Genomic DNA, 144,179 nt, shown 5'->3' with positions numbered 1-144,179 from the left:
CCAAAGCCTGGACTGAAATTGCTATTTCTCGAAGACAAATGTATATAATGTACCATCCCATCCGTTACCTTATTATCTTGTCTGTAGACTGACTTGGTCATAATGCTAATTAATTGAGAATTCAAAATGACAATGATATGTATGCATACAATAGTAATATTATTTGAGTTGCCTCTCTGTAGATAAAAACATTATACATTTTTAATAAAATTAGTTCTAGAGCCTATATTATACAACCCATTTTCCAAAAATGTTGGGACGCTGTGTAAGATGTAACGAAAACCAGAATGCAATGATGCGCAAATTGTTCAAACCTTATATTCAACAGGAAAATAGTATAAAGACAACATATCAAATGTTGAAATTGAGAAATGTAATTGTTTCTTGAAAAATATATATGCCCACTTTAAATTTGATGGCTGCAACAACAAGCTGGGACTGGGGAAACAAAAGACTGGAAAACCTGTGTACTGCAAAAACAAATACCTGGTGAAACATCTCACGACTAATGTGGTGAGTAACATGATTGGGTATAAATATTATCCTAGAGTGGATGAGTCTTTGAGAAGTAAAGATGGGACAGGTTTCACTACTCTGTGAAAGACTACACAGGCAAATACAGTAGTGCAACAATTTAAGATCAACAATTCTCAATGTAAAATTGCAAAGGGTTTGGGGATCTCATAATCTTGGTACATAATATCTTTACAAAATCTCTGTACGCAAGGGACAAGGTCAAAAACCAGTATTGGGTGGCCGTGATCTTCGGGCCTTCAGGCGGCAATGCATTAAATACAGACATGATTCTGTAGTGGCCATCACTGCATAGGCTTAGGAACACATTCGAAAACCATTGTCTGTAAACACACTATGTCACTGCATCCACAAATGCAAGTTAAAACTACCATGCAAAGAAGAAACGTTGACGCTTTCTCTGGGCCCGAGCTCATTTAAGATGGACTGAATTAAAATGGAAAACTGTCCTGTGGTCTGAAGTTTTGGGAATCATGGACGCTGCCTCCTCCGGGCTTCTTATCAGCCCATAGTTCAAAAGCCAGCATCCCTGATGGTATTGGGTTGCATAAGTGCACATGACATGGGTGTCTTGCACATCTGTGAAGGCACTATTAATGCTGAACAATATATACAGGTTTTGGAGCAACGTATGTTGCCATCCAGATGACATCTTTTTCAGAGAAGGATTTGCTTATTTCAGCAAGACAATGCCAAACCACATTCTGCACATATTACAACTGCAAGGCTCTGTAGTAAAAGAGTCCGGGTTCTAAACTTGCCTTCTAGTAGTCCAGACCTATCACTCATTGAAAACATTTGGTGCATTATGAAATTAAAAATACAACAAAGGAGACCCTGAAACTACAGCAATTGTCTCAGTTCCCAAACACTTACAATACAGAGTATTGGTAAAAGAAGGGGTGATGCAACACAGTGGTAAACAAGCCCGTGTCCCAATTATTTTGAATGGTGTTGCTGGCATCAAATTCAAAATGGGCATGTATTTTTCCAAAAATAGTTTCTCAGTTTAAACATTGTCGTTGTGGTTTTTTTTTTTTTTTGTCTACTATTTTCAAATAAATATAGGGATAAACTATTTGCATATTATTGCATTCTGTTTTTATTGGCATTTTACACAGCATCCCAAATTTTTTGGAAATGGTTGTATATTCAAAGGGTAATAACTTGAAAAAAGATCTGTTATTTCTAAAATTGTTGGCAATGCATTGCCATCTGAATTTACAGAGTAATAACTGGGTGACAGCATTCCACATTCAATACATGTTTTCGAAAATGATTGGAACTAGAATAAATGGACTCATGAACAAAATTAAGGCAAAGAAATCTACTACCCTCAAACAGAGAACACTGTATTTTTAGACCCTGTTTCTACATGGAAACGGTTGAATCACATCACATCCCATCCTTCCTGTTTTTCTGTAACCACAGGCTGTTCTAAATATATTTACCTTGGTATCTTGGAAAAAGACTGATATATTTTCAAAAAAGATAATCACAAGATACTCCAAATATATCATTTAGTTCTAGTACAGTCAAATCGTATTTCCACAAAATAAGTTTGGAATAATACTGTGAGACTGTAAAAATAAAGATACGGCTTAATATTTCTGCTGGTTTTACTGGAATGGAGTTTTGCTCTGTCAAGTGACATCACCAAGCGGTAAAGTAGTGAATAGGGCAGAACAAAATAGAGTTCTGAGCCTTTCAACTAATAACATCATGCTCTTTCCACTCCCACAACTCCTAGAAAGTCCTTGCAAAATTTGTGATTAAGAAATTGCTTTGAAATTGATGTTGTCTTTGTTATTTTTGACTATTTCAGTTGTCATGGTTTTTAATCACAGTACGGTGCTAGAAATGAGTTGATATTGCGTTGGACATTTTAGGATTTACATTTGTAGTAAGTATTTAGAAATATGACTTAAGGTGTTGTAATGATGTTTTGTGAACGGTGGTGTGCATTGGAGAACAACTGATCATTGACTAGTTCAGAATGCTCATTAGTCACATTTCGAAATCAGTTCAACCTGTGCGCTTCAGGATACAGGCAGTTAGAATTTTTATGCACATATCTTTCCTGATGTGAAATATGGTTTGAGATTGTATACTGTATGTGAATTTCTTCATCATGTTTAGTATAATCCAGTAAACAATCCAATATTATCAATTAAATATCAAAGCTGTTTGCATATAAGGCATCCAATCTCCAGACTTGTAATAATACCTCACAAAGCAAATTGGGGATCGGAAAGTGAGGCATTATTGTGTCATTACCGGAAACATTGCCTCCCTCTTGTGCTTTAAAAAGACCCTGGGTTTTAAACCACACATTGGTGCTAGTCTCAAAAGTATCACGGCCAGTCATGAAAATAAAAAGGTAGGACATTATCAACTGTCTTTCATAAAATCTCATGCTAAACACTATTTCGGCAATCAGAATGATAGTATTTTAAAACTCATTGAGAGTTGACTTCATTTTCAATTCGGTACGCCTTCCAGGTTTTTCTAGCTTTATTGAATGGTTGTAACAACACCGTGATACATGCTCTGTACTAAAGCTTTCAAAATTGCCGTATAGACAATTGGCAACACTTTAGATGTGTGTCAAAGCACCAAGCCACACTAAGCACAGGGTAATAGTTCACAATGACTTTGGTGAGGAAATGTAATGCCTGGAGGGCATGCTTTATCTAGTGGCATGTGGAACGTTGGGGTCAGTCCTCCTCTGGTTGTCATGCTTCTGTACTGTGTCATTGATTTTGTGTGTGCGTGTGTGTTCTTTTTATTTTAGTTTAAATGGGAAGATCTGCATGTTCAATCACTGAACTGGTATCCTCAGTGAGTTGGATGTACAACCATGTTTTTGTTGTTGTATATCTACGTTGTTTTTAACATGGTTATGAGACCTCACAAAGCAAATTTAACATTCCTTAATGGAAGATGGGGAAAATGCTCTGTTATTGCTATTGAAATGTATGATAACTGGGAGTAGACAAAATATTAAAACAGGTTTATGTTACCTAATTGATCATTGGTCTTGAAAATGTTTGTCACCCATGTTTATATTAACCTAGTATGAATTTGCATTTATTAAAATGTATTTGTATTGCCCAAACGATGTTACTGAAATGAAATCCTTAAATAAATGACATTTTGGTCAAGAATTCTTGATAATGGGTGGTTAAAAATATAAATGTAAATATATCAAAATTACTTGTATTTAGTTTTCATTTAGTTCATTTATTTGACATTTTGTGAAAAATCCAAAAACCTATTTGGTACATTTGTCTTTACTGTTCTTTGTGGCAAAGATCAACAGAGGTCAGTCTGACACAGCCTGAAAATGTGCCAATGCAAATGTTCCTGTTTTGTTTTAGAAAGGATGGTACAGTCTTGTTATATATTTTCTGTATTGCACAATGAGGATTTTATATTTGCTCTTGTCAATTTTGGTATGGCTCCCAACACCATGGACACCAAAATGGTGTTGTCGATGGTGTTGGGAGCCATACCTAAATCAACAAGAGCAAATATAAAATCCTCATTGTGCAATACCAGAACTGTCTTTACTGCATCTGTGTTGTTACTTTAATAGTATGTCTAAGGGCACTAACATCATATCTTTTATAGATCTTTGTATTTTCTGTAGCAATATGTATGTGGAAAAAAAACATCACATCTTTATTACACTGAACAAAATTGTAAACGCAACACTTTTTTTTTTGCCATCATTTATCCTTAGTTGAACTCAAAGATCTAAGACTTTCTCCACGTACACAAGTTGCAGCATCTGTCCGGGTGGCTGGTCTCAGATGATCTTGGAGGTGAAGATGCTGAATGTGGAGGTCCTGGGCTGGTGTGGTTACATGTGGTCTGAGGTTGTGAGGCCGGTTGGATGTACCGCCAAATTCTCTGAAACACCTTTGGAGACAGCTTATGGTTGAGAAATTAACATTAAATTCACGGCCAACAGCTCTGGTGAACATTCCTGCAGTCAGAATGCCAGTTGCATGCTCCCTCAAAACTTCTATGGCATTGTACTGTGTGATGGAACTGCACATTTTAGAGTGCCCTTTTATTGTGGCCAGGGTAAGGCACATCTGTGCAATAATCATGCTGTCTAATCAGGATCTTGAAATGCCACACCTGTGAGATGGATGGATTATCTCAGTAAAGGAGAAGTGCTCACTAAAACAGATTTAGACAGATTTGTGAACAATATTTGAGAGAAATAGGTATTTTGTGTACATAGAGAAAGCCTTAGATCTTTGAGTTCAGCTCATGATAAATAGGGGCAAAAACAAAAGTGTTGCGTTTATAATTTTGTTCAGTGTACATCTGTGTTTTTACTGTAACAGTATGTCTGTGGACACCAACACCATGTTTTTACTACATCTGTGTAGTTACTGTAACAGTATGTCAATGGTCACCAGCACCATGTCATTACTACATCTGTGTAGTTACTGTAACAGTATGTCTATGGTCACCAACACCATGTCATTACTACATCTGTGTAGTTACTGTAACAGTATGTCTATGGTCACCAACACCATGTCATTACTACATCTGTGTAGTTACTGTAACAGTATGTCTATGGTCACCAACACCATGTCATCATTACATCTGTGTAGTTACTGTAACAGTATGTCTATGGACACCAACACCATGTCTTTACTAGGTGTGTATTTACTGTAACAGTATGTCTCTCGACCAGAGGCCCAGTAGCCAACCCATTCTATTGACATGGATTCTTTCCCTCTTATCACTGGGGTTATCTAGACATTTTAGGGTGTTGTTGTAGGACCATAAACTCTCCACTGTGCTGTGGTATGGGCCCGGTGATGCTAAGTGATAGCTGCAGACCGTGGCTGGATTTGACATGACTGGCTAATTAGCGCGATTATCACACAGCTGCGCAGGCTGAGAGGCTTTGCTGAGGTTTTATCAAAAGGATCACTTACCCAGGGAATGCCTCATCCTGACAGCACATGCACTGGCACATCCATTTAAGTTCTGGATCATCAAGGTCCCTCTTGAGAAACACATTGTACATTACAGAGGAGAGTGGATGGGAATAACAGTGATGGAAAATAGTGACTTATTGCTCATTTGTATTATTGCACATGAGTAAGAGTGCAAAGCTTGATTAGACTAGATGTGAAGTTTAGTTTCACCAAGGCAGGTCATTGTTGTGGCCAGTTTGCTTCTGCCAGGTCTCTGAGGTTTTATGTCTCCTAGAGCCCCATTTATACTGGTCTTGAGCATGCGTCCTTCATCCAGATTTTGACTTCACCGTGTCTGTCTCCACTTATAAGTTTGGATCCCAATATGAACACAATGCATCGTGTAATTGTCTGAACCTGTATACAAAAGTAGACACAATCTGAATTAAGGTCAGGAAAAAGAATGCTTGAAAAAACCAGGTATGAACAGGTCTTAGGAGCTGGATTTTTAAGCCTCAGCCTCTTACTGTGTGTGTGTGTCCTGACCAGCAGTGTCTCTCTTCTGTGTCTGTCCCCAATTTCCTTCCTGCTCTGGGTGGGCCATTGCCTCCAGAGATCCCCTGGACCTGCATGGGTCCCCCAAGCCCCCCCGGAGCTCCACCTCGTCCCCGGAGGTGACGTCACGCATCCTGCTCCGCCAGCAGCTGATGCGGGACCAGCTCGAGCAGCAGGAACAGAGAGACAGGAGAGACAGGAGCACCAGGCACCCCTCGCGCCCTGTCCTGCACCCTAGCCACCCCCAGACGCCCGGCTTCAATGTCACATCGCCGCCTGACTTGCCCGCGGTGACCCCTGTGCCTATGGAAGTCCTTAAGGTAAGACAACTACGGTGCCAGGCAAGCTTCGCCACTCACTTGTTACCAAGTGGGTGCCACAAGAGATGCCTGAAAGCAGGGGCATCGATTCTCTGACTTGTATTTGTCTTTCATTGATTACTGGGGACACGTTCCCATTCTGTTGTTGTTGCTGAATTTGGAAATTAATTCAAATATTTTATTTAATGTGATTATGAACAGATTACAATTGATAGCAGTTTGTTTAGATTGTTAATTCAACACCATTGTGGAGCTTTGCTACAGAAATTGCAGTGACTGTATCACCTAAAAACTGCAGTTCTTTAGGACTAAACTGTATTAAATCTATAGGGGGGATTATCTCCTCACAGAATTCCTGTTTCCAGACATTTGGCATTCAGCATGTTTAATCCTATTTGCTCCACTACATTGACATATTTTCATTGCTTTGATTTTTGGTACGTCCAAGTGGACCCTAAAACGGATGGTTGTAGTAAGAGTTTCAGAATGAGATTACAGAAGTCAGAATACATGTTTTCCCAAGCCAAAAGTTAGGAATCAATAACGGGTAAGAAATGATCATGTTTAAATTGCATGTGTTCATTGCTTTCTTTCACTGTAACTAAATGTGGTGATAATTGGTTTTGCATAGATAATCTGTCCAGACTTACAGACCATTTTTATTGGATGCCAAGTAATCAAATTAGTATTTTCCATGGAAGAAGTGATTGTTAGAAACAGGACGGGGTCAAGAAGCAACTCTCTTCGCTTTAAATGTGTCCAATCCTTACACATTGGGTGATTTGGATTGATGTAATATTGGAGACTAAAACCATTCATGTGTCTGCTATCAGCCTCAGCTGTTATATGGTGTATTGATACTTACTCTGAATATTAGTTTGGCAGGTTTTTCTCTTAAAGTAAATGGTTAGTCAGAGACACATAATCCGAGATATTTTGTGTATGGAAAGATCTTTAAGTAAATTATCTAGTAATATGTCACTTGTAGAGACAGTATTGGTGAACAATGAAGGATTTATGTGAGCAAAATGTTCAGTCCTAACTGTGATTGGCTTTTGGAGCTGCAAGATTTTCATCGTTATTGAGGTCAACTTCCTGTACATTGTGATGGCCAGAGTAGTCTGTAGTGAGAACATTTCCCTAGAGTTTGTCCAGAACTGCGCATACAGAAATAATCCATTATGCAGTCATATCGATTTAGTTTTTCCATTTGAGACATATGATGGTTCTGGCGCCACCCAATCTTAAACATGTTATTTTAAATTATCAGATTGTTTAATTATTTTTTAATTGGCCTATATTTTAAATTCAGTATTTTTTCAACTGAGCTCTAATAGCCCTGCTCTTTCCAGGAAGGATGTATATTTATTTAATTGGGGAAATGCTTAACATTAAAGAAGTTCTTGGATGTGTAGACTGTTATTAAATTGTGTAAAATATCCACCAGTATGTTCCTGGTAAATGCATTCTTGCAGTTTGAATTTGACCTGTCTGTGCCTAGATTAACAGGGTCCCTCCAAAACTATGCAGGCAGGCAAAATTAGCTTAGAGGTACCAGGCAGAGCCACTGGTCCATGAAAGTGAAAACATTAAGCTCAGATGAGTTTGTCTAAAGACTGAGGGGACCCTTAATTAGCCAGGTTACCTCTGACCCTGCGAGAAACTAGTAAGGAACCAGTTCAAGGATGAAGAAAATGGCAGGCAGGGAGTTTTACCACACACAGAACACTAAGTCAGCAAAGAATGCCTGTAATTAGGCCCAATGCTTTCATTCATGTTTAAGCTTGTTTAAGAAGAAAAAAAACTGTGTTGACATCACAGGACGATATCAAACAAGTGCAAAAGATTCATTTTATACAGTTGAAGAGCATACAATAACTCATTAGGCCATTATGATCTTAGTTTAACTTTCATCAGATCCCCCACAGTAATATTGTTTTTACCCATTCTATCTAAACACTGTAATTTCAAACATATACTATATAGATTCAAAACAGGACTATACATACTACACATTTAATCTCAGGTTTGGTCAATTAGTATCCATAGCTTTATTATGAACTCTGGAGTGGTCACATTTATCCAGTCCCATCCCTTAGCTCTTTTCTTCAGATGAAGTCTCAGTTTCTGCTTTGTTGATGTCAATTGCCTCTAAATTCACAGCCACTCCTATCAGAACTATAAACACATCCTTTCTAAAAACATTGTAGAGACCAAGGGACTATTAACACTGCAAAATGTTCAATTAGATGGACAACACTAAGCCAAGATTTGCATTGGCAATACAATTTTTAAAGAATATTTAAATTATCAGAAAATCAGAAAATAATTGCATGTTACATTAATGTTTGACACTTTCTGCGAGAGGCCTTCCACCTATCACTAGTGTGAATAAAATAAGTCCCCCAGTGTGGTTTTTAGTCATGTGAGCTATGAGGGTTACATTTGGAATTCATAGGCCGCTCCTACCCCCATCTACAGTATGAACAGACACTGATAGACATTCACCAGAGAAGCTAACATAAGTTTAATAGCTGGACAGCTATTACACAAATGGCTTGCTTAGGTTGATTAATAAAGTTGTAAGCATACTGCCTCTGGTTACCAGCATCTCTGTTTGCTTTTGTTTTAAATTAGGTTTGACTGGCTGGCTCACCTGTTACCTAGGTTAGCTGGTATTAGCTAGTTTAGCTGAATTTGCTAGCAAGATAATGTTCGACAAATCCTGCACATTTTTAGGACTGTCAGTCTCAAATGTATGTGCTACACTGGTTAGCAGTATCCCTATTATCTTTAGCTTCATTTGTTTGACTGGTTGGCTCAGCTAGCTTTGCTAGCTCAGGCTTGCTTAGCTGACAATAGCATACAGAGAAATCATGCTTGTTTTCTTTTCTGCATTTCTGTCATATTTCAGAAATACTCCCTATTGGTGCACAAATCTCCTTAAGTAGAAAATTATACAATATAACTTCCTAATTTTAGCAAGTTTAGAGAACGTTTGCACCTATTGCCAAGCAATGTTAGCTCACTGCATTCCCATCACAAATATGAATAGAAAGTGTATAGTATCTAGATGCTATTGAAACTTTTTTAAATTGAAAACTCTTGTTATTTTGAATTGACCCTTGCTTAAAAGTCTTGCTTAACTTCAGTACTGTATGCAATACATCTTGTTGAGTGTTAATGGACTTATGACTTGAGTCATATTTCCTGTCTGTTTGTGACCTGTAAAAGCTATGGTAGTGATGCATTGGTTAGTGCTCAGTAGAGCCAAATTTCAATAAAGGGTTATTGTATGATTATCACAATCTGACATCAATAAGGTCTTTTAAGGCTAAACAAAGCTTAATCTGGGTAAGTAGGGATAACCGTCTTGCTCGGGGACAGAACAATAGATATTTCACTTACCAGTCAGGTCCTTTATCAGTTAGGTTACCTGCATTGTTATCCATAACCCCAAAATAAATAAGCAAAATTCATAAACTTTGATATGAAATGGAGTTGGCCATACTGCAATAAGCTGAGAAGGTTTCCCAACAGTTGACTTTTAAATACCATGAGATTTTGCTCCACGTGCAGAGTAGACTTGCTGTCTTTTCCATATCTCTGATAGTTGGTAGTTGGGTTGACCTTTGGAAACGCTCTGCTTGAGGCTTAGTGCGGGGCTGCACAATACTCCATCTTGTGCTCCTCATTCTGGAAGAGCCCTGCACTGAGGTTTAATGCTTTGTCAAAACCCAGCAATGTGAAAAAGGTCTTTGTTTCAACACAATTCTGTAAGTAGACCCGCATCACTCTGTATTCCTGAGGACTTTCTACTTGCATCTCTACCAAGGTGCATGGCTACTTATGCAGTGTGAATTGATATACAAGAGCAAGAATGATATAACTTCCATGACGGGGGTATATTTTCAGATAAATGCATTGCAGTTGCAGCCTCAATGTCACGTTAGAATCACTATTATTAACAAAAGAAATAAACAACTTTTTACATGTTGAACCAGTGTTCTGTCTACTGCATTTATTGCTATTTTTTAGTGCTGTTTTTGCAATTGTTTGCAAGATTTGCCACATTTGTGCATTGATGGATTCTTTTTTAACACTGCAGTGTGTTTAGTACCAGACCTTCCTTGATTAACGGACTTCTACTGTCATGCCACGTTTAGCCAATTCCAGGCTAAACCAGCTCTGTGGGTTATGCAGCTGCACACATAAGCTCTATTGTTTGTATATTTAGGCAAGTGCATTTTCTTAATCTCTCATAAATTGGATAATGTTTCCCTTTCTGAGTAAAGAAGGGTACCATTCTTGTTAAGATCTTTTGCCAAAGGCCCATCAGCGGACACCCAACTCCTGGTCTAAGTAGAAGATGCCTCTTTGTGGCCCGTCCTCATAGCTGAGCAACCTATGTCATTGGAGCAACTCCTACGCCTGCATTAACAGAAGCTTGTAACTATGGGCTTGTAGGCTAGAAACTAGACCCAATACCTTGAGGCTACGATGAAACCCAAAGCACACGGTCACTTAAACACTCACAATGTCTCTCTTATTTCCAGTGAAGAGCTGTGTTTCACTAATATGTAGTTATTGTTTTGTTTGGTCTAAACCCAGCTAACAACCAACTTTTCCCAAACTGTTCATTTAAGAGTTAATAGGCAATGCCAACCACTTTAATAAAAGGGCACATTTCAGCTTGAATAAAAAATGCAAAAGTAATTATTTTCCGCAAGATGGCAATTAAGTGTGAGGTGCGAGGGTAGCGTGTGCGTAAAATGAGAGGCAAAAAGGAAAACGACAACAACACAAGAATGACGTTTCTATACTTTATCTTAATATGGCAAAAGACAGGACCTAACGGTCACAACACTGACAGGAACAAATTACCTGTGAGGTGCGCGTGATAAACAGGGAACGTAAATAGCCATATAATAACAAATGATGTGCAGGTGTTAGAAAATGCTGTAGGGTACATATGTTTGACCACAATACCTCAAGTAATGTATATGATTTTAATATTATGAAAATACTGAAAACATGCATTTAACAATGTAACTATATGTTTTCTATTCAAGAAGTGGGGAATGGGCTTGACATTATTTCAGTGCTTCGTTTTCAAATAGTAGCAAACAAAATATAACAGGCTGTCATATTCAACCTTTATTATAACAAAAATATTTGATCATACTAAGTTGGTACATATGACAAATGACAAAGATTGCTAGAGGTCATGTACTTTGAACATCTCTTTTAGCAAGACTTGGATAAAATTTCACAACCTGACAATTAGTCTAATGTGAGCAGAATGGTATCAGAATAAAGAACCTGTTTAATTTGTAGTTATTAGTGCAGTGTGATGATGATTGCGTACTCAACAAGCCTTGTAAAGTTAATCCATTCTTTACCAAAAACCTTCTAACCTTCTGAATCAAATCGGGCTGCTGTACTACAATGCTTGGTAAGCAGAGGGGCAGGTAGGATACTGGCAGTGGTTTTCAGCTGCAGATTTAACATTGGAAAGAGAAGTCTCTGAGTAAGGAGTTCTTTGAAAATGCACTTTGTTTAGCTGTTTTTTACCTTTTCTCTTTTTTACATTTTAGGGCAAAACATCACAGGGCATTTAATGACATTATTAATTATTATTATTATTAATCACAGTTTTTTGCAGAACACCAGAGAAATCACTTTAAATCATTGTTTTGTTTCTTGAAATATAGCTGTTCCCTGGTTTTGGTTCCATTCCCTGAACCAGGTTCCAACACCTGGCACAACTGGCTTTCAAACTAGTGCAACCTTGTTACAAACTCAGTTTTAACATACTTATTCACATCCCTCTCTGACCAAACGTTCTTGCTAATATTGTTATAAATGAATCTATATAGCTATTAGTCCATCTAGGAACATCACAAGATTTGCTTGGAGTAAAAGTGTGCCATGGTTACGCTCTTTACAAGGCATAATGCTGAATTAATTCAGATTTGAATGTACTTTACCAGTTGTTCATCCTGTTGGTCTTTTACCGGTAGGAATAACAATATGATATGATGTGAGATAGTAGTAACCAGACTTTTAGAGGGGGGTTTCTTTCTGCTTGTATTTCAGTTTTTTTAACACCTAATGTGACAATGTGATGCACTATAACTGATAATTAGCAACAAAGTTTGTTCCATGCCAAACTGTGAAAAGAATGACATTTGTGTATTAGACCATTGGTTTAAAAAATACAAATTGTAAATACAGCCATAGCCAAAGTGATGTGGCTTTAAAACAAAAAGGTATTTGAATGGCCCAGTAAAAGCTCAGACCTCAATCCATTTGAAAATATGTGGAAAGAACTGAAACTTTCTGTGGACCAAAGGTCCACATCCAAGTTGATAGAGCTTCAGGAATTTTAGAAAGAAGGATGGGCAGAAATTTGTGCATTTAGATGCATGAAGCTGCTAGACGTATCCAAAGATACGTATGGCTGTAATTGCTGCCAATGATGCCTCTACAACATTCATTCATTCATCTTCTTCCGCTTCATCCGGGGCCGGGTCGCCTCTACAACAGAAAAACACAAACAGTATATACAGTGCATTACTTTACATATAAAACCCTGTTTACAAAAATTTTGGGATGTGACTTAGAATGCAAATAAAACATAATGCAATAATACGCAAATGATTTATCCATATATTTTATTGGAAAAAGTACAAAGACAACATATAAAATGTTGCAAGTGAGAAATGTTATTGTTTTTGGAAACATACATGCCCATTTTGAATTTGATGACAGTAACACATTTCCAAAAGTTGGGACAGGGGCATGTTTACCAGTGTGTTGCATCACTTCTCTTCATGTTCACTAATGCACCCCCATACCATCATAAAGGCTGGCTTTAAACTGTGCACTGATAACAGGCTGGATGGTCTCTCTCCTCTTTAGTCCGGAGGACGCGGCATCCATGATTCCCAAATAGAATCAGACAACAGGACAGTTGGGCCCAGACAAGGCAGCAGCGTTTCTGGATCTAGTTTATATACAGTTTCTTGTTATATACCGTTTTCTAAAGTGTTTCTGATCCTATGCAGGGATTTCCACTGCAGAATCGTGTCTTTTTATAATGCAGTAAGGGCCTGAAGTTCACGACCATCCAATATTGGTTTTCAGCCTTATCCCCTTGCATGCAGAGATTTCTCTGGATTCTCTGAATCTTTTAGAAGATCATTCCAGAGAGGATGGGTTTCTCAGAAGTGAGGATGGGAAGGAGTTCATCACTATGTGAAAGACTGTGCAGGCAAATAGAGCAACAATTTAAGAATAATGTTTCTCAATGCAAGAATTGCAAAGAGTTTGGGGATCTCATCATCTATGGTACATAATACCCATTCAGGCTACTGACCTGTTGCCAATTGACCTAATACGTTTTTATTTATTTATTTTTAGCATTATATTTTTAGCATTATACAACTTTGACTTTTGTTGCCTCTGTCCCAACTTTTTTGAAACATGTTGCTGGTATCAAATTCAAAGTGGGCATATATTTTTAAAGAAACAATAACATTTCATCAATAATGTTTCATTTGATATGTTGTCTTTGTTCTCTTTTATACTGAATTTAGGGTTTAAATGATGTGAATATCATTGCATTCTGTTTTTATTTACGTTTTATGCAGCATCCCAACTTTTTTGGAAACAGGGTTGTACATTATATACAAATACACTCACCTAAAGGATTATTAGGAACACCATACTAATACAGTGTTTGACCCAATCGAGACTCATCAGACCAGGCAACATTCTTCCAGTCTTCAACTGTCCAATTTTGGTGAGCTCGTGCAAATTGTAGGCTCTTTTTCCTATTTGTAGTGGAGATGAGTGGTACCCGGTGGGGTCTTCTGCTGTTGTAGCCCATCCGCCTCAAGGTTGTGCGTGTTGTGGCTTCACAAATACTTTGCTGCATACCTCAGTTATTTCAGGCAAAGTTGCTCTTCTATCAGCATTAATCAGTCGGCCCATTCTCCTCTGACCTCTAGCATCAACAAGGCATTTTCGCCCAGAGGACTGCTGCATACTGGATGTTTTTCCCTTTTCACACCATTCTTTGTAAACCCTAGAAATGGTTGTGCGTGAAAATCCCAGTAACTGAGCAGATTGTGAAATACAACCATGCCATGCCCAAAATTGCTTAAATCACCTTTCTTTCCCATTCTGACATTCAGTTTGGAGTTCAGGAGATTGTCTTGACCAGGACCACACCCCTAAATGCATTGAAGCAACTGCCATGTGATTGGTTGATTAGATAAATGCATTAATGAGAAATTTAACAGGTGTTCCTAATAATCCTTTAGGTGAGTGTATATATATACACCGTATCTCACAGAAGTGAGTATACCCCTCACACTTTTGTATATATTAGATTATATCTTTTCATGTGACAAAACTGAAGAAATGACACTTTGCAACAATGTTAAGTAGCGAGTGTACAGCTTGTGTAACAGTGTAGATTTGCTGTACCCTCAAAATAACACAACACACAGCCATTAATGTCTTAACCGCTGACTACACACCTAAGTGAAAATGTTCAAATTGGGCCCAAGGTGTCAATATTTTGTGTGGCCTCCATTATTTTCCAGCACTGCCTTAAACCTCTTGGGCATGGAGTTCACCAGAGCTTCACAGGTTGCCACTGGAGTCCTCTTCCACTCATCCATGACGACATCACAGAGCTGGTGGATGTTAGAGACCTTGTACTCCTCCACCATCCATTTGAGGATGCCCCACAGATGCTTAATAGGGTTTAGGTCTGGAGACATGCTTGTCCAGTCCATCACCTTTACCCTCAGCTTCTTTAGCAAGGCAGTGGTTGTCTTGGAGGTGTGTTTGGGGTCGGCCCAGTCTCCGAAGGGAGGGGATCATGCTCTGCTTCAGTAGGTCACAGTACATGTTGGCATTCGTGGTTCCCTCAATGAACTGTAGCTCCCCAGTGCCGGCAAGCACTCATGCAGCCCCAGACCATGACACTCGAACCACCATACTTGACTGTAAGCAAGACACACGTTGTACTCCTCACCTGGTTGCCGCCACATACGCTTGACACCATCTGAACCAAATACATTTATCTTGGTCTTATCAGACCACAGGACAAGGTTCCAGTAATCCATGTCCAATTTGATGCAGTGTGTGGCGTATGGTCTGAGCACTGACAGGCTGACCCCTTCAACCACTGCAGCAATGCTGGCAGCACTCATACGTCTATTTCCCAAAGACAACCTCTGGATTTGACGCTCAGCATGTGCACTCAACTTCTTTGGTCGACCATGGCGAGGCCTGTTCTGAGTGGAACCTGTCCTGTTAAACCGCTGTATGGTCTTGGCCACCATGCTGGAGCTCAGTTTCAGGGTCTTGGAAATCTTTTTATAGCCTAGGCCATCTTTATGTAGAGCAACAATTCTGTAGAGCAACAGTTCTCTTTGCCATGAGGTGCCATGTTGAACTTCCAGTGACCAGTATGAGGGAGTGTGAGAGCGATAACACCAAATTTAATACACCTGCTCCCCATTCACACCTGAGACCTTGTAACAATAACGAGTCACATGACACTGGACAGAGAAAATTGCTAATTGGGCCCAATTTGGACATTTTCACTTAGGGGTGTACTCACTTTTGTTGCCAGCGGTTTAGACATTAATGGCTGTGTGTTGAGTTATTTTGAGGGGAATGCAAATGTACACTGTTATACAAGCTGTTCACTCACTACTTTACATTGTAGCAAAGTATAATTTCTTCAGTGTTGTCACATGATATTATATAATCAAATATTTACAAAAATGTGAGGGGTGTACTCACTTTTGTGAGATACTGTATTAAAAATGCTTAATAATGACTTAACTGCTTCATATGCACTACATACAGTTGTGCTCATAACTTTGCATACCCTGGCAGAAACTAAAATGTTGGCATACATTTTTGGCATTGATTATCCTTTTATTTAAGGATAGTGATCCATATGAAGCCATTTATTATCACATAGTTGTTTGGCTCCTTTTTAAATCCTAATGATAACAGAAATAACCCAAATGGCCCTGATCAAAAGTTTACATACCCTTGAATGTTTGGCCTTGTTACAGACACACAAGGTGACACACACAGGTGAAAATGGCAATTAAAGGTGAATTTCCCACACCTGTGGCTTTTAAAATTGCAATTAGTGTCTGTGTATAAATAGTAAATTGATTTGTTATCTCTCATGTGGATGCACTGAGCAGGCTAGATACTGAGCCATGGGGAGCAGAAAATAACAGTCAAAAGACCTGCGTAACAAGGTAATGGAAGTTTATAAAGATGTAAAAGGATATAAAAATATATCCAAAGCCTTGCAAACGCCAGTCATTACTGTTCAATTTACTGGAAAATTCAGGGATCTCTTGATACCAAGCCAAAGTGAGGTAGACCAAGAAAGATTTCAGGCAAACTGCCAAAAGATTTGTTTGAGATACAAAGAAATACACACAGGTAACCTCAGGCTAAATACAGGCTGCTCTGGAAAAAGACGGTGTGGTTGTTTCAAGAAGCACAATATGACGATACTTGAGCAAAAATGAGCTGCATGGTCGAGTTGCCAGAAAGAAGCCTTTACTGCGCCAATGCCACAAAAAAGCCTGGTTACAACATGTCCAACAACACCTTGACACGCCTCACCACTTCTGAGTGATGTGTCACAAGTGTATGTGGTGAAGAGGAAGGAACCAAGCGCAGGCAAAATGGCAGTCGATCTTTACTTAAAAGAAACACTGAGCACTTAACACAAGAAAACAAACAAAAGGGCTGGCTATGCAGCAAACCGTAACTCACCACGGGCAGAACACAAGGAGACATGAACAACAATGATCAACGAATGTGGGGAGCAGAGGGGAAACATTTAAACACATACAAATGACATGATAAGGACCTGGTGTGCATGATTAAAGACGTGACACAAACAAGTCCGGGATGCGTTCGTGTGTGATGGGAACTGAAGGTGCACAGAAAGGTGGCGCTGCTACTCACCTTACCGTGACATGATGACACCAAAATAGAGCTTCATGGTCACAGCCATAGGTGCTAAGTTTTGAGAGGGGTCAACAAAATTCTGGCAGACATTTTGTATTCTTCTGCAGGAAAGTTGTACATGGGACGCTCTTGGACTTTCCAGCACAACAATGATCCTAAGCACAAGGCCAAGTTCACCCTCCAGTCGTTACAGCAGAATAAGGTGAAGGTTCTCGAGTGGCCATCACAGTCTCCTGACCTTCATATCATCGAGCCACTCTGGGGAGCCACTCTGTGTTCCAACTATAGGGGGATCACACTTCTCAGCCTCCCCGGGAAAGTCTATGCCAGGGTTCTGGAGAGGAGAATACGGCCGATAGTAGAACCTCGGATTCAGGAGGAACAGTGTGGTTTTCGTCCAGGCCGTGGAACACTGGACCAGCTCTATACCCTCTACAGGGTGATGGAGGGTTCATGGGAGTTTGCCCAACCAGTCCACATGTGTTTTGTGGATTTGGAGAAGGCATTCGACTGTGTCCCTCGCGGCATCCTGTGGAGAGTGCTTCGGGAATATGGGGTCCTGGGTCCTTTGCTAAGGGCTGTCAGGTCCCTGTACGACCGAAGCAGGAGCTTGGTCCGCATTGCCGGCAGTAAGTCAGACTTGTTCCCTGTGCATGTTGGACTCCGGCAGGGCTGCCCTTTGTCACCGGTTCTGTTCGTAATTTTTATGGACAGAATTTCTAGGCGCAGCCAGGGGCCGGAGGGTGTCAGGATTTCGTCTCTGCTCTTTGCGGATGATGTTGTCGTGTTGGCCCCTTCAAGCCAGGACCTTCAGCATGCACTTGGACGGTTTGCAGCCGAGTGTGAAGCGGTGGGGATGAAAATCAGTACCACCAAATCCGAGGCCATGGTCCTCAGTCGGAAAAGGGTGGCTTGCCCACTTCAGGTTGGTGGAGAGTGCCTGCCTCAAGTGGAGGAGTTTAAGTATCTAGGGGTCCTGTTCACGAGTGAGGGAAGGATGGAACGGGAGATTGACAGACGGATCGGTGCAGCTTCTGCAGTAATGCTGTCGATGTATCGGTCTGTCGTGGTGAAGAAAGAGCTGAGCCGCAAGGCGAAGCTCTCGATTTACCGGTCAATCTACGTTCCTACTCTCACCTATGGTCATGAGCTTTGGGTCATGACCGAAAGGACAAGATCCCGGATACAGGCGGCCGAAATGAGCTTTCTCCGCAGGGTGGCTGGGCGATCCCTTAGAGATAGGGTGAGAAGCTGAGCCGCTGCTCCTCCACATCGAGGGGGGTCAGCTGAGGTGGCTTGGGCATCTGTTTCGGATGCCTCCGGAACACCTTCCTGGGAAGGTGTTCCGGTCCCGTCCCACCGGGAAGAGACCCCGGGGAAGACCTAGGACATGCTGGAGGGACTATGTCTCCCGGCTGGCCTGGGAACGCCTCGGTGTCCCCCCGGAAGAGCTGGAGGAAGTGTCTGGGGAGAGGGAAGTCTGGGCATCCCTGCTTAGACTGCTGCCCCCGCGACCCGGCCCCGGATAAGCGGAAGATGATGCTATGCTATGCACTCTGGGGAGATCTCAAATGTGCGGTTCATGCAAGACAACCAAAGACTTTGCATGACCTGGAGGCATTTTGCCAAGACAAATGGGCAGCTCTACCACCTACAAGAATTTGTGGGCTTCATAGACAAATATTACAAAAGACTGCATGCTGTCATTGATGCTGAAGGGGGCAATACACAGTATTAAGAACTAAGGGTACGCAGACTTTTTAACACGGGTCAGTTAATTTCTTTCTTTGTTGCAATGTTTTGTTTTATGATTGTGCCATTCTGTTATGACCTACAGTTGAATGTGAATCCCATAAGAAATAAAATACACATGTTTTGCCTGCTCACTCATGTACTCTCTACAAATGGCACATATGCAAACTTTTGAGCACAACTGTACCTGTGCTACAAATCAATAGTAGTCATATTTTATGTTTAGGTTTCATCAGCATTCATCAGTGCCGCATTAGTTTCCTATGTCAATTGTGGCATACCCCACTATGTTGAAGAAAACATCAACCTATGTAAAGGGTCATATTACCACAGTGTAAAAAAGTATAATATATAATATTACATAAAAGCTTGGTAGAAGAATGCCACAGTTGTCTGTTGAATTCCCAGCTTGCATGTTCAGTGAGTATGACTGTATATTGCTTTGTATGAAGGTGAGGGCTAACTAGCATGTATTATATAGTATCATAACATGCTAAAACATTTATTGGATGGCCTAGCCACTTTCCCTCTTGAGTGAATAGCATATATAACCAATGGGATAATTCATGGAGAATTGAGCAACAATAACCTTGGTTCCAAAATGAAATAGTGTAACCAAGCCATCATAAAACTGGACAGTGGAAATAACACAGGAAATGGACCTCTCTCAATGCAATAATATTCTAGAAACAATGAGAGCTAAATCTGATACTATAAATTAAGAAATATAACTTTGTTGCAACTGAAAATTTGTGATTTGATATGAAATTTACAGTAGTCATATATTTATATTACTTTTTTTGCAGACATACAAATCCATTATGTCTATATCAACTTTATCTTTTGTGTGAATGAAGTCATTGAAGACAACTTTAAATGAGTTAGTTTACCCCATTGTTCATAAAAGTTATTTGAATTGCAGCAACATGTGAAATAGACAATTTCAAAATGATTACAAAACCTAGAACTTTGTTGTTATAAAAGGAAAATCTGTTTTGTTTTATAACTACTTCCACTAACAACATGCTTTTCATCTGATATAAATATAAAATGCATTATCCAAATATGATGACTTCCTAAGATAGTGCTCTATTTTTAAAATTACAAAGCTCCGTTAAAAATTAGGTTGTTATCATAAACAGTCAGGAATAATACCTCATTGTTAACATGTTAAGGAGGAAATGTCCATGTTATATCTGCATCATGCCATCCATTTCATGGATGAGTCCCGATTACATTTCCCAGGAATATGTACTTATGTCATTACCTTCTTGAAGGCCTACCCCTTCAATTGAACAGCAGAAAGGGTTAAAGGGAGACATAGCAAAATGACAAGTAAACAGCAAGGCAGGTCAGTAACCTGAACAGTTATTCCCTGGTCTAAGACAGTCTTTTGCAGTGCCATGTGGTCTACCAGGTTTGCGGGCTTGACTGCGCCGCTGGCTGAATCGTCACAGGCAGGTCCGTGGATGATACATATTGGACAAGCGTCACCCATTTCAACAGGGATTTCCTTGACTCGTCACGCTCAGATTACTACGTCAGGCGGTTGAGTGAACATTATATCACACGTGCTGACCTGACCAACATCCTGGTTGGACGTGCGTTGTGGAAAAAAGGAGAAAGATTTGTCATAGTTGCTTTTGAGGAAGATGATGGTAAACTCTCTAAGTCTGTTGGGATTTGCAATGAGACCGTGTCGTAGGTGCAAGCACATGTCATGAAATTGGGCTGGATGGAAAATAACTTCCTCTGTCAGCTGTACTTCTATGTGCGAGTTTCCACAACAGCAGAATTTTTTTCTTGTTTTAACTCATGCATTCATCTAAAATGGAAACATTTTGTTTGCATAGCTATAAAGTTAGAAGTACTTAAATGTGCTTTCATCCACATATTTCTGTCAGCCATCTTGAAAGATATAATTCTCTACAGCTTTTGAGTTGATATTTGTCATTGCCCAGTTTGCTGAAGTTGCAAGAAGTTGAGCAGGGCTTTTTATGCCACTCTGCTAGCAGAGTTCTTGCCACTTACCTTCCTACGATTGCCTGCACATTTCTTTACTTGCCCTCATTAACAATTAATAGAGGCAAACTTCTGAAGAAATGCCTTTAAGTAGAAATGCACAGTGTGAAGCGAACCCAAAGATATGAATGTTTGACAGTATGAGCCTGAAGTGTGAAAACATGAAACAGTCCAAACTCTTTGGTCTTTTAAAACCATGTTTTATGTAGATATGGTGTTCTTAGATAGAAAATCAATACATGTAAGGTCTGTTGCCAACATTAGTACTAGTGAATATTCTGAGACTGGTATTGTTCCAGCTCTAACTGATTCAACTTCAATTGAAACTGAAATAAACAAGCAACATTCTGAGAAGTGAGGATCAGCTGCACTACATCTCTGCCTGGTTTCTGCTTTTTAGGAGCAATACAACTAATAGAGCATCACAGAGGTTGTTAATAATACACAAAACTAATACAGGATCACAGAGGTTGTCATAATACACATACAACTAATACAGGATCACAGAGGTTGTAATAATACACATACAACTAATACAGGATCACAGAGGTTGTAATAATACACATAAAACTAATACAGGATCACAGAGGTTGTCATAATACACATACAACTAATACAGGATCACATAGGTTTTAATAATACACATACAACTTATACAGGATCACAGAGGTTGTCATAATACACGTACAACTAATACAGGATCACAGAGGTTGTAATAATACACATAAAACTAATGCAGGATCACAGAGGTTGTAATAATACACATAAAACTAATGCAGGATCTCAGAGGTTGTAATAATACACATACAACTAATACAGGATCACAGAGGTTGTAATAATACACATACAACTAATACAGGATCACAGAGGTTGTCATAATACACATACAACTAATACAGGATCACAGAGGTTGTAATAATACACATACAACTAATACAGGATCACAGAGGTTGTAATAATACACATGCAACTAATACAGGATCACAGAGGTTGTCATAATACACATACAACTAATACAGGATCACAGAGGTTGTCATAATACACATACAACTAATACAGCATCGATGTCTGCTAGAATTGAATGGTGCGACCTGCGCATATAGCCAACAAGAGCGCCATATGAAGTGATTGGCAATCAGATGCCATGCCAGCGGTGTAGTGGTGCTGGAGAAGTGGCTATAATCAAATTTTGCTGAATAACTTTGTCAAGCAGTTAAAGGCATTATCCTAGTCATGGTTGTTGCATTGTCAGTTCACTCTTTGTGACAGACATTTCCATCTCTTTCCATGAAACCGCTCGCATGAAACCACTCTTTGCAGTGTGCATTTCCAGCTAATTATGTTTTGAAAGGTTTGCGTTTAGGCTATCCCTACCACAATGCCCACAGCTTCCCTTACAATGTGAATACAAGTTGAATCATCTAAAGCTAAACCTTTGGGTATGTTCTATGAACCCAAATGACTTATCAGTGGGGAATAAATGCTAAGCCTACTAAAAGAAGTTGGTATATACGGCTTATACCTGTGTATCCCTCAATTCACCCCCGGGCTAGGCTTCTTAATCAATAAGGATTGTATAGATATGGATGTTTCATGTTGCTCAAGAACTATATCAACATTGATTTCATGTTATAACAATAAAATGTAGAAATGTCTAATGGGGTGAATACTTTTGAAAGCCACATTATTTATTTTTCAGGACTAATAAGGCTGTACTAAATATCATTTCTTACTAAACATTGCTAGTGTAAAGCCATTTTAATTTAAGACTGGTCCACACAATTTGATTCCTTGTTGTTTTCCACAACAGTATAACATAATTGTTCTTCTGACACTGGTTTTGTGGCTTTATTAATTAACTTTTGAATGAATGTGAAGTTGGAATGAGAGGCTAGTGGAACATGTTTGCAGAGGGAGACAGAGAGGAAGCGGCCTGGACCCCCATCACCAGTATCATGTGATCCCGAGTTGAGTTTACTAGTATCCGGCACTTTCTGACACCCCTTTAACAAATACTAAGTAATGATTTGAATTATGTCTTCAGAGTTTTTTTTTTCAGTGGTTTGTTGGTCTAGTTTTATTGACAGCAATGCCATAAAAGCAACAACCTGACTGATCTAAATATGTCTTAAGATCTTAGCTGAAGCAACGTATTTTAGGCCTTACTAGTCACATGGGAGACCATCAAGTTAAATTAATGTGCGGTCATAAAGTATAGTAAGATATATGTAAATGACAACATTGGTCAATAAATAACGTGGAGTTTACCGAGCAGTGTGTGAATGACTGCTAACGCTGAGGCCAAGGGATCAAGGCAGTTAGTGGATCCTCCAGGCAACAGCCTGCCACGCAAGGCCATGTGCTCTCTGTGGGTAGGTGATAAACCTCCCTCTCACAAAGGGTCTATGAAAAATAGAGGGCTCTAGTCGCTGTGGGGAAAGGAGGAATACTGCTTTTTTTTACGTCGGTCTCTTTACCTAAAGGTTTGGCTGAAGGAAAAGGACACAAAATGTGGGGGGAAACAAAGACGTTCTCTTCTGTGTGAGCACAAAGAGACCTTTCTGCGGATTATCAGTGAAGGTTCTGCCCGGCCCCAGGCCACTTTCCTGGTGCGCTTCACCTCTCTGTCTCTGTCTTCACACCAGGCAGGGTTTCCAGTAATCTCAACAGATATCTTACTGTCCTCACTGAGTTGATGAGGGGATGTTGAAGCTTTACATTATTTAGAAGATCCATTGATATCAATTAATCTCCTCTTTTGATCCTCAGAAATTTCAACTCAATGTAAGCACGGTTTGTCCCTCTCGGCATGGTCATTTTAGATGCTTCTCTTGTCAATTACATGAGAATGTAGTGGGTAGTATGAGGAATTATGAATGTTATGACAACAGTTGAGTTGATTGTGCTTGTACTTTATCTTCATCTCTTTGGATTCTTGCCGTCAAAGAGATATGGTGAAAGGTGATTATAATAACAGTGTGATAGTGTGTATCTCTTTGACCTAATGCTATAAACCACTCAACTGCTTGCTTAACAAAATGTATTTAGAGATTTAAAAGGACATCCAATGTAAAATCCCCATGCAATTTTCTTAACATTTAAAAATCATTGCTTACTGTATATATGTGTAACAAATCACGGTCCTTCAGCTTTCTTTGGTCCTCAAAATTGGTCTAGAGCCCACCCAAGCTGTTATTGGTCTACTTTAATCAAATCAGCATTGTAGCATCACACAGTTTGCCCAAAGTAACATCCCATCAAACTGGGTATGATTGCAAGTGTTTATTCCAAAGTACTTTTATTTATTTCAGTGTTTTGACCATACCCAATATCATCCGCAAAATGAGAATATCAAGTCATTGCTCTAGGCCATCAAAGTTACTGATCTCCATTTCTAGTTCCCAGGTTAACTCACAGTTTTCACTTTCAAAGAATTACATCTCAACTAGTGTATCTACTGGCATGAATGGTGCAAAAGGCGTGTGTATATTTTAATGTGTAGAATCTTTAAAGAAATTAGAAACAAACATGTTATTGTGGTTAGGCATATACCCAAAGGCTAGCACGGGTAAAATAAAAAGTCTAACAGATGTATGTGTGGTGTCTTTGTGTGTTGTATGTGTTGTGTGGTGTCTTTGTGTGTTGTCTGGTGTCTTTGTGAGTTGTGTGTGTGTTCTAAGAGCGCCTACTACATTCTGGCTACACTTTTCCAGGTAGTCCTGACGGGTCATCTTTGGGGTTGTGGTGTCATTCCTTATTTATCTGTTTTTATGTGTATCTGCATTCTGTGGAATGATTTACAGAAATACTTTAAGATGAGCTTTAACGCCAACTGTGACAGGAAAAGAAAATCCACATGCATCCGACATCAATTAATCAAATAATACCATACAGTTTGTAAGCAGTGTGCTGAAACATCAACTGTATGTGCTTAAGGGTGCCAGGCCGTGGTAATCTAATGTATTTTCACAGATAGATAGAATGGCGATAAGTGGAGTAACAAATACGTTGGTGGGGATAGGAGAAAGGTGAAAGGGGAGCTTAAACAAATACTTATGTGAGAGCGAGAGAGAATGAGAGAGAGAGAAGAGGGTTGTCTGCATCCTAGGATTGGGACTGGCCTGGTTACAGCTCTCCACGTCACACATGTTGGCTCCAGGCGTGACGGCTCCTGCTGTAGCTCTAACTGACTGGCCCTGAATAATGGACCAGCTTTGTTGGAACAGAACGGTCATTTGTGAGCTTAACATTTCTGATTCTGGATTTTGGTGGAAAGGGTAGCTGGTGTTCCTAATGTGGATTTTTGGTACGATTTGTGGATGTAATTTTCCTCCGGATTTTAGTAGCACACGTTTCTGAACCAAAAATAAGTCAGTGATCCCAGTTGGCTTAGGTAGACTGTTTATAGCCAGACCCAACCAAAACAGATTTCTAGTGATTTATATGGTGGCTTTTGAAAGTATTCAGACCTCTTCATTTTATTCACATTTTGTTGTGTTATAGACTGAATTAATAATTGATTATATATACCAGTGTACATAACAAAACAAAAACACATTGTTTGGAATTCATGCCCATTCATTGAAAAAATAATATCTCATGAACATCATTATCTAGACTCTCTATTCTGTAGAAGTTCCTTTGGCTGCGATTGTAGCTTTGAGTCTTCTTAGGTAGGCCTCTAACAGCTTTACACACCTGGATTTGGGCAGTTTCTCCAATTCTTCCTTATATTCTCTCAAGCTCTATGAGATTGAATGGGAATTGCAGGTGAACTGCAATCGTCAGGTCTCCCCACAGATGAATGAAGTTAAAGACTTGGCTATGGCTGGGCCACTCAAGGATTTGCACAGAATGGCCCCAAAGCCATTCCAGCATTATCTTGACTGCGTGGTTCAGATAATTTTCAAGCTGAAACAGGAATATTCACTCCGTGTGCTCTGGATGAGATCTTCTTCAAGGACATTTCTGTATTTTCCTCTGTTCATCCTTCCCTAAATCTTGTCTGGTTTCCCAGTCACTACCTGGGAAGCATCCCCATAGCAAGATGCTTCCACCACCATGCTTACTATGCACCGTTGCAATGGTATTAGCCAGCTGATGAACAATAGCTTGTTTTCGCAAGATGTAGGGGTTGGGATTCAGGTATGAGAATATTTTTCTTCATGGTCTCACAATCCTTTTAGGCGGCATGTCATATGCTTTTTATTCAGGACTGGCTTCTGTCTAGCCACTCTACCATGAAGGCCAGATTGATGGAGTGTGGCAGAGATGGTTGTTTTCCTGTTTTCTCCTCTTTCTTTATAACCTTCAATAGATCTATACCTCAGCACAATTATATTTCCAAAGTCTACAGAGAGTTCCTTGGACATCATAGTTTGGCTTTTCCTTTGACATCCTCTATAGCGTGGGACATTATATAGAAAGGTGTGTGCCTTTTTTAAATAATGTCCAATCAATTGAATTTGCCATAGGTGGACTAAAATAATATTTTTGAGAAATCTAAATGATAATCAGAAGACACATGATGCATCAGAGCTCACTTTGAAGTGTCAGGTCAAAGGGTCTAAATATGGGTATTTGAGATATTCTGTTTTATATTCAATAAATTAAATTTACAAAAACCTTTCAGTATGTCATTATGGGGCATTATGTGTAGATTGAAATGGAATAGATACATACATTTTATCAATTAGAAATAAATGTGGCATGAGTGAAGGGGTGTACATACTTAATAAAGCAATTGTATATACGGTACATTTGTCCCTTATACTGGATCCAGCTGCTTTCAGTTTACTACTTGTTCATATTTGCATGGTTTTGGAACCATGAATGGCCTCTGATAGCCAGATATAACAAACTTAGTTAAGCAGTGTTACATTTGATTAGCCTAGTGATCTGGATCAACTACTGAACTCTATTGGCATAGATGAATTGATAAAATAAATTACTAATTTCATGTTTCATATTGCAGTGGTGTTTAACTAGCAGTGATTGCACTTTGTGCCAAGGCTGTGATGTGTCTTTAGACAGAATAAGTGATTCACTAGCCTGTTCAACCCTAGCGGCCTCTTAAGTAGCAGACTAATTAGGAACTGGCAATGATTTAGTAGACTAAGGGATCCTGGCACACCATTTGGTGAGCATTGAGACTAAACCACTAAAACTTATTAAACTGAGGGGTTTTATACGTAACACCAAAAGTTGGTAGGGGGATGGGCGGTGTGTTCAATAATCCAGCAACATTTTTGGATTTATCTTTCATACGCACTGTTTGTAATGGAACAGTGGCGTCAATTGTATTCATGATTCTCAGAACAAATAATGTTTTATACTACATGAGCGGAACTAAAGATGAAACATTAGTTAGCCGTGAGCAAGTTTCAGTTTGGAGACTAGTAACCCACCAGCAGAAAGGCTCCATTGTGAGATTGCGATGTTGACGTCAAATGAACCCTGTAAAGACATAAACTCATAGTTTAGCAAGAACAACACAACATAGGGAGGACGGACGCTGGTATCCTCCCCCAGTTTCTTTTATAACTCATGAGGGGTTTGCCTTTAATAATTTCAACTGACCAAGCCTGTCCTTTGGTTTGCACTAAGCCTTCTGTTCACACAGTTGACTGACCAGACAAAGGGAATATCTGCTTCACTGATGATCTGAAATATACTATCGTAGAAATTACAATATGTTGGAGATGCTTGAATACAGTCATTACCAGGTGAGATGTCTTACTGAAGTGTCTTTTTTTTATTTGTGTTTTGTTTTATGTCAGGATCAGTGTTAGTGTCACTCTCATTGGTGTCTTGTCTTTTTAGTTTATATTTCTTTATATACTTTACATCAACTATACTTTGGCGTAAATGTATGACTTTGTCCTCAGTTCATTGAATCATTTTACGAAGAACAAAACCCTGTCTTAACTATAAAGCATAACTATTGGTTTCTGGAGTTTGAGATGGTGTGCTCTGAGAAATTACCGACTGAATACAATAGAAACGTGAGGTTTTGTTTTCTCTCTGCTTTTACCCTACTGACCCAAGGTGCAGACCCACCTGGAAAACCCAACCAAGTACCACATCCAGCAGGCCCAGAGGCAGCAGGTGAGGCAGTACCTATCTACCACACTCGGGGGAAAGCCTGGGAGTCAGGCAGGCAGCTTGCAGTGCCCCAGCCAACCCCCGGAGCACGGTATGCCCCCCGGCCCAGGTAGCAGTGCCCCCAACAGCCCCATGGCCCTACTGACCTTGAGCTCCAACTGTGAGAAGGAGGTAGGTCGACTAAGTGGACAGAGAGATAAAATGCATGTACCATTCAGAGAGAACTACCTCAGTAATGTGATGAACCTCAGTTCAAACTATAGGCTGTTGCTAGCTCTTTTATTGTTGTAATTTTAATACAAATCTTCACTAGGGGTTCATCTGTAATGTATGTTTCATTTTTATTACAGATGGATGATGTCATTGATGACATTATTAGCTTGGAAACAAGTTATAATGATGATATTCTTGGACTTATGGATCCTGGACTTCAAATTACTAATACGGTAAATTGTCAACCTTGCTAATGTAAATACATGTTTAAAATGTTCAAAGTGAAAAGTATGAATATTTGGTACTTTCCCTCAGCTTCCTGTATCTGGTAACCTTCTGGACATGTATGGAAACCAAGGACTTCCCCCACCTGGACTTGCCATCAGTAACTCTTGCCCTGGTAACTTGTCTAACATCAAAAGGGAATTCTCAGGTAAAGATTTTAGTTTGACAGATATAACCCATTATTTACCTGACATCTTCAGCAATGCAGCTCATCATTAATAATCTTGACACTGCCAAATAAAGAAAAATAAGTGTTTTGCAGTAATATACTAAATCATTTAAAGTATCAACAATGCGTCTATATTGTGTGCAATTTCTAAAATGCATAACTTTTAGATAGAAATGACACTGAATACATAATTCACTAATACTCCAGCTCCTGGCATGATACACCTACTGGACAAGACTGGATCCTGTGGCCAGTTTGACAACTACCAAAGGCCTGAGGGCTTTCCAGTAGGTACGTTGTCACTAGATTTTCTCTTTTTCAAATCGTTGGTTATTTGCATTTCTGAAATACTAATTGAAACAATTTTCATTGCGGCTCATTAAGGATCTATACCAAAAATTCAGTAGGGATTCATAATAATATAGTAGGCCTAAATCTCAAACTGGATTTTATTTGCATACGTGTAGGATTTAGTAACCAGTTATGTAGAAATGTCTCTGGAAATTATTTTGTGTATATTGAAAAATTGCACACAATACGGATCCATGTATCAATAAAATGTTAGCTTAGATACCCAATGAGTTACATGAATGTTATTAATGTGGGATTTTAATCACACTTGCAAGGAGTAGGACACCCTCACATGTCACTCAAAAGGTTTTCCGTTCCGTCTAGAAGCTGAGGTCCGAGCAATGGCCAAGGAAAGACAGAAAAAGGACAACCACAACTTAAGTGAGTTTCTATGGTAAAGAGGAGCGGCCGTTTATTTGGGATACATTAGTATTTTATTAGTATTGTTGTAGTTTTGATTCGCTGTTGTCCTAACATAATTTTCCCTGACTGGTTCTTTCTGTTGCTTTCCTTCCCCGTACTAGTTGAACGGAGAAGGAGGTTCAACATCAATGACAGAATCAAAGAGCTTGGAACTTTGATTCCCAAGTCAAATGATCCGTAAGTTGCCCAGTTTAACTTGCCCCAAAATGTCTGGCTGCTAAATGGAGAGCATAAAGGTTTACGCTGTTTAACGGTCAGCTGTTTAGTTGCTACATACTGACTGTAGACCGTTGTCCCAATGCGGTCCCTAGGGACATGCGCTGGAATAAGGGCACCATTCTGAAGGCCTCAGTTGACTACATCAGGAAACTACAGAGGGAGCAGCAGAGAGCCAAGGAGCTGGAGCTTAGACAGAGGAGGCTGGAGAACGCAAACCGCCATCTGATGCTGCGCATACAGGTATACCCCACCAGCGCACCCTGAGGAAAAACCTTTGCCCTTTGATACCACTTTGATAATGTATATCCAGCTCACAATATTTGTTCTCACCCATGCTTTCTTTGTGGGCTAATGCGTTTTCTGTGTGTGTGGTAGGAGTTGGAGATGCAAGCTCGGGCTCACGGTCTTGCGGTTTTGCCCTCGTCTTCCCTCTGCTCCTCTGAGCTGATGGCCCGAGCTATCAAGCAGGAGCCCGTCCTAGGGGACTGTCCATCAGACCTGTACCAGCAGTCGGGTCCCAACATGTCCCCTCCCACCACACTGGACCTGAACAACGGCACCATCCACTTCAACAACAGCCCGTTGGGTGCCGGGGACCCAGGGGCCTACAGCTCCAGCAAGGCCTCCGGTAAACTCAAGGACATTCTAATGGACAACACCCTGTCACCCATATCCTCCAACGACCCCCTTCTGTCCTCAGTGTCCCCAGACACTTCCAACAGCAGCAGCAGGCGTAGCAGCAGCTCTGGCATGGAGGAGAATGATCGTGGTTGTTAGCTGCAGCGCCCACTAGCTCAAATCACACTGACATTTGATACTGTGTCCGGTTGCCTGTGAAATTCTAAACATCCACTGCACAGCCTTTACATTTTCCTTTCTGTACATTGAATCTAAAAGGAATACAATTGGATTTTTATGTACGTTCTAAAGATGCACACTACTCACTCCATATTTTCAAAGTGAAAGAAAAATAATCGAACATTTTCTAAATTACAACAAAATGCTATTTGAGGTGTTGATTGTGTCTTCACACAACGTGATGTCCTCAAACCCAAGAGTTATATTGCGGTCAAAGCACCTTTTACAGCCATACATTACATATTTCACTTACTTTTGGATTGGAAATAATTTGTGACTGTAATGTTCAAACATTTTCTCAAGTTTCTTACAGCAAATTGAAGTCAGGATGGGGCCTAGACCATTAAAGGAAGCATCTCTTGGAAACCCATCGGTTAAGATCTGGCAAGAAACTTGGCATAATTGTACTTAATTGTATCCTAGGGTAAGCTTTATATAAGACTGATACAGGTTTTTATTCATCTTTTTATATGGGTTTCTTCTTCAACCTCTTAAGCTTCAGGTTTTGCTTAAATTCATTACAACACAACACTGTTTCATTTTTAAGTATGCATCATGCATCATGCATCATTTGGGTATGTGTGACTTCAACACAGATTTTCTTCTTGTGTAAAAGGGGGAAAGAGGTAAAGTCCATGTAAATGTTAAACGAAATCCTACCTATTTTTTTGGTTTTACTTTTCAGCAACAATAACACAAATGTTCATGCCAAAGACACCATCATTGCTTTCTAAAGAGGTATTTATAAAAACAACACCACCAACTCAGCATTGTGGTCAAGGTATTTAGGAGTAGCATTCCAATCATCCCATCTTGTCCTCTGAGTGACATTTATGTTGTGCAATGTGGAAGTAGTTCTGTTTTTGGCACTGGTTTCAACTTTTAGCCTGGGCCACTTCTTGGTATCACCTTGTCAGATGTAAGTTGACACCCAGCAGCTTTTTGGAGATCTGAAGTGCAGAGTCCATCTTGCAAAGATCATTTGCATTCTGGAAGATTTTTAAGAAATGTTCAGTGACTCAAGGGAAAGTAAACAAAGTATCTTCCTTACAGTAAAATGTTCTGTTGGAATGTTCCTAGGAGTACAACATCAGGGAGACTTTAACCATTTTATGTTCTGCATGGCAGATCTGTGGTGTTTTTATATTAAAGAAATTAAAAATTTGATCAAATTCTACAGCATTCAAATTTCATACAGCAACGTTTTGAACGTTCTCTTGAAGATGCCTAACTCAAAATAAGGCAAAATAAGCATTGTCATGATTGTGATATTGCATGGAAGACTTTAAATGGAGTATAAATGTAGCTAGCTAGTGAGGATTAAGTGTATAGCAATGGATTTTACCTAGCAAACATCTGCATTGATTGTTATTCTTGACACACTTTGCCATGTGTCTAAATAAGTACACTTTCCAATTTCATAATGACTGCGAAGTTGCTAATGTAACTCCCGTAAATAAGATAAAGCAGTAGTAACTGGTACAAGTAAAAATGAGTAGTAATAGTAGCAATTAGAGTAGTGGGTATTAGTACTAGTAAGGGTAGAAGGAATAGTACACTAACTGTAATGAATAGTTGCAGAAATAGTAGTAGCAGTAATTGTTGCAGTGGTAGTAGGAGTAGTAGTAGGCGCAATAGTAGTGATACTAGTAGCAATAGCATCAGTTGTGGTTGTAGTAGTAGTATTAGTAAGGGCAGAAGGAGTAATACATTGACTGTAATGAATAGCCATGGAAATAATAGTCGAAATAGCCTTTAAGGGAAATTGATATAGATGTAGGGCATGGGTTCACTGTTGTTTGTACTAAGAGTTTATATAGCAATGTACTTAAAAAGCAATGCATCTTGATCCAAACTACTTTTGATCATCCCTGAACTCAAACAAACAGCTTTAATGTTTGATGGATTTTATAATGAAAACAGTACTAATTAACTTTTTGCCAAAGTGGTTGGAATATGGGGCAAAACAGCAGTTGTTACTAAAAAGTTTAAAATCAATGTTGCAGATTATGATTAATAAAACAGGTGTTGGTTTTCAATAGTAATAGCCATTTATGTTCAGATTTCATTTTTGGTTGTACATCATTGTAAAGAATTCTAATGGCTGTCAAAGGTGCCTTTAGCAAATAATACATCTGGGAGGTTAAAAAACTGCAGTCAAGAAATCTGTTTTATTGTTTAAAACACATGGAGTAGGATGTGTGGTTCTTTAGTGTGAAAAAAGTCAGTGTAATCACTTTAAAGTGATTTAAGGCAGCAAAAGAGGTATGTGAATGTTATCCACAGTAGAAGCATTTTTTACACTGGGAACTACATTAGGTGCTGCTATGGCCTATTTCATGAGATCATTCCCTTTTAGCATCTGATGCTTTACTCTGTATGCAGAGGATAAAGACATTGGGAATGTTTTGTCTTTTGTTTATGTCTGTTTTACATAATCATTGTTGCTTTCTGGATCCAAATCTGATTGTTCAGATTAGGCAACTTAATATGACTGAGGACATACTGTAAGATTCAATTTTTATGAGTGAGTTCTTTGATAGGAAGTGCAAAATAACATGAGATTTTATTATATGTAATATTTGATATTTTTTCATATAATATTTGTTAAATACAGTTTAAACCGTCCATGTATTAGAATAGATTAATACTGTATATAGCTGAATAGTTTATACATTGTAGAATTATCTGATAATAATAATATTCTATCAAGACGTTCAGAAGAAATATCACTTTATTGTACCCATCAATTGAATTTGGAAACTGTGTTTTGATAGCTAAAATGTTATTTGCAAAAGAAAAACTTGCTGTAACAATTCATGTAATTTTACTTAGTTCATTTTTATTATGTAGTTTTTCCAGTGAAGGTATTTCTACACAAAAATACAAATTTTAAATATTGTTCTATGAAGTCAACCTTTAAGTACGTATTAAGTATTAAATGTATCCTTTTATGTGAACCGTATAATTTAAAATTTTTGCTATTACACCATACAAATTTGCATTGTACGTGAAACATGGGTGTAGTCTGGTTTTTGAAGAATGTGTTCATCTCCATGAAAATGGGAAGTGGTGGATTACCCACAGTTTGGATCAGTCCACCATAACAGAGAGGCTTATATTAGGAGGGAAATGTATTCTAACCTAAAACAATTTTGTATTGGCACAAGGCTTTGGAACTGGTCTAGTTAACCAATACTGCAATTTCACCGTTGCCAAACATACAGATTAAAATGTCCAATGTTGATTGTATTTTCAACCATCAACTAACAGGAAATGCTTTTTTTTTTATTCACACTGAGTCAGATGTCTTATTTCATTTGGCAGCATTGGGCAAACAGTTTGTCATTAGTCAAGGTTTGATCTAGGTTTGAAGAAAAGCATAAAAGGAGGATAGGAAAAAAATTCTGGTGTTCTAAGGTCAGTATAGGAATGCTTTTCTTCACAAATAAAACTTTATTGGTTTGGTTATGGTGGTGGTTCCTGATTGTCTGAGTAATGGGGTGGGTGCCAAGTTGTGGCAGAATGTTTGTGAATAATTTAAACAGACATGCAATAAATAGACCACTAGTAGCTGGTCTTCCAAACATTCGATTATTCCTTGTTATCTGCAATGTCTGAAATTGCCTAAATCACTAACTGAATTTGTAAATTGAAGGGGAATTTCACCATGGCTTATCTACTTAACGTACAAATTACTGATGTTAGCAACATCAGTTATAAAAATACATTACCTCCTCAACATATACTAGAAGGATCAAATCTGAAATTTGCAGTAGAACCGGGATGTGTCGACTTCCTCAGCCTGTTCATAAAAAAAAATACACAAGGTTGAGCATTCATACCGAATGTAGATCACCTCGGTAATAAAATGGTGATTGGAAAATTCTCCAGACATTATATTTAGAAGTCAAAATATACTTTTGAAATTATAGATTTTTTTGAAAAACCCAGCTTGATCGTGTTCTTTGCTGTACTAATTCCAAGCAAGTGTAAATGGTTTCACCAATAAAAACAAGGCTGATGTATAATATCCAATAGGTAGACAGATCCCTATTTATCAAGCTTGATTTGCAAGCAAGCAGTACTTCCTGCCATAAATCAATGCAATTAATTTATTTATTTGCTGTCTTGGTCCTGATGAAAAAGTTGAGATCCAAGAGCAATTTGTAAATACATTTTTCAATCTGTAATTGAAACATTATTACGAGAGAGAAGTGGATGCAGAGTTCGAATATTCCAATATCCAGCAACCACTGATTCAGTTCAAACCACTATGGTTGAACATATGGAGTAAGATGTGTCTCAATATTCATCACAGTTGGATGTGTGATGAAAGGTTGACTCTGATTGGATGTGTGATGAAATGTTGACAAGTGGCGACCAATACTTGCCAAATAAAAAGTACATACACATCTAACAAACTAAAGATGTAGGTGGACCATGATGTTGGTGTGCTATCACTCTGTACTTACATACATTCTAAGGACAAAGACATGCATACAGCTTTCCTTTTATAACCACTAATGTTAGCACAATGTGCAAGACTCATACTGAATGAACCGAATATAGCTGTGCAAGTCAACAGAACAAAAGCCATGGTCCGCAGAGAGCTTCCAAAGCATCAGAGGAATCTTATTGTTGAAAGATATCAGTCAGCAGAAGGGTACAAAATAATTTCCAAAGCATTAGATAAACCATGAAACACAGTGAAGACAGTCATCATCAAGTGCAGAAAATATGGCACAACAGAGACATTACCAAGAACTGGACGTCCCTCCAAAATTGATGAAAAGACTTGAAGAAAACTGGTCAGGGAGGCTTCCAAGAGGCCTAGAGCAACATTAAAGGAACTGTAGGAATTTTTGGCAAGTATTGGCCTGCACGTGACAACAATCTCCTGTATTCTTCATATGAATGAGCTATGGGGTAGGGTGGCAAAACGGAAGCCTTTTCTTACAGAGAAAGCTAGTGAGGTCTCCCAATTCTCCCAAAGTCTCCCAAAAGCATTTCAGTTTGGTTTTCAATTGAAGTGTTCACGTTATAGGTCACATTAAAGGTGGAAAAAGTTCGGACATGATTTATCTTTGTCTCATTCTTTTACATCACAAGATCCTGGCATTTTAACAGGGGTTGCAACTCCCCATGATGTTTAGAAAACTGAACAGATATAAATGTAGTATGTTAAAAAGATCTGTCTGTACAGGCTGCTTGAAGAAACAAAACTGTATATCCCTTGACAGGATGCCAGTCACTCCTTTTTTCCGGAAAAAAGGCTATTATTTCAAAATATACAGCTCTGGAAAAAATTACGAGCCCAGTGCACCTGGTTCAGTGGTCTCTTAATGATTTCCGGATCTGTATTTCACTGAAAAACAAAAGTTACATTTAATTTTTAATGTAAAATATTTAATGTAATGTATTTACTGTAGGTAATGTAACCCAATTTCATGTCCACTGAGTCCCTGTCCCTGAATTCACCCAAGGATGGTAATGACAAGTAATTGTGTTCTGAAAAGCAATTATCCATCTCGACTTTATCATGTGTCTGCTGGAGTTTTTTTTGTACTGTCAGTAATTATGTTATTGTAGGTGGCTGGTACATGAATACCTGAATGGTCTGTCAACAAGTGCCTTTCATTTCAGAAAAACTGACATCCAATTAATAATTTCATAGAAATCTTTAATTACAAAATAAATGAATACATCAGAAACATTACAAGCAATCCAAAGTTATGATAAAATGTCATTTAGGTAAGGGAATAAAACTGTGAGTAGGTCATGCTGTTCAACAGGAAATACAATCAAGTCAACCTGAACAATCAACAGCATCTAAAATATATAATCTACAACAATTGTACATTTTTTAGCATTCCAGATATCTGTGTTAATGTGTCACACAGAAACGACACATGCTCGTTTCAATGATAATCAATCAAAGTACAACCCTGTTTCCAAAAAGGTTGGGATGCTGTGTAATATGTTAGGAATAACAGAATGCAAATCATTTAAACCGTATATTAAATTGAAAATAGTACAAAGACAACAAATTTGATGCCTGCAACACATTTCAAAAAAGCTGGGACAGGGGCAACAAAAGACTGGACAATTTATGTAATGCTGAAAAACTAAACCTGGTTGAATATCACACAACTAATTAGGTAAATTGGTAACAGGTCAGTAACATGATTGGATATTAAAAGATCATTCCAGAGAGTATGGGTCTGTCAGAAGTGAGAATGGGGAAGGGTTCACAGTCTGTGAAAGACTGCACCGGCAAACAGAGCAACAATTTAAGAATAACATTTCTCAACGTAAAATTAATAAGAGTTTGAGGATCTCTTAATCTACGGTACATAATATTATTAAAAGATTCAAAGAATCCAGAGAAATCTCTGTAAGCAAGGAACAAGGCCAAAAACCAATATTACCTTTCTTATTCCAGCAACAACAATGCAAAACCACATTCTGCACATATCACAAAAGCATGGCTCCATAGTAAAATGGTGCTAAACTGGCCTGCCTGCAGTCCAGACCTGTCACCCACTGAAAAATAAATCTGCAATATGAAATAGAAAATATGACAAAGGAGACCCAAACTGTTGTGCAGCTGAAATCCTATAACAAGCAAGAATGGGAAATATTTCACTTTCAAAACTACAGCAATTTGTCTCCTCAGTTTCCAAACGCTTACAGAGTATTGGTAAAAGAAGAGGAGATGCAACACAGTGGTAAACATGCCCCTGTCCCAACTTCTTCAAAACATATTGCTGGCATTAAATTAAAAATGGAATTGAATGTATTTTTCAAAAAACAATAACAATAACTCAGTTTCAACATTTTATATGTTGTCTTGTCTTTGTACTATTTTCAATGAAATATAGGGATAATATTGGATAATTCTGTTTTTATTTGCACTTTACATGGTGACAACTTTTTTGGAAACAGTGTTGTGAGTCATCAACATCAATTCAAACTCTTTGGACTAGCTCAGGTCCCTGTGGTTGTAGTTCATCACACCACCTTTCAAACGCTCTGAATAGAGTGTCATCCTCTGTGTCATTGAATATCTCTGCAAATAGAGGGAGATTGCATTACAAAAAAGTCTGCATTTCAGCCAAACGGTTGACAAATACATTTCTGTCTCCTTACCTGCGTGCCCTAGGCCAATGGGTAACGGCATTCGGACAAATCCACCCGAGTGCTTTAGCCTCTCGGAAAGTGAGTGCTGCACTAGTGCCATAGTGACGTCCTTGTGCCACAATGGCAACTCCAGCCCCGCCATGCAACTTAGAATCCGCAACTTGTCCTCGTCCGTCATTAGACCTCTCTCACAGGCCACGTACACCATGTAGCACATATCGATGTTCACCGCCTCTCCGTGCAGCAAGGACGGGAGCACCTTCTGTAATTAGAGCAGCACTGTAACCACATGCAACCCTCTACAGCAGTGGAGTACTGGCCCTCTGCGTTCTGTTTTTAGGCACTTACTAATGTGAACAGGTGGCAGTAAACCTTACAACCCGCTCACCGGGCACATACAGCAGTTACAGTCGAAATACACTCACCTAAAGGATTATTAGGAACACCATCCTAATACTGTGTTTGACCCCCTTTCGCCTTCAGAACTGCCTTAATTCTACGTGGCATTGATTCAACAAGGTGCTGAAAGCGTTCTTTAGAAATGTTGGCCCATATTGATAGGATAGCATCTTGCGGTTGATGGAGATTTGTGGGATGCACATCCAGGGCACGAAGCTCCCGTTCCACCACATCCCAAAGATGCTCTATTGGGTTGAGATCTGGTGACTGTGGGGGCCATTTCAGTACAGTGAACTCATTGTCATGTTCAAGAAACCAATTTGAAATGATTCGAGCTTTGTGACATGGTGCATTATCCTGCTGGAAGTAGCCATCAGAGGATGGGTACATGGTGGTCATAAAGAGATGGACATGGTCAGAAACAATGCTTAGGTAGGCCGTGGCATTTAAACGATGCCCAATTGGCACTAAGGGGCCCAAAGTGTGCCAAGAAAACATCCCCCACACCATTACACCACCACCACCAGCCTGCACAGTGGTAACAAGGCATGATGGATCCATGTTCTCATTCTGTTTACGCCAAATTCTGACTCTACCATCTGAATGTCTCAACAGAAATCGAGACTCGTCAGACCAGGCAACATTCTTCCAGTCTTCAACTGTCCAATTTTGGTGTGCTTGTGCAAATTGTAGCCTCTTTTTCCTATTTGTATGGTACCCGGTGGGGTCTTCTGCTGTTGTAGCCCATCCTCCTCGAGGTTGTGCGTGTTGTGGCTTCACAAATGCTTTGCTGCATACCTCGGTTATTTCAGTCAAAGTTGCTCTTCTATCAGCATGAATCAGTCGGCCCATTCTCCTCTGACCTCTAGCATCAACAAGGCATTTTCTTTCCCATTTTGACATTCAGTTTGTAGTTCAGGGGATTTTCTTGACCAGGACCACACCCCTAAATGCATTGAAGCAACTGCCATGTGATTGGTTGATTAGATAATTGCATTAATGAGAAATTGAACAAGTGTTCCTAATAATCCTTTAGGTGAGTGTAGATAATGTGTGATGATTTGACAGACATAGCTATGTGGCTTTGTGGTCGTTTAAGGTGCGCAAGAACGTATATGTTTGTACAATACCATTTCCAGCTCTGGGCTGATAAGGTGACCAAAGTCTACCAGTCTGTCCAAATCGTCCTCCCATAGATTTGGCGCCAGCTCCTCTAACATGGCTTCTATGGCCATGCGTGTGGTCATGGAGGCAGCGTTTTGGTTGTCCTCCATTCCGAGGTTACACTGGAACTTGGAGTCCAACAGAAATCTTCCGTGAGCTTCCAGAAGCTCAAAGAGAGCCCTGTGTTTCATCAAAGCCATCTGTAAAGCAGAAACATCAACAATATATACCAGTTCATAAAACAGAATCTAAAGACCTACAGCACCAGTCAAAGGTTTGGACACACTTACCCATTCACGTGAATGGGTAAACAAGCAGCAAAATATTCTCTAAAGATATAATTATTTTGCTCTATACAGTACACTGTGCTAAGTTAATATCTTCACAGTCATAACTTCATATCTGTAGCTGTCAGGCATTGCTACTGTACCTTTAACATTTCGGCCAGCCCATTGGATATGTGCCTTCGAGAAACAGTTTGAATGAAAGAGCGATCCAGGAAAGCGGCCACTGGGGGGACGTAGCCACCCAGCTTATTTTTGCAGTTGGCAAAGTTCACCCCTGTTTTTGCCCCTACGCTGGCATCGACATATGACAGCAGGGTGGTAGGGACACGGATATAGGGGGTGCGCCTCCTGTAGAGGGAAGCCGCCAGGCCCACGATGTCCAAGCAAACCCCTCCTCCTATGGCGATGATGGGTTCAGTGCGTCTGTCCAGGGAAAACGTGTGGACCTCATCCAGGATCTTCATCACCAACTCCATGGACTTGTTCTCCTCTGTGGTGGGCAGGGGAAGGATCCTGTAGAGAACGTTACGGGCCTCAAAGTAGTCGGTGAGCTGGCAGCCGTAGAGTTTGTAGACAGTTTGGTCCATAACCACGAAACGTCTAAGGGGCTTTGTGCTGGTGCCGTTCCTCAGGGCCTCCAGCTGCTGGGGGTCCCTGATGTGGCCTAGAAGCAGGGTGTCGTTCCGAGGGTCAAGCAGGCCCAAGGACTCAGTCACCTTGTAGGTGAATACAACTGGGCTGACAACTGTCCAGGAGGTCCCTTGTCCTGTGGCGCTCTCATAACTGAAATTAGATGTACTAGTCAGTGTTATTTATACAGCAAATTAGATGTACTAGTCAGAGTTAAATACACAGAGTCTCCAGAGAACAAAGCCTGGGGGTCAGTGACACTTTCTACTAGATCGGTTTCTTTGGTGGTAATCAAACAATGTGGTAGAACAAGTTTTCAACTGTAATAATAATCAAGGTTTGTGGAAAAGCTCCAAATTAGCTATTTTGGGGTAATGTGAATGGTGTAGCATGAAAATCACTGACTTGCAGTTAGCTGGATCATTGCATGGATTAGCCCAGGGGTCCCAGAGAGGGCTGTGCAATTGGCCAGCATCGTCTGGGTTTGGAGGGTTAGTTAATTTAAAGAAGAATCAATAAAGAATGTTTTGTGTTGTACAAAAACCAATTGATATCTTGTGAGATACCTAGATGTCATAAAGAAATTGGAAGAAACTGTCCAGATGACTGCAAAATGTAAGTAAATGTAAGTGACCTTTTAAGGATCGCTCATCAGATGCAGACAGATTTCTGCTGCTTCTACTGCATGTTCACAGCAAATAATCACTTCCCAGATGAATATCTTTAAACATTTTCTCAGGTGTATTCAAACTTATGTTACTTCATGATTTTCAAAATGAATGGGTAAATATCATGAATGTATCCAAAAATGTATTTAGGTATTTCAGAGCCCTTAGCTTTTTTGTTGAGAAAGTGAGTATGCATTGTTAGACTCAGCACTGAATGCTTGTTAAAAGATAGTCATAGATATTAAAAGTAAAATTAGGTCTTGCCACTGTTCTTGACCTGTTTCAGCAACAAACAACACCAAAAGAAAACTTGCATTTTGATATGTTTTTTATTGCTGAAATAACATTGGTGTTGAAACATTGGAAATATATATATTGGCTAGTTTTATGTATTCATTTTTATGGTCACTGTGGCCCACAATACACACCATGTTCAACACCTTCAAACGACCCTAAAATAGGTCACCAACCACATAGCTTATGAAACCCCACACATTTCTATTAGCATAGCCTAGTTCTACTGCCACAAATTCCAATAAGCCTATACTGCATAGCAAATAATTCACAACCATAAATATTGAAGGAAATTTAATTTTCTAATTACACTTTTACTTTACTCACATTTTGGCAGTTGATACTCGACTCTTTAAGTTTTTATTCAAATTGTTTCCAGTTTTACGTTTCCATGTGCCTTTAACTTGAACTAAGTGAAACTCGTTCATCTTTACAACTGCAGTTTTATTGCATTGCAGTGGCTCTTCCACGTGTGTCTTCCCAGTGTTTGCAACAAACGACATCTTGATGTACAGTAGCATGGAAGTCAATGGTTGACATTTACTGTCTATTTATAGTCCACACTCGAATACAGTGTTATAACCAAGGGAGGAGCGATTCCTTTTGGTGTGCTTATGAAAGTGACTGCGGTCCCTTTAAAGAGTTAAATTTTAGGCTACACATGCCCTCACGTGTAACCTACCTTATACAATTCGTGAGTGACGTAATGAAGGTACATTTTTCTGTAATGAGGCATCCATCACCCCACCTCAAAAGAGACAAGATAATGTACACATGCATACATACACACACATATACCTATATATTAAGATTATATATATATATATATATATATATATATATAAGATTTATATATAAGATTTAGATTAGATTCAACTTTATAGTCATTGAGTACAAGTACACTACAACGAAATTCTAAACATGCAATGAAGGCAAATTGAAAATGCAATGTAGCATGCGCAGTTGAAATGCAGGGATAGCAGCAAATGAGATTCCCGAGGTAGACGTACATAACAGCTGCAAAGTAATGACAACGTCCATTAGTAACAGTAGTCATGTTTATATATATATATATATATATATATACACATTTTCTTTACAGGACTGTGAGTAGTCATATAGGTTGTATATATAAGGTGTATTTATATAGTGTATTATGGCTCATACTCATTACATTTAAGTGACTGCCTACATAAGAATAACGGTGTTATACGCGGTATGCCCACTTGATGTCAGTAAAAAGCCCCTCAGGTTGGATACGCCTCGTTGCAGAAGAGGTTACAAAAAAGTTTTGACGGCGATAGACAGATCTCACAAAATTGGCAGGTGCAAGTAACGCTTTCCCATGAGAAGTTTTTCCTGTGTGTTTTGTAAACCATCCATCAAGGCATGTTATGCAACTGAGAGATATTCTTTTAGGTATAGTTACGTAAATAGGTATTCCGCTCGCGAGCCGCTCTCGTGGGACCATAGTTAAGAACTTGCTGTGCATTTTGGCTTTGATACGAACGCCGTGAACATTCAACATGCAGGCTACCAAAGGTATGTTCGAGATTATGTTGACGTTTTAATCGATCCCGTTTAGTAGGTTTTTATCCCAGCGTGTCGTAACCGTGCAAAACCTTGAAATGCCGGTTTGTTGGTTTCCCATAGCAGAGAAGATCCGATTTGTGGGCTGTTGTTGAGGTTAGGTACCTCCCCGTGCTGTACAACTGGAAATCTTTAAGAATCACTGAACACAATCCATTATATTCGTTTTATAAAATGAAACAAAATGCATTCATAAATAATATGCACTTTAATTCAATGAAATATGCTACAGATTCAGATCATAGAATGTTCCTCTAATGCTAAAAGTTTTTATTGTTAATATTACATGTGTATGTCATAGGTCCTCCAACAGGTCTTATTGGTCTGTGACAAATCCCATGTCCATCTAGTGGTGTCATTCTATCATGACAGTATAGACCAGTCTACAAATAATTATTATCCTAACACAGTTTTATCATTACAGTTACACTTTCATAGTAACGACTTCACCTTAAACATATGTTTCTGCCTTGTTGTTAATCTTTTTGTTAATATCCCCATAAATAGCCGACAGTGACCCACATACCATATAGACAGGTGTCGGTCTACAGTTTGTCTTGTGTTCTCTGCAGTCGCTGACACCCCAATAGAAGTCATATGTGATTTATTAACCAAAGCCAAGGAGCTAGCAGATGGCAATGCCAACATTCCAGAGGACCTGAGGGTCAATCTACAGAAGGCCCTGGACATCGCTTGTGGACTAGACAGCTACCTGGAGAAAATGAGTAGCCAGGAAAGTGCCCCTCTTGCTGAGCTGTACAAGTGAGCATTAACTTTCTCTCCCACAAACACAGTACACATGCATGGTTTATCCTGAACATGTCTCACTCTCATACTGATCTGTAGGAAAACCATGGAACACGACTGGGATGAAGTGTTTAAAGAGAACAAGACACAGTTCCGTCTGCCAAAAGAGTGCATCACTGGGCTTGTGGAAGGTGAGATTTTTATTTCTTCCAAATGGATTGATTTGGGTGGATGCCTGGTTAGTGTTAAGTCACTGACTTTCATGATGTGTCATTTACAGGCCAGACTCTGAAAATGCTGGTCCACATGAGCAAAGCCAAGAAGATCCTTGAGATAGGCATGTTCACTGGGTATGGGGCGCTGTCAATGGCTGAAGGACTGCCCAAGGATGGTTCACTGGTAGCCTGTGAGCTTGAGCCATATCTTAAAGAATTTGCCCAGCCCATATTTGACAAGTCTCCACATGGCCAGAAGATACAAGTAAAGACAGGCTCTGCCATGGATTCCTTGAAGGTGGCTAATTAAAGCATATTGTATTAGTGCATTTAAGATTTAAGATGTATATCTACTTCACTGTAAAAAGTAACTCCCTGACTCAATTAATTGAGTAGTTGCTACTCAGATGTCTAGAAAGGTCAGTACTTGAAGCATAAAAGTGGTAGTAATTAATATCTCAACAATATTTCGTATTGACAGATTGTCAAATGAAACAACAATTGAACAAAGACTGTGAATTACTTACACAAAACATACACTGTTCAGCCATAACATTATGACCACTTACAGGTGAAGTGAATAACACTGATAATCTTGTTATCATGGCACCTGTCAGTGGGTGGGAGATATTAGGCAGGAAGTGAACATTCTGTTCTCAAAGTTGATTTGTTAGAAGCAGGAAAAATGGGCAAACGTAAGGATCTGAGTAACTTTTGACAAGGGCCAAATTGTGATGGCTAGAAGACTGGGTCAGAGCATTTCCAAAACTGCAGCCCTTGTGGAGTGTTCCCGGTCTGCAGTGGTCAGTACCTATCAAAAGTGGTCCAAGGAAACAAAAGCGGTGAACCGGCAACATGGTCTTGGGAGGCCAAGACTCATTGATGCACATGGGGAGTGAAGGCTGGCCTGTGTGGTCCAATCAAACAGATGAGCTACTGTAGCTCAAATTGCTGAAAATGCTGGTACTGATAGGAATGTGTCAGAACACACAGTGCATCGCAGTTTGTTGCGTATGGGGCTGTGTAGCCGCAGACCAGTCAGGGTGCCCATGCTGACCCCTGTCCACTGCCGAAAGCTCCTACCATGTGAGCATCAGAACTGAACCACGGAGCAATGAAAGAAGGTGGCCTGGTCTGATGAATCACGTTTCCTTATACATCACGTGGATGGCCGGGTGCGTGTGCGTCACTTACCTGGAGAACACGTGGCACCAAGATGCACTATGGGAAGGAGGCAAGCCGGCGGAGGCAGTGTGTTCCTTTGGGCAATGTTCTGCTGGGAAACCTTGGGTCCTGCTGTTCATGTGGATGTTACTTTGACATGTACCACCTACCTAAGCATTGTTGCAGACTATGTGCAACCTTTCATGGCAACGGTATTCCCTGATGGCATTGGCCTCTTTGGGGAGGACAATGCATCCTGCAACAAAGCAAAAATGGTTCAGGAATGGTTTGTTGAACACAACAAGTTCAAGGTTTTGACTTGGCCTCCAAATTCTCCAGATCTCAATCCAGTCGAGCGTCTGTGGGATGTGCTGGACAAACAGGTCCGATCCATGCAGGCCCTACCTCTTAATTTACAGGAGTTAAAGCATCTGCTGCTAATGTCTTGGTGCCAGATACCACAGCACACCTTCAGAGGTCTAGTGGAGTCCATGCCTCAATGGGTCAGGGCTTGTTTTGGCGTCAAAAGGGGGACCCACACAATATTAGGCAGGTGGTCATAATGTTACAGTGTATGACTAATGAGGGCTAATCAATAAAGTATAATGACCCTGTATACCTATGTTGCCAACAACAATAAGTATAGTTCATAACACACAAGTGTTATAGCTTAGAAAGGATACGTTACAAGGATTGTGATATCACTCTTACTATGTAACTACCAAACAAGGTCAATTTTAATTGTTAAACCTTTGGAATCAATGAGCAGCAGATAATTTAGCAGTTAGAGTATCTGACCAGTAACTGAAAGGTTATTAATCAAATCAATCAATCCAATGTATTTTATAAAGCCCTTTTTTACATGAAAACACTTTTACAGATACCCAGCCTTATCAAAGTAAACAGTCTGAAAGGCTGTCAAGGGAAACAAAAACTTCTTATAAAGTGTTACAATTATGTAGTTGGAATATAGTGGACTGCACTTTGAATACATTGTTTGACATGACAACCAATAAATAAGCCAGAGAGGAAATATTGGGAAAGGGTACTGTAGGAACCAACATATTGGTCAGTCTTTCCCATGTGACTGTAATTGAATGTATCTAGCTTGATACTAATGATGTTGAAATACATTCTGTTGTTCCAGTATGACATTCATGTTTTGTAATTGCATGTTTGAAAGTCTTTGAATTACCATTTTAATAACTCTTACCATGTGCTTACATGTGACTTATATTTAACTACATAGAACGACCATAGAAAGTTACTAAAAACAATGCCAGATTTTGGTATTCTTTATTAAAATGGTGATTGACAGGGAACTTTCAAATGTTATTCGAAATCATTAGTTACATAGCGGAACAAGAGATTGTATAAATATATTGACAGTAAATAGTTTTCAGTAAGTGAATCCTATTTCCAGTTAGATCCAGAATTTCAGCACTCTGTTAATGTTTTCACTTTCAAAGGAATTGGCTGCAGCAGGTGAACAGTTTGATATGGTCTTCATCGATGCCGACAAGAACAACTACATCAACTACTACAAGTTCATCCTGGACCACAACCTCTTAAGGCTGAGCGGTGTTCTCTGTGTTGATAACTCGCTGTTCAAGGCTAAGGTCTACCTAAAAGACACCACTGATAAAAACGGGCTGGCGCTTCAAGCTTTTAATGAGTTTGTCTCTAATGATCCTCGTGTGGAACAGGTCAGTAAAGAGCAATGGCTTGGGATGTGTCAGACTATCGCTGTGCACTCAGTTATTTTAAGCATTTACTTTTCAAGGTCATTGTTCCTCTCAGAGACGGGATCAGCATCATCCGTAGAGTACCCATGTCACCAGGATCGGCTGGTGCACAGGTAACGTAAGACTGACCATCAGACAGACATCCTCAGTACTACATTTCACTTTTTTCAGGTTACATTTAAGTTTAGCACAGGCACTACTAATGTTCACCAACATGGACAACATTAGTGCCTACTGTAAGTGAAACGGTGACCGAACAGTACTGAAACGCTCACAGAGACTATTCTCCTGATCAAGTATGGCCGACGACTTGTGTTCATCGTGTTTCTCAGAGCAAGGCGATTGACGACGAGGTATTTCGCGGTGTTAACGGGAGGTCGATCCTGGATCGGATGCGTCTGGACGGCCGGGTGGCCTATGTGACGGGGGGAGGCCAGGGAATCGGCAGGGCGTTTGCACATGCCCTGGGAGAAGCTGGGGCCAAAGTGGCTGTTGTGGACCTGGACCAGGGGAAGGCTGAGGCCGTGGCAGAGGAGCTGAAGCTTAAAGGTACACTTCCATGTAAATGCCAGCAGATGGTGCTCTAATGTTAGGAAAAACTAGAGGACATTGTGTTGTTTAACTCGAGGGCCAACTAACTATACTGTGGACCAGACAAAACTGTAAGCTGCACCATCTTGCAGCCAATTCTGCCCACGACCCAACGTATTATCAGAGATTCCAAACATATACGTCTAGACAGGTTGACTATTGCCTCATTTTAAACAACCGCTAACCTTGTTATACAGGAATAAATAGCATCGCGATTACCGCTGACATCAGCAAATCGGCGCATGTCGAGAGGATGTTGGACAGCATTGTGTCCAAATGGGGAGAGATCCACATAGCGTGCAACAACGCAGGGATCAACATGAACTCAGCCAGTGAGGACACCAGTCTGGAAGAGTGGGACCAAACATTTGATGTCAACTTAAGGGGGATGTTCCTCTGTTGTCAGGTGTGTAACTCCTCTACAAAAGGCTACAGCAGGCCTCTGTCATCCATTTCATCTCGCGTGGGAAAACACCCACTTGTGCATTTCGATTAGTTTTTATGGGTGTTTTCTCTTAATTGCAAGTGGAATAAATAAAAATAGTTTGAGTTTGTCGATGCTAAAAGTGAAGAATGTCCCTGGTTTGTTTCCATTCCCCCTCGGTTCCCTCCTCAGGCCGCAGGTCGTGTGATGCTGAAACACGGATACGGGAAGATTATCAACACAGCATCCATGGCCAGCCTAATCGGTGAGTGATGATACTATCGCTCCTTAAAAGGGTTCATGTCTCCCATTACTGTATATCTCCATGTACTGTCAAGGTAAGTCGAGTATACAATACGGAGATTATCTTTGTTGCTGACTTGATATGTCTCCTACACTGAGAAATACAGCCATGTACACATCACAGTGCAGTTTTGCACTGGAGCACCATTGTGTATATACAATTTGTTTCTGTAATGGTATTAAGGCCTGACAAGACTTGACATTGTATTCTATTGCCATGTCAGTTTCTTTTAGTGAACTTCGAGTGACCTTTAGGAATGAAACATTTAAACCCATTTCTCAAAAGCAATCTATTTCGTTGAACTGTAGAAATAACCACTACCGCTAATCCGCTAAATGACTGTTTATTTAGGACATTCCTATAGTGATTTATCGACGTGCGTTATTCTCCCGCCGCCAACGCGGTTAGTTGTGATTGCTGCTCATAAAGGCAGTTTTGCATCATAATAAACATCCATCTCTCCTGAGCTGTGGGGAGGATGTGGAAGGAAAGCAACCTGAGGTCCGACATGTAAAGGAGGTTCCTGTGCAACAACCCTGTCTGCCTGTCGGTGCCGAGGGCCGTGTTTAAGCAGCTGAAGCTGCTTTTGCATTTTACAGAGTGCGTTGTAAACTCCAGAGTTATTCACAGCCCAGTGTAAATCCTCCTACAGGTTCCTCCAGAGGAACAGCAGCGGTTCATCGGCGGTATAGTCAAATCGCCAATAAACTGCAGTGCCATATGGGGCTGAGTCCCAACTGCAGGGGCAATCTGTAAAACAGGACCAAGCTGGTAAATAGAGGCCGGCATAAAACAGTGATCAATTGCTCACATTACATGCGGTCCTGCGAGAATATACTTTATTGGTCTGGACATCTGTTATAATGTTGTCATAATGCATAATCAGATGGGACCTGTTCTAGCCAAGTGGCAAACCAAAAAGCAGCGGTGAATGTCCAATTAAAATGCACAATGACAGCTTTTTGTCCATCTGCTGAATAAAATGGGTTTTTCCCCTTCTCCCCTGTAAACTGTACCTTAAGAGAATGATGGTAAGCCACACAGACGAAGAAGCATTATATATTTAAAACAATCTTATTTTTAAATGTTGACAATTTATACACTACTGTGCAAATGTGTGGGGTAATTTAGAAATGTCTTTGTTTTCCATGAAAACATTCAGGAAATTAGTTTGCATAGGAAATATGTATAGGAAATATAGTTATTGACAAGGTTAGAAATAATAATTTTTTATTGAATTAGTAATTGTCCTTAAAACTTTGCTTTCGTCAAAGAATCCTCCATTTGCAGCAATTACAACCTTGCATTCTAGTTGTCAATTTGTTGAGGTAATCTGAAGAGATTTCGCCACATGCATCCTGTGGTGAAATCTACCTCCCACAAGTTGGATTGGTTTGATGGGCGCTTCTTAAATACCATACAGTCAAGCTGCTCCCACAAGAGCTCAATAGGGTTGAGATCCGGTGACTGTGATGGCCACTTCATTATAGACAGAATACCAGCTGACTGCTTCTTCCCTAAATATGTTTTGCATAGTTTGGAACTGTGCCTTGGGTAATTGTCCTGTTGTAGGAGGAAATTGACTCCAAACAAGCGCCATCCACAGGGTATGGCATGGCATTGCAAAATGGAGTGATAGCCTTCCTTCTACAAGATCCCTTTAACCCTGTACAAATCACTTTACCACCAGCAAAGCACCCCCAGACCATCACATTGCCTCCACCATGTTAGACAAATGGCGTCAAGCCCTCCTCCAGCATCTTTTCAATTGGTCTGCATCCAACAAATGTTCTTTGTGATCTCAACACCTCAAACTTAGATTTGTCTGTCCATAACACTTTTTTCCAGTCTTCCTCTGTCCAGTGTCTGTGTTCTTTTGCCCCTCTTAATCTTTTCTTTTTATTAACCAGTCTGAGAAATCAAACTAGACACTAATGTATTTGTTCTCTTGCTCAGGTGTGCACCGAGGCCTTCTAGTCATATGCTTCACTAGACTTTCTGGAATATAGTCATATTTTTCAGTATTTTTACAAATATTTTACAAAGAATTAAGCTATTGAATTTCTAAAAACTGTGGACAGTAACCTTTGCTATTGCACTTTGTACACATACTTTCATAGTCTTGCTCAACAAGGATTTGGGGTATTAGAGCCCAACAGCCAGCAGACAAATTGAATGTCATTAATACCGTTTGGCAGGTAGTTTGGGTTGCAAAAGTAATCTGGCTTTGCATTCTGGAAATGTTGTGTAACGCACCCTTCACAGGAAATCCCCTTCTCACTGTAAAAAAGCATTAAAAACCAATATAAAAAGGAATTGTAAATGACCATTGTAATGCCTAATTTATCCATACTCTACCAAGGTTTGGCATCACACCTTGTCTATACATTGTTCTTAGGATTCAAACCTTCTCCAACAGGCTAACACATACCCTTAGAGGAAAGGCTCACTAAATGATGTGATTTACATTGCATACAATTAATATGTTTGATTATTCACACACTATTTTAAGACATTGTCCCATACCGTGAACTTTTTAAGCTTTTTAAATTGCATTAATATGAGCTGTATTGTCGTACAGCAATTTGATGTCTGCCTTTCCTTAAACCATGCTTTAACGATACATATCATTGGTGAGATTTCTAATTTCCTGTTATTTCATAGGCAGTAAGAGCTCCACATAATAGGTAATAAAGTGTTAGACAGTCACTATAAAAAAATATAGGTCTATGAATGTATTTATTTTTTACATAAAGATGATGACGCTACAATAAACACATGTGCCTAGCTTATGTCTGATGATCCTTATGATATAATAACATTTTGTACACAAGAGGGCGTAGTAAATATTTTTAACCACGGCTGTGCTAGTTTTTAACAACCTGCTCTAGAAACATTAATTATGATAACAAGACATGGTAAAACTTTCCTTTGAGGAGTAAAAATGTGTCAGTTTGTAAAGGCTTGAATCCAAGGTAACCTGCATACACATTGTACAATAGATTAACATAGCTAAGATAAGTTCAGAGATGTGTGCTGAACTACCTAGGTACAGGTTGTTGGAAAAGGCATTGTGTTTCTACAACCCCATTTCCAAACACGTTGGGTCGTTGTGTAAAATGTAAAGAAAACCAGAATGCAATGATGTACAAATCATTTAAACCTAATATTCAATGGAAAATATTACACAGACAACATCTCAAATATTGAAACTGAGAAATGTTTCTTTCTCAGTTTCAACATTTGAGATGTATGCCCACTTGAATTGGATGCCATCAACATGGGACAAGGGCAATAAAAGACTAGAAAAGTTGTGTAATGCTAAAAACAAACCTGGTGGAACATCTCACAACTAATAAAGTTAATTGGAAAAAGGCCAGTAACATGATTAGGTATAAAAAGATTATCCCAGAGATATTGAATCTTTCCGAAATAAAGATGGGGAAGGGTTCGCCACTGTGTGAAAGACTGCGTGGCCAAATAGTGCAACAATTCAAGAATAATGTTTCTCAATGTAAAAAAGCAGAGTTTGGGTACATTATATCATTCAGGGAATCCGGAGGAGTCCTTGTAAACAAGGGACAAGGCCAAAAACATATTGGTTAGCTGTGAACTTCAGGCCCTCAGGCGGCACTGCATTAAAAACAGACACGATTCTGTAGTGGACATCATTACATGGACTCAGGAACACTTCCGAAAACCATTGTCTGTGAACACTGTTTGTCGCTGCATCCACAAATGTAAGTTAAAACTCTACCATGCAAAGAATAAACCATGAGATCCAGAACCGCCGCCGCCTTCTCTGGGCCCAAGCTCTTTTAAGATGGACTAAAGCAAACTGTAACTGTCCTGTGGTCTGACAAATCAAAATTCAGAAATTATTTTTGGGAATCATGGACGCTGTGTCCTCCGGACTAAAGAGGAGAGGGTCCATCCAGCTTGTTATAGACGCAGAGTTTAAAAGCCAGCATCCGTGATGGTATGGGGGTGCATTAGTGAATATGGCATGGGTGACTTGCACATCTGTGAAGGCACCATTTATGTTTAACAATATATACAGGTTTTGGAGCAACATATGCTGCCATCCAGACAGCGTCTTTTTCAGGGAATGCCTTGCTTATTCCAGCAACACAATGGCAAACCACATTCTGCACATATCACAACAGCATGGCTCCATAGTAAAATAATCTGGGTGCTAAACTGGCCTGCCTGCAGTCCAGACCTGTCACCCACTGAAAACATGTGGCGCATTATGAAACGAAAAATAAGACAAAGGAGACCCCGAACTGTTGAGCCGCTGAAATCCTATATCAAGCAAGAATGGGAAACATTTCACTTTAAAAACTACCGCAATTGAGTATTGATAAAAGAAGTGGGGATTCAACACAGTGGTAAATATGCCCCTGTCCCAACTTATTTGAAACATGTTGCTGACATCAATTGAAATGGGCATGTTTTTTTCCAAAAACTGGGATATTTCTCAGTTTCAACATTTGATATGTCGTCTTGAATGATTTTGGATATCATTGCTTTCTGTATTAATTTGCATTTTGCACAGCTCCCAAATTGTTTGGAAACAGGGTTGTAATATCCTTTCCATTTTGGCTTCAGAAGAGTCTAGATTTCCCACCTGTAATGTAGGTTTTTCTTTTTAATACAGTATTTGACCAGACTGAGCAGCGTAGTGAGACTCATGGCAAAAGCAAGCGGATATACAGTACCATGCAGTTCCCACCTGTATGTTAATGCACATAAGCTATCCACTCTTTAATAAGAGCCAATGTACTGTCTTTATTTTTTATGTGTCCTCAGGACTTGACTATGTGTAGGCCGGCCTGATAAAAGGGCTTGTTTTCTCCCACTTAGAATGGGCAATAAGTAACAGGATGAATTTTAAAGAGGGTTTTAGAGAGTGCTCTCCTTCTGCCTCTCTTTCTCCCTCTCTAAGGATTACAGCTCTTAAAGACGGAAAACATCAATGCAGGTTTATTTGAAGGATAAAGGCCTGTTTTGAACGGTATTTTGGGGCCATATCATCAGGTCTTCAGTGAGGATTAGCCCTGTTAGGCTTTTTTTTAGCTGTGTTTTCTGTCCCGATAAGTCGGCTTTCACCTTCAATCTGGGTGTAAGCCCTGGGCTCCGCTCCTCCTCACATGCTCCTCGTCTCGTACCCGGTTTGGGCCCTACCCAGAGGCCTGCGCCTCCTCCACAACCTCCTCCTCAGCCTGCTCCCTCCATCCTGGAAGCCTCCTCCGTTCTCTCATCAGCTCTTTTACTCCTAAACAAACGAGGGACGACCAAGCTCCAGTCTTCCTCCCTAGGTCCGGCCCCTGCCTCTCCACAGCTGGGTCATATCCATCATCTCAGTTCCGACCGAAGCCATTTGGCAGTGAGATCACGGGGCGACGAGGTTAACTACTAAAGTTGTATGTAACTTGGAGGCTTCCTTGTGATGATTAATCAACCGGAGGAAAATGAGCTGCTGTCCCAAAATCCCATGCAGAGTGCAACATCTGTGATGGTCAAGGCAAACAAATGGCGCATTGCCTTTTGTTATGGAACACGGTGCAGAACCGGACATTGAGAGCAATTAATTTGACGAGGCTTCACCCACGGGGTCCCCTGGCAGCTAATGGATGTGTTCCTATGTAGGATCCGGAATGAAATCGGGGAGTGGAGTTATTATTCAAATGAAATCCACGCTGAGCTACTTTCATGTGATGTCGGTCTGAATGCGTTTCATGGTTTACCAGAGGGATGAACTTAGTCTTTTAGACACGGAGCGTAGTTCATGTGATCAGAGGGAGAACGGTCATACCAGTTGGTTGACACTGATATCACGTCGTTTTGTCCCCTTTGCAGTACCACATCCACAGAAGCAGCTGGCCTACAACGTATCGAAGGCAGGTGTGGTCAAGCTGACCCAGACACTTGGCACCGAGTGGATCGACAGAGGGGTCAGAGTCAACTGCATCTCACCGTGAGTTTGTGTCTCTCTTTGTGTCTCTGAGTTTGGTTCTTCAGGAGTTGGGACATCATGAATATCCACAGATAAAAAGCTGACAAATCCAAGCCTAACTTGGATTTAGAACATATACATACAAAAGGTCTACAGACTTAAGTTCATCTGTATTGTTACTCAGTAATGAGGAGGACTGATTGAGTGTTTCCCCTCCTTTGGAAAAGGCTCCATTTGAGAATGAGGCACCAATTGAAGTCCTCAAACAATGTGCTCGGGCTTAATTTGATGGTGTCTTGAGGGATGAATCAGCCAAACACTTGCTCTAATTGTCATATTCAATTAGGGAATCAAATTTGCATCCCCCCTTCCAAATGTCTCCACAACAATAGGACGTTGTTTGTATCTATTTGTCTGTGAAGCTGTGCGAGGGAAGAAAAGCCAAGAACAGAGGAAGAGCTTTGCGCTCTGCGCGTGTGTTAAGTGGAGCATCCCTTAGCCCCAGCCGTCCCCGAGCAAATCCGTCCGGTGCCTCGTCGCCGAGGCCCTGTCACAGCCCCAGAACAAAGCGTCTGCTCACGCGCCATTCGCCGTGCTCCGCTTTATTTATCGCCGGCTTGTTTGCTAATTTTAATTTGGAAAGAAGCAATTCTTTCCCCCCCGCTAACTGGCTGTCTCAATGGGCCACTGATTTCTTTGAAGTGACAGTCAGTAAATATGCATAAAAAAGGGACACAATTAACGAGTGCGAGGTTGACTGCCGCCTGATTTCATTGGCAACTTTAGCCGCGTCGGTGATAAGCTGCATTATCTAGAAAATTGGATGTGGGAAAACAGTCTCTGATTGCCAGGAAAGGTTCCAGATAACAGGACGCCGAAGAGAAATATAATTGAGGTGGAATATATTAACCAAGGTGTCACATGCTCCTTGGAGCCACTAATTTATCCAAACGTTGGAATTTGTATCAAGTTACAGGCAGAATACTATAGGCCCAACATGTTGTGTCCGGGCTAAAGATGAGTAGACCGTGAAGCTCTGAGTTACTGATTGTGTGAAAAGCCTGAAGTCGTATCACATTAGACACAGCTGTTATGACATGTTTATCCAAATGATGTGTTTCATTAAGCAGAGTGAACACAATTGGTCACGAGAGACTAATGCTGACATTAGACTGGAAGTAGCGTAGTCTACTTGATAGTAGCTATGCCTCGGAGGACGAGGTTAGAGGAGGAACTGCAGACGGTACTGTACCAAAACACCTGTTTCCTTTAAATGCCACTCAAGCACCCTGCCTGAGAATCAAACCAGCTCAAGCACATATTAGGCTGGAATCAAAGTGAGTGTGAGCGGAACGCGCAGGAAGTGCTTATCTACAGGGTCCTGAAGGCAAATTACACCCGGGGTCCTGTCATACCCGGCGGTGCTTCCTTCGACATGCCACTCATCAGTCGCCACGAGTCCCACTGTAAATATCATCAAGAGATGCTGCGCCGTGCCCTTTCTCTGAAGGATAATTAGGTTTATTTTTGTCACCAAAGTGGTGGCTCTGAAACGCTGCGCCGCTGTCACTTCTGGCTCTGAAGCCTGATGTGTCTGATTTCTTTTGGTTTTTTTTTCCCAGTCTCCCTCACTTTCTACCTCTCCCTCTCTTCTTTTTTTCAGGGGGATTGTTGACACCCCTCTCATCCACTCAGAAAGTCTGAGGCCTCTGGTGCAGTGCTGGCTGTCAGATATCCCTGCTGGACGACTGGCTCTAGTGACAGACCTGCAAGCTGCAGTGGTCTACTTGGCATCTGATGCCTCCGACTACATGACAGGGCATAACTTAGTCATAGAGGGTGGGCAAAGTCTGTGGTAGAGACGGGGGGGGGGGGACTTTCTCTGTTCCACTCTTGGGAATAGTCACCTGCTGTGAATGAATGAGTTCCTCACAGGGAGGGAATAATAGTATAGAGAGATTAAGTTGGGCTGATTTACCTCACTGTTTGACTGTTATCTTTGTCAGATTGGAGATTATTAGGTTTCGTACTGTACTCCTCAGCTACACTGGCCATACTTATTTCGACACAGCTGTGTTTTATGTTGCTGTTCATTTCTTGTCAACAATGCAAAGTGTTACACATATTTTAATGCTGATTTTACATTACGCCGTCTACCTGATGCAATCCTTTGGGCATTTAAAAACTCGCTTCCATCTTAAATCACTCACTCTGTGAGTGACAGGTATAAAAAAAAAGTGTGTAAACTAGAATTTGTTTCTTAAGTGCAAAGTACTTGAAAAGGGTTTATAGTTCAGGTTTTTAATACACTGAAGTTGTGTTATTTTCTACCGTGCTAGTGCATACTGGTTGATAGATTACAAAAGCTGAATTGGGAATAGAAGTTTAAGAAAAGGAATCTGAAGTTGAAGTTGTTGAAGTTGTTCAACAGTTGAAGTGCAAGTTGTTCAACAGCACAGAAATGTGTATGGCAAGATACTGTGCATATGACTGTCTCGAATAAATAACTACAAAACCTGTGAAGGAAAACTTTTATTCCAACAAAAGAAGCGTGTTACTAACTACTGTAACAGAAGAATTTAAATATTTTCATTGGACACACAAGCAAAAGAACAATACTGGAAATCTGACAAAATACACTTCATTTTTCCCTGCAAGCATAAATCTAAAACACAAACAAAGGAGAAAGGAAGAGACATTTTGTGAACATGAAAAAAATTATAAAAATAACTCCAACTCCATCTCAACAATTGAGTGAAAGGACCAAATGCTCGGTAGCAGACAAGCGCATCGATGTACGCTTCAGAGTGTGCCCTAATTCAGTTCCAAATGGTCCAAAGCATTCTGTCCACCAACGTAAGGTTCGTCTAGTAGCTGGACGTTGTTGTTCAGAAAAGTGTAAGATCGAGTTTCCTGGTCGCCTGGGTCTGAGGCCGTTTCCCAGGGTACCGTAGCGTACCTCTGTCTCCTCTCTTGCTCATCTCTCTCATGGCTTCACTGATTGGTCCCCCAAGTGGTGCTTAGGAACCGCGTCTTAATTGCTCCCTGTACTTTTTATGTGCTGCAAAACAATACTTAAAGGAGAGGTTAGCGAAGGGCATGGCCCCAGCCACTGCAATTATACAAAAGGAGTGTCCAATTAGAGCCGTCTATGCAGTGAGACAGTGCTGGTGTTTGTGCGAGCATCTTCTCACTATTAGAGGCCATACTCAGATTTACATAATGGGGATTGGTCATTAACTGGGCTGACGAGTCAGAGGATCCCATTTAGATATGGAAAGATCTGATGATCTCTGCGTTTCTGTTGGATTTGATGTAGAAGACATCCCAAACCTGCCTGGTAGATAGACACAACTCTGACCCTCAAAAACGGTTATTTTCCTCACAGGACAATATCAGAAATTAGATTTCTGTAATCAGTGAATGTTCAAGTTTATCCAGAATGAGCCAATAAACATGTAAATGTGCTAATAGCGTGTTCTTTGTTAGGCATTTCAACAGATGGCCACAAAGTGGCAGTCTAGAGACAGGGAGCTATTTGCCATTCTCCCTCTGCGAGGACACAGGCTGTTTGAATGTGGGATTATCAAGCACATTATTTCACCATTATATCAGAGCAATAACAACGGGTCTGCGATACGTATTTATTAGAAAATTATGATAAAAAGGACATCTCTGCAATTCTGGTGTACAAGCAGCTGGACATAGGGATGAATCAGTGATGAAATGATGAATAAATGCAATGTGTTTTCAATTAAAATGCTGTTTAACAGAAATGGTTACATTTACAATGTATGAAACGTATTACTGTATATTCATCTGTTGCTACGGCTTGCCAAGAGATTACTTTAGTAATTGTCAAATTTCACAGTAATTGTAATACAAATATCTTCCCAGTTTATGATGGGAATTGTAATAACTGGTTAGCATCTGTTGTCAGAATCTAAACTAAATAAAAACATGAACTTCACAGTTAAAACCCTGCAGGTATTTAAAAGTGTGTTAATTAAACCTACCGTAAACTCAGATTGACTAGGAACACAACAATAAAACTCAGGCGTGTATTTTATGTATATAAATGTATGTCGTTTTAAATACATAACTATTGTAGCATCCAAAACATTATGGTACAATCTCTGTCTTCTGTGCTGCCCTCTGTCCTGCTACATTCAATATTTCACTTTTGATTTCACGTTTATTCACAGAAGAATTCTGTGGCGCTGTCTGAACTGTTTGGATGTTATTATGTTTTGTATTGCTCTAAGCGGTTTCAAAACTCTTTTTGAAGGTCTTGTTTTCCCTGGAAAGTGCAGCCACAAGAGCAATATCCAGTATTTTGAGCCGAATATGTGATCTTTCTCTAAACCTATGGCTTGCTTCATGAGGTGTAAGTGATCTTGAATACATTATTTATGACCTCCTTGTGCTGCAATTATGCTCAGGAGCTGGGCCAGCGAACATGCCGGTGTTGTGCTAAACAGTTCTTCAGCACAAAAGCACTTGTGCCCTCACACTTCAAATCAACTTTGATTAATGCTTGTCCTGGCATGCAACGTTTTACAGCAGAAGCGATTCATGAGTCGCCCTGGGTCGATGCGACACAACAGGAGGACACGACGCCGAACCGAGCCAAGCCTGCCTGTGGGTGACAGAGTCTGTCAAGGTTTATAGATGACATATTAACATTTGACAACATCAATACCTTTTTATTGATGTATTTTATCATTCCTTAGGCCTAGTGTAGTGAGAGAGTTGTTTGAAATGCCTTGTAAAGGCGTCCTGTGCAAGTAGGCCCTGTCGATAAAGATGTTATCAGTTGCAACACCCAAAATATGTTGGGATCATGTCACTATGAACGAAAGCAGTCTTTTAATGTCTGAACGATTTTGATTTGAAAGGGTCAGTCAATTATTTGGTTTTATAAGCCCTCGTCTTATTTTATCCAAGGTCAGATTTGTAGTGAGGGGGTTGGTATCAGGTAATAGGAGAATGATCTACTGATGACAGACAACTGACATGACACAACTCTCCTCTGTGACACTGTTGACTAGCATGAGTTTAGTCCTTCAAAGTTCAAGTCTACCAAAGCCAAAACAACAGGAGAAAACATGCACCAAAGTAACCATAACAAAATGTGGAGTGGTTGACATTTTAGGGACGTTAATTCAAACTTGAGGATAAAAGTAATTTAAATAATATGCTTAAATTGCCAACTATTGATAAACCCTAGTTGCTCTAGCCCATGGGATAGAAATGGCCATCCAGGTAGTTGAATTCATTTTTATTGCAGAGCTCCTAGTACATTTCTTTCATTTTCCATTGAGAAATGCTGCTCATATACCACCACAGAGGTGCGTTGTGTCTGATGGTGATGATTGCATCAGGTTTTTAACTGTAGGGAGTAGGTGTGGGTTTGAGAGGGAGTTGGTTTTACTGTACTACACTATACAAGAATAGTAAACCAAGGACAATTCGGAAAGGTGACAATATTTTGAAGGTCCTCACTTAAAGTTAAAAAGGCTATTTTAGGGTTTAGGAAAAATGTGGGTTAGGCTAGGTCTTTTGACAGTGGGGTCAGTAGACATTTTTGAAAATGTGCACTTGGTTTATAGAACCAGGGTTACGTGAGTAACCTTGGGTAGCCACTTAATGTGGTTGTAATAAAAAGAGACGTTTCTGTTTTCTTCCACCAAATGTGGCTCTATCTTTTTAATGGTGTAAGCTACAAAATATTATGACCCCATTCCTGAAAGATAAGACTCAGCCAGGAACACGTCCATGTCTTCTGTTCCCCTCAGAACTCCTTAGAATAGAGTGCTCCAGAACCGGCTGTAAATCAGACCGGGAGAGAATGAACGTCCTCAATGATAGTAATATTCTACACAGAAGATCCTACCCAATTATTGCCTGAAGATCTTCCTTGATGTTTTTCTGAACTTCACATTACCTTCCTGATGCAATTCAACCCAATCTACCTTCAGATTGAAACATTATTGCAAATCAGACAATAATTATTATGACAGACCAAAAAATAAAAGCATATTAACATGAATTAAAAAAATATACATCTTTATCGAAATGGGGGCAATGGCCCAAAAAGGCTTGAATCCCTTTGTTATGTGTTAGGGTTAGAGGACAAGGTTAGGCTTCTGTGTTAGGGTTAGAGTTGGGGTTAGGGGTCAACAACAGGGTTATAGCTAGGTAGTAGTTGTGTAGACATCTGTGATGCCTTGTTTGTCATCTCATGTGTTATTCATTGGGATCTACTTGTGTTTTTGGCTGGTATCATGTTCACCTGCTGACTTACACAATTACAGTTTTGGTGGTTGCTGTGTGTAGAGATGGATTTCCAATAAATAATAAAAAGGTGAAAATTTTGTCAACGTGTGTTATGATATTGTATTATATTTGAACGGAGGCAGCAAAATAGATACACACACATGCATTATTAAAATACTTTTTTCTGGAGAGGCACCTTTCTGCTCGTTTCACTTTTGAATTGCTTCTTTGTGTTTTTTTTTTAATCTACAGTAAAACTCATGAATTCATGATTTTCATTACCAATGGTGCATCAACTGAACCAATGCCTTGCTGACCCAGCAAATTGCTGTCATGTCCGTTAGAAATGTACTCTATAAAATTATTCAAACTCTTTAATAATTCAAGTACTTTGCCTTTATTGTTTTCGATCGTTATTGTACTGACTGTAGCTAAGGTGGTTACAGCATATTTGTCTCTACCGATGCCTCTTGTCCCATCAACATAAGAGTGAAAATGAGTGATTCCGTTGCCAAAGTTGTTCCGTTTTGATTCACAAATGATTTGGGCAGACTACGTTATGCATCTAATACAATACCATATTGACACATTTGCTTTGGACACCTCATATGACATCTTAAAAGGTGACAAAAAAAACCAATTCCAATACCCATCTCCTATATCTGCATTACAGATGTATGCTGCTTTTATTGAACAGTAACACTGTGTAAGGGGACCGTATGGCCGGTCCTCTAATTACACTCCTGCTAATGCACACTCTCCTCCCCATGTGGGATTACTTTCATCTCCCCCATTAAGATGCACATTTTGTTGGGATACTCAAATTACAAAGCCCGTATTGAATCTGACTGTGCAAAAGACATTGATCATAACCGCGATATCGCCACTCCGACTTTGATTTAATTTGCACTTCCATTAATATCTATGAAACGTCCGATTTGTCGTCCAAGGCATATTGATGGTATTGTAAGCCTTGCCTTCATATAATGTTCCCCAGCGGCAATGAGGAAATGTTACATAGAATTAGGCCGGGGAGCTGGCTCAGTAGAACTGGCACAGCACTCAGAAATTCATTTTCCTAATAAATAGAGGGAAATGAGCGAGAATCTTAGGAGAAATGTATCTTCCTCGCAAAAAAAGGCCAGCATTTGGCTTGAGTGGAGAGGAGAATTCAAACTTATTCACTTCTCATTATTGCTGGCCGTGCACCCAAGGGTGTTCTCGAGACCCTGAGATGTCTTTAAAAAAAGGCCTGATGATTCAATAGAAAAGCAATCACTTAGCGCCTCTCCTTCGTAAGTTGTTGAGTATTCGTTTTGCTGGGGTGATGTGGATACACGTGGGTTCATCTCTTAAGCACCCCGCTTGATTATTACATTAATGAACAATACTTCCTGCAAATGCTTTATTGGAATGTACTTTTCTTTAGCTGCACTTCCGTGACTTCCTTTGCTTACACCACTGTATGAAACTGTAACCTTTATGCAAGATATGTTATTTTGATTAATGAGTTCCCGTCTCGGTCTTTTATACCTCGTGTTCATGTGTTGAGATTTTGACATGTTGTTTCCTTCAGGGACCACACCACTAGAGGCTGGTGACAAGAAGGTATGCTATAATTATGAAATAATCAAGTTACAACAACTTGAGCTAGCTGTTGTGCTGTTGGTAAAACCAGAGTATTTTCAGTTGATGTGGTTTCTCTGGCATCAGAGAAACATTTGGATGAATGGATTGATTCTGTAGTAGTCGCACTGAATCTTGATTATAATTATAAACGTCTTAATTGCATTTGTATATGTGTCTCTGATTTCCTATAGCTCTGCTCTGGCCCTGCTGTGGCTAGTTTCTATGATCCATTCACAGAATCTTTAGGCCTATCTTTTGTTTTGTTAGTTTTTAAATGGGATTCCACTTCTTTATGATTCTGCCAGAGTGATTCATTTGCAGGTCATTAAAAGGCACTGTGTCTTTTGAAAGTGTTGGGCTGCCCAGGTGGCAGGGGAGATGCGTCGTAAATAAAGCCAGCTACATTTGAAATGCCATAAACAGGGGACACCTTAGGTCCTCGCATGATTGCGGACGTCTGATAATTAAATTTATGCATGTCTAAAGTAGACCTCATTAACATTAGAGTAGCACTCATCTGTCTGACGGGATCGTTCCGGAACATGTTTATTTGGGCTTCACAGGAGGGTTACACCCCATTCTGCAACCTCTCTTTCAATGTCATTTGAGGCATTGAGTGTAACTCACGGAATGACGTGTATGATGCAGCGATTGGGTGCTGCATTAGAAAACATTTGACTAAACGAGTGGTTATACCCGGGTGTACACTGGGACTCTGGCAAATATCTGATGTTTAAATGAATCATTTTATTTGACAGTAGGTGAATATTACATGCTAAGGCTACATAATATCTTCACAGACGATCACACGACACAATGGCCTTCGTTCCAATTGGATAAAGATACCTGGCCGCTGTGATGCTTATTCGTATAGAGTTTATGAAGGTTATGTTAGTACCATCATTTCCTTAGGCATACCTCAGTAGCTTTGGAGCCTCTGAATCATGCATGACAGATACTCAATAATAATTGGTGTGGATTGCCTCTGACATATGTCTGTAGCTGACAGCTGCTTTGTTCTGTGGTCAGATCTCATATTTAACATATCAAAGAGTGTGGCTGCTTCACAAGGCTCGGAGAGGAAGTGTTGGCCTCCCCACTCGCTGATACTGTACATCACGTAGGTGCGTGTGTTAGGCTTCCAATAAACTCTAACAGCTAGCTTGTCTTCTGTGTATGATGCTGGACCAGCAGTTGATATGGTGGGTAGACAGGCTTTCTGTGTACAGTAGCTAATACTTAAATGGTTTTATGAAAGATTTTTTACTTAAGAACTGGTTGACAGGATTTCTTAAACTGCACCCTGACATGTTTCAACTCAAACCCAAAAGCATCTGGATTCCGTAACCAACAGGAACAGGACAAGAGGCGTATTCCCCGAGGGTTGTGACACGCCTGTGTAGATTTACAGGGGTGGAAAGGTGAATAGCAGTTATGCTATGCTCATCACCCAGAAGCCTGGAAGATACACGAGAGATCGATCTGCAGCTAATGCAGTTCTCATTATTTTGAATAAATTCTACAAACAGAGGACAGGCACTTAGGAGGTACCTGGTGTCAGGACAATGTTCATCAGCCTCGATAAGCTGTTCTCCCCTGCTGACTAGAACAAGGCAAGGTGGTACCTTTTAATGACTCCTAGTTAAACACTGTATTTAGATAGAGACGTGCAAAGACAGAGGCATGCTCTTTTTCTGTGGGAAGCATCCAGCATTTTGATGTCTCTAACAAGAACACAATAAATTGTTCCTCATTATTCAGTAATTAACTCCAATGTGCTGGGTCCCCATCCCCCTGCGACGTGCTTTAAATCACCTCCTCCCTCTTCTCCCGCTGCACGGCTCTTTAATTTCCTTTACGCTGTGGGGGGTGGGGAGCGTGGAGTCCTTGATGCACTCCATCATCCCTTGCCATGTTTGCTAACCCCCCCACCCTCTAGACTCAACCTCCCCTCCCTCCTTCGCACCTCCTCCAGTCCCCCTTATCCGCACCTCATGGAGGTACGGGACCTGTCATAGAACACCTGGCGGAGTTGTAGGACACCGCGGCCATCGGCTACGTCCGGCGCCAGGCCGGCCCAGGAATCCTGGACTCGTCGCCACACCTCTGGGCTTCATTTGGGAGTCGTGCGGATTTTCCCTCCTCCTCCTCCTGCGGTTAATTGTTAAATGAGGTTATTAATTGGAGGCTGAGTCAAATCACCTGTCATTTCAGAGGGGAATCAGGCGCAGATTGAAAGGTATCATAGAAACCTGCCCAGGGCCTGTTTGAGACATGCTGGCCCGCTGGGACAGAGCTCCCTTGGAGCACCGGCACTCACAGCCCCTCCGCTCACTCCGCTTCCTGTACCGTAGATTAGGCCTGTGCTCTTGAGTGACACACATCCACGCGCGTGGCCCAAATAAAGATCCAACCGAGCTGGTAGTGTCAGGCTCAATTCCTGGAGGATGCCTTCGGAGTGTTAGTTTCCACTACTCCAATGCCCCTGGCCTAATTGGATATAGGATGCACACAGCACACGCTTGCCATCTCTAAAAGAGTGAGGTCAAGTTCATTTAAAGGGGTAATTGTTGAAACCCAAGTGTTTCATATGTTTAGGGAAGCTTCGTCGAAATGGTCTGCGTTGGTGTGCCTGTTGTGAATCACACAGCGTCTTACGGCCGGGTAAGGATTTTAACTTTCGGGATGTTTTGACACATTCATATGTACAATGCCTTTGCTGTTAAGAACATTTTCAGAAATTGTGCAGTTAGGGAAAATAAGCAATGTTCATACTTCAATATGAGTGTAATTTGAATGGGAAAAAAGGGTCTTATGAGAAACACGTGCATCAACATTTGTGTCAGCGATGACGTAACCCCACCTAACAGACCAAAACGATCTTCACTTGTCTGACGGCTACATTATGCACTTCAAGGTACAGTAAGCATTACCTAAATTCACTTTCAATGCTCCATAATTTTTTTTTACAATCACAGAGAAAAATGTTGGCAATATTAACACAGAAAGGCCATTTGAAAAACACGTCTAAATAATTCCAAAGGCTGTTCGCTACACAAAGCCCTCGGAGGGACCGCGTCTCTACACGGACAGAGTCTTGAGGAACAGTACATAAGATGCTATTTGAAATAAAAAAACCTAAACACATGATGTTAATATTTAATGTTGCTGATCCTCAGGAGGCCACTCTGGCCTGTGTGAGAGGGTCTGAGGGGAAATGGTATTAGTACTGTGTGCTCTGCAGCACGCTAATGAAGCGATTGGGGCCTCAAACTCCAAAGAAAAACTCATAGCCTATTAGGGAGCAGGGATGCATGTCAACATGCCAGCTAGCGCAGCACATAATATGATAACTTTAGTTAATGCAAGTCTAGCATCACTTAACTTTATCCCAGCACATTATTACACAACCGCAATAACAAAACAGATGTTAAAAGATCTGCCCTCGTGTTTTCATTTCAACTGTGAATGGGACCACACTACTTTCTAAGCAGACACTTGAAAATATACATGTGGTACATAGCACAGTAACGACAGCCACCTCAAAAATACATGTGGTACATAGCACAGTAACGACAGCCACCTCAAAATATACATGTGGTACATAGGACAGTAACGACAGCCACCTCAAAATATACATGTGGTACATAGCACAGTAACGACATCCACCTCAAAATATGCATGTGTAGTACATAACACAGTAACGACAGCCACCTCAAAATATGCATGTAGTACATAGCACAGTAACGACAGCCACCTCAAAATATGCATGTGTGGTACATACAGTATCTCACAAAAGTGAGTACACCCCTCAAATTTGATTAAATATTCAATATTCGATTGTCTTTTCATGTGACAAAACTGAAGAAATGACACTTTGCTACAATGTAAAGTACTGAGTGTACAGCTTGTATAACAGTCTACATTTTCTGTCCCCTCAAAATAACTCAACACACAGCCATTCATGTCTAAACCACTGGCAACAAAAGGGAGTAAACCGCTAAGTGAAAATGTCCAAATTGGGACCAATTAGCCATTTTCGCTCCCCAGTGTCATGTAACTCGTTAGTGTTACAAGGTCTCAGGTGTGAATGGGGACCAGGTGTGTTAAATTTGGTGTCACCGCTCTCATACTGGAAGTTCAACATGGCACCTCATGGCAAAGAATTATTGTTGCTCTACATAAAGATGGCCTAGGCTATAAGAAGATTGCCAAGACCCTGAAACTGAGCTGCAGCATGGTGGCCAAGACCATACAGCGGTTTAACAGGACAGGTTCCACTCAGAACAGGCCTCGCCATGGACGTCCAAATAAGTTGAGTGCACATGCTCAGCGTCATATCCAGAGGTTGTCTTTGGGAAATAGACATATGAGTGCTGCCAGCATTGCTGCAGAGGTTGAAGGGGTCAGCCTGTCAGTGCTCAGATCATACGCCGCACACTGCATCAAATCGGTCTGCCTGGCTGTCGTCCCAGAAGGATGCCTCTTCTAAAGATGATCCACAAGAAAGCCCGCAAAAAGTTTGCTGGAGACAAGCAGACTAAGGACATGGATTACTGGAACCATGTCTGATGAGACCAAGATAAACGTATTTGGTTCAGATGGTGTCAAGCGTGTGTGGCGGCAACCAGGTGAGGAGTACAAATACAAGTGTGTCTTGCCTACAGTCAAGCATGGTGGTGGGAGTGTCATGGTCTGGGGCTGCATGAGTGCTGCCGGCACTGAGGAGCTTCAGTTCATTGAGGGAACCATGAATGCCAACATGTACTGTGACATACTGAAGCAGAGCATGATCCCCTCCCTTTGGAGACTGGGCAGCAGGGCAGTATTCCAACATGATAACGGAAGGTGGAGGAGCGCAAGGTCTCTAACATCCACCAGCTCCGTGATGTCATCATGGAGGAGTGGAAGAGGACTCCAGTGGCAACCAGGGAAGCTCTGGTGAACTCCATGCCCAAGAGGGTTAAGGCAGTGCTGAAAAATAATGGTGGCCACACAAAATTATGACACTTGGGGCCCAATTTGGACATTTTCACTTAGGGGTGTACTCACTTTTGTTGCCAGCGGTTTAGACATTAATGGCTGTGTGTTGTGTTATTTTGAGGGGACAGCAAATGTACACTGTTATACAAGCTGTACACTCACTACTTTACATTGTAGCAAAGTGTCATTTCTTCAGTGTTGTCACATGAAAATAATAAAATATTTATAAAACTGTGAGGGGTGTACTCAGTTTTGTGAGATACTGTAGCACAGTAACAACAGCCACTTGAAAATATGCATGTGCGGTACATAGCACAGTAACGACAGCCCCTTGAAAATATGCATGTGTGGTACATAGCACAGTAACGACAGCCACTTGACCTTCTCCTCTCCTGCAGGACTACGCTGGGACATTTGTCTGGGACACTCAGTGAACCGGCCCTCCGAAGGACAGGCCATTTGGATGTGATTAAAAAGCATTACAGATCCTGAAGCCTGCGCTGCTCCCCAAGCTATCAGGTAATTTGACAGAGTTCCAACCAGTTTAAGACTTGCAGATGTTTTTAGTTTGAGCCGGGCATCTGTTTATGCAGACACACTTTATGTTCTAAAAACCACAAAGGACCTCCGATAGGCTTTATGGGGCCGTATTAGTTAGAGCAGTCAGCTTTGTAATTGTGCCGCTGTAGGTAATAAGCAAATTGGTCACAAGCAGCGTTCCCTGTAGATTTGACCAGCAACATACCATTTTACACAGCATGCTCACTATCTACCGTTCATTAGGTATCTGCATGCAGTGTTTCTGTCTGTAATACTGTACTGCTGTCTTAGTGTTTTTGTCTGTAATACTGTACTGCTGTCATACAGTGTTTCTGTCTGTGATACTGTACTGCTGTTATACAGTGTTTTTGTCTGTGATACTGTACTGCTCTCATAGTGTTTCAGTCTGTGGTACTGTACTGCTGTCATACAGTTTTTCTGTCTGTGATACTGTACTGCTGTCATACAGTGTTTCTGTCTATGATACTGTACTGATGTCATACAGTGTTTCTGTCTGTGATACTGTACTGCTGTCATACAGTGTTTCTGTCTGTGATACTGTACTGATGTCATACAGTGTTTCTGTCTGTGATACTGTACTGATGTCATACAGTGATTTGTGTCTATGCTAATGTACTGCGGAGCAGGAGCATTCCACATCTTATCTAAATACGCCAAGGTCTTGATTTCATACAGTATTTTATCCTAAATGTAACAATGGAAAGCACATGTGTTTTCACAATCCATAAGCATTTTCATAACCTAGTATCCTATGGCTTCCTCATTGTAAACTAATCAACAGCAGTACATGAGTATTCAGTGACTTAGCCAACTGTGTTATAATTATCTTCCTGCTTGTACAGCAGGATTAATCCATTAGATCTCACATCTGATAAAAGAAATGTCCAGAATGTGGACATATTGTAATGGCAGTGTGTGCATGCTGTAGACTCTGCAAAGTACCCTAACCATGGGCCCTCTTTGCCTGACCTCGCGGTGAAACAGATGACACATTACAACATGCTGCTCTCGCTGTGTACTCTACCCAGAGAGAGGGACATACCCACCAATACTCCGGTGTCCATTTCCTATTATGTGACAAGGACCCATTTCGGGTTGAAGTGATCCAAACAGTCAGCCGTCACTTGAGAGAACCGTCTTCGCGAGCGGCGGACAGAGGTCGATGGGATCTACAAGGACGAGTGTCCTAGACATGCCAGCTTCTGTGGTAACAATGACACTCCATCTGAAACAGGCCTGCAGAACATGGAATGGTTTGTATTTCAGAAAAAGAAATGTTGGTGCACAACACTTCAGTGATGAAATTCACAACCCTCACAGCCGCTACTGTGTAGCTCAGTATTCTCCATAGTTTACAGCTCATCTCAGAGGCCTGGCTTTACTAACAACACAATAATACACGCACAACAAGCTAGATCAGTAACTGGGCCATGTACATTACATGACATTACGCTTGCAGACTTAAGGTGGGATTGAGTTGGGTAATTTGATCAAAGTGGTTAGTTGATAGGAAACTATACACTAAATAAATGTATGAGTCAACATTTCATAGACTCCGTTAAAGAAGAAACCATATGGAACAGTGGTTAGCATGTTCAAAAATACCCTAATATTGTTATAGTATTGTGTTAAAGGTTTTGTGATGCTTGTATCTTAACTAAAACGTAGTTTTAAGATTGTATTAGATGTTTTGTGGTGCTTTTATCTAAACTGAAGAGGATAATTATTGTAATATTGTGTTTGGGGTTTTATGATGCTTGCTTTTAAACTGAAGAAGATAATTGTAAGATTGGGTTAGGGGTTTTATTAGGCTTGTTTTTAAACTGAAGATCATTGTAAGATTGGGTTAGGGGTTTTATGAGGCTTGTTTCTAAACTGAAGATCATTGTACAATTGATCTAAGACTGGCCTGTATAAGCTTTATTATGAGGTCCTAAATCTAGCATGAATGTGCATGCTTGTAGCTGTGTTGGCAAATTATCATCAACATGTTTGTCTTTGGGTAAGTTGAGCCAATTGCAATGAGGTATGTTGAGCCAATGGTTGGACCGGTGACAAGGCAAGTTAATTGAAGTGTTTTTCTCCCCCCCAGGCTTGATACAAGGCACTTTTGCTGGGCTATGACTCAACAACAGGGCCTGGTCTGTGTTAAAGAAGTACAGGGTTTGTTAGGTGTTAAAGTTGCGTTAAAGGATGCCTACCATTTGTATTAGAATTACTTTTGCGATGGCGGATTGTCTTTAGAAAACATATCCTGTCCATACACTTAATATACTCCATACTTGAGTAAGATACCTTTTTAACCTCAGTTTACCTCAGTCTTTCTGGTTTACCTCAGTTCAGATTATTTCCAGGGGCACACAACATGCTGAAAGGTATTGTAGATATCGTAAGAGTACTATACTGTCTAAACCATAAGAGTAATGCTTAATGTAAAGAGTGACTCAATCTCAGAAACACAAAGGTATTTAGCCACACACACAAAAAGAAACCCCGTCCCCTCTACACACACATCCTTCAGTAAATGCGATTTCAAGTGTCCATGATGAAAAGGATTCTTTCTTTTGTGCATATCTTAGGAGTTGAAGAGCAGCCATCTGGACTCAACTACAAACTGTGAGTGACTGTTCAAGCCTCGTAAATCTCCCTGTTACATCAGTCCAGTTCTCCACGTTAGCAGTAAATTCCTAGCTCAGTATTTTTAATGTGGTTCCGTGCCATACTAGCAGCTTAGCCTTAGCTTAGCCTCCTTTCTTCAGCCCGTGGAGCTAGTGGTAACATATCTCAGAGATCTCCATTGCAAGCTCGAGAAATTCGCCCGTCTCTTGACAGGAGTCAAACAGGCCGCAGTCAAAGTTACAGTTACAGTTGCAGTCATTGCTAGGTATGGCCTCCACCGATGATGAGAACTGTCTGTAGGATGGGCAGCATCGATACGTGGCTTCATCACAGGTGTCTGGCAACATGTGGAACAGGTCATAGAATCTACAGAAGAGACAGTACAGGATAATGCCCGCACAGTCAGCTGAGAGGGGAGAACAAGGAAGAAGATTAGAGGTCAAATATGCATTATTATAAGTATAGAAAAAGGGAAAAGGTCAGATGTCAAGTGCATATACTGTAAGCTGTTATTTTTTCATCAATTAATGAGAGAAATGAGGACTCAATATAAGCTATTTCCCAATCCTGTTTAAAGCAGGTGAAAAGCAGTTGAAAATATAACAAAGGATTGTTGCTGTCCCTGTTTCTATTAAAAACTGATGGATGGGGCTATGTACTACACATGCATATTTTCAAGTGGCTGCGTAGAAAGTAGTGGGGAGTGTAACCACTCTGAAATTCACAGGCAGAGCTATGGACCACCTATGATTTAAAAGTAATAGTCTGAACCATGTGCGGAGGGTTTGTTCATATTTACTTTACCAATGTTTCTGAACACTAGAATGTAAATCAAGCTGATATTTGATATTCTGATTGGGTACAACTAAACTCTTATATGCATATAAATATATATATATATATATGTGTTTCCGTGGTCCAGTTCTGATGCTCACATGCCCGTTGTAGACGCTTTCGGCAGTGGACAGGGGTCAACACGGGCACCCTGACTGCTCTGCGGCTACGCCACCCCATACGTAACAAACTGCCATGCACTGTGATTTCTGACACATTCCTATCGGTACCAGCATGAACTTTCTCAGCAATTTGAGCTACAGTAGCTTGCATGTTGGATCGGACCACATGGGCCAGCCTCCGCTCACCACGTGCATCACGGATCCTTGGCCGCCCATGACCCTGTCCATGACCCTGTCCATGACCCTGTCCATGACCCTGTCCATGACCCTGTCCTGTTGCTGGTTTACTGCTTTTCCTTCCTTGGACCACTTTTGATAGGTACTGACCACTGCAGACCAGGAACACCCCACAAGGGCTGTAGTTTTGGAGATGCTCTGAACCATGACAATTTGGCCCTAGTCAAAGTCGTTCAGATCCTTACGCTTGCCCATTTTTCCTGCTTCTAACACATCTGTTTTGAGGACAAAATGTTCACTGCTGCCTAATATATCCCACCCCCTGACAGGTGCCATGATAACGAGATTATCAGTGTTATTCACTTCACTTGTCAGTGGTCATAATGTTATGGCTGATCGGTGTGTATGTATATATATTTATATATACATGTATATATATTATATTCTTCAATAAACAATGGGTTCATTTTATTAATTAATCGGTCCAAACATGTATTTAGCCTAGACAATATGACAGTAAATGCTTCAAATGTCTAGCATTTAACCATGGGATATGTCTGTTTAGGACATATAGACCTTGGGTGCTCCTGAAAGACCCGCACGGTGTCTGCACCTCCTCACTTATTGTTTAGAACATCTTAAAAGCCTCCAGTCTCACTCAGGGCATTTCCTTACGCATGCATAATTTAGGAAATCACCTTTCACTGCCATACAGAGAGAGAACTGAGGAAGCTGTTTGGAGACATAATCAATTACCATCAGCCTCTATGTGTCTCCCACTAGAACATTCTAAAGTTGAACCATGGCTGCTCTGTAACAACATGCTGTGGGCCTTCCCAGCGTCCTTTGCTAAATGCTGCTCCCCTGGGTGTCATCGAATATGAGGTCACTGGGCTAAGAATGATAATCATAGCAAGAAGTTAGGATCAGTTGTAAAGAAAGGCATTGGGATTTAGTATGTCTGCTAATCCGGTAGATATTAGAGATAATGCATCAATATACAGCCTTGATAAACCTAATGAAATGCTTGCATTTTCAAAAAAGGACAATAACCAGAACAAGGCTAGGTTTCATCATCAGCTCCATACACTGACATCTACACAACTATCAAGTGAAACATACATCAGAATCAATTGCGTAATAAATTAATATACTGTATATACACATAATCAGTGCATAGCCATGCTGGTCTATGTTTTTAATAATTCAGATACAAAGGCCAATGCAATCAACTATAATGCTTCATTAGGTAAGATATTTTCAATGTTGTGACTAGCTTTTACATTATAGGACTGTCTTCTACTATCATTTCTGGAGCTGAATTATTTAGCAATTTTAATATTTGATTAGAAAAAATGCATTTAAACATGCTTAAAGCAAAGTTAAAGATGAAGCTGGTAATTTGTCACATTTTAAATTCTTGCTTACAGTAGAGCAATGTTTCCAAATCCCGGTCCTCAGGATTCAAAGGGGTGCATGTTTTTGTTTTTGCCCAAACACTCACACACCTGATTCAAATTAAAGGTGTGATGATAGGTTGATTACATTAATCAGGTGTGTGAGTGGCAGGCCAACATTTAAATCAGGTGTGTGAGTGGCAGGGCAACATTTAAATCAGGTGTGTGAGTGGCAGGGCAACATTTAAATCAGGTGTGTGAGTGGCAGGGCAACATTTAAATCAGGTGTGTGAGTGGCAGGGCAACATTTAAATCAGGTGTGTGAGTGGTAGGGCAACATTTAAATCAGGTGTGTGAGTGGCAGGGCAACATTTAAATCAGGTGTGTGAGTGGCAGGGCAACATTTAAATCAGGTGTGTGAGTGGCAGGGCAACATTTAAATCAGGTGTGTGAGTGGCAGGGCAACATTTAAATCAGGTGTGTGAGTGGCAGGGCAACATTTAAATCAGGTGTGTGAGTGGCAGGGCAACATTTAAATCAGGTGTGTGAGTGGTAGGGCAACATTTAAATCAGGTGTGTGAGTGGTAGGGCAACATTTAAATCAGGTGTGTGAGTGGCAGGGCAACATTTAAATCAGGTGTGTGAGTGGTAGGGCAACATTTAAATCAGGTGTGTGAGTGGTAGGGCAACATTTAAATCAGGTGTGTGAGTGACAGGGCAACATTTTAAATCAGGTGTGTGAGTGACAGGGCAACATTTAAATCAGGTGTGTGAGTGGCAGGGCAACATTTAAATCAGGTGTGTGAGTGGTAGGGCAACATTTAAATCAGGTGTGTGAGTGGCAGGGCAACATTTAAATCAGGTGTGTGAGTGGCAGGGCAACATTTAAATCAGGTGTGTGAGTGGCAGGGCAACATTTAAATCAGGTGTGTGAGTGGTAGGGCAAAAACAAACACAATCTTTAGGTCCCAAGGACCAAGATTGGGAAACACAGTAGATGATTCCAAACATCAACCATTAAAACTATTGCTTGACAATAGAGGATGTGAATCTATAACTTTTTGTCTTGAGCTAAAGAGCATTCTACTGCTGAAGTCCTGCCTACATGAAACAGAGACAGTGTAATGGAGAACACAGTCAAACAGAGAACATTGTAATAGAGAACACTCTCAAACAGAGAACATTGTATTAGAGAATATTGTCAAACAGAGAACAGTGTAATAGAGAACACTGTCAAACAGAACAGTGTAATAGAGAACACTGTCAAACAGAGAACAATGAAAATAGAGAACACTGTCAAACAGAACAGTGTAATAGAGAACACTGTCAAACAGAGAACAGTGTAATAGAGAACACTGTCAAACAGAACAGTGTAATAGAACACTGTCAAGCAGAGAACAGTGTAATAGAGAACACTGTCAAACAGAACAGTGTAATAGAGAACACTGTCAAACAGAACAGTGTAATAGAGAACACTGTCAAACAGAGAACAGTGTAATAGAGAACATTGTCAAACAGAGAACAGTGTAATAGAGAACACTGTCAAACAGAACAGTGTAATAGAGAACACTGTCAAACAGAACAGTGTAATAGAGAACACTGTCAATGGACTGTGGGGGGTATTAAAACATGAGGCTGGTGTAAATGAAGCTAGCCATGCTAACCTGTGTCAGTCTGATGAGATGAGGAGGAGGAGGAGGAGAGAGAGACTGAGGAGTTTCTGGTGCACTTGTTGGTGGTGAACAGCGGGTTACTGGAGCTGGCCTTCTCTGTGGGCTGCTGAGGATCATGGGAGCTCTGGCTTGTGTCAGCATTCCCTGGACCAGGCTCATACTCTGGAATGACGCTCAGCTTCCGGACACTGACTGGGGGCTCGCTCAAAACCCCCGCTGTCAAACAAGAAGGAGCTTATGATCCACACAAATTAGTATTTTCTCTCACTCTCTTGTGCACATGCACACACAAACACACGCACGTGCCTCCTATAGAAGTAAACAGGCTTTTTTATTTTTTTAACAGGGGGCAAAAGATATGCTGAAATGTGATGTAGCTATTAAGTGGGGGGAACATATTGATTGAAAACTCCCGTAATGACTTTAGATTGACTAACCTCCCTTGAACCTGACAACTGTCTATCCTACAGCAGAATGACAGCTGGACTTTGATTTAAATTCTGCTCAATAGCGGCCTGTTTCCTATATTTGTTAGGATACCAGGTGCCACTCCACAGATTGGCAAGCAAAAACATCATCTGCCCATAGTTATGTTCTTCATAGTTATGATCTTGGACTATGTTATTCAGTAAAAACAATACCTTTCCTGGACATATTTAAAACTTTATTTATGAATTTTTGCTATAACCGCTAGACTTTGCAAATTTTTCTGCCACCTATTGTAAATGAATATTTTACCAGAATTGTCTCCCTTTTATTTCACATTAAAGCTGGAATTTATTCAAACCATCTGTAGCAATGGCTAAACAGTGTTTCCATTTACAGTTTCCATCCAGTTTGAACACAACATCAAATATTCACAATATTCACAAAAATCAAACCTTCAATTGAATGTAAATGTATGTGATTGTATGTGATTGAAAATAAGTAATGTGAAATAAATCTCCAAAATATGAGCAACAATTATGGCACCCTTAGAAATTCTTATGACTAAAATCCAACTGAAGTATATTCCCATTAATATTTCACTTTTTTAAGTTCACCTGAGGGATTAGGAACACTTGTGGTAAGCCATGACTTCCTGTGGCACTTGGGTATAAATAAGTGGTGACACACTGGCCACAATCTCATAGTTATTCATCACTATGGGAAAGACCAGAGAAAACAGTAATGTGCGACAAGAGATTTTTGAGCTGCACAAACCAGGAAATGGCTATGATAAAATAGCTAGAGAGTTAAAAATCTCAATTTCCACTATCAGGGCAATAATTAAGAAGTTTAAAGCAACTGGAGTTGTTAACAATCGGCCTGGAAGATAATGTGTCTATATTGACCCCACACAGAATGAGGAAGATGTTTCAACTGGCAAAATAATCTCCAACTATAACAGCTGGGGTATTGTTGATGTTAGTTGGGTCTAGGGGTCAGAGAGTCTACGAACATATGATCAGACACCACCTACATAACCACAAGTTGTTTAGGAGGGTTGCCATAAAAAAGCCTTTTCTGTCATCAAACAACAAACTAAAGCACCTACTGTTTGCTAAACGCTACTGGACCTTTCAATGAATCTGGGTTATATGGTCAGATGAGACCAAAATAGAGCATTTTGGATATAAACACTACAGGTGGGTTTGGCGTAGACAGAAAAATCCCATGCAGAAAAGTAGTATGGTGGTGGATCTTTGATGTTTTAGGCCAGTTTTTCTTCCAAGGACTCTGTACAACTTAAGATACATGGTACCAGCAGATATTACATCAACATCTGACTGCTTCTGCCAGGAAGCTTAAACTGGGTCGTTGATGGATCTTCCAGCAGAACAATGATCCAAAGCACACCTCAAAATCAACACAAAAATTGTTTAGTGACCACAGGATCAAGGTTTTGTCTTGATCTTCCCAGTCCACTGATCTAACCCCCACTGAAAAACCTGGATGAGCTAAAGAGGAGTCTGAAGCTGTTGGATGAGCTAAAGAGGAGTCTGGATCTGAAAAGTTTCTTAATGGAGGAATGATCTCAGACCCTTTGCCATGTGTTCTCCAACCTCATTACGCTTTACAGGAGAAGACTCAGAGCTGTTATCTTGACAAAGGGAGGTTGTACCAAGCATAAAATAAAGGGATGCCAATAATTGTGGCACACATATATTTAAGACAAGTTCTTCTTTTATGATCATAATTTACTGTTTTACTTCAATTAAAGGTTGGATTTTGGTTAATATTTTAAATAAAAGATCAAGAGGTTAAACAAAAACAAAAAAAATGTACAGCTAATTTTGCTAATATTTACCAAGGGTGCCAATATTAGTGGTTTTGTGCTTGGTCTTAAGATCTGATTAATTTTCCTGATGGAAACATTGCTCAAATATCATATAGGGGTTATACTGGAGAAGCTGTTCAGCAATTCAGCAAGTTGGTAAGCGTTCCGGCATCAGTGTTTTCAGTAATCAACATACCAGTGCTTAAAATAATTTACATGTTACTTATTTACTTCACACACCTACTTTATGACCATTAACTAATAGATAAGTAAGGCCTAGACAATTGTCATAATGTACATATTTCTGTTGTGCATCCATGGCACCCTTTCTAGATTTTTTTTTTAACTCACTTAGAATCACAAAGCCTTTCTTATGAAAAAGATTGGAGGGAACTATGTAAGTAATTGTGTTCACTTGGATGTATCAGTCCTGTCATAACAAATAATCTAAACGATCAAAATTGCTAAGAAAGTGACATGAATAACATTGCTCTTAAAAAACATTTTCAATAAGGTAAAGTTAATTAATTTGAGAAAACTTACCATCTCTTACCAAAGACAATTTCTTATCACCTTTACTTTCAATTTTTTTCCCCTTTTCTTCATCTGTTCTGTTTTCCTCTTCTGTCTTTTTATCCATTGCTGTGTGAAACAGTTCTAGGATGTGTTTGTCTTAATGACACAGCATTGATTGATCATATTTCAAAAAGTCAATTTACAGTTTTGGATGCACATTTGTTCAAATGCACTAAGTTCAAACACACAATCCAAAAACGTATATCAGTTAATTAGGCTGTTGCATTTTCTGAGTCTAAAATCACAGCAGTCTGCTTATCCTCCAGAAAAGAGGTAGAATATGAAGGCAAGCAGGCAGAAAATGTCAAGCCTTCGTTTTCTGCATCAAATCAATTTGTTGTGTGAATGGAGAAAAATGCAGTTTACTGTACCTGTGGAAACTGTCAGCACATGGCTACGCTCATTGGGGACAGACTTTTCCGGGATCATCATCCGCCCATAATGCACTTGTGGCCAGAACATCCCTTGCGCATATTCCATTTGGCATGACCCAGACCCACCCTATCATGCTGATGACGTCTGCAAAAGACTCATAGCAACCTATCTGCTTTTTTTGTGAATGTGGTTTGGCAGTTTTCTTATTGCACTAATGGTAGAGCTGATTGAAAAAATACTCTCTGAAACCTGACTTATTGGCAAAAATGGGCTGGGATTTGATGATTAAGTACATTGTGTCAGAACGGGCCATGACTAAATAACCTTTGTTGCTTCTTATTGTATATTTACAGTCTTTTGTGTATGCTGTTACCTTGGAACCAGTCAGTGCTAATGTTAGTCGATTGTTGTTTGTTATATAGCCTACAGAAACAAAATAACTGTGTAGACCTATTCAATCTTTGCTAAATACTTAAGCGAGTACCTGTTTCACAGTCTACATTGTTCTAAATTTAATAGCTTAATAATAAACACAATTTGCACTGACACAAGCGCTATGCCTACAGTAAATTGAAATAAGGGTTAGACTAACTGTAAATTGTATTATTGTTAAGCAAGGGGAAGCCCAATGTTGTTGGTAAGCTAGAATAAAGTAAGTATTGAAAAAGCCTAACAATGAAATATTGCTAACAAGATTTAAACATAACAACAAATGGTTTTAATTATGCTAAATCTACATATACTTACAGACACCATTTTCCCCTAGGACATTATATTAAAACAATACAGATATTGGGGATTTAATCACACACAAACAAAAGAAAACAGGAGATGTCCTCTCAAGTTATACTGCTCCTATATATAAGCTAATGTTTTAGAACATTTTGGAAGAATATAGATCACATCCACATGGAAGAAGTAGCATTGCATGCACATTTACATAAACAAGTACATTAATGGCTTAAACCTACTCTTAGTGTAGGTCAATATATTGGGCTGGAGGAGAAATGGTTTGAATCCTAATCAACTCATCCAATGGAAGTGCATGTATTGTTGAAGTACAGTAGATAGTAGTAGCAGTTCAAGCTGTTTATGTTGAAAAGCTTTGTTAATACATAGATCCAATAATGTTTTGTGTGAAGAGTTGGACTTATGTACCTATTTTGAAGGAATTAAGTCAAATGGAATTAAGCTCAACATTGCTATTGCGTGGTTGTTCGTAAATTGCTTGTTTTGTGTTTTCGTGGCTGTGAACAGTTTTGCTAAGTTTTATTATAACATACATGTTAGAGTGCATATTCAGTATGTTCAAAACCACCCCCCGCAGATGTTAATTCGTCTATAGCAGCCATGTTTTATTTTTACAATTACAGTGGGGAGAACAAGTATTTGATACACTGCCAATTTAGCAGGTTTTCCTACTTACAAAGCATGTAGAGGTCTGTAATTTTTATAATAGGTACACTTCAACTGTGAGAGATGGAATCTAAAACAAAAATCCAGAAAATGACATTGTATGATTTTTAAATAGTTAATATGCATTTTATTGCATGACATAAGTATTTGATCCCCTACCAACCAGTAAGAATTTCAGCTCTCACAGACCTGTTAGTTTTTCTTTAAGAAGCCCTCCTGTTCTCAACTCATTACCTGTATTAACTGCACCTGTTTTAACTTGTTACCTGTATAAAAGACACCTGTCCACACACTCAATCAAACAGACTCCAACCTCTCCACAATGGCCAAGACCAGAGAGCTGTGTAAGGACATCAGGGATAAATTGATAGACCTGCACAAGGCTGGGATGGGCTACAGGACAATAGGCAAGCAGCTTGGTGAGAATGCAACAACTTTTGGCGCAATTATTAAAAAATGAAAGAGGTTCAAGATGACGGTCAATCTCCCTCGGTCTGGGGCACCATGCAAGATCTCAACTCGTGGGGCATCAATGATCATGAGGAAGGTGAGAGATCAGCCCAGAACTACACGGCAGGACCTGGTCAATGACCTGAAGAGAGTTGGGACCACAGTCTAAAAGAAAACCATTAATAACACACATCCGCTGTCATGGATTAAAATCCTGCAGCGCACGCAAGCTCCCCCTGCTCAAGCCAGCACATGTCCAGGCCCATCTGAAGTTTGCCAATGACCATCTGGATGATCCAGAGGAGGAATGGGAAAAGGTAATGTGGTCTGATGAGAAAAAAATATAGCTTTTTGGTCTAAACTCCACTCGCCATGTTTGGAGGAAGAAGAGGGATGAGTATAACCCCAAGAACACCATCCCAACCGTGAAGCATGGAGGTGAAAACATCATTCTTTGGGGATGCTTTTCTGCAAAGGGGACAGGATGACTGCACCGTATTGAGGCGAGGATGGATGGGGCCATGTATCGCGAGATCTTGGCCAACTTCCCTCAGTAAGAGCATTGAAGATGGGTCGTGGCTGGGTCTTCCAGCATGACAACGACCCGAAACACACAGCCAGGGCAACTAAGGAGTGGCTCCATAAGAAGCATCTCAATGTCCTGGAGTGGCCTAACCAGTCTCCAGACCTGAACCCAATAGAAAATCTTTGGAGGGAGCTGAAAGTCCATATTGCCCAGCGACAGCCCCGAAACATGAAGGATCTGGAGAAGGTGTGTATGGAGGAGTGTGCAAACCTGTTCAAGAACTACAGGAAATGTATGATCTCTATAATTGCAAACAAAGGTTTCTGTATCAAATATTAAGTTCTGCTTTTCTGATTTATCAAATACGTATGTCATGCAATAAAATGCTAATTAATTACTTAAAAATCATACAATGTGATTTTCTGGTTTTTGTTTTAGATTCCGTCTCTCACAGTTGAAGTGTACCTATGATAACAATTACAGACCTCTACATGCTTTGTAAGTAGGAGAACCTGCAAAATCGGCAGTGTATCAAATACTCCCCACTGTACATTTTGGTGAACATAGTCGAATGTGCGATTTGTCAGTACCTGCACTTATTTTTCCCTATGTCAAGAGCTCGATATTATGTTAAGGTTAACAAGTTACCTAGATTAGCTGGTTTAGAATATTTTTATATCTGATTTACCCAACTTCTTGAGGAGATGTGAAACTTCAAGGGATTACTACTCTTGAAAAGTCAGGTTTCCATATGAAACCTGACTGATCAATGTGCTTTTGCTAATAGTTCAGCTGACAGTGGGTCTACTGACAGTGGGTCTGGCCACACACTGGGTGCAAAATCGTGATCTGCAACACACATGCAACACACTGTTTGAAAAACTGTTTGCAAAAGGTGCACATTCTATAGTCCCATCAACGACATGAGTGAGGTTACGGTACCTTCTTAACTCTGTTACACTTAAACACGCAATACAGCAGGTTATTGAGCTGAAATCAATTTCCAATCTGTTTCACTGCACTAGTGAAACCATCGTTAGCGTGCTGTTGCTAACAGTTTAGCTTCCTATACTGACAGATCGACTTTGGTGATGGGCATTCCATCTTTAAAGAGTCTTGGTGAACTGCTCTTCTGGCTCAGTCGAATTTCATGTTCAGACATGTTACATATTACCTGTCCTATTCATTAGATTGCATGCTTTTTTCTAACCGCTTATGCTACTGGAAAAATGCACATGGAACAAAAAGACTTGGTCCAGTGCGGTTATAAAATCTGTAGTGAATATATTGACACTTATCTGCAAATAATTGTAGTTTGAGCTTAAAGGAAAGGAGGTTAAGGAGCCAGGTATAAAGCTCCAAACAGAACGAGTTGCCGTCACTATTCGACTTGTCCCTTCGTTAACTCGAACTCGCGGTCCACCATGTTGCAATGCAAGACCACCTTTTGACAATTTTGTAACCATTTGAGATATGCAAAAATCAGGTACAGCTCCATCAGTGACATGTAAAGCTAGCTGTGAAGCGAGTTGTGTTACTTGTTAAGGGATCTATTTGATTACAAAGCATTTTGATTCTAATGCGCATGCTCTGACTACTTTATATACTTAATATGCATGTCTGTACTGTTTTTATAAGTGTTTGAATAAAATAAAAAAATTGGATTAGAATTTTGGTGGTAAGATTTCTTCGCATAAACTATGTTGAAATTAACATGAATGTATAAATATATATAGGCCTACGTAATGAAATGCAGGCTGCAGCAGGGGAAAAGGCGTATTGCCTCCGTCGTGCTGCTGATTGGCTGGCTAACGGGGTAAGAGCGTGCTGCGCCAGGATAGCTTGAAGAAAGCCGCATGTAAACATCAGGATCGGCTTCCGATTTTCAAAGTTGGTGCCCCGCCAGACCGCCCAAAAAAACTATCCTGCGTCTCTCGACGTAAGTGGAGGCCCGCCAGTCTCCCTCTGACTCATTGCTATCTTGGTACGTAGATATTTTGGAAGGTATGTAGGGTTTTGTGAACAAAAGCGGAAAAGGTATCAAATCTACAGGTGTTTAATGAAGTCAAGGCACATTTTTGTTATAGGGTACCGTGATGTGTATTACTGTTGCATGTAACCAAACACTGCATACAAAACATTAAATACAAAACACTGTCGTGAACAGCATCCAAGGGTTTAGAATAGAGGCAATCTGCATTTAATAGCGTAACATGAATACAATCGATACCGCCGACAAAGGCTTTTTGTGCGGAGTTCTCATTCCCGGCTGCTCCACTGGCAATATACATCTTCTTATGTTATGTCGATATGGTCTTAATGCCTATGTTTTTGTCCATCTGTTAGGTTGAGTTCTTAAGCCAATTGCGCCTGCGCTCAGGCAATAGTTATGTGCCAGCCATGTTGCCAGATATTGGGTTTCCTGTACAATTGGGCTATTTTTAACAACAGTGTGTGGGCAAAAAATGGGCTTGAGTGGGTCGATTTACAGATTGGCAAGGCAAGGACGAATTATCACCAGGCAAGCATGTTTGAGGTGAAAGATAGCAAGACTTTTGGCTAGCCTACCTCCAGGCCCCCAAACGTTCACAGTGGATAAAAGGGGTTTCCCTACAATGACTTTAGTTCTCCTTTTCTTCCCAACCTGTTGTGTTGTGCAGGTGTGCGACTGCCCTTGTCTGCCAAGTGGGGTCAAGGAAAACAATACACCTGACTTAGCCTAGCTTGAGACTAGGTCCCTATATTGTTGAAATTGAATTTCATTAAGATGTGCCAACTGAGGAAAATGTGCCAATGGTGTGGCAGTTGTAGTACATTTGAAATATATGTGCTTCAATTACTTATTTTCTTTTCAAGGTAATCACAAATGTGGGCCTTCAAGGCAACAAAGCGTACTGGGGTTTTGCAGTGAAACATGCAGAGATAGATTGGTATCGAGCTGCATTCAAATTTCTCAGCGTTTACAAGCCTAGCGATTTACCCTAATTAGACTCAACATTAAAGTTGCATTGAAAATGATGCCCTGCTGTGTTTACATATGTTTAGAGTGCGAGTGGCATGCTAATTGAAAAGTAAAGACATGAGCGTTTTTGACTTCATCGTTCCCGCTATGTTGTTCAAATGATGAATATGTCTCCTGATGAGATCTTGAGCAAATGTTGTTATTTAAATGTTGTTATGGTATGCTAGTGAACAAAATTACTGTAAATATATGTGATTGACAAGCAAAAAAGGAATTTACAATACCAGTCAAAAGTTTGGACACTTACCCATTTAAGTGAACCAGTCAAAAGTTTGGACACTTACCCATTCACGTCTAATTACTGTCATGCTCAGCATCAGTTGTTATCTGTCTGAAAGGCTTTAATCTATTATGTGTCTGACAGGTCAGTGTTGAGGTGGGGAAATGATAGCTGGGTAAACTCAAATAATTTCTCACTGGAAAGAAATAAGAAGCAAAGCACTTAATACTTTTAACGAGGATTTCCAGAAAAGGTTAGTAAACTGTCACACAACATTAAAAAAGGTACCCTGTTTACTTACGTCTACACCGCTGAACTACGTCAGCCGTGCATCATCTGGGTGACATGAACGCTCACAATTCAGCTTTTATGGAAATGTACTCAATGTGAAATGTGTTTGGATCTGACACTGCAGAAAAATCCCAGTGGCTGACACGGCACCATTAGCGCTATCCCTAATTATGGCCTGAGTCTGAGATCAAGTTGAGGTACAAATTACAGAACATCTAAGTGACAGTCTACCCACTGATTCACAGCCCTTGTAATGCACTCCATTATTTACAACAGTAAACATGTCTTTTTCTCCTTCTCTTTCTCCCTCTAACTCTGTCTCCCCCTCTCCTTGTCGGTGCGTGCCCGCGGCCATGATGACAGGTGTTTTGTGGAAATACTTGAATGAACGGGGTTGCAGGAGATTTCGTCTGTCTGCGTCATAGTTAGCGGAACATGGGGTCAGAGGTGCATCTTGTCCAATGAGGTCTGTGGAGGAAAAAAAAAAACGGCCTCTCGTCACCTTGAAACGAAGACAACCCTGGTGAAAATAAAAACGGCCTTCCGTCACCTGGAAACGAAGACAAAGGGAGAACTGATGTCATATTCAACTCTAAATCAGTATTTCGTTTCAAATGGGTCTACATTGGGTTGAACTGTTTTATTATATTAAACATTAACATGTACACGTTGTAGAGCAAACACATGGACATGCCGAGCAGTAGCGTTTGTTTGAATTATTGTGGAATATTATATTGAGTCTTAACTTTCTATAAACCTTTCAGCGGGATTTACATTACCTTCATATTACCTATCCCAAGATACTGACAAAGAGACATATTATTTTAAGCTGCTAGCTTGACATTTGGTTATGGACATCAATGAATCAGTAAACTAGCAGAGAGAAATGCTACTTAGTGCAAAAAGCGGGTAGCAAATTCTGCCTTCAATACTAACATTAAAGTGTTTCCATACAGGATTAGGGGCTAATCCCTCACGGATCACCATGGAGAATTGGCCCTTGCTTGAGAGGGAATGAAGCATGAAATCAAAGAAGTCTTTCCTGACCGACTTTAAATGATCTAGGTAAGTCGCATTGGAAAAGTATACTTAAATGTGTAGTTTTCCTAAGAGTTATGCACAGAGTAATTTTCCATTACCACAGAGATTACCATAGTACACTATCTGTGCCCTGGGCATCTTTTCTTCCATTCTTTACTGATCCACTTACAGTATGCCTGCTTTCCTGTACACATACATCACCTCGTGATACCTTTAGGGAGGGATCCAGCCAAACTCATTAAGTCCTCAATAATGCCATCTTTCTAATTGAACCAGTCTCAATTTACTTCAACACCTTGAACATGTCTAAGGACACCGGCCTACAATAACTCCCTGACAGTCAAATGACACTGTAAGGAAAAAATCTTTCCTCGTTGACATTGAGAAGAGAAATGAGTGTTACCAAATTAAGACTGCAGATAAATGACCTTACAGAAGAAAAATCTAAGAAATATGGAGTGTGGATGAAAATGTGATTCTTTGGAGTCTAACAGCATATGACTGGAACCAACTGGGGATTGTCTGCCTTCAGAGGAAGATGTGGGGGTTTCCTTAGGCGATCATCCCACCTGGGACTCTGGGAGGATCCGTGGGGTCCTTGCAAAACCCTTGAAGTTATTCAACCCAGTAAATGGCTAAATAGATTTTTTCTATTAAGGCTTATGCGCTATTGTTCCGATTTCAGAAGTTCCATAATGGTTTCGGGCGGTTTATTTCACTGTACTGTACTCAACCAGTAGTCTTTATTTAATTTATTATCAAGGCCAAAATGATTCTCCTTAATAAACATCCTGCTATTTTTGGGGCAGCTGTTTGGCGATGAATGAGATATGGAATAGGTTTAGAAAAAAGATTATATGCATTGGAAGATGAAAGACTTGTTAATTCCTGTTCTGTTTGATTACTTTTTATCACTGACTTTAAATTTTTTTTTCTATTTCGTCCACTTAAGCTCAGGTTTTGTCATCGCTGTAGTAATGATGGATATGCTCTTTTGTATTTCTCTTTTAAACCTTATCTAAAATATAGTAGGAATAATATCTCTTAAACATGGCAAAACCTACGGTTGCCCTATCCTATTGTACTTATGCAAATCTACTGTCCCTATTTTTTAACATCAACTTATACAGAAAGCCTAGGCTGCTTAGTTGTCACATTTTGATAATTCAATATCCCTGTGGATGTTCTGTGAAAATACTATATTGTTAGACCAATTTGAGCCTCAGACATAATCAATGACTTAGAGTAGCCACCTGCTAAATCTTCCAATTGATCTTTTATGCCTTTTCACCAATAAGCAGTTTAAAATGACTAATTGTTTGAGGCTAAGGGTAGCCAAGGCTTTTACTATTAGTGTATAATGATGATATGACATCAGACATTTTCAGTAAAGTATTGTCTTGTTGTTACTGCACGAGACAGATTATGATTGGGTTTACGCCAGTTCACGGTGTATGAGGTCCTCTCTAAGTAGTGTTCATAAAGAAGCCCTAGTGGTTGTGTCAAAGCCATAATACGGTCTGTGATTCATATATACCTTAAAAGTCAAGGGTAGCAGAGGGTGAGATCTGTGTTTTGTTTTATTTGTCCTTGCTATTAAAGGTGTCCTGCTTGCTCAGGTCTGCGCATCTATTGTCTCTTCATATGAATGTGTTCTCTGCACTGATGCTGGCATTTCATTTACCTCGTCAGTGTGTCTCTCTCATTAACCTCATCGATAAACACTCAGGTACATCTCATGACAAGGTTAATTGGGACTAAAATACAACTAAATTACATTCCACCTCCCTTTTCAAATGTTTACTCAAGGTAGTTTGTCTACTGTGTTAAGTGTTCTGACATTGGCTAATATTTCATGATGGTAAGGTTCATTTACAATTTTTAGGTACTTTACAGTGGTATTATATTGAAATAAGGCATCAATACAGCCTTATATCAAATCAGCAACATTAATCCTTTGAAGTATCAGACTGGCCTTTGGATGACTTTGGGGATTTCCGTTTTGCTCCTTTTAGCAGATGCTCCTGTCCACACTGGCTCACTCAGTACATTTACAGTGGGGCAAAAAAGTACTTAGTCAGCCACCAATTGTGCAAGTTCTCCCACTTAAAAAGATGAGAGAGGCCTGTAATTCTCATCATAGGTACACTTCAACTATGAAAGACAAAATGAGGAATAAAAATCCAGAAAATCACATTGTAGGATTTTTTATGAATGTATTGGTAAATTATGGTGGAAAATAGGTATTTGGTCAATAACAAAAGTTAATCTCAATACTTTGTTATATACCCTTTGTTGGCAATGTCAGAGGTCAAATGTTTTCTGTAAGTCTTCACAAGGATTTCACACACTGTTGCTGGTATTTTGGCCCATTCCTCCATGCAGATCTTGTTTTGGGGCTGTCGTTGTTTTGGGGCTGTCACTGGGCAACACAGACTTTCAACTCCCTCCAAAGATTTTCTATGGGGTTGAGATCTGGTGACTGGCTAAGCCACTCCAGGACCTTGAAATGCTTCTTATTAAGCCACCCCTTCGTTGCCTGGGCGGTGTGTTTGGGATCATTGTCATGCTGAAAGACCCAGCCACGTTTCATCTTCAATGCCCTTGCTGATCGAAGGAGGTTTTCACTCAATCTCACAATACATGGCCCCATTCATTCTTTCCTTTACACGGATCAGTTGTCCTGGTCCATTTGCAGAAAAACAGCCCCAAAGCATGATGTTTCCACCCCCATGTTTCACAGTAGGTATGGTGTTCTTTGGATGCAACTCAGCATTCTTTCTCCTCCAAACACGACGAGTTGAGTTTTTACGAAAAAGTTCCATTTTGGTTTCATCTGACCATATGACATTCTCCCAATCCTATTCTGGACCATCCAAATGCTCTCTACCAAACCTCAAACGGGCCTGGACATGTACTGGCTTAAACAGGGGGACACGTCTGGCACTGCAGGATTTGAGTCCCTGGCGATGTAGTGTTACTGATGGTAGCCTTTGTTACTTAGCTCTCTGCAGGTCATTCACTAGGTCCCCTAATGCAGATTCAGTCTTCCCAGCCTGGTGCAGGTCTACAATTTTGTTTCTGGGAGATTGACAGTTCTTTTGTGTTTCTTCCATTTGCGAATAATCACACAAACTGTTGTCACCTTCTTACCAAGCTGCTTGGCGATGGTCTTGTAGCCCATTCCAGCCTTGTGTAGGTCTACAATCTTGTCCCTGACATCCTTGGACAACTATTTGGTCTTGGCCATAGTGGAGTTTGGAGTGGGACTGTTTGAGGTTGTGGACAGGTGTCTTTTATACTGATAACAAGTTCAAACAGGTGCCATTAATACAGGTAACGAGTGGAGGACAGAGGAGCCTCTTAAAGAAGTTGTTACAGGTCTGTGAGAGACAGAAATCTTGCTTGTTTGTAGGTGACTTATTTTCCACCATAATTTACCAATAAATTCATAAAAAATCCTACAATGTGATTTTCTGGATTTTCTTTTCTCATTTTGTCTCTCATAGTTGAAGTGTACCTATTATGCAAGTTACAGGCCTCTCTCATCTTTTTAAGTGGGAGAACTTGCACAATTGGTGGCTGACTAAATACTTTTTTGCCCCACTGTATCTTAAAATAGCTAGGTGGAACAACCATGTAATCCATTAATAGAAATAAGAGCCTAATGAAGTCGCTATCAACAAAGTCCATGCAAAAAGGAATAGAAAAATAAATAGTAGAAATTGCAAGGATCATTTAACGATGGTGACGATGGGTTGAAGGATTGGCGTCTGGGGTATTTTAGATGCTGTTTGTAGATGTTTTTTGAAAATATGCAGGGATCAAAGTTGGTTGGAATTCCCCATCAGCATCAAACAACTGGAAGGTGCACTGGAAGGCCAGCTATGACCTACGTAAAGCTATCAAAGTCGCGCCTCACCCCGAAAAAACAAATCACCTTCGTCACACTCTTTATGGAAAACAACCCTGAGCGTTTGCCAAGAGTTTGTGGACGGTAGACTCACATTGTCTGTGGATAACAAGAGTAGAACTTCTCAGCGGGCTAATCCTTGTAAGGATGTGGGCCCGGACGGATTCCGTAGTGAAGTCCTTTGAGCATGCACAGATAAGCTAGCAGGAGTGTTTACAGTCACATTCAACCTCTCCCTGTCGGTTGTCCCTACCTGCTAAATGACTTCTGCCCCATAACACTCACTTCAGTTATCATAAGTGGTTTGAGAGGCTGCTCATGGACCAAATCGCTTCCATCAGACCCGCCACCCTGGAACCACAGCAATTTACCTACCAACCCAACAGAACTGTGGAGAACTCCCTGCTCCCAGGACCACATCCTATCCTACCTGGACCAGAGGAACACTTTTATGTGGGAATGCTGTTAACTGACTTCAGCTTGGCTTTCAGCACTGTAGTACCATGGGTCTTCTACCCGCTTACCCTTAAAACAGGGGCCCTCTTAAACTCCCTCTTTACAACTACCTAAACATAATCTTTTTTGGAGGAGATGACCCCCCCCCCCCGCTGCTAATCAACAGGGTCATTGTTGACGAGGTCAAACGCTTTTAAGGGCCTGAAATTCTCCAACCACACGTCGCCATGACAATAGCGCCTTTTCCCAGAGGACCCCGATGGACTAGAGACGCACCATCGAGGGCGTTGTGTCAAGGTGAATCATCGCCTGGTATAGCAAATGCATTCCCGCGATTGAATGGGCCTTTGAAGGGTGGTCAGCCCAATGAGGCTGCCTGCCCTCCAGGACATTAGTCCACATAGTGCCGCTGAAAGGGCCACAGGGATCGGTAGGGACCTCCGCCGTGCGTCCGAGCTGCTAACATCAAGCGGATCATAACCACTATCATAACCCCTGGAAAAAGCTTCCACCATCAGACTGTTAAACAAACTGACCTTAGAGCCCGTTTACAAACTCGCACAATCACTCACAAATTCACACCACTGCTCATTTGAGCACACTAATCCACACACTGATTAGCACACGCTCTCTGTGGACTCCCAGTCATATTCACACACGCGCACATTTCACGTACACGCACATTCACATGCTCTCATTCGGTCCACAACCTTGGTCACTTTCCATTTATTGACAGGCTGTCCTGTTGAATCCATTTGTCGATGTGTAATTGTTACTTGTTGGCTTTCTTGTTATATTAGAGCCTCTTTTTTTACCCAGCAATCCTGTAGCAACATATATGTGAAGTGCTACGTGGCTTATAATTCAATGACAGTTTTGTAGGTGTTGATACTTTTTTTGTCAGGGCAAATCAAGTATGACAAAGTGGAAGTTACTAACTTCAGAAACCATTTTAAACCTTGAATAGGCTGGATAAATGCTGATTTCAAGCTGTGCAGGAATATGGCATCTGTAGACTGCACAGCTGAGTGTAGGATTGGCACATATTTTCACATTTCTTTTACGATTCCTTTTCTTAGTTATACAAAGTCCTACATCTACAACTTAGTTTCCCAGCCAAATATTGACTTTGGGATCTGATTATTAAGCAATTTCCACAAAACTTCAAATTACTCACTGAACAATTATTTTAAAGACGTTATAAGACCCAGTAGACCCCCAAGGTCCTGGAACTGATTATGCAAAAAGATAATTGCTATGAAGATTTAAAAAGAATTAAATTGGTTTGACAAACCTATAAGTTGTTAACTACTGCTCAGTGCAAAAGAATACATTTGCTGACGAGGCCACAAAGAACCAGAGCAGAAAGCTTTCCCCGTGTGCTCAGGTGGGCGGGAGACATCGCTCTCTTTATTATCAGAGCTAATGGTGTTCCAGATCTGTCCTCAATTATAGAGGATGAGATGAACAATTAATTAATAATTATTGTGATAGATAAATTGTGCCACGTTCAGCAGATGTGCAGTTCTGGAGATGGAATGAAAGGAAACACAGATACAGGGTATTGACCAACAGGGGCCCCTCGTTTCAGAGGTCTCTTGTATAGGGACACCCATAGGGACTGTAATGTCAGCTGGACACCCAGATATGTCCCGTGGCCCCAGTAACCGCCCGTGTGTCATATGGCATCTGAATGTTCTGTTGATTTAATGTGGGGAAAGCCAATGTTGCTGATACCACGTGTAGAACAGGATATTAATTGTTGGTTTTTTCCCCATTGAGAATTATGTTTTTCTTTCAGGTTAAATGTGCATTGCCTGAAAAATGATACATGAACAAAGTACTTTTGAGCAGAGGCAGAACTGTATAATTTTCCCATACACTTGGAGTGTTTAAGTGTAGAAAGGGGGAATTATATGGCCATGAATGGCTTCCTTAATAGTGATATCACTTCTGCGAACAAAAGAGCAAGGCTCTGCAATGAGCCGGGAGTGCGGACGTAGCTCAATTGGCCATTTCCGCCGCGTCCATTAAGGTCAGCGCGCTGCGCCACCGTGAGTGCCTGAGTGACAACACGGGGGCTCGAGACGAATGGAGCGCCCCTCCACAAACCTCGTTAGCACTGAAATCGCGGGGAAAAAATGTTATTAAATTAATTGCAGTCATAATCTCATAAAATATGTGGCGAAAAATGATACGCGGTTCGATTAACACATAACACGGGTGTCAAATCTGTAATAAACCCTGATCAATAAAACAATAACTGTGTTGTTAAAAGCAGTCATTGAAAGGTGTTGCTGGCAGTGTGTTCCTGGAGGTGAGCAACCCTTTTAATAAACGGATTTCATCTTTCCACTATGTCACTTAAATCATCTCAATGTTTGTGTATACAATTATAATAAGATAATAAATTGCCGCAATGGATGGATTACGAACGCTCTCTTTGACCCCATATATCATGCTTTGTCACTGGCCCAGAAAATGCATGTCTAACAATCTGTTGATTACAATGTTGTGTGAGGAAAGCTCAAGAAGACCGTGGCGGTTCCAGGATCCATTATTTTAACATATTGTTATGTTTAAATCAATACGTTTTAAACTAGCACCAAGGACTGTCATTTGTTAGACTTTTAGAATCTTTATTAAAAAAACTTAACAGATATATTCAGATTTAATGAATGGTTCATTATTTAATAATGTTGGCACTAACTATTATGCTTAATTGACTGGGCTTTTATCTTGAAAAGTGGTATGAGAGGACAGGGTTTATGTGGTGTTGAAAGTATGATATCACGGAAGTCAAAAGTCATATTTATATTGAAAACAGAGGGGGGAAACAGAATAAAGGCATGACTGTTGATACAGTTCAGCCTGCTTCCTAACCATGTTAAAAATAATTTCCATGCCCAAACAATTTGCCCCTTGAGATACAGTTTTTTGTTTTTTTTATCAATGTGTTTAGTGAGGGTGTCAATTTAAAAATGAGGTTGTCTCCGCCAGCGACTCATTGAAATTGTAAATTAATAGTATGGCAATTAAAAGTCGGCCACAGTGTTTGGTAACAATTATGGTAATGGTTCTAGCTAGAGGTGTGACCGTTGTAGGAAACAGTTCTTAACACAAACATACCCATTGTAAAACAAGCAGTATCTGCATCAGTGTCCTACTTACTACAGTACTCCGATTATTTCCATGTGATCAATTCTCTAAAGAACCTGTCCTCGCAACAAAAAATGGGTGAAGAAACCCTTCCACTATTTGCCCTGCTTTAAACCCTGTGAGTCAGATGACACTGTGTCGTGTGAGCCTTTACTCCACAGCAAAGCTATCAGCGACGTAATAGAGCAATGTCAACTGAACACGATAGCTAACGTGATAGAATTGGAGTCATTCCATTACCAACGCCAAACAAACAGCCTTTTGTAATTCCGCCGCGCGAATGTGTTTGCTCTCGTGGTGGATGTAATGTAAGGGATGTGTCCCACATACCCAACTGGTAATTGAGTGGTTTATCAGCTCATGTTGCGAGTAGCTATAGTCTAAGTGTGGTTGAGATTCACAATTACCAACAGGCACAACATGCTGTTTGTCTGCTCATGATTAATGCACTGCATCAGCAGCTGCTAGGGCTGCTGTTTCTACACTGACGCTACTGGGTGATTGAGGATTCCTATGAGATTCTCCCCCTCTGCCTTTTTCACGCACTGCTATCAGCCAAATTGGATGATCAGTGAGGGAATTCTCCCACTCTCTAGAGCTTTCACTGTGGTTTGTAGATTTTGCCTTTAGGTTGGAAATTCACTCAGACTGAAGAAGTCTTCCATCCAGGGAGCTACTTTTTCAATTGAGCATTAAGTGGGGTTCCATACGGGGAAATAAATACTTTTTTCTTTTTACACCCCCCCCCCCCCCTTCCTGACAATGGAATGTTGATTCTGTTACCAACAGTCTTTAATCCACAATGGTTAACCATGTCCACGTTAAAGATGTCACGCTGCTTGCTTAACCCCCCCCCCCCCCCCATTGAGATCTTGTGACCTCTGCTTCGCAAACGCACCGCAACACGTCCAACGGCCGTGCCACCTGAAAAGACTGCTATTTGGCGACACAAGCACTGGCCCTTCGGGGTGAAGAGCACATTTCATCTCTAAGGGCTCCGGCCATATCAGTCTGCAACCCCCCACGAACAGGGGTTACAGATGAACAAAAGGACCGCGTGTTCTGAATGAAGTGTAAAGGACCTTCTTTTCAAGAGGCCTCTGAGTGGAAGCAGTTATTTGTTTTATTTAATAAACATTTTGAAATGTTTTCCTGTAAATGACAATCAGGCCTCATTGTGATCCTACATGAAAGTCACACCTGTGAAGGAATTAGTCACTAGACTTTTTGAAAATGGTATGTTTACTTTATATGATGAGGTTAAAGTGCAAAAAAATTGCATCGTCGACACAGCACTGTCATGATGTATGTTGACTCACTGACGTATATTCTGGATGCAGTATAACTACTTGGTCAGTTCTATTGGAAGGTAATCCAATCAATTCCCCTTTTTAATGCTTATAAAGAAATTCTTAACCATATGGGTTTATCAAGATGGAAGCCTTTGTGGACCTCTGTCTCATGATTTACCTGAAGTAGATTAAACCCCAGAGCTTGAGCCTGAGAGAGAGAATTGCATATCCATTCTCTAACAGACTCACTGGTCAATAATTGAATGAGTGAAGCCCATTGTCCAATTACCCGCATTATCTGTGGATAGTCTTCTCATTAAAAGGCTAGAGAGGAAGGAGAATAATTAAAAAGATTTGCGGCATGGCCATTTTATGATCGCGCTGCTATTGCCTGATATACTCCCCCAGGAGCAGTGATATCATACTGTAGAGACCCAGTTAGCCCTACAGCAGTAGAACTGTCCCTGTCCTCATATGCTGGGATGCACATTGCAGTACACAGACAGGCCTGCATGGGCCTCCTCCTTTGGCTGGGACCACAGGGCTGTGTAATAGAGGTTTTCGCTGCCGCATACTGAGGCGGTTACATGTTAACAGTCGGCCACGTGGCCTTGGCGGGTTTAGCGGTCTAAGCTGCCGCATACTGAGGCGGTTACATGTTAACAGTCGGCCACGTGGCCTTGGTTTAGCGGTCTAAGCTGCCGCATACTGAGGCGGTTACATGTTAACAGTAGGCCACGTGGCCTTGGTTTAGCGGTCTAAGCTGCCGCATACTGAGGCGGTTACATGTTAACAGTAGGCCACGTGGCCTTGGTTTAGCGGTCTAAGCTGCCGCATACTGAGGCGGTTACATGTTAACAGTAGGCCACGTGGCCTTGGTTTAGCGGTCTAAGCTGCCGCATCCGGTGCACATGTGGCTTCAGCGTGGGTTTGGTTCCGGTGCGGCCCTTCGTCAATAATGCGTTAAAAAAGAGCAACGCATGAAAAAAGTCTGGGCGCATGCCTGCGGTGGGAATGGTCGGGTCGAAGTGATTTTGCGCCATTAAGCACGCGGGACGTACTCGCTCCATCGTCACGCGCTTTCATCAGTGAGGTCTGAATTAATAACGGCGGTGCAAGTTTGGTGAAGATCTTTCACCGGGCGGACGGCTTTAAGGTTTCGGCTTTTCTTCTTTCCCCGGTGTGAATCGCATCACACGGTCAAGTGCCCTCTTGCGTATTGTGTCTGGGAAGGCAGTTTTACTGTAAACAGGCTTAAGTGTTGCCCCGGAAACCTCAGACGAGGAGGCTTTCATATTAATGGACGCGGTCCAACGATCAGTGAGTTGTTGGAGCCGGTGATGCAACAGCGGACCACGTTTGGACTTATCCCCTCATTAAGGGCTCCAGTGTAGCTTTTTAACAGTGTGCTTAAGTATCGCTGGACTCCATTTTTTGCTGTTTATAAAACTCTGTAATTGGTGTAAATATTAGTTCAAATGTTTCCAGCTGGCTGGCCTGGCTCCAGAGACAGTGCTGCTTATGCAAGGGGGAGGGAGTAATGTTTGATCGTGAGCCTATATGAGGCGATCCAGTCGGTGCCAGGGATACAGCCAGGCCAGGGTGGGCACTGGCTGAACAAACCGGGTCAGAGAACCCGACCGGACCGGGTCAGAGCACGCGTTGGGCTTCACCAGGCCCACTTTCTGGCGGCTTCCTCCGGACAGCACCACCATGTGTTTCTGACACTCCAAAAACAGTGTCTTACCTCTGTGAACTCTGTGCGATTGACAAGGTGGTAGTTGTTTCTATTTGTACTGTAGCAGTAGCATGTGCTTGACATTCCTGGGCTGTCTGTCCACCGGCGGTGGCGGTGTGGGTTGGTACGGTGTGTATGTGCAGTAAGTTTAATGCGTGTTGTCACACAGTAGACAGAATAGGGAACATGTCAGAGTAGAGGTTAACCTTGTCATCTGTGTTCATTCAAATATTAGGTTAAATTCACCCAGACGGACACAAAATAAATATTTGTCCGGAGAGGGAATTATTCTGTATTTGACTTTCCAGCAATTAGGACCGCTGCTGTAAATTGTCCGGTAATTTGTTAAAAATTGTTAGCCGATGTGAAGTATTTACATCTCATTGCTCTCCCTCATACACCTCCTCCCAATTCGTGGCCATGTATCGCACACCCAGAGGCGCTTCGAGTCATTCACGCGAGGCCGCACGGAGGTGTCTCCGCCAGTTGAGGCCATTTGATTAACAACCGCTCATTGTGGTGGGAATTAAAATGGATGCCCATTTTTAGACCTTGTGACTCTCTAGTTTGGCTCCAAGTTTACGACTTCCAACTTTTCAGAGCGCCGAGTTCTGTCTCAAAGTTGAACGGCTCAGGCCAAGGATTTTCTTTAACCTCTTTTGAGGAATGGACCGCGGGGTGAATTCATAAAAGAGCAGGCTGTTGGACAATTTGTCTTTTGACAGAAGGGAACATTGGAAGCCACCAGAGGGTGGGGGGCACAGGCCTGCCCGGGGCGGTACCTGCGGGCTACGTTGCTTCTTGATTCGCTCAGGCGGAGGACGTGGAGAGCTGTAGGTAACGGCAGCGCGGGCCGCCATCTGGCCCCGGCTGGGGAATAGGGCGGCGTGGACGGCAGGCAGGCTGGTGTCAGGACGGCTCCATCAGGACTGTTTGTGAACAGATGTTCTGTGGTGGGCCAAGGCAGAGGCGAGCTCTCAATGGGCTCTGCAGGGACGACATGTCTATCAGTGGCTGGAGACTTCCAGGGGAGCCAAATACTTTAACCTTGAGGCTGGGGCATGTCAGTGCCTGTCTCGCTGCAAAATACAGAAAAAGCCCTGCGGAGTGTTGGAAACACTTCTGTATTTGTGTTTCAAACCGAGTCTGTGTTCTGTTAATGTTTTTTTCTGAATTCTGAATAGGCGTGCGGTTTAGGCAGTTATCTCAGTTGTGGATGTGCTTCCTGAAGTTGACGTTAGAAATATGATTAATTCTCAGTAAATCGGAGGACTTAAAATAGAACTCAAAATTGCACTATTTCAGGATGTACCATGAAGGATGCAGTGAAATGCTCTTTCCGTGTTATTGGTGCATTTTGCTGCCTCACAGACAGAGCAGAGGACAGACACAAAATGCAAGGGTAAGAGTATCCATGTCCTGTGTCTCCATCAACCGGATCGCAGCGATCAATAAGCATTTAATCAGTCAATGATATGCTATTAATCTAACGCCCTGCAGGTAGACCCCTCTCCAAGCGCTTCCCTTGAAAACACCATGCAAAAGGAAATGTTTCTATTGAAAAATGTCTGAGCAGACATTGACGCTTTCACGCAGGGCTGTAAAAATCTAAATAAGTCTATATAAAATGTGAGATACACGCCGAATGTGTAGACCCAATTTTCTCCTCGTCTGGTTCCCATCGTCAGGTGACTGGTTTTGCGGATGGTTTGGACAGTAAGGAAGGAAGGAGGAGACATGGTGGAGGACTTATCAGGGCCTCTTACTGTGCTGTGCCTTCTGGACCTGGTAAACTGTTCAAGCCCTTGACTGAATGAATCACTCTGCTACCAGCAGACACACCAACCTGTACAAGATTAGAACAATCTAATAAAAAATTATTTAAAACATGGGTCCGTAAACGACAAAAATCCCAAATGAAACTCATTTTTGGTAATCCCATATTAGGGTGTTATGGATGCCGGCTCAGCTGGTGGGGGTACAGTGTACCTTTCTCACTGTTTATACTGTACCAATTAGAATAGCTGTCTGAATGTCTGTTTGACTTTAGATGACGATTAATTCAACCATTGCAGTTTCAGTAGAGCTGCTAGTGTGTTTCAGTAGAGCTGCTAGTGTGTTTCAGTAGAGCTGCTAGTGGGTTTCAGTAGAGCTGCTAGTGTCTTTCAGTAGAGCTGCTAGTGTGTTTCAGTAGAGATGCTAGTGTGTTTCAGTAGAGCTGCTAGTGTCTTTCAGTAGAGCTGCTAGTGTCTTTCAGTAGAGATGCTAGTGTCTTTCAGTAGAGATGCTAGTGTCTTTCAGTAGAGATGCTAGTGTCTTTCAGTAGAGATGCTAGTGTTTCACCTGAGGAGGGGATCATTCGGAGCAGCGTCAGAGCGTCTGCCTGTACAGTCTGACCTGTTGACTGACATCACACTTTCATCTCTCTGCGTCCGCCCGGCTTATTATTAATTCAACAAATGTGCCTGCCCTTCTTGCTGACAACAGTCATATTTGTAAAACTGAGCCCTGCACTGTGAAAATGTTTATGACTTGATAAACTAAAGGCCAATGTTTTATTTATGTGCAATGATGAGAGCGAACCGAGCTGAATTGATGTTTACCTAATAGGAGGCAAAATAAGAAGCCCGGAATAATAGTAGGTTTTGCTGTTGGCCAAGCTTGTAATTCCTGGTGTCAATATTTGAATTGCTGAGGGAAGCCAACACGGCCGGTATCAGAGTGCAGTTTAGCCCCTCGTCTGCACTAACATCTGTTGAAGCATACATTACGTTTAAAAATAACTGTACAGAGATCACCGGGTAAAGTACAGTTAACCAGATGTCGTTTTAAAGTGCCAGATGGAACAATGAAAGCGGGATTGAAAATTATAAAACGCTGTGAAAGGTCAGATCAATTAAGAAACCTGCGTTGGCTGCCATGTGACAATTAAGGGAAGTTTAAAGCACTTGAGCGATGGGGCAGTGGAGTGGCTGTCACGGGGAGAACTTCTTGGGGGTATGAAATGTGCGTGCGTGTGTGTGTGTGTGTGTGTGTGTGTGTGTGCGTGCAATGGGAAGCTTCTGGGCTGAAGTGCATTTACACCAGGTCAAGGTTAATGACCCATAGAGATAAACCTGATAGAACGCCTCACAGCGTTGCTGACGACCTTTGTCCGTCAGTATTAAGGAGCCAATAAATTACAGTGGTGACTTTAAGTGACATTGAGATTTACTCTAACAAGAGAGGGAGATGGAGAAAGAGAGATGTAGAAAGAGGGGGCCGAGGGTCAGGGTTGTTGGATGATAAAACACTTATTGCACTATAAAATGTTCAGTTTGTATATTTGACAACAATGTACAAAACATCATGTTCATGATCTTCTCATTGGCCTTTTCAAGAAACCAAAATCCCTTTTTTTTGTTGCATTTTTTCAATTTTGGCACATTATTTTGTTATTACTTCAATAGCAATACTTATTAATACTACTTATTAATATTGTTTAACACTACATTTTATAATATTGAATATGATTCACTCATTCAATAAACAACTGTTCTAAATGTTTTTTTTTATTCTGAAAATGTTGTAGGAAGTATCCTGTTCTAGATTAATACTGGATCTCCTGTTGGTTTCAAAACAGCAGAAGTGATTCCTCATCCACCACAAGGGGGCAGTATTTGCATTGTTTGTCTGCATTTTCCCGAGCCACACTGATTTACATTGTTTTGCATTTGCACATGTTGGTCGAAAACAGTTTGTTCATTGTAACATGCAAAGAAGTGTTAACAGAAACCTTGATAGGGTGTTTTCTTTTCTGATAACCCGCCACACAGTTTGCCTGTTTCCCAATGTGAAGTTATGGGACTATGTTCCATTCACCAGCAATTATCTCATTAATCGGTGAACACCACAAACGAACAGTGACCTCCCTTTTTCCTCCGAAGTGTTTTAAATGCTTATCTATATTCTAGCAAATTTGATAAAACAACATCTGTTTTCCTGTCACAATCTTTAGAAAAAATATATTTGTTAATGAGGGTTATCTAGCCATTGTTCTGAGTGGTCAAGCATGTGTTCGTGCTGCTTGGCACACAGACTTATACAGTATGACAAAATAGAGATTTTCCTCTCCCTAAACACACTCTAGAAGTCCATTTTACAGTTTCAAAGACAATTTGTTCAGCTGATTCCTAAAAGTTCTGCTGTAAGCACTTTTTCACTGTGCAAACGGAATTATTCATTAAATGGTGATAACATAAATGCAGTGGTGACAGAATTCAACGTACTCCTGTAGTTTTAACTTTATTTACTCATAAGAATAATTAATTGACTAATTTAAAATAAAATCTCAAGGCACCATAAAAAGATTAATTTGAACTCTGCTATTATATTGAGAGCGATATGTGTTGGGACTGCTAATGTTTCCGTGTGCATGTTCTTAAAATACAGTTTTAATTATAGATAAGCTTAACCTGTGATAGCACCAACGCTAAGCTATTACAAAGTAATATGAAGTACTTACCTACCTTGTTATGCTGTCATTTCCCAGATTATATTTTTACCCTGTTTCTAAGGTATTTTTTCTTTTTAAGATAAAACTCTGAATATAACTCACAAAGCTTTCTTGCATGTCTTGTTTAACACATGACCTTACACGCACAAATCATGTCGGTAAAAAAGAAATAATCAGTGACATCCTCATAAAGGAAATTAAATATTTTACAAATACTGTATTATATCACCAGATTTTAACACATTCTAGCCAGAGATAACACATTCTACCAAGAAATCTGAAAATCATGTCTTAATAAACAAAACAAAAAAACACACAATTCATTCAAACATGCATGCTTATACTTGAAAACTGCATGCATTTCTGCCCACATCATCTTTGTTCGGTCACCACCGTAGTGTGTGTGTGTGTGTGTGTGTGTGTGTGTTTTTATGTGTGTATGTACCCCAGCATTGGGTCCTTTCCCAGTGTTTTGTCTACATTGATTGTTGGACTGAGCTGCCGGAGTGTTGGAATTAATTAGATAATTTGTATAATGGACTTGGGCACATAAAGACGTGCCAGGCGTCCTCAACACTGCAGGCATCCTGCTGCTTCCATTGTCCTTGAGGAACTCTCTTCCAGATGTTCAAACGGATTGGAGGCCCACCTCTCACCCCTTCCTAATTATCATTTGAATGACAACATGCTCCAGATCAATAGTTCCCAGTCACAGTTTGAAGATCAGGGATAAGAACTCGGCTTGTTGTCTGAGTGAAAATGCTAATGTAATTAATGGACAATAATCCACTGGCAGAGGATATGCGCATGGGTTTTTATTAATACTGGATATTTACCCCTAAATGTATAGATCAAGTACATTCCAGACACGTGGTTGGATGTCACAGTACTGTAGGCGGTTGGAGCGGAGAGTCCTGACAGCTCTATAATGGGCGGAGACAGAGGACAGTGTTTGGTATCTCTGTGGAGAAGATGATGAGGTCACTGGCACTGTTCAATGCCCCAGTGTGATGTGGTTCTTGCCTACCAGGCTGTGTTCTTATGGTGGTGAAGTGTGGTTTCTCGTGAAAATTGTATTTTGATTTTAAATCAAATTTTTCTCACTACATTTGGAGATCACGTGTTAACACCTTTTCATGTGGAAAAAATAGTTTGTTTTATCTACTCCGCAATGAACGGTTTTGTGTGTTAAAAGCTTTCACGTGTGAACATCAGGTATGCAGTTTCACGTGTGACAAAACATGATTAAATATTCAAAAATGTTCTGAACTCTTCATTTGGAGAGTTTCTTCTGCAGGTATGTAACTATCGTAACATGTTGGTTGGGGGCCATTGAAAGTTTTAACCCTGTGAGAGGCTCCATTTACATGAGTCTAGCCATGCTCACTTTTATATGGAAGTCAGTGAGAACAAGATAGCGTTGCAGATCATTTTGCATTTTTGATACAAATCTTTTGTCTCCTGGCAAATAAATTATGCAAAGACTATTTATTAGACTTATTTTTAATGCATATCTTATGGGTAACCGCTAACTAGCTAGTTTTCCATTTCTTCCTAGAAGCTATAAAATCTAAAACCACATGCCTAATCAATACAGCTAAAAACAACCGATGCTTTCTCACTTTACCTGATATTGTAAACATCATGTTGACATTGAAAGATGTCAATATTCTTGCAAAGATTTTCATATGAGGAACCATAAATTACACTTTTGGTACATTTGACCGAACAGTTTTCAATTTAAAATGAAATATTATAAGATTGATAATAAGTAAACATTGGAAGGGAAACCTTGTCTGCCCTCTTGGTCTAATAACGGTCATCCTTGGCTTACCCTGTGGGACACCCAGGTTCTATTTCCACTGGTTAGAAAAGCAAACATCTGAAACGTACAATATCACGAGGGAAACATCATGTGTTTGAGACATGTGAACGAGCAAGCATATAAAGAAATTACTGCAAAAAATGAACACTTTTTTTCACATGTGATTTGTTCACGTTTTTGTTGTTGTAAGGACGCTCTCGCTGTCAGACAGCTGAACTGTGTCAGTCCCAAGTGTCACGTTTTATAGCAAAGCATACACTTTTTTTTTTTGCTGGGTAGAAAGAGTGTTGCATTTTTAGAACCTTCTTTTGTTGCAATTCTTCACTTACGCCGCTAAGGTGGTAAGAAAAAGCTAATTTCATGCATTTAAAGCTAATTTCATGCATCTATACTTTGAATTCTATCTTCTGCCTTCTGCCATCTGTGCAAGGCTCACTAACACAATCATTGGGCATTTCTTGGAGATCAGTGCCCTGGAACAGAGAACTGCTTATGTACAAGCATATTTTGAAATTGCACCTTGTGTATACTAATGCTGACAACCTAACTGAGTTGATGTCTTGGGGTCGGCATCCCTATTGGATATGGAAACTATTACGTGCAGGGCGTTGTCTGAGTGTAGGCAGTCCTCCCTGCCACCCATCTGTACTGTAGGGCCATGCTTTATTCCAAGGCTATTGGGCTGTCAGCTGCAGGCTGCAGAACATTATGTTTCCTATACCTTCACAGGTAATTAAATCATCTGAGATGGGTTTGGATCACGATGTCATTTTACTGGTCTACATTTTTGAGAAACACCATGACATCTACGCCTGTTTTACCAGTGACCAGTTTCCCTCTGGTCTAGCCCGATTCCTGCCCAATCCCGTGTTAGACCCGACCCCAGCACCGAGCAGTGTGGCAGCTCTTCCACCCCGTTGACTATACGGCTGACCCCCTCGTGGCTCTGGTTCATATTCCCTCAGTCTGTTCCTCATGTCCCGTGTTAGGCATTCCAATATGTACCCAGCCTCTCACTTGCAGAGATGAACAATCTGACAGGATAGGTGAGTTCATGATTAACTTATTTATTCCCTCAAAAGCTTTACTCAAAACTGTGCTTCCTACTGAGGCAATAGCAATTTAGCATAAAAGTTGGACACCTTGTGATTACAAATCATGAACCCAGCATGTTCCAGTGAGCATCCAATCCCTGATTTCACATAGAGGGGATCAAAGATTCTGGAGGAATGAGACCAGAATACACAGTTAAAGAGAAAGTTCTAGTGAGAGACTCATTGAGCGTTCCCTCAATAGTTATCACATTTCACATGATCCATACGAGGCAGTGCTAAAACGAGGGGAGGTGGTGTTTATGTGTGGGATGGTGTGTTCGTTATGAGATGTGGAGAGATGGCGTAATACAATTTATTCCTTAAGTGAGGTAAAGGCCATATTTTTTACCATTAACGGAGCGGAACGTAGGCATGGACTGATAATTAAGTAATCCATGAGAGCATAAGCAATATTGGACAATCACTAACATCTAGTGCTCCTTTGCCACATAAAGCCACTCTGGTTTTTTTCCATGATCATCATTTTAGATTATTCTGGAAATGTTATTGCATCGTGATTCGAAATCGCTGCTACTGAGGAAAAACAGCTCTGTTTCAAGCTCCAAACGAATTATTCCTGTTAGTAGTGTAATTTAAAAAGAATGCATGCTGCCTGCCACCATTGCTATTTGTATGATAAAGTTGTCTTTAAAAAGTTTGCCTGTCACAGGTTTTTGAAACATACTCTTGATGTATTGTTTTTCTAATAGCCTCAGAATGTTGTGGTCAGTGTGTTTACGAATAACTCAGAATATTACAGTCAGTTTGGTTACTCAGAACTAAGAATGTTACAGTCAGTGTGTTTACAAAGAACTAAGAACATTACAATCAGTGTGTTTACTCACAACTAAGAATGTTAGTCAGTTAATTTTCTCAGAACTAAGAATGTCACGGCCAATGTGTTTGCTCAGAGCGAAGAATGTCACGGTCAGTGTGTTTACTGAGAACTAAGAATGTTACGGTCAGTGTGTTTACTGAGAACTAAGAATGTTACGGTCAGTGTGTTTACTCAGAACTAAGAATGTTACGGTCAGTGTGTTTACTCAGAACTAAGAATGTTACGGTCAGTGTGTTTATTCAGAACGTTACGTTCAGTGGGTTTATTCAGAACTAAGAACATTACGGTCAAGTGTGTTTACTGAGAATGTTACAGTCATTGTGTTCTTTCAAAACTAAGAACGTAACAGTTAGTGTGTTTAATCAGAACTAAGAATGTTATGCTCAGTGGGTTTAATCAGAATGTTACGGTCAGTGTGAACTAAAAACGTAACGGTCACTGTTTAATCAGAACGTTATGGTCACTGGGTTTATTCAGAGGTCAGAATATTATGGTCTCGGAACACAAGCTGCTTTTGTTGTTTGAGTTGGGAGGCATTCAGGAACATCAAACAAACATTTACAAGTAACAGGTTATATATGTCAAATCTACCTATTCTTTTATTCACATAGAAAGGTCTCAGTTCCATTCTTTGTGCATTTTTGTGTGATATCTGTCACATTGTCAGGCATTTAGCTCTGCTGGTAGCTATTGAAATATTTATGCTGATTACTGTCTACAACAGCAATTCAAAACTTGCACTAGCCTATTTGAAACAAATGCATTTCCTTAGTTGCTAAAGTCATGGGAGGTTAAAGACAAGACTGTTCAAGAAAAATCTCTGAGTAAAGGGAACATATTAATTCTTTCTCTCATCCCTGACGACTGAAAATAAAAAGTCATGATCACCTCTCTGCTAGAGCCGTGTTTAAAAATAATTATTCAGCGAGGCACCTAAACCACAGTGGGAGCCCAGCCCCGTGCTGCTGTGGCAGACTCCTGGCGGCCGGCCTGGCTCTCGGTGTGTGTTCACTCACCTTGCTATCATCGATGAGCACGCTCTCCATCTTTGCAGGTTACCCCGCCAGGACCTACGGTGTTTGATTAATAATGAAACATGGTATTGTCCAGGAGGGAGTTTACCATGTGTCTTTTTCTTCCAATTTGTTACGCAGTTTGCCCAAACATGGAGCATGCCGTTCCATGCTCTGTTCACCGTCTGTGTTTAGGGATGCACAGATGCCCGGGGGAAACTGCACTTAAGGAAGTGCATTCACCAAAAGTAGTGGAGTACATGCCGAAGCGCGAAAGGATGGTCTCAAAGTTTACAAAACAAATGTGTGTATGAGTTATTTTCTAAAGATGTCTAAAGGAATGATGATTATTATTGGGTTCACCCCAATCGTTATCACCATTGTCATCACCGTAAGCAGCATCACCATCGTAGTTATCACCATTGTCATCACCGTAATCCACATCACCGATGTAATTATCACCATTGTCATCACTGAAGACAACATTAGTGCCGCAGTTTTCACCTTTGTCATCACCGTAATCAACGTCACCGCCGTAGTTATCACCTTTGTCATCACCGTAATCAACGTCACTGTCGTAGTTATCACCGTCATCGTCATTACAAAATGAGATGGATTCGAACTGTTTACTCTCTTTTAATGGTGACAGTTATTGAGGGTGTTTTACTGTCTACTGTACTGTTATGCAGTGTGTAACGCCTTCCTTTGCTCATTGCATTTGCCTTGCATTTACTTAACAAAACATGGCTGTTCCTCTACACGCTGTGTTACAATGGGCCCTCTCACCGTCCAGCCTAAGCTTTTCACCAGATGCCTGCTTTGGCTTATGGAGCAGAACTGCCTGTTGTAGCGTAACTTTCCACATTTGTCCTTTCGGTATCTGTTTACTGATGTAATTAAACACGCGTGCGTATTCACTGTGCTTCGGTGGACCCTGGCTCCTGCCAGGTCGCTCGTTTGGGTCTCCATAAGTCGGCATGCCCACATCATTACCGTAGACTGGGGAGGAGACTGAGCGTGTAGACAAAGTTGGTTGAGATGATCTCATCGCGAGGCACCACTCTGAGATCGATGGGCTTGTCCCCGCTTGAGCCCTGCACTGTTTTTGGTGTCATTTTGGAATAAATCTGGACTGTTCACTGCCTGCTCTATTTGTTCAAGCTTTTTTTTTCCATCTACTGCTTGTCAGCCTTAATACAGAGACACACTCAACATATGGAGACAAGTTTATAATTAGTGATGGGAGGTTAGACACAGGTCAGATGTCTGATCAGAACCATGTGGCCTGTACATTATGGGCTCTTTTTGCGTCAGTCCTCATGATCATCAGTATTCTCAATGACCCTTTGGATGTTACTTTATAGTTACAATGAGTTTACTCACAGATGATTAGGGAAGATAAAAAGACTAAAGCATTCAGACTTTCCTAAGGACTGGATTCAGTCCCTGCACTATATCCAGGCCCTTTACTTTGTTTTATCTAATTCGGTAAAGTCACTATAAAACTTGTTTGCTCCTACACTACTATTTGTGTTGGTCTGACATGTATACGTGTGTATATGGTAATTTGATTGTGAGTAACTCAAAGCTATTCCTTCTAAATATGGCCCTGCGGGACGTTACGTCATTCCAAATTGAAAATGATTTCCATCAAAATGGAATTTGAAATATATGAATTGACCATAGGTTATGAATACATTCTCGAACTTCAAATAGATACACGTGAGCCGGGATTGGTCTTAGTTTAGCTCTCACCTCTTTGTTTTGTACTGATGTGCCAGGTTGAGCAGGGCTCTTTAAAGAGATCACATTCCACATGCCCTGCTCTGCAGCAAGCAGGTCAACTTACCTCACAGTTCTGAAGAGGGGGATTTATGTGCGGGTCTGTGTATTGTCTGCCCATAGAGCCTGTGGAGAGAGCCTGCCACTTTCAGGGCATCTCTACCAGCCCCTAATATGGCAAATGAATGCATGAGCGAATACAAGAGTGAATAACTGAATGAATAAGCAAATACAATTTACATAATTGCACGTAGGGTATGTATTTTCTAGTGTTTGAAAGTGCATTTGCATATTCGGACGCTATAGAAATTATACAGTCAATACTGTAGATCCGGCATGTAAATGTGTCTCCTTTGAATTATGGAAGAAAAAAAGTCAAACAATAATAATGTTAATTATGTTTTTTCGCCCTGAGGGGTAGAGATCCCCTCTGCCTCTGGAGCTATGGCTGTCAGAACAAAAGTGATCCTGTCACCCAGTGATGAGACATGGTTAGCAGGTAAATAACTGGCTGGATGAACAGCTTTCTCTTAGTGTGGATCTGAAGTAAAATGGCCCATACTGACTAAGTTTAATCAATTCCAAATGTCAAGTGTCTTTGTTTCACATGTGTGATCACCAGTCTGCAGAGACTCACACTAATTGTCTCCACTGTCTTGTTGCGTCATTTGAAGTCCTGCGTTCCCACGTGTCACCATTATTGAGCTGGCCATGGAATTTACTTTTTAATGTGCGCCACCGATGCCTTTTAAACATTTCAAAAGCGCCGCTCTTACTTCACAAGCCTTTTGTTTTAGATAGGATTAAATGAAGGTTAACCTTCAGCTGGCTGGAGATTGGTAGCTTGAAACTGAAGGGGGTGGGGTTGTCAGGGATGGGTGGGGGTGGGGGTGTGTGTGGGGGGGGGGGGGTGGGAGGGGCAGCTGGAGTGGCGGGAGGGAGGAGGGGGCTGGAGTGGTGGTGTGTGGTTGTGTGTTAACCCCCCTATCCTTCACCTTTGTCTCTCTGCGTGGTGCTGCTCTGCTCTGAGCACCGGAGGAGGACATGGATTGGAGGAGCAGGCTTCTGGCCAGGAGAGCTGCACCCTGCCTGGGCTCCGCCGCCTCCCTGCTTCCCTCCCTGGCTCTCAGAGTGGCAGAGTAGAACCACAGAGGTTCATCACGGTTTGGTGTAGAATTTCACCGGGGGAGACACTGATAGAGCCCTTAGTTATGCTACAGCTGCTTTATATGTTGGCAAGATTAGGTGTCTGTTGGCGATTTGCTATAATTTCTGCCTGTATATATGTTTATGGTTTCGTTTGGTTTTACTCAACGAATATGTATTACTGATGCGCTGGCCGTCACATGGAGAAGTCGCTCTGAATGAGAAGTCACTCTGAAATAGTGCGGTCTGCTAAATGACATTTATGTAGCGTAATGTGTAACATGTTCCTCATCTACCCTGCCTCGTGTTCTGTGACACCAGGACACACACAGATGCAGGCGTTTGCAGTGAGGTTTGCAGCTCTTGCTTTCAGCACCGTCCGTGTCCACAGAAAGGCAACAAGTAAATGACGTTAAAAATATGGATGGCTTTATGTTTATTCTATATATCAGGCGACAGCCAAGCTTGGTGAATAAAGCGGGATGAGGCCATAGCATTAGAGGGTTAGGCATCTTCTCTGTTGTGTTGTCAGTTTAAATGGGGTTGATGAAATCAATGTGAGGGCAGACAGGCCATCATAATGCCATTCAGTACCCAGATGCGTGACAATATCGTAGGTCTCTTCGTCGGTTGAATACAGTTGAACATTGCTGTTTTCTATGAACTTTCCCCCAATACACCTTCATTAAACTCAGTAAGCAAGAAAATAAAATGAGTTTGTTTATGGTTGTTACCAAAGGTTGTCTTTAATGGTTAGTACGTTTATAGCAAACATACGAAACTGTCTGATGTCCGAAAAACATCCTAACAACACATTTTGGTCTGCAGGTTTTATATTTCCTGAATGCTTAACATATTGAACCATGTTGTCATCATCTGTTCACTTAGCGTGTCGCCACCTATTTGTTCCTCTACATGGCAGGGTAGTGCTTCCTGTCAGAAGTGTTTTGTTTCCTTTTAGTTTCCAGTGTTAAAATGTGCTGAATACAGAGATGAGGGAGAGGATGCAGACTCAAGTAAACAACGCTTTGGGTCTTTAAATAAAACATTTGTTTGTGATTGAGGCTTCATGATGTGAACAGCATGACCTGTTTTACTGGGAGCCTCTAAACAGCCACTCATTCTCCCTCTCAGAAACAGATCCCATCTCTCTACCCACAGACTCTGGGCCTATTTATATTGCATGAGAACAAATTTTTCTGACAACTTGAGTGATAGATTTGTACAAGGCCTGGATGTTTTTTTTTTTTTTTGGAGGCCCTGTCTGAGTGACATAAATTGCTATTAATAAAAATTTTACAATACATGGCAAATTACTTTTTTCTGTTAACATGTTAGGAGTAAATGGTGCTTTTGGTGGGCTTCTTGGGGAATAGCTCTGCTGTCTGAGTCAACATTAGGGGAGCGCATCCAGTGTACAGTAACTAAACTACTGTGTCTGTGATCATGGCTTTACTGTACATGTGGGGACCGGTTAGAATTAGAGGTTTGTTTTAGGTGTAGTCATGAGGTGTTAGCGTTACGTTTTGGCATGAAGTTTAGGTTATTGAGCTTAAGGTTAGGGTTAGGTTAAGGTTAGGGTTATGACTAGGGTAAAGGATTAAGGTTAAGTTTAGGGAGTAAGGAAAATCCAGAATAGTTTTCCTTTTCCCTAGAATTATTGAAAAAAAAATGTATGCTTTAAATAGCTGGTATTTGAATTAAAGTGTGTGTCCTGCTACCTTCTACAGTATGAACAGTGTTTAGCAATTTACAAAGATGCGTTCACACCAATTCATTATTTACCTATTAGCTTGCTTGGACAAATGATGAACATGGAGGTTTGTTTTCCACTTACTTTTGACCTAAAGTGAATATCGTTACATTTGCTCTGCAGTTCTATCATGTTGTGTTAATGCATCACTATTGTTCAGTTTAGTGTCTAATATAGAGTGTCTGCTGTGTGCACGCTGACAGGGACAAACCGTAAGCATGGATACAGCTTTGGCCTTACTCTGCATCCCCTCACAGAGTTTTCTGCCTCTTGCTTCAGCTGAAATAATGAACTGTGCACATGTTTGAAGGCGGGATTACGGTTGTCTAATTGTGGTGTGCGTTGTCATGGAGACTATCAGGCGATCAGCGAATAAACAGCCTTACTTGGCAGTGTTTGGCTAAAACAGGGCTTTGTGCAGATGTCAGCCACACGATTTATGATGGTGAGGCAGATTATATTTGGCAGGGAAATCAATAGGCTGACGACTGGACTTTCTGTTTATTTTGATAAACAGCTCTGTTGATTTAGCCTGTGCAGAAGCTTGTCTCCTCGTCAATGAATTCATGTAGACGTTGACTTGGTGTAAAGCACTATGGTAAGACATTATTTGCATGTACCAGACCATCATTAGATAGTTGTTAACTTGACCTTTTAAAGGGACACTTCCATTATCCCCTGCACCATACCTGTCACCAGATCGTTGCTGTTGGAGGAAAAATAATGAATTATTTTCAGGTTGGCTATGTCTGGACGCCCTTATCCTCTGCTAATTTCAAACTCTTCAAAAAAAGGTGTCATTAATTCCAAAAATGTGTAGTAATTAATAGGAACTGACACATGCTATTATGTTGTTTTTTATGAAAACATTCTACGCCCCTTGGGTTGACTGACATTGTCCCTTGCACATAGAGCTGTCCGTGCTGATGATAGAGACTTCCTGTTTTCCCTGTTCAGTGACTGTCGTACCATAAAGCATCTGCCAGTATAGGGCATTGATTGTGTTTGCCTGTAACTTCACTTGCATTGTGTGATTTATCAGATTTAATCACCAGAACCTGTTCTTTCACAACTGTCATGTATAAACTGTTACCAATATAGTTTATAAAGTTAAATCAGATTGCAGCTAGTGAGTGAAACAGTGAGTTTGTAACGTTACTAGCCTGACGTCAGAGTGACGTGGACCAGAAAACCAATTATACCTCTCAGATCATATAATTAATTATAAATATTTTAAATTAAAAAAAATCTAAACTCAGTTCATAGGATATAGCATTAAAAGCCAAAATGATTACATTTCATGTCAACCCAATCAGATGTTTTGCTTAGCAGCGCTCCAAAAGGTGCTCACTAATGGTCATGGCACCAACTGATGTTACTCATGTCAAAGTGACGTCTTACTCCGGACTCAGACTTTCCAACCAATATTTAAGCTAACTAGCTAACCACTGTAGCTGAAAAGACAAACATGGAGCTAATTTAATGCTGTCCAATATTTCCAAATTATATATTACTCACCCATAATTTTTTCTATGATAGTGACATGCCCATTATTTAATGTTAGTCCCTGGGATAATGACACGTCGGTATGGATGACCAAAACACCACTGTTCAGGTGTTAGTGAAAATGAGTTGCTTCCTACTGGCAGGCAACGTCGATATTTGCCCTGCAGCTGTATCACGTCACCTGCAGTTAAAATGTGACAAAGAAAGTTGACTTAATTCCAATGGGTGACTTAGAATATTGGTCACCATCTGGATGTTATAGTGACATGCCAATCAGAGTAAATGTCCCTTGAATGAACAACAACAAGCCAGTGTGAATGACCACAGCACTGCGGTTTTCTAGCGAGCTTGCAGAGATGCAAAGCAGTTTGCGATGCATAGCAGTTTTGAGGAAGATGTCTGCAGTGGTTAGCTAATGTCACTCCCGCTTGCTACAGAAATGCTGTTCTCTGTACCGTTACAGTAGTGTCACAATAGCTTCTCAGACAATTCTAGTCAATCGTGCCAAAAAGAATCTAAGGACACGACTCACTATTGATCCACAAAGACTTGTCGAGGGGCATTCCGATATGACATACAGCTTTCTTCGAAGGTTGGAGCAGCCTTTACCAGCCAAAGTCCCCTCAAAACAATTTACCCTCCTTCAGTTGTCTCATCTTCCATCATTTGGATCTGCGTATTCCAGAAAACAAACCTTCTCATTGATTTCTTCACAATTTAGATACATCACAAAGATTGTTGGTCATGCTTAGTAAATGAATACACTTTCACCATAATTAAGCTGTTGTTAAATGGCTACCCAGAAAGCTGGTTTGGCAATGGTGCTTCAGGGTCAGTGTATTCAGAGCACCACGGGTTTGCCTTACAGTGGAGTATATCCAAATAACAGTAATACTTTTTCAATGGTATGCAAAATGTCTCTTTTGTTCAGTATAGTGTTTAGGCAGAGTTTAAGTGGCTTCACTGACTACATTTTGTGTAAAAAGAAATAAATAAAGCACCCAAAACAGAATTGCACTCTTATTCTTGTCTGCTTTCTTCCTTGTACTGCTATATTGTAAATTAGGATATTGAATTAACAACTCTGTTTTCTTTCCCATATAAAATATATTGCATTGTTGAACCATACTAACTGTGCATTTAACAAACCGATGCAGAGATGTTTTAATGGAATGTCTTAACGCTATGTGCCTGCACAATTCAAAAACGTCCAAATAGGCGTGAAGAGATTTGTAAGTATGGGCTTGCAAGGGATTAGTAGTATTTCGCACAAAACTTTGATTCCTGAAAAATATGCCTTCAGTTTTCAGGTCATCCAAAAAATGCAAACATTGTATTTTTTCTAAACATCATGGCACTTGGATTGAAACTGTTTCTTTGGTCAGATTACATAAAAAATGCTTATGCTTTTTGGCACTGCAGTAGTTGATTTGGCATCGAACTGAGAATGTGGACCTTACGGGAGTCAATGATCCTACGGACGCATCGCAATCTACAGAGAAATGGTTAATTGACCACAATCATAATTGTGTCAATTGCTGTCCCTGGAACAATCCCACTTAAGACCTTTGGTTGTAAGTGATGAGGGCAGTTCATAAGCACAGACCAAAGGATCTCAAGATTGTGGAACTATTCTATATGCAAGTCCCAGAAACAAGGTTGCCAAACAAGTCATTTTGACACTTCCTTTTTTGCTAAATGTCAAATTTTGTTTGATTGCTTCGATTTATAATTAATAACCTTGAACCATTATTTACATTGAGCATATTTAACATTAATATGCTCAATGTAAATATTTTAAATTATAATATAGCTCATTATCTGTGTTTATTTCATGAAGTTTTATTTGCACATGTTAATCATGGTGCCAGTCATTTTGGAGGTGACTATACAAATCGTAATAAGCCAAATATTTATGAAATTATATAAACATATTTTTTTTACAGTTTTAATGTGTACGGTACAGGTTGTTTAGTTGGTGTATAGTTCATTAGGTATGGGTAGCAGTGGATAGTTTTTCAATAATGTTTGTCTTGTACACTCACCTAAAGGATTATTAGGAACACCTGTTCAATTTCTCATTAATGCAATTATCTAATCAACCAATCACATGGCAGTTGCTTCAATGCATTTAGGGGTGTGGTCCTGGTCAAGACAATCTCCTGAACTCCAAACTGAATGTCAGAATGGGAAAGAAAGGTGATTTAAGCAATTTTGAGCGTGGCATGGTTGTTGGTGCCAGATGGGCCACTCTGAGTATTTCACAATCTGCTCAGTTACTGGGATTTTCACGCACAACCATTTCTAGGGTTTACAAAGAATGGTGTGAAAAGGGAAAAACATCCAGTATGCTGCAGTCCTGTGGGCGAAAATGCCTTGTTGATGCTAGAGGTCAGAGGAGAATGGGCCGACTGATTCAAGCTGATAGAAGAGCAACTTTGACTGAAATAACCACTTGTTACAACCGAGGTATGCAGCAAAGCATTTGTGAAGCCACAACATGCACAACCTTGAGGCGGATGGGCTACAACAGCAGAAGACCCCACCGGGTACCACTCATCTCCACTACAAATAGCAAAGAGAGTCTACAATTTGCACAAGCTCACCAAAATTGGACAGTTGAAGACTGGAAGAATGTTGCCTGGTCTGATGAGTCTCGATTTCTGTTGAGACATTCAGATGGTAGAGTCAGAATTTGGTGTAAACAGAATGAGAACATGGATCCATCATGCCTTGTTACCACTGTGCAGGCTGCTGGTTGTGCTGTAATGGTGTGGGGGATGTTTTCTTGGCACACTTTAGGCCCCTTAGTGCCAATTGGGCATCGTTTAAATGCCACGGCCTACCTGAGCATTGTTTCTGACCATGTCCATCCCTTTATGACTACCATGTACCCATCCTCTGATGGCTACTTCCAGCAGGATAATGCACCATGTCACAAAGCTCGAATCATTTCAAATTGGTTTCTTGAACATGACAATGAGTTCACTGTACTGAAATGGCCCCCACAGTCACCAGATCTCAACCCAATAGAGCATCTTTGGGATGTGGTGGAACGGGAGCTTCGTGCCCTGGATGTGCATCCCACAAATCTCCATCAACCGCAAGATGCTATCTTATCAATATGGGCCAACATTTCTAAAGAATGCTTTCAGCACCTTGTTGAATCAATGCCATATAGAATTAAGACAGTTCTGAAGGTAAAAGGGGGTCAAACACAGTATTAGTATGGTGTTCCTAATAATCTTTTAGGTAAGTGTATATCAGGTAATAGAACCAATTACATTTTGTTGGGACATTACACATCAGTTCCCAACAGCATCGGTAAGTGTGTAGATCTGCTTCAAAAAACATGGAATGCCTTATATTGATATGGAACATTTTTATTGAATGTTTTTGAAAATATACATTTTGAAAATACTAATATGAATGGTTAAGACATATCAATAGAAAACAAAGTATACCAAGTAGACCGTTTTCATTTTAGCCCATGGTGCCTGGAGTTCCATCCCATTCCCCACTTCAGATGAAATGTATTCAGTGTGTTTCAGCTTTCCAATTTGCATTCCTGTGTTCTGTTCCAGCTAACTAACAGACAGGGGAAAACGTTGTAGGTAGTCAATAAACCTCTATCCCCCTCAGGGTGCACATTTATATTGTTGTGAGCCAGGTTAATGTGCTCCAGACAAGGCTGGGTACAGTACATATCACAGTAAGTAGTAGAGCTGTGCATACATGGAGATGAGTCGTAGGCAGATGGTTCTGTTTCAGAGGGGAGAGGAAGGACTCAATTTAGTCAAAACTGTATTTCAGTATTTACACTGTAGCACTTTTTCCAATGGTCAGATAACACACAGCCTAGTCTGGGTACTGTATAAAACCCACAAACTAACACTTTTTTTAAACTCACAATAACCTGGTTGCACAAGTGTGCACACCCTTAAACTAATACAGTGGGTGTGGCCTGTAATTCTCATCATAGGTACACTTCAACTATGCGACACAAAATGAAAAAAGAAAATCCAGAAAATCACAATGTAGGATTTTTAATGAATTTATTGGTAAATTATGGTGGGAAATAAGTATTTGGTCAATAACAAAAGTTAATCTCAATACTTTGTTATATAACCTTTGTTGGCAATGACAGAGGTCAAACGTTTTCTGTAAGTCTTCACAAGATTTTCACACACTGTTACTGGTATTTTGGCCCATTCCTACATGGAGATCTCCTCTAGAGCAGTGATGTTTTGGGGCTGTCGCTAGGCAACACAGACTTTCAACTCCCTCCAAAGATTTTCTATGGGGTTGAGATCTGGTGACTGGCTAGGCCACTCCAGGACCTTGAAATGCTTCTTATTAAGCCACTCCTTCATTGCCTGGGCGGTGTGTTTGGGATCATTGTCATGCTGAAAGACCCAGCCACATTTCATCTTCAATGCCCTTGTTGATGGAAGGAGGTTTTCACTAAAAATCTCACGATCCATGGCCCCATTAATTCTTTCCTTTACACGGATCAGTTGTCCTAGTCCCTTTGCAGAAAAACAGCCCCAAAGCATGATGTTTTCACCCCCATGTGGTGGAACGAGAGCTTCGTGCCCTGGATGTGCATCCCACAAATCTCCATCAACTGCAAGATGCTATCCTATCAATATGGGCCAACATTTCTAAAGAATGTTTTTAGCACCTTGTTGAATCAATGCTACATAGAATTAAGGCAGTTCTGAAGGCGAAAAGGGGGTCAAACACAGTATTACTATGGTGTTCCCAATAATCCTTTAGGTGAGTGTAGGTCTCCTTAAAAGTGGAAGAAATTCTGACATGATTTATCCATGTCTCATTCTTTTACATCACCAAAACCTGGCATTTTAACAGGGGTGTGTAGACTTCTTATTTCCACTGTATCTGATATATATATATATATATATATATATATATATTAGGATATGTATAATAATGTAATCACACCAAAAGCTACATGATCTATGCTCACAGTCATGGACTATTTGTTACCATAAAGCCATAGGATTTGGGAACATGGTGAATGCCTTTAATATCTTCCTCTGTACCTGTCTTTGGATTGCTTGGGTGTAATAGACCTAGTAAGACCAGTATGTCTGTGCTCTCTCCTGCTCACTGTGACCCAGGGGTCAGGCGGGGTCAGTCTCCCCCTCCCAGCAGGCTTCCTGGCCAGGGAAAGGCTTTTAAGGAGCCCTGTTCCACTGAGGGGAACGACTGTCCATTAATATTGTATTGGAATGAAGTAGAATGGCCCTGGAGGATAGGGCTGCTGTGGCCTAATGCACAGCCATGTCCGCAATCCTCGGACGACTAAGGAAAAGTGCATACTAGGAATATACAGTAGATTTACTGTCGGATGCGAAAGGATACATAGAGCTTGGCCCATGCTGTTGAATAAATGATACAAAATACACCAGGCCTTTTGCACACTGAAACAACTTCACAACGGTGAGATAAGAACCTCTTAAAAACGTTACAATATGACTCATTAGTAATGTGATCTAACTCTTAATCAGAGGGCCTGAGTGCTGTGCTTACTGTAGGAACGTAAGCTTTTGTCACAGACACATATACAGTCTACTCAATATATATTGGCACCCTTCATAAAGCTGGGGAGAAGTGAATGTGAAACACACTGTACAATAACTTGCATACAATAACTTCTCAAAAACCCAAAATATCAATGAGTAGGATGATATTTGTCAGAAAAACATGGGTTTCAAATATTTTGTGAAGACTCCCCTGGAGTGGATAACAGCACTGAGCCTCTTCCTGTAAAGTCTGTCAAGGTTGGCACACACTTTTGGAGGGATCTTGGACCACTCCTCAATACAAAATTTTTCAAAATCCTTGATATTCTTGTGGACTGCCCTCTTCAATTCAGACCACAGGTTTTCAGTTAGTTTCAGAGACTGAGATGGCTATTGTATAACATTGATTTTGTGGTCCATTTCTATGTGGTGTTTGATGTATTTTGGAAGTAATTGTGTTGTTGAAAGGTCCATCCGCAGCCAAGTTTCTGGCACTGGCAACCAGGTTCTGGGCTAAAATATCCCGTTACTGAATAGGATTCGATATGCCATTGATCTTAAGAGCCAATAGACCACTAGTAGCAAAACACTAAAGCATCAATGATCCACCAGCATATTTTACTGTGGTTATCAAGTGCTTTTCTAGTATGCACTCAGCTTTTGTCAACAAAAAAGCAGATGGTGTGCATGGTGGGAAAATTTAACTTTTTTTTCTGACAACAATACATGATTACAATTGTTTCAGTAACGCCTGGCAACGTGCTGGTGCTGTAATTTGTGGGTTGGGGTCGGTAACGGCTTATTTAGTAAAACTCTTCCAAAGAGCTTGTTGGCATGGAGGTGATGTCTAAGTTGATTTTGAGACTTGATATCCCCTAGATTCCACTAGGCTGTGCCATTCAGAAACTGTGATCCTTGGATTCTTCTTTTGCTTCCTCACCATCTTTCTCACCATGTGTGGGGGCAATATGCACATGCGCTCTCAATGCATTTTATATCCTTCACCTGAGATCCTTCAATCTAAGTGATTTTCCATGAGTGCAACCTATTTCCCCCCAGGGAAACCGAAACAGGTGACAGGCATCAACACAAAACCTGAGACCAACTGAAAAGCATAGAATTTCCTGAACACCACTTTATTAACTTTCATTTAAAATATTCTTCAGGGGTGTCAATACTTTAAAACTCATGTTTTGCTCAAAGAAAATCACACTACTCACTAAAAAATTGTGTTGAAAAGGATGTATACAGCTGCCTTTATGTTTGAGCCCAAAATATGACTCATTGTTGATGTTTATTTTTTGCATTCACTTTAGCTGCCAATACTTATTGACTTGACAGTAGTATGCCACTGTCTGTTGAAAGAGGTTGCTACTTTACAGCACCACACATCAAGGGACCTTCGCAGTGTCTAGAGGACTAGGCTCCCTCTCTTTGACCTGTGTGGCAGTGACCATGGAATCCCTCTACAGCCACTCCTCTTTAATGGACTCCCACCACCACCTGGTCTTTATACATCTTATCCATCCAACAGGAGAAGAATGTTCTGCTCTACCTCAAAGGGATGGAAAGATTACCATTATTTCCATTATAAAGTACTTTAGATATGACTGACATCTTTGAACACAGCAGGGACCCCAAACCCTGCACAGTATTCCTTCATTATAGGGCTGGCTACCTTAGACGAAGGTCTATGATGCCGCTATAAAAGACCAATGAACGGAGAGCATCCTGTATTGACTTGTTTGCTGAATATCAGAGTGGATTTTCTGATGTATTTATAATGGCCTTATTAAAAACTCTTTTGATCTGTAGAATGCAACCATAGCACAAAGCATTTTATGTTGTTTTGTACTCACCCCATCCAAGATTCACCAATGAAAAATCTTGATTTTCAGTTCTAGCTTTTGAGGAGCATTTAATTATTTTTCCTTTTAATCATGAAGTGCAATCATTTTTGAAGGTCTGTTCTCTTGTGTAGATATTCTTTTCTATCATTGATGCAAAGTTGTTCACCATTGATAATGCACTGTATATGACTTTTTATAAATGAAATATTCTATTTGATATACAAACACTGTAAATAATTTGACGTCATATTGCATTCTACTCTGAATGTGCAGTTGATTCCTATTTGGTTTATTCCTAGTTGATTTCTATATCTGTCATATTGAAAGTGGATACAGACACTGTTTGAATCTCCTGCATGTTCCTCAACAGTAGAGGCTCCTCATTTAAGTGTTAGAAGGTAAAGACACTAAATCACTTGATAAATGTTTGCAACCATTTTAAAAGAAGACAAATCTGTCAGGGTTTGCATTATTTTGTACAGCACTCTATGTAGTCTGAATACACTTAGTCTAAACTAAATGCACTTTGGTTTACTTTGGTATTTTATTAGATGTAAAATGGAAATGCTCGTCATTTTTCAGTGTCTTTCCTTCTCAATGATACTTTTGGAAAGTGCAAATCTGGTGTTTTTAACAACAAAAATCTGTTGTCCATATTCAGGGAACGTAATTTTACCCCTAAAAATAATTTTGTTTGGCAGGCCTACATGTGACCAGTTGCTACTGCCTTATGCCTTTGTAGTTGTAAATCAGAAACAAATTTACAGTCCTTATAGATCCAGTCCCAAAGAATCACTGAGCTGGACAATTTATAAACAGTTATTTCCTTCAGATGGGGCGTGCATTCCTGTTTTAAATTAACAGTCTGGAAGAGTTATGGGTATCTTCAGCGATTCAGATGTGCTCAAATGGTTCTTCATCGGTTTTGTACATAGTCTACATTCTCTGAAGCAAAGACACACTGATTTCATCTGCTTGGGGCCTAAGAAGCTGTGGCAAAAAGGAAGGTTATTCAAACAGAATATGCCAAGAAAAATGTCTGTACTGTATACTGTAACATTTGAAAATTCAACAAATGGCGTTTCAATAGAGACATTGTAGATATTCTGGAGTTTTGCTGAAAGTTGGGTTTTCAGGCGAAGATGATTGAGAGACAATGTCAGATTGCCAACATATACAAATTACTAGTTCTTCAGCTGTCCCGTACTTGACGTGAAAAGGTGCAACATATAAAGGAACCTGAGTAAACCATTCCCTGATTGCTTCAAGCTGAAACTGCTCCATTTGCTTGCACCACTAAGTCATGCAAATACAGTACTACAATGTGTCTAGTGTTTTTTTGAGTGGATGTATTTCTGTGTGTGTTTGTGGGTAACACTATATCCAGATATCATAATCTAACTTTTAAACTGTTTGGCTTGTCTAAATAGCATTCACATGTGAAAACAACATGCTGTTGCTCAGGAGGTTTGTTTCCTTCAGTGTTTTCTTTTTCAAAAGTCCATGATGTTGAAGGTTATTTTACAACCAGACATTTTTCTGACCGCTCCCTGAATATGCCTTTTATTTTATATCCATTCAAACTGCATTAAACCAGCAGGAAATTTTAAATATCAATAAATCACTTTGCAGGAGATTGGTGAAGCAGTAAGCTCTATCCAGATGTGCTGGCAGCAGGAAAGGAAGGCTAGACATGTTTTCTATTCAATTGAGAAGAGAAAGACTAAATATTTGACTTGTGCTCATGTACCATTTTTGTTTGCCACTTGCGACAGTAGCAACATTGGTTTACTGTCCGTTAGTTCACTGAAGAGTCCAACGGGAAACCAGCTTTTGGAGTTTAATAAAATAAAATCCTTCACAATTCAACACATTCACACCACCTTGATGTGATTATCCCTTTGTTTTCCATAGTAGACACATTGAACAAAAATTTGATTTCAAAACAATGTCTTGGTGTAGATGTCTAGCTTGAATTGTCAGTTCTGATGTTCCCAATTATGTATATTCCTACATCTCCCAAGATGCCCCTCTGACTGAGTTGAGTGTGCTCTGGGTGGATTGTGAAACATTTAGGGTGTGTGAGGTGGTCATGGCTAGAAGGAATATGTATAGCTTATGATTAGGTATTTTTGTTTTTACCCAATTCTAGCTTGCATCCACAGTTGGGTGCTAACAACTGTAAAATGTGTATGTGTGTGTGTCTGTGTGTGTATACATCAATCGGCAGGGGTTAAAAATAAATGTTAATAGATTGTAATAATTTGAAACCATCTGAATTGTCATTAAAGTTATAGCTGACATTGTAGTAACATTACTGACATTGGGATACTCAACAATAAGCTGCTGCAAATGACCTACTAGTTACTTTACAGACTGGGTAGCTGTATAATTAAGTGTTGTCAGGGTAACTAATGACATGGACATATCTTTTTGACCCAATTCTTTTTTGAATAATAACAAAAAATAAAAAATTATTTGATCCAGACAAAATTGAAGGGCCAATAATAAAAAAAAAAGCAATACTAGCAGAAACGCAAGCAAAAATTACCTGAAGATATCTGCAGTTAATGTTTTACATTAATATTTCAAATGATCTTTTTCTCCAAAATGTATCAGAGTACCTGACATATTCCCTATTTAACCTTTTTTGCCGATCCGTTTATCAGTTTGCATTTACTTAAAGTCACCTTATACTCTCTTTAGACACTCACAGTACTATTCTCCTCAACCTAAACCACATGCACTAGTTATTCCACTCTCGTTTGGTAAGGGAAGACTAGGAGATAAGTCACATTATTGTTTAGAGGCAGGATTCTATAGCGTTCCTTTAATATCTTGTCTTAAGTAGACTATATAGGATTAGAAACGTTGAAAGCTTTGGGTGTGGAGGGGATGTCTTGGATGACACGCCTCTTCAACATTGCGTGGAAGTCGGGGAAAGTGCCTAAGGAGTGGCGGACCGGGGTGGTGGTACCCCTGTTCAAAAAGGGGGACCAGAGGGTGTGTGCCAATTACAGGGGTATCACACTTCTCAGCCTCCCTGGGAAAGTCTACTCAAAGGTACTGGAAAGGAGGGTTCGGCAGATAGTCGAACCTCAGATTGTAGAGGAACAATGCGGATTACGTCCTGGTCGCGGAACAACCATCCAGTTCTTTACTCTTGCAAGGATCCTGGAGGGGGCCTGGGAATATGCCCATCCTGTCTACATGTGTTTTGTCGATCTGGAGAAGGCGTATGATCGGGTCCCCCAGGAAATACTGTGGGAGGTGCTGCGGGAGTATGGGGTGAGGAGGTCCCTTTTGAGGGCTATCCAATCCCTGTACGTCCAAAGTGAGAGCTATGTTCGGGTTCTCGGTAGTAAGTCAGACTCGTTCCAGGTGGGGGTTGGCCTCCGCCAGGGCTGCGCTTTGTCACCAATCCTGTTTGTAACTTTTATGGACAGGATATCGAGGCATGTCGGGGAGGGGTTGCAGTTCGGTGCCCTGGGGATCTCATCGCTGCTTTTTGCGGATGATGTGGTCCTGATGGCATCAACGGTCTGTGAACTTCAGCACTCACTGGACCGGTTCGCAGCCGAGTGTGAAGCGGTTGGGATAAGGATTAGCACCTCTAAATCTGAGGCCATGGTCCTCAGCAGGAAACCGATGGAGTGCCTTCTCCGGGTAGGGAATGAGGCGTTACCCCAAGTTAAGGAGTTCAAGTATCTCGGGGTCTCGTTCGCGAGTGAGGGGACAATGGAGCGGGAGATTGGCCGGAGAATCGGAGCAGCAGGGGCGCTATTGCATTCGCTTTACCGCACCATTGTGACGAAAATAGAGCTGAGCCGGAAGGCAAAGCTCTCGATATACTGGTCAATTTTCCGTCCTACCCTCACCTATGGTCATGAAGGCTGGGTCATCAGAAGGGTGGCTGGCTTCTCCCTTAGGGATAGGGTGAGAAGCTCAGCCATCCGTGAGGAACTCGGAGTAGAGCTGCTGCTCCTTTGCGTCGAAAAGAGTCAGTTGAGGTGGTTCGGGCATCTGGTAAGGATGCCCCCAGGACGTCTCCCTAGGGAGGTGTTCCAGGCACGTCCAGCTGGGAGGAGACCTCGGGGTAGGCCCAGGACCAAGTGGAGAGATTATATTTCGACACTGGCCTGGGAACGCCTCGGGATCCCCCAGTCAGAGCTGTCAAATGTGGCTCGGGAAAGGGAAGTTTGGGGTCCCCTGCTGGAGCTGCTGCCCCCGCAACCCGATACGGATAAGCGGATGAATATGAGAAAGATGAGAAGGATTAGAAACAAAGTGGCATTGTAATTAGAAAACATTACATTCACATTTTTTGTACAAAACAACTTTCCATCCATGTTGTCATCCAAAACTAGAGGCACTGCAGCAAGGAGCATCAGTTGAAAGAATTACGCAGAATTACGTTAAAATGATGCATTATATTTATAGAGTTAAAAAGCTTTACTAGCATTGCTTAGCAATGTTAGCTTATCTGGTGGTCTCTGAAACCGTAGCTCGATAATGATATACTGGATCATCAGGTTAATCTGGGAACATTATTACTCTTTCCAAATGCCATTTTTGATCTGACAGCTCATTTTTTGAATAGAAATGTTTTTGGCAGTGTCTAGGTTGAGGGTAGCCTCTTAAACAAGGCATAGAATGTTGCTAGGCCTGGGGAATACCTATAGGATTTTTTTGCAAATGGATGGGATTTTTCTTTTTGTCAGTAACGTCTCAAAATACGATAACCCAGTCAAATTCATTGCTTGGGCTAACGCCTCAAAATACGTTAACCCAAATAAATGCTTTGCTTGGGAAGGACTTATACAGGTGCTCACAAGAATAATGCCTTCATTGCAACTGTAGCTAGCTAAGTGAAGATGGCATCAACATTTTTAAATAAAACCCCATCGAAATCTGTGGATAAATGTCGCGTTTGTGGTGAACCATAGCAGTCTTTGAGAAACAAACATAACATTTTCCTAGGTAAATTGTGTCCGGACTACACACTTGTGTTAGAAAGATATAATGAGACTGTTAACGTTGAATGGTGGGTTTTCTAAAGCTGTATGTGGCTCCTGTCGCAATCTTCTACTATAATATAAAAGTGAGGTGAAACGGCTAATTCTAAACTGAACAAAAAGAAGTGACACAGCAATCTCAATCCCCAGATTTACAAAACGATTTTTCGCCAAATAAATTTTCTTGTCCTCTGTCACATTTTGACCTGCGTATGCTGCTGCCATTCCTTTTGCGTTCAGAACACAAATCTGATCCTTAATTATTGAAATCAGAGGAGTAACCCCTAGTATCATTGTTTTCTGTTTTTTTATAAATCGCAGACTGTTGGCCATGCTTGATATATTAAACTTTTACCTTGGCCTAAAGGAAGGCACCCCAAAACATCTAGTTTTTTCAGAAAAGCATAAAATCAGAGAAGTTGTAATGGTTTTATTGACTTGATCTTATGAATAGAGCACAGATCTTCTAAAGCAGAATTACGTTTTTCCTCCATCTTTGCGTCTTTTCTAATATGTTGCAACCTAGGTAGGAACTAAAAACTTTCAGAAAATGTGTTCTATCCAGTTTGAAGAAATAGTGAAACCACGCTAAGCCCGCCGTCAACAAGCCTGTGAAAAACTACATCCAACAGAAATGTTGCCGCTGAGAATCTGCTTCAAAAAAATTTCATAGGCAAGTTTCCAGACCTCCAAGAAGGCCAGACGAGATTTGAGGTATGGCCTTGCCAGAGTAGATTGAAGGCAATCTTTTTTAATTCTAAATGAATAAAGTGTTCTGATATGACCGTACTAAATTGTAATATTTGGAGTCTATATCCTTAGTGGATTTACTAGAAAAACAAACCGATATTTTAGGTAAATAACAGCCGCCTTTGGGCATGAGAAAACACACTGTGTCAAGTAACTCCAACTCACCGTAGCATCTGGGCAGATGGGTAAACAGGTCTATTTAACTGATTCTCCTCACTCAATATTTTTACAGGATGTTTCGGACTGATAACCAATTCAACACCCAGATAGCTTATTTATTTTGTTTTTAAGCATTAAATGACACGTTGCATTAATCAGTTGTACTATTTGATGCTGTTACATTTGCCTTTTTGGCCAAAGTTGGCCTTGAAATATAGTGCAGACATAAGTGCACAGAATGTCTTGAGTGAAATTTCTATATTTCGAGAGAAAATTAAAACAACAAACCTAAATAAATAAACAATGATATTCCTCCAAAGATTTAATTCTTTCACATTTCAAACAAAACAGCAGCTAATTATAGCCTTAAGCCATGAGCTTTGATGCATTTTCCCCCAGCTGGATTCCTTTTCTTTTCTTTTCCTGGAAGTGCTTTTCTTTAGGTCCTGAGGTAAACTGCCCGATGGCGCACAGCAGGCTCTGATGATACTGAGACTATCATACACACAGATGTGTGTGTGTGTGTGTGTGTGTGTGTCATAGGACTTACAATCAATGCTGTACTGTGGAAAAACATGATAGTGAAATAGAAAAAGGACATTTATTGAAGTAAATGTGGTTTGCATGCCAGCTTGTTAAGACTATATGGTTTGTTGATTCACATATTGCAGATACTCACCACGCCATTATCGAGAACAGCAGTGTCAGATTTTTCAAATGATTATTGCAAAAATGTCCTTCAGGTAATTGATTGTCCAATCCTGACTCAAGTTGCAAATGTTGGATAGAAATAAGACTCCAGCACCCATGTGTTGATCAGAGAACAAAAATATTTGCATATACAGTTAGGTCCGGAAATATTTGGACACTGACACAATTTGCATTATTTTGGCTCTGTATGCCACCACAATGGATTTGAAATGAAACAACTGAGATGCAATTGAAGTGCAGACTTTCAGCTTTAATTCATCATCATCATCATCATCATCTTCTTCCGCTTCATCCGGGGCCGGGTCGCGGGGGCAGCAGTCTAAGCAGGGATGCCCAGACTTCCCTCTCCCCAGACACTTCCTCCAGCTCTTCCGGGGGGACACCGAGGCGTTCCCAGGCCAGCCGGGAGACATAGTCCCTCCAGCGTGTCCTAGGTCTTCCCCGGGGTCTCCTCCCGGTGGGACGGGACCGGAACACCTTCCCTGGAAGGCGTTCCGGAGGCATCCGAAACAGATGCCCAAGCCACCTCAGCTGACCCCTCTCGATGTGGAGGAGCAGCGGCTCTACTCCGAGCTCCTCCCGGGTGACCGAGCTTCTCACCCTATCTCTAAGGGAACGCCCAGCCACCCTGCGGAGAAAGCTCATTTCGGCCGCCTGTATCCGGGATCTTGTCCTTTCGGTCATGACCCAAAGCTCATGACCATAGGTGAGAGTAGGAACGTAGATTGACCGGTAAATCGAGAGCTTCGCCTTGCGGCTCAGCTCTTTCTTCACCACGACAGACCGATACATCGACCGCATTACTGCAGAAGCTGCACCGATCCGTCTGTCAATCTCCCGTTCCATCCTTCCCTCACTCGTGAACAAGACCCCTAGATACTTAAACTCCTCCACTTGAGGCAGGCACTCTCCACCAACCTGAAGTGAGCAAGCCACCCTTTTCCGACTGAGGACCATGGCCTCAGATTTGGAGGTACTGATTCTCATCCCCACCGCTTCACACTCGGCTGCAAACCGTCCCAGCGCATGCTGAAGGTCCTGGTTTGAAGAGGCCAACACGACAACATCATCCGCAAAGAGCAGAGACGAAATCGTGTGGTCCCCAAACCTGACACCCTCCGGCCCCTGGCTGCGTCTAGAAATTCTGTCCATAAAAATTATGAACAGAACCGGTGACAAAGGGCAGCCCTGCCGGAGTCCAACATGCACTGGGAACAAGTCTGACTTACTGCCGGCAATGCGGACCAAGCTCCTGCTTCGGTCGTACAGGGACCTGACAGCCCTTAGCAAAGGACCCAGGACCCCATATTCCCGAAGCACTCTCCACAGGATGCCGCGAGGGACACAGTCGAATGCCTTCTCCAAATCCACAAAACACATGTGGATTGGTTGGGCAAACTCCCATGAACCCTCCAACACCCCGTAGAGGGTATAGAGCTGGTCCAGTGTTCCACGGCCCGGACGAAAACCACACTGTTCCTCCTGAATCCGAGGTTCTACTATCGGCCGTATTCTCCTCTCCAGAACCCTGGCATAGACTTTCCCGGGGAGGCTGAGAAGTGTGATCCCCCTGTAGTTGGAACACACCCTCCGGTCCCCCTTCTTAAAAAGAGGGACCACCACCCCGGTCTGCCATCCCAAAGGCACTGTCCCCGACCGCCACGCGATGTTGCACAGGCGTGTCAACCAAGACAGCCCCACAACATCCAGAGACTTGAGGTACTCAGGGCGGATCTCATCCACCCCCGGTGCCTTGCCACCGAGGAGTTTCTTGACCACCTCAGTGACTTCAGCCCGGGTGATGGACGAGTCCACCTCTGAGCCCTCATCCTCTGCTTCCTCAATGGAAGATGTGACGGCGGGATTGAGGAGATCCTCGAAGTACTCCTTCCACCGCCCGACGACATCCCCAGTTGAGGTCAACAGCTGGCCACCTCTACTGTAAACAGCGTTGGTAGGGCACTGTTTCCCTCTCCTGAGGCGCCGGACGGTTTGCCAGAATCTCTTCGAGGCCAGCCGATAGTCCTTCTCCATGGCCTCACCGAACTCCTCCCAGGCCCGAGTTTTTGCCTCCACAACCACCTGGGCTGCAGTCCGCTTGGCCTGTCGGTACCCGTCAGCTGCCTCAGGAGTCCCACAAGCCAACCAGGCCTGATAGGACTCCTTCTTCAGCTTGACGGCATCCCTTACTTCCGGTGTCCACCACCGGGTTCGGGGATTGCCGCCTCGACAGGCACCGGAGACCTTACGTCCACAGCTCCGAACGGCCGCTTCGACAATGGCGGTGGAGAACATGGTCCACTCGGACTCAATATCTCCAGCCTCCCTCGGGATCCAGTCGAAGCTCTGTCGGAGGTGGGAGTTAAAGATCTCTCTGACAGGAGACTCGGCCAGACGTTCCCAGCAGACCCTTACAGTACGCTTGGGCCTGCCGAGTCTGTCCAGCTTCCTCCCCCGCCATCGGATCCAGCTCACCACCAGGTGGTGATCAGTTGACAGCTCCGCCCCTCTCTTCACCCGAGTGTCCAAGACATACGGCCGCAGGTCAGATGAAACGACAACAAAGTCGATCATCGACCTGCGGCCTAGGGTGTCCTGGTGCCATGTGCACTGATGGACACCCTTATGCTTGAACATGGTGTTCGTTATGGACAAACTGTGACTAGCACAGAAGTCCAATAACTGAACACCACTCGGGTTCAGATCAGGGGGGCCGTTCCTCCCAATCACACCCCTCCAGGTGTCACTGTCGTTGCCCACGTGGGCGTTGAAGTCCCCCAGTAGAACGATAGAGTCCCCAGTTGGAGCACTTTCCAGCACCCCTCCCAGAGACTCCAAGAAGGTTGGGTACTCTGCACTGCCGTTCGGCCCATAGGCACAAACAACAGTGAGAGACCTATCCCCGACCCGAAGGCGCAGGGAAACGACCCTCTCGTTCACCGGGGTAAACTCCAACACATGGCGGCAGAGCTGGGGAGCTATAAGCAAACCCACACCAGCCCGCCGCCTCTCACCATGGGCAACTCCAGAGTGGTGAAGAGTCCATCCTCTCTCAAGGAGTGTGGTTCCAGAGCCCAAGCCGTGCGTAGAGGTGATTCCGACTACCTCCAGTCGGAACCTCTCAACCTCACGCACTATCTCAGGCTCCTTCCCCGCCAGCGAGGTGACGTTCCACGTCCCTAGAGCTAGTTTCCGTGTCCAGGGATCGGGTTGCCTAGGCCCCTGCCTTCGACTGCCGCCCGATCCTCTACGCACCGACCCCTTATGGTCCCTCCTGTGGGTGGTGAGCCCACGGGAAGGCGGCCCCACGTCGCTCCTTCGGGCTATGCCCGGCCGGGCCCCATGGGGAAAGGCCCGGCCACCAGGCGCTCGCGTGCGAGCCCCAACCCCGGGCCTGGCTCCAGGGTGGGGCCCCGGCTGCGCCATACCGGGCGACGTCACGGAACTCAAATAATTATTCATCATTAAGGGGTATTTTGAACCGCTCTTAGTCTGACCCGTCGCCTTTAATTCAAGGGTTTTAACAAAAATATTGTATGAAACATTTAGGAATTATAACAATTTTCATCCATAGTCCCCTTATTTCCGGGGTAAAATGTAATTGGACAAATTAATACAATCATGAAAAATAAATAATGTTTAATACTTTGTCGAGAATCCTTTACGGGCAATGAATGCATGAAGTCTGGAACACATAGACTTCACCAAACATTGGGTTTCCTTCTTTGTGATGCTTTGCCAGGGTGCTTTTCATGGGTCTTTCTGCCTTAAGTTTGGTCTTCAGCAAGTGAAATGCATGCTCAATCGGGTTGAGATCAGGTGATTGACTCGGCCATTGCAGATTGATCACACTTCTCTGCCTTAAACTCCTGGGTTGCTTTTACAGTATATTTTGGGTCATTGTCCATCTGTAAAGTAATGCACTGTCCAATGAACTTTGCTGAATTTGGCTGAATGTGAGCAGACAATATATCCCTATACACTTCAGAATTCATCCGGCTGCTTCTGTCTTCTGTCACATCAACAATAAACACTTGTGACCCAGTGCTACTGGAAGCCATACACGCCCATGCCATCACACTGCCTCCACCGTGTTTTACAGTTTGTGGTATGCTTCAGATCATGAGCCGTTCCAAGCCTTCTCCATACTTTTTTCTTCCCATCATTCTGGTACTGTTTGATTTTAGTTTCATCTGTCCAAAGAATGCTGTTCCAGAACTGGACTGGCTTTTTTAGATGTTTTTTTGGCAATGTCTAATCTGGCCTTTCTATTCTTGAGGCTTATGAATGGTTTGCACCTTGTGGTGAACCCTCTGTATTTGCTCTCATGAAGTCTTCTCTTTATAATCATCATCTTCCGCTTATCCGGGGCCGGGTCGCGGGGGCAGCAGTCTAAGCAGGGATGCCCAGACTTCCCTCTCCCCAGACACTTCCTCCAGCTCTTCCGGGGGGACACCGAGGCGTTCCCAGGCCAGCCGGGAGACATAGTCCCTCCAGCGTGTCCTAGGTCTTCCCCGGGGTCTCCTCCCGGTGGGACGGGACCGGAACACCTTCCCTGGAAGGCGTTCCGGAGGCATCCGAAACAGATGCCCAAGCCACCTCAGCTGACCCCTCTCGATGTGGAGGAGCAGCGGCTCTACTCCGAGCTCCTCCCGGGTGACCGAGCTTCTCACCCTATCTCTAAGGGAACGCCCAGCCACCCTGCGGAGAAAGCTCATTTCGGCCGCCTGTATCCGGGATCTTGTCCTTTCGGTCATGACCCAAAGCTCATGACCATAGGTGAGAGTAGGAACGTAGATTGACCGGTAAATCGAGAGCTTCGCCTTGCGGCTCAGCTCTTTCTTCACCACGACAGACCGATACATCGACCGCATTACTGCAGAAGCTGCACCGATCCGTCTGTCAATCTCCCGTTCCATCCTTCCCTCACTCGTGAACAAGACCCCTAGATACTTAAACTCCTCCACTTGAGGCAGGCACTCTCCACCAACCTGAAGTGAGCAAGCCACCCTTTTCCGACTGAGGACCATGGCCTCAGATTTGGAGGTACTGATTCTCATCCCCACCGCTTCACACTCGGCTGCAAACCGTCCCAGCGCATGCTGAAGGTCCTGGTTTGAAGAGGCCAACACGACAACATCATCCGCAAAGAGCAGAGACGAAATCGTGTGGTCCCCAAACCTGACACCCTCCGGCCCCTGGCTGCGTCTAGAAATTCTGTCCATAAAAATTATGAACAGAACCGGTGACAAAGGGCAGCCCTGCCGGAGTCCAACATGCACTGGGAACAAGTCTGACTTACTGCCGGCAATGCGGACCAAGCTCCTGCTTCGGTCGTACAGGGACCTGACAGCCCTTAGCAAAGGACCCAGGACCCCATATTCCCGAAGCACTCTCCACAGGATGCCGCGAGGGACACAGTCGAATGCCTTCTCCAAATCCACAAAACACATGTGGATTGGTTGGGCAAACTCCCATGAACCCTCCAACACCCCGTAGAGGGTATAGAGCTGGTCCAGTGTTCCACGGCCCGGACGAAAACCACACTGTTCCTCCTGAATCCGAGGTTCTACTATCGGCCGTATTCTCCTCTCCAGAACCCTGGCATAGACTTTCCCGGGGAGGCTGAGAAGTGTGATCCCCCTGTAGTTGGAACACACCCTCCGGTCCCCCTTCTTAAAAAGAGGGACCACCACCCCGGTCTGCCATCCCAAAGGCACTGTCCCCGACCGCCACGCGATGTTGCACAGGCGTGTCAACCAAGACAGCCCCACAACATCCAGAGACTTGAGGTACTCAGGGCGGATCTCATCCACCCCCGGTGCCTTGCCACCGAGGAGTTTCTTGACCACCTCAGTGACTTCAGCCCGGGTGATGGACGAGTCCACCTCTGAGCCCTCATCCTCTGCTTCCTCAATGGAAGATGTGACGGCGGGATTGAGGAGATCCTCGAAGTACTCCTTCCACCGCCCGACGACATCCCCAGTTGAGGTCAACAGCTGGCCACCTCTACTGTAAACAGCGTTGGTAGGGCACTGTTTCCCTCTCCTGAGGCGCCGGACGGTTTGCCAGAATCTCTTCGAGGCCAGCCGATAGTCCTTCTCCATGGCCTCACCGAACTCCTCCCAGGCCCGAGTTTTTGCCTCCACAACCACCTGGGCTGCAGTCCGCTTGGCCTGTCGGTACCCGTCAGCTGCCTCAGGAGTCCCACAAGCCAACCAGGCCTGATAGGACTCCTTCTTCAGCTTGACGGCATCCCTTACTTCCGGTGTCCACCACCGGGTTCGGGGATTGCCGCCTCGACAGGCACCGGAGACCTTACGTCCACAGCTCCGAACGGCCGCTTCGACAATGGCGGTGGAGAACATGGTCCACTCGGACTCAATATCTCCAGCCTCCCTCGGGATCCAGTCGAAGCTCTGTCGGAGGTGGGAGTTAAAGATCTCTCTGACAGGAGACTCGGCCAGACGTTCCCAGCAGACCCTTACAGTACGCTTGGGCCTGCCGAGTCTGTCCAGCTTCCTCCCCCGCCATCGGATCCAGCTCACCACCAGGTGGTGATCAGTTGACAGCTCCGCCCCTCTCTTCACCCGAGTGTCCAAGACATACGGCCGCAGGTCAGATGAAACGACAACAAAGTCGATCATCGACCTGCGGCCTAGGGTGTCCTGGTGCCATGTGCACTGATGGACACCCTTATGCTTGAACATGGTGTTCGTTATGGACAAACTGTGACTAGCACAGAAGTCCAATAACTGAACACCACTCGGGTTCAGATCAGGGGGGCCGTTCCTCCCAATCACACCCCTCCAGGTGTCACTGTCGTTGCCCACGTGGGCGTTGAAGTCCCCCAGTAGAACGATAGAGTCCCCAGTTGGAGCACTTTCCAGCACCCCTCCCAGAGACTCCAAGAAGGTTGGGTACTCTGCACTGCCGTTCGGCCCATAGGCACAAACAACAGTGAGAGACCTATCCCCGACCCGAAGGCGCAGGGAAACGACCCTCTCGTTCACCGGGGTAAACTCCAACACATGGCGGCAGAGCTGGGGAGCTATAAGCAAACCCACACCAGCCCGCCGCCTCTCACCATGGGCAACTCCAGAGTGGTGAAGAGTCCATCCTCTCTCAAGGAGTGTGGTTCCAGAGCCCAAGCCGTGCGTAGAGGTGATTCCGACTACCTCCAGTCGGAACCTCTCAACCTCACGCACTATCTCAGGCTCCTTCCCCGCCAGCGAGGTGACGTTCCACGTCCCTAGAGCTAGTTTCCGTGTCCAGGGATCGGGTTGCCTAGGCCCCTGCCTTCGACTGCCGCCCGATCCTCTACGCACCGACCCCTTATGGTCCCTCCTGTGGGTGGTGAGCCCACGGGAAGGCGGCCCCACGTCGCTCCTTCGGGCTATGCCCGGCCGGGCCCCATGGGGAAAGGCCCGGCCACCAGGCGCTCGCGTGCGAGCCCCAACCCCGGGCCTGGCTCCAGGGTGGGGCCCCGGCTGCGCCATACCGGGCGACGTCACGGAACTCAAATAATTATTCATCATTAAGGGGTATTTTGAACCGCTCTTAGTCTGACCCGTCGCCTTTAATTCAAGGGTTTTAACAAAAATATTGTATGAAACATTTAGGAATTATAACAATTTTCATCCATAGTCCCCTTATTTCCGGGGTAAAATGTAATTGGACAAATTAATACAATCATGAAAAATAAATAATGTTTAATACTTTGTCGAGAATCCTTTACGGGCAATGAATGCATGAAGTCTGGAACACATAGACTTCACCAAACATTGGGTTTCCTTCTTTGTGATGCTTTGCCAGGGTGCTTTTCATGGGTCTTTCTGCCTTAAGTTTGGTCTTCAGCAAGTGAAATGCATGCTCAATCGGGTTGAGATCAGGTGATTGACTCGGCCATTGCAGATTGATCACACTTCTCTGCCTTAAACTCCTGGGTTGCTTTTACAGTATATTTTGGGTCATTGTCCATCTGTAAAGTAATGCACTGTCCAATGAACTTTGCTGAATTTGGCTGAATGTGAGCAGACAATATATCCCTATACACTTCAGAATTCATCCGGCTGCTTCTGTCTTCTGTCACATCAACAATAAACACTTGTGACCCAGTGCTACTGGAAGCCATACACGCCCATGCCATCACACTGCCTCCACCGTGTTTTACAGTTTGTGGTATGCTTCAGATCATGAGCCGTTCCAAGCCTTCTCCATACTTTTTTCTTCCCATCATTCTGGTACTGTTTGATTTTAGTTTCATCTGTCCAAAGAATGCTGTTCCAGAACTGGACTGGCTTTTTTAGATGTTTTTTTGGCAATGTCTAATCTGGCCTTTCTATTCTTGAGGCTTATGAATGGTTTGCACCTTGTGGTGAACCCTCTGTATTTGCTCTCATGAAGTCTTCTCTTTATAATCATCATCTTCCGCTTATCCGGGGCCGGGTCGCGGGGGCAGCAGTCTAAGCAGGGATGCCCAGACACTTCCTCTATCTCTTCCGGGGGGACACCGAGGCGTTCCCAGGCCAGCCGGGAGACATAGTCCCTCCAGCGTGTCCTAGGTCTTCCCCGGGGTCTCCTCCCGGTGGGACGGGACCGGAACACCTTCCCAGGAAGGCGTTCCGGAGGAATCCGAAACAGATGCCCAAGCCACCTCAGCTGACCCCTCTCGATGTGGAGGAGCAGCGGCTCTACTCTGAGCTCCTCCTGGGTGACCGAGCTTCTGGGTGACCTATCTCTAAGGGATCGCCCAGCCACCCCACGAAGAAAGCTCATTTCGGCCGCCTGTATCCGGGATCTTGTCCTTTCGGTCATGGCCCAAAGCTCATGACCATAGGTGAGAGTAGGAACGTAGATTGACCGGTAAATCGAGAGCTTCGCCTTGCGGCTCAGCTCTTTCTTCACCACGACAGACCGATACATCGACCGCATTACTGCAGAAGCTGCACCGATCCGTCTGTCAATCTCCCGTTCCATCCTTCCCTCACTCGTGAACAAGACCCCTAGATACTTAAACTCCTCCACTTGAGGCAGGCACTCTCCACCAACCTGAAGTGGGCAAGCCACCCTTTTCCGACTGAGGACCATGGCCTCGGATTTGGAGGTACTGATTTTCATCCCCACCGCTTCACACTCGGCTGCAAACCGTCCCAGTGCATGTTAAAGGTCCTGGTTAGAAGGGGCCAACACGACAACATCATCTGCAAAGAGCAAAGACTAAATTGTGTGGTCCCCAAACCTGACACCCTCCGGCCCCTGGCTGCGCCTAGAAATTCTGTCCATAAAAATTACGAACAGAACCGGCGACAAAGGGCAGCCCTGCCGGAGTCCAACATGCACTGGGAACAAGTCTGACTTACTGCTGGCAATGCGGACCAAGCTCCTGCTTCGGTTGTACAGGGACCTGACAGCCCTTAGCAAAGGACCCAGGACCCCATATTCCCGAAGCACTCTCCACAAGATGCCGCGAGGGACACAGTCGAAAGCCTTCTCCAAATCCACAAAACACATGTGGATTGGTTGGGCAAACTCCCATGAACCCTCCAACACCCCGTAGAGGGTATAGAGCTGGACCAGTGTTCCACGGCCCGGACGAAAACCACACTGTTCCTCCTGAATCCGAGGTTTTACTATCGGCTGTATTCTCCTCTCCAGAACCCTGGCATAGACTTTCCCGGGAAGGCTGAGAAGTGTGATCCCCCTATAGTTGGAACACACCCTCCGGTCCCCCTTCTTAAAAAGGTAGACTTGGATAATGATATGCCTACCTCCTGGAGAGTGTTCTTCACTTGATTGGATGTTGTGAAGGGGTTTTTCTTTACCATGGAAAAGAAAAATCCTACGATCATCCACCACTGTTGTCTTCTGTGGACGTCCAGGCCTTTTTGTGTTGCAGAGCTCACCAGTGTGTCCTTTTTTCTCAGAATGTACCAAACTGTTGATTTGGGCACCCCTGATGTTCCTGCAATCTCTCTGATGGATTCTCTCTTTTTCTGCAGCCTAAGGATGGCCTGTTTCACATTTTGCATTGAGTGCATGTTGTGGGTTCACAGCAACAGCTTCCAAATGCAAATGCCACACCTGGAATCAACTCCAGACCTTGTACCTGATTAAGAAATAATGAAGGAATAGCCCACACCTGTCCATGAAACAGCTTTTGAGTCAGTTGTCCAATTATCTTTGGTCCCTTGAAAAAGAGGGGGCTACATATAAAATATCTTTAATTCCTAAATCCTTCCTCCAATTTGGATGTGAATATCCTCAAATGAACACTGAGAGTCTGTACTTTAAGCCCATATTGATTATTTAACTGTAACTTGAATATATTTTGGTAAACAGCCAAATGTGTGTCAGTGTTCAATTATTTCCAGATCTGACTCTATAACTTGTAGGTAAAAAATGTTTTTTTAACCTTTTTAGTTAATATTGCTATTATGTGCCAAGTTCTCTGTTCAGGAAATCTATGGTTATATAGCATTTTGTTGAATGCAAATATGACATGTTTCTGGTTTTCACTTTAAAAACCCATGATTAAATACTACTTTGGAGTTAGCTAGCTAAATTTGCTGCTGGCAAAGTCTTTAACCTCATTTATGCTCAGAAAGGCTACATCGATTTTGGGTATGTCTTGAACTTAGTCTTCAACTACCCTTAACAATAATTATTTAGGTTATAATTTAGGGGAAGTCATCTTTTGGAGGCTCCAAATTTGGTTTGTTTCACCATACAACAAAGGAGAAGGGGGAGTGGGGGGAGGAGTACACTACATCTAATTTAACAATATTAATGCAGAGATCTTACATAATATTGCATGAACCCGTAGTAACCTACTCAACATATCTGAATACAGATGCCAAGGATCTGACCCGGCTCACTGCTGAAGGGTATGTTTACTTGGAAGGACCTCTATTCAGTGTAATAACTCACAAATAAGCTTTCCCTCACAAATCTTCCAAAAATTTTAACTCTTTCAACAAAGAATACCTTCCTTAATAAAGAAGTGGTTAGCTTAATTTTAACTGGATGTTGATAGTTCCTCTCCCTGAATGAAGTATACTATAATTGCCATGAGAATCTGTAATCCATGGTCTTGTATGGTTCATACCACCAACACAAACCCTTGCCACTGCTAACAAAAAATCTGTGGAAATAACTTTGTATATGATGACTTACTTAAAAGTACTTACTTAAAAGTGGCTCGGCCATGAGGAAAGTCAATGGATTCTAGCAGTGTAAAAGTGCTGAGGTTTATATTCTAGCTGGTGGTTAGGATACACTTTCAACATTGGCAAGGTCTATGTGGATAATGGGACCAAGATCAACAGAGAGGGGGCCGAAACCACCTAGGTAGTTAGTTAACCCCTACTGATGGGCTTGTAGTATGCAGTGCATTTCCCTGTTACTCAAATGGATGGTGTAAATTTGTAGATGTGGAGCCATGAGGTCATGCACGCGCACACAGGGGTGGAAGTGTATACCCTGGGCACAGCCATTTCCTCTTGGCTCACTTCCCAGTCTCTTTAAGCCAGCCCACACTCTCGGTTGTCTTCCAGCAATTATAACCTTGATAGTAAGTTGAAACACACAGACACAGAGTAACTTAAATGCAAACATTTCCTGGTCAATCCTGGTACAATAGCAATCAATATTCTAAGTTTAACACATACTAATCTTTCGTTCTGGTAATATGCATAACAAGAATGAATAACACTGGCAAGGGGCAAACACAAGTTTAGCTCACGACATTATGACATTAATGTCAACAATGAAATATAAATTGGAAATCTATAAAGTTGCATACTATACTGTACTAGCTGGTCTAGCTAACTTGTTATCTCTAATCGATAGAATTGCTATCACAATAGCTAGAACAACAGTAACTAGCAATCTAGGGAGTCTGATTCTCTTGTTTTTTGTGAAGTTTCTCGTAAGCATAAAAATATAAAGTTTTCTAAAACATACTAGCAATTCCAGGTTCAACATTGTTCTTCAGGTTGCATTGCTAGTTAGCTGCACTGTAGTATTTCAGAAGTTGTTGGCCAACACTAAACATGCTGTTTAGTCTAGCTAACTATCATTACATATTTGAAAATAAATCATGACTTTTCTGACTTTATGTTCATAAAGTCATAGCATTAGCCTAACTATGGTACCACTGAATTATATACTATAGCTGAATAGGTGGTCAGTCAAGAAACAAGCAGTACAGCCTTGTGTTATGACAGCAGCACAACAAAAGCACATCAATTATCACATTAATACAATATTACAACACAATATTGTTAATGTTGTTTTGTTATTTCTTTGTTGGCAACTGTACAATACGCTGCAAGATACTGTATTTCTCAAAACTACGAAATGTTATCAGTTGAGTTATTTCATTGTATTATGGTGAGAATACAGTCCAACTTTTTTTCTAAGTGGTATTGATTGATTGCACTGTCCCAATTCTGAAGTCCCCTAAAACAGTCCTGGGTTCTCTAATTCTTTGGTGTCTTGTCTTTTAAGTGCCAGCTCAAAAGTTTAACTTGATGCTCGATAAGCTTCTTCCAGCCCTAGCTATATCTCATGTTAGCTTTGGCTTTACTAATAGTTAGCTTAGCTTTGCTAATTCTTAGCTAAGATTTGCAAAGTTTGCCGCCACACAGCCATGCTTTCTCTTCCATTTCCTTAGTTTATGTTTACAAATTGGGAATATATTGCTGTCCTCTGTAGGTTTAATGCAGATATACTGCTTATTGGTTTTAATCTATCTTCTCAGATCTGTGGTATCACCATGATGACATTGTGTTAGTGACTATATTGCAAGCTCTTTGGTAACATCTAGACAATACCGGTTATAGAGAACTACATTGAAGAAAGGCATTTATTTCAATGCCACAATGTGGTCTATTAACATTGTGCTGTAAGTCATGTTTTGAAATCCCCAGTATCCTGTTGATATGTCACACCCCATAGGCAACCAATTGATATGCAATCCATACACTGGACCTTGCCTGTCAGAATATAGGTAACTGAAAAGGTTGTTATTAATAATACATTTTTTAAACAGTAAAATGTAACCGCAAATATGTAACTCCCTTTTATCAGAATTTGTAACATTATCCATAATATTAGAAAATATCTAATATTAATCTTTTGATTGCTGTTCTTTTTACAATCACAAGTGTGTTACCACCTCTAATATCCAAATTGGTGGGCATCTACTGATATCTAGTCTTTAAAGAATGACAATTTTTTTTTTCAAAACCTCCAATTTTGGGTTGGATGTGCAGTTAATGTGTTTGTTAACCTTGAAATTCTTTATTTTAAAGCAAGTGGTTTTCATTACGTGGGGCACATATCTGTACATAGATGACATAGTATGCAGGACCTGTTTTGGTTCAACAGCGGCATTTTTTCAACCTGTATCCAAAATATTGAGAATGTATTGTTAAGTCCAAACTCTGTCTTTCAATCATACCTGGAGATGTAACAACCCTTTAAAATTTTTAGAACATATTTCTACGTAAATATAATCTGTTCAAGTTTTCTTTATTACTTTTTTTGTTTTACCCACTCTAATTGGCACAGATTAGGACAGGGCAAGCCAATACAAATTAATCATTGGATAGTATTTGGTGTCCCCAAAAAATCTATTAAATGTACATTTAAATTGTTATGTGAAATGTTTGTTAACCGTAACATATATTGTCATCAGTACCTTTAATAATTTTTGTGACTTATATTTGATGTGCAAATCACTTAAATGTTTAAAGAATCCTGTTTGCCTGCTACAGTACCAAAGTCCCCACCCCGGGCCCAAATGCATGTTGCCCACACCGCCACTGCATTAGACCCACATAACGTCATCTGCACCGGGGATTGCTTCTGTTATTACAGTTTGACAGTGGTGCCATATGACATCCAGACATGGGAGCGTAATTGTTTTTACTGATGCTCCTCGATGCAGCGCCTCTTCTGTGTGTTAGGCTCCTGTCTCACGGCCTCGCTCATGTGTTTCCCATCAGAAAAGTATGCGGTTACCTTCCTGATTTTGCTGGACTGGAAAAACATAGCTAATATGGTGTGATCTGGAAAAAGCTTTGATGCAGGAGCTTTACAAATAAACCTCTGAATGCCATATGGTTTGCATTCATCTCTAAATTTATTTCCTATAAATGTCTATAGAATATTCTGATGAGCCAACACTTGTGTAACCAGAGCTGGCAAACAGAAGGCTAGAGAGCGCAGTTTGTGGCGAAGTGATTATTATGATTTTTTTTAAATGTATTTTCTGTTGTCTCATCTGTAGTTGAGAGAACACTCCAGAAAGGTCCAAAACAAACAAACATTTTTAAAAAAGCCTCTTGGTACACCCGTAAACCCATTATCCCTACAATGTTCCAAGAGACACAACATTACATTATTCCAATAAAGGAGCAATTAAAAACTAATGAATGTGAGGAGCAACAGTTCACTATGACTCAACAACCAAACTATTTTTCCCTTAGGAGTTGGAGATTAGGTTACCATGGCTGTAGGCCTTGTAACAAACCAGCCAACACCGGAGTACATGGAACTAAACTTTTCCAAAAGCAGCAGTTTCCTATATTGGAATCCAAAGCAGCTAGAGGCAAGACAGACGGGATACAGCCTGGTTTTACTTTGAGTCTTACCTTTGACTCCAGGACTAGGGCATTTCACATCAACATTTCTGAGCCACAGATGGTCAGATGATCTGCTTTTGCCTTACATCTGACACTATCACAGGTTCACCTGCCACGTTTTGAAACGGTCTATGCAAAAAATGCCAATGGAAGGGTTTTACAGAAATTTTTAATTGTTTTACAGTTAGCATCAAATGCTGGAATGCTACTAATGCTACTAATAATCCTAGAATTGTTTTGCGAGCATTGTTTCATTAAGGCGACGGTTGGTGAGGTGGGAGTAATGGGGGATGGGAGGCTATGAACCCCTTTCAGACATTCTTAGATTTGTTTTCTAAAAATGGACAATGTTGCTGTGTGCAAGGGATGAGCAGGAGTTGCCTTCTATGACAGCCAATAGAGCCGAGGAGGGGTTTTGAGCATTGTCTGAAGGTAGGTTAGGTAAGCTCCTCTCGCTGCTCCATTGGCAAGCACTATTGTTTTGTATTTTTCTTGATGTTGGAGAATTTGGGAATGTTGAACCATGGACCACGGCATTTTGACTAAATCGCACAAACCGGGAGCTTTACAAGGGGCCTGTTATAGGCATTAGTTACGTAAGGGTTCGCTCTAGAGCCCCTGACTGCCAAGTGGCCCCCCGAATGCTAGGAACAGCTAGGGGAGTGGGCCCCAAATCAAATTTAGCTTGGGAACCCAAAAAGGATAGAGCCAGCCCTGGCTACTAACGGTGGGCTACAGTAAGCCAGACAAAGAAAAAGTGCCTGGATTAGTAGCAATGCTTCTTACCTGTGTGAGGTAAGGTTGGTCTCTATAAATATGTTGTAGACAAGGTGTAGTCAACACATACCCTATGAGGGCTGGAGCCTGCTGGTTTTCTATTTTACCACATCATTTATTGTACCCACCTGGTCTCCCATGTCTAAATAAATCCCTGATTAGATGATACACTTTTTTCGGAATGAAATCAAATGTGGTGGAACTGGCCTCTTGGTCCAGAGTTATGTTTGAGGGTTGTAGAGTATGAACCTGCAGAGCGAGTCACAACTTTGATGTTTTTCTATTGATTCAGAAATTCCGCCCATTTTATAGATTCCGAGCAGACACACCTTGGACTGAATATCCACACGACCCTACCACTTCTGGAAAAGAGGGCCTCTTTTGAACCAGCCGCAGTTCCAACGCCAGCAGAGCAAGGCCAGACGCATTCCCAACACCCCTCCCGCAGACAATGACAAAAACCCAGAACCAAACCAAGAACAATACGCATAGTTCAGAGGACCCTCATATCGTCAGTGAGGAGGCATGTCACAACTGCTGATCAACACCAAAGTCCCACTAGAGGCCCTCATCAAACTTTGCAAAAGCAAGAGTAACAGCGGATCCCAAATAACCCATTATCAGGACCAGTGTTAATATCCAAATGACAATTTGCAGATGGCTGTACATGGTCACCTCCCCATGGGGGAGGTCTAACTATTGATAGCATATGGAACTGAATGTACAGACAACTGCCCCCACAGTAGCACTAAAATGAATCACACATCACGTCTGTGAGAGCCCTGTCGCTTGACGGTTCTACGTTTTGTTTTCCTTTCTTCTCCAGCCTCCAATGTCCAACCTTGCAATGACACAGATATTTGGAAAATATTTTGGTTGAATCCAGAACAGAGGGGTGTATTCATTCTGCCTAAGAAAACAATTAGTGGTAAAATATTTCAGCACACAGAAGCAAACAGAATGAAACAGGGAGAAACAGATTTTGTCAAACTAAATGCAGGTAGGCCCAGGGCTGTGGTCGTCACATTTGTATTTGCGGGTAATTTTCATGCAAATCATTGCGGTACCACAGTCATGTACTTAATTAACATAAACATGTTGAGCACTCTGCCAAATGCTGCTGAGTGCACACAGCTGTGTTGAGTGGTTCTAAAAGGTGTTAATTAGAAACAGGTCCCATTTATATTTGTCAAATTTAGTTGTGATCCAGATCTTCAGTAAGAAAGTCTTAGAAGTCAAACAATATGGCAATGCTATGCATGTGACTCGACATTGCTTGTGCTGGGCGCTTTATGACGAGAGGAAAAATTTGCTGCTACTGCTTTTCACAAGAGTGACACATGTAGCTTGTTGTTTTGGAAGATTATGAAACTGGCTTCATCCACTTAACTCTTAATCAAAATAAATGTATGTGCACTTTACTATTTCCTGTCTGAATCAGAATGTTACCCAATTACTAGGCTGATTAGCTAGACTGTCCTAAAAGGTATAAAACAAAAACAAAAAACAGGTGTGTGTGATATGTGCGATGCAACATGGAATCAGTATTTGGTTTTGATTTGGAAAGGGGTTGTAGCAACATACATTTGGATGTCATACTTTCTTGGCCATTGCTCTGTGATGCAAACTATCCCCATTTCACAAGAATCATCTACCGATAACAGACATTACAACCCAACAGGAACCATGCAGCTTATAAAATCAGTGCGGTCAATGCAAGAGTACAAATTTCTTGCACATTTCACTGCAATACACTTACACTGCTTAAAAGGGTATGTATGAGATGATATCCATACAAGTCAGAATCTCTGATGATAATGGAAGCTCAGTGTTAAAGTTTGTGATAAGTTTTGGCATCTTTTAGAGTCAGATCTTTAAGAACATGAAACATTACTGTTTAAATAACTCTACTTAAAAAATTTAACTATAGAGAAGAGGACTGGCCACCCCCGAGTCTCGATCCTGTCTAGGTATCTTCCTGTGTTTTGACCCTACTAGGGATTTCTTCGCAGCCACAGTGCATTTACTCTCGTTGCTTGCTCATTGAGATTTCAGGCTGGGTATCTGTAAATGCACTTTGAGACAACTGCTGATGTAAAAGGGGCTTCATTAAATAGATTTGATACAGTTGACTGTGAGCTTTGTAGGGCTAGACATATTGAAGCTTATCGACAGAGGATGAAAATGATTGAACTCAAGTTAAGCAAGGAGACACTACAACACTAAGGGCCAGTTTCGCAGACACCGATTAAGCTTAGTCTAGGGCAAAAAAGTCAAGTTCAATAGAAAACTCCATTGAGTTAGTTTTTTTAGTCTTAGACTTAATCTGTGGGGAATGGGGAATTAGTGCAGAGTAAAAACCTAGTTACACTCTGATACATAACCAATAATGTAATTAGGAATTACAAATAACTAGTAATAAGTTGCTGTTCAAATTCTACCAATGCTTGTCGATAGGGTTGGGTATCAAGAACCAGCTCCAAATTTCCAAGAACCGTGGATTTGAAAAGATACGTGCATTTTGATTCTGCTTCGGTTCCCAATGTTTGCATTTCAGTTGCGCATTTTACAGTCCATAAAAGTTGCACTTATGTGCCAGCCCCTGTACGTGTAATTTCACAAAGTACGTCAACAAAGCAAGCACGTGAGAACTGAGAAGAGACTTCTGTTTATCCTGGCGTATGGCTGACTACAGCTTCACAATTTTGTTTTATGAAACAGCAAAATGTAAGCCCTGCAGTAAAAATACTTTGTGCGAGGGAGGAAGCACTTCCAATTTGATGAAGCATTTATATATGGCATGAATTTGAAGGAATGTGCCTTGTTCACTGTGTTGTCTCAGTTCCAGACAGAATAATGTCCCAGAAAAAGCTAACAGTAGTAACGTTACTGACCGATAGCAAGCTAACTTAGCTATCTAGCTAACATGAGCATACCATACTAATGTACGTAGACACCAAGCTAGCTAGTTTACTATAATATATATCATAATTATTCTAATATTATCCACTCCATGGTACCGGCTCGACTCGCTTTTTTTTGGCTTTTCCACTGACCAGGTACTTTTTTGTCAGACCCGTAAGCGGAGCCGGCCAAGAAGAGCGAATGTCACTGACTGACTAGCTGGCTGACTGACTGGCTGGCTGGCTGACCCACCCTTGTTAAATAGCGTAGTGGTTAGAGAAGCAGACCTGCAAACTATAGGTCCTGAGGTCGTATCTCCTCGCAGGCAAAGCGAAGTACGCATTATGATTTACTCCATATAGACGAAAACTTTGCTGGCTTAAACCTCCAGTGACTACATTATAGTAAGCCTGAAATAAAACAGTTTACGGTTATAGTGCAACTGTTTCTGGTGGATTTTCAAAGTATGCATCCGTGCATGCGTTTTTGGTCAGGATAGACAAACGCATTTGCTGGCTACAACATACGCTTACAGGAGTTACGTTACAGTGAACCTTAACTAACACTGTATACGGTTATATTGCGACTGTTTCTGGCATGGAAAAGTTAATCTGCAGTCTTGCTAGCAATTACTCAATTCTTATGATTATTCCTAAGAAGTAGTAAATACCAGTAAGCCTATTACTGAATAATAAGCTCTTCAAATGGCCAGTGGCAAAAGCTAACAGTTCATAGACACTATTTGTGGTGGAGGTAAACATAATAAGAAACGTTAGTGTAGGGATATTTTCATAAAATGTTGTTCTCTCACATTAACCTGATGAAGTGTAGACAGAATGTCTCATGTGATCTCTTGCATATCAATTGGGTCTTAATGAAACATTTAACCAGGGCTAATATAATTTTCCCAAACAGTCCAATTGTCTTAGATTTTTCCACATTTAATTGTTAATAGAGACTGATGAAGAATAAGGTAAACAGTTTAGATTTCTATGTGTGTCAAGGTCAACAGCTGTGCTCAGTTCTTCGTCTTACTATACTGATGTGACTAAGGAGATGACCAACAGAGCAACAGTTTCTTTCATCTTGATGTCAGAATGACCTGTTGCTTGTCCTTGAATGTTTTGGGAGGATGAATGAGCTCATAGATAAGGGAATCCTTCGACTTCAGAGAATATGCTGTGTAATGTTGAGAATCCCAGAGGGTTGTGAAAAACATTGATGGAAGACTCAATGATCCATCCAG

General features: G+C 41.4%; 4 protein-coding genes and 1 long non-coding RNA gene across 7 annotated transcripts; 3 read left to right on the top strand and 2 right to left on the bottom strand.

Annotated features, from left to right (window-relative positions):
- The first annotated feature begins 27,720 nt into the window (after positions 1-27,720).
- On the top strand, positions 27,721-33,401 carry mitfa (melanocyte inducing transcription factor a). Of its 3 annotated transcripts, none has more exons than XM_034287041.1 (9): positions 27,721-27,885; positions 28,214-28,435; positions 28,615-28,710; positions 28,793-28,910; positions 29,139-29,222; positions 29,607-29,663; positions 29,807-29,882; positions 30,017-30,164; positions 30,300-33,401. In XM_034287041.1, exons 1-9 carry the CDS (start codon positions 27,853-27,855, stop codon positions 30,699-30,701), a joined length of 1,236 nt encoding a protein of 411 aa, XP_034142932.1. In that variant the 5' UTR covers positions 27,721-27,852; the 3' UTR covers positions 30,702-33,401. The 3 variants fall into 3 exon arrangements, with proteins under 3 accessions (XP_034142932.1, XP_034142931.1, XP_019910802.1); XM_034287040.1 differs by having other exon boundaries at positions 28,208-28,435; positions 29,610-29,663; XM_020055243.3 differs by having other exon boundaries at positions 28,208-28,435.
- A 4,263-nt stretch (positions 33,402-37,664) lies between these two features.
- On the bottom strand, positions 37,665-42,078 carry eevs (2-epi-5-epi-valiolone synthase). The gene is made up of 5 exons (XM_010882060.3): positions 41,695-42,078; positions 39,919-40,558; positions 39,455-39,688; positions 37,935-38,187; positions 37,665-37,854 (listed from the first exon to the last, which is right to left on the bottom strand). The coding sequence occupies exons 1-5, from the start codon at positions 41,886-41,888 to the stop codon at positions 37,754-37,756; spliced, it is 1,422 nt and encodes a 473-aa protein (XP_010880362.3). The 5' UTR covers positions 41,889-42,078; the 3' UTR covers positions 37,665-37,753.
- A 520-nt stretch (positions 42,079-42,598) lies between these two features.
- zgc:113054 (uncharacterized protein LOC541322 homolog) lies at positions 42,599-56,625 on the top strand. Its single transcript, XM_010882061.4, has 11 exons — positions 42,599-42,909; positions 43,530-43,719; positions 43,804-43,895; positions 43,985-44,217; positions 46,553-46,789; positions 46,867-46,941; positions 47,161-47,377; positions 47,617-47,825; positions 48,036-48,108; positions 54,010-54,127; positions 55,770-56,625. The coding sequence occupies exons 1-11, from the start codon at positions 42,894-42,896 to the stop codon at positions 55,963-55,965; spliced, it is 1,656 nt and encodes a 551-aa protein (XP_010880363.2). The 5' UTR covers positions 42,599-42,893; the 3' UTR covers positions 55,966-56,625.
- Positions 56,626-67,219: 10,594 nt separating this feature from the next.
- Positions 67,220-141,320, top strand: LOC109616762. The gene is made up of 3 exons (XR_002198028.2): positions 67,220-67,516; positions 84,473-84,581; positions 140,342-141,320. It is a non-coding gene; the product is annotated as an uncharacterized LOC109616762 (long non-coding RNA).
- Positions 67,509-77,657, bottom strand: mdfic2 (MyoD family inhibitor domain containing 2). Its single transcript, XM_020055205.3, has 4 exons — positions 77,588-77,657; positions 77,184-77,282; positions 74,372-74,596; positions 67,509-70,583 (listed from the first exon to the last, which is right to left on the bottom strand). Exons 1-4 carry the CDS (start codon positions 77,646-77,648, stop codon positions 70,327-70,329), a joined length of 642 nt encoding a protein of 213 aa, XP_019910764.2. The 5' UTR covers positions 77,649-77,657; the 3' UTR covers positions 67,509-70,326.
- Positions 141,321-144,179: the final 2,859 nt, after the last annotated feature.

This window comes from Esox lucius, chromosome 17, assembly GCF_011004845.1.
Source record: "Esox lucius isolate fEsoLuc1 chromosome 17, fEsoLuc1.pri, whole genome shotgun sequence".
NCBI classification, from domain to species: Eukaryota; Metazoa; Chordata; class Actinopteri; order Esociformes; family Esocidae; genus Esox; species Esox lucius.
Note: the sequence above shows the minus strand (reverse complement) of the source record. Positions and strands in the feature narration are given on the sequence as shown.

Coding starts and splice junctions, on each gene's coding strand:
- mitfa (XM_020055243.3), top strand. CDS start 27,853: ATGTTGGAGATGCTTGAATACAGTCATTACCAG. Junction 28,436..28,614: donor GCTCCAACTGTGAGAAGGAG/GTAGGTCGACTA, acceptor TTTTTATTACAG/ATGGATGATGTCATTGATGA. Junction 29,883..30,016: donor ATTCCCAAGTCAAATGATCC/GTAAGTTGCCCA, acceptor TGCGGTCCCTAG/GGACATGCGCTGGAATAAGG.
- mdfic2 (XM_020055205.3), bottom strand. CDS start 77,648: ATGATGATCCCGGAAAAGTCTGTCCCCAATGAGCGTAGCCATGTGCTG. Junction 77,283..77,587: donor TGTGCTGACAGTTTCCACAG/GTACAGTAAACT, acceptor TGTTTCACACAG/CAATGGATAAAAAGACAGAA. Junction 74,597..77,183: donor ATTGTCTTTGGTAAGAGATG/GTAAGTTTTCTC, acceptor CTTGTTTGACAG/CGGGGGTTTTGAGCGAGCCC.
- zgc:113054 (XM_010882061.4), top strand. Junction 43,720..43,803: donor CCTCTTGCTGAGCTGTACAA/GTGAGCATTAAC, acceptor ACTGATCTGTAG/GAAAACCATGGAACACGACT. Junction 46,942..47,160: donor CAGGATCGGCTGGTGCACAG/GTAACGTAAGAC, acceptor CGTGTTTCTCAG/AGCAAGGCGATTGACGACGA.
- eevs (XM_010882060.3), bottom strand. CDS start 41,888: ATGCTACTGTACATCAAGATGTCGTTTGTTGCAAACACTGGGAAGACA. Junction 40,559..41,694: donor CGAGTATCAACTGCCAAAAT/GTGAGTAAAGTA, acceptor ATCTAATTTCAG/TTATGAGAGCGCCACAGGAC. Junction 39,689..39,918: donor GGCTGGCCGAAATGTTAAAG/GTACAGTAGCAA, acceptor TCTGCTTTACAG/ATGGCTTTGATGAAACACAG.